Source organism: Leucoraja erinacea, chromosome 1 (genome assembly GCF_028641065.1).
Source record: "Leucoraja erinacea ecotype New England chromosome 1, Leri_hhj_1, whole genome shotgun sequence".
NCBI classification, from domain to species: domain Eukaryota; kingdom Metazoa; phylum Chordata; class Chondrichthyes; order Rajiformes; family Rajidae; genus Leucoraja; species Leucoraja erinaceus.
In genome coordinates, this window is record NC_073377.1 from 74,946,047 (window position 1) to 75,090,225 (window position 144,179).

General features: G+C 42.4%; 1 protein-coding gene across 1 annotated transcript; it reads right to left on the reverse strand.

Moving 5' to 3' along the window:
* Positions 1 to 557: 557 nt before the first annotated feature.
* LOC129698654 (NACHT and WD repeat domain-containing protein 2) lies at positions 558 to 87,222 on the reverse strand. The gene is made up of 7 exons (XM_055637793.1): positions 86,757 to 87,222; positions 48,083 to 48,171; positions 44,388 to 44,504; positions 19,273 to 19,476; positions 14,931 to 15,075; positions 13,275 to 13,864; positions 558 to 8,273 (listed from the first exon to the last, which is right to left on the reverse strand). Exons 1-7 carry the CDS (start codon positions 86,905 to 86,907, stop codon positions 4,335 to 4,337), a joined length of 5,235 nt encoding a protein of 1,744 aa, XP_055493768.1. The 5' UTR covers positions 86,908 to 87,222; the 3' UTR covers positions 558 to 4,334.
* Positions 87,223 to 144,179: the final 56,957 nt, after the last annotated feature.

Genomic DNA, 144,179 nt, shown 5'->3' on the forward strand with positions numbered 1-144,179 from the left:
ACCCAAGGATGGGTGTAGGTTAATATAGGCCTGTGTAAAAATGCCCATAATGTGTACGGAGTGCATGAGAAAGTGGGATGACATAGAACTGGTGTGAACAGGTAATCGATGGTCAGCGTAGACATGGTGGGCTGAAGGGCCTGATTCCCTGCTTGAGGTGTGTCCCACTTGGCAATTTTTTTGACGACTGCCGGCATCATTGAATGACATATCGGGCCACCGAAAAAGTCGCGGCGTGATGTGGCGTGACGACGTATTGACACGCGGCGTTTCCTCAAGTGTCGCAACATTTTTTTTGTCACCACTGAATTTTGAAATGTTCAAAATCTTTTGGCGACCCTGATACGTCAGTCAATGATGCCGGCAGTCGCCAAAAAAAATCGGCAAGTGGGACAGGCCCTTTGGTATCTGTGCTTCCGCAACCCTCTTTGGTAGTAAATTTGAAAGTTTCACTACCCTTTGGGTGAATAAAATCTCTGCCTAAATCTGTTTAAAAAACAAAATTCTCCTTATTTTGAGATGGTGATCTTTGGTTCTCAACAGCTGAGCCAGGGGAAAGGTCAACTCTACGTCTCACCTTGTCAAAGCCTCTTAAAATCTTGTACATTTCAATGAGATTTGCCTCGACTGCTCGACTGCTCGTGCTACATATGCAAATACAGCAGCAGCTGTGCACCGCATTCCAATTTAGAAATTCAGTTCTGTTGAAGACAATAAAATCTTATCTCCAAAGCAGAATGCAACGTAAAACCATTACAATATGTGCAAAATTAAGAGAAGTGACTACCTGCCTTCAAAGCATAATCCAGTAAATTGATTCGGTTTAATGCTAATGGGTGTAAAGGATAATTGATTATGATGACATTCAAAGGCCAAATCTATCCTAATGAATGCAACATAAAAATACCCTGTCTTCATTTAATAAAAAAGTTGTTTCAAACATTTTTCTTCAATAACTGTTTGCATTAGGTTAGCCATCTAAATAGTAGTTTTTAATGCTGCTGTGACATTGTTCTATGGCCCAACTGCATTTTGTTAAAGGAATAGTGGTGGAAGTACTCTCCTTTGTAGAATTTGATGAACATATATCAATATAGTATATCAGGGTGGAGGGTATATGGAACGAGCAGCCGGAGGTCGTAGTTGAGACAGTTAGTATCGCAACATTTAAGAAGCATTTGGACAGGTACATGGATAGGACAGGTTTAGAGGGATGTACCAAATGCAGGTGGGCGGGACTAGTATGATGGGCCAAAGGGCGCTACTTCCACACTATATGACTATGACTCTATCTACGTGTAGAATGAGAAGTTTCCTGAACTTATTTCAATAAAACTTCACCAAAATGTGAATGCCTAATAACCTCCACTAAGAATTAAAAACAACTTCCTCTCTCTTTTGGAACAGTCCTCAATTTTGAATGGTAAGTTGTTTTAACACCTATATTTTCCAAAACATCCTTTGTTATTAAACAATCAAAAACGCTCATTAATTTAATGAAACACAACCCTCCAACAAAGGTTTGAAACCATTTGCAGCTAAGCTGCTGGTGATTTACGGTTCATTTCACCAGGTGCAGTTTACACAATTATCCCGGGTAGAATCACATCGCGTCAGATTTTATACCTGTTCCTCTCTCGGAAATTACGAAATGGGAACACTACTATTTGTTGCTAACCCACACCATGTGTGGAAATACAATAATGTTAGGGTAGGTCCATGTTTCCAAAATAAATAGTTTTATGACTAAGATATCTGCCTATTTGTAGATGCAGTTTTAACTCTTGCTGTTTACTGTTTGGCAGGTGAGCTACTTTCCGAAATTAACACCAACATAATTTGTAGTGTTGATGGAACAATGCAAAGCACAAACTATCCAGAATGCTCCTTACTCCAGAATCCATTTTAGAAACACTCAGTTCTGAGAAAAATACACTGACCTTAAACATTCACCTTTTTTCTCCTCGCACGTGTTGTCTGACTGGATGAATATTTTCAGCATTTTCTGCATTGAAACATGGTGTGATGTTCAGTGGCTGGAGATGTGACAATAACTGAGTTGCAGGGAGAGGTTGGGCAGGCATGGACATTATTCCTTGGAACATGGGAGACTGAGAGGTGATCTTATGGGGCTGTGTAAAATCATAAGGGGGATAGAGGGAACGCACATAGTCTATTTTTTCTAGGATAGGGGATTAAAAAACTAAAAGGCATTTGGTTAAGGTAAGAGAGGAAAAATTTAATAGCAAATTAAAAGACAACTTTTCCACACAAAGGGCAGTATGTATATAGAAAGAGGCAGCAGAAGAAGTGGTTGAGGCAAATATAATAACAGAATTTATGGGACATTTGGGCAGGTACACGGATAGGAAAGGTTTAGTGACTAAACCTTGTATGACTAGTGTAGATAGACGTCTTGGCTGATATGAATAAGTAGGGCCTAAGGGCCTGTTTGTGCTGCATGACTCAATGACTAGCGGGAAGAATTTACATTGCGAGCTGCTTCAGTGTGACTGCATCCAGAAAAATTTGCATTTCAGAATCATGGAACTACGAGAGCACAGAATGAGGCCCTTCAGCTTACTCAGTCCCTGCTGGCTCTTTGAAGAATCCATAAAAGATAGAACATAGAACAGTACATGGCACAGGAACAGGTCACTTAGCCCACAATGTTTGTGCCGAACATGATGTCAAAACCAGCTCTTATCTGCTTGTACATAATCCATATCCCTCTATTCACTGCAGATTCATGGGCCTATCTAAATGTCTCTTAGATGCCACTAACATATTTGCTACTCTATCTATATTTCTCATAATTTTATATACTTCTATCAGGTCTTCCCTCAACCTCCAGCTTTACCGAGAAAACAAACCAAGTCTGTCTAAACTCTCCATGTAGCTATCATACCTAATTCAGGCATCATGCTGGTAAACCTTTCCAAAGCCTCCACACCCCTCCTGTAATGGGGCAACCAGAACTGCACGCAACACTCCAAATGCGGCCTAACTAAAGTCTGATAAGGCTGCAACATGACTTCCTGACTCCCATACTCGATGGCCCGACAATTGAAGGCAAGCATACCGTATGTTTTCTTTACCAATCTATCTACTTGTGCTGCTATTTTCAGGACATTTTCAATGTTATTTAATCGGTCCTCTTAAGTCCGCTCTCCTTTCCTAAAACCCTGTTATTTGGTCTTTTTAGTGCTGCCCCTCATTTCCACCTACAGGCAATTTCTAGATCAAAGGGGTGCTCCTCACCATCATCTGCTCCTTGTCTTTACGTGAACATTTGTTCCCACAATCCTTGAACTATCTGTTTACAGAATTAACATCCCTAACTAAACCTGTCATGACTTTCTACTCCTCTGCCAAATCTCCTCTTAACATCCACACTAACATTCACTATTCTATGTTTAGAAAGTTCAACTTCTTAATGGCCTTGATGCATAATAATGTGCATGATATGAATAACTATTATCAAGTTCATCTTGAGTGTAAAATGGCCAATGTGGACCAAAATGGGAGGGGTCACACTAGACTCCGATCAAACGATTGAAACATTTCCAAATATATATTCCTGGAATGCTTTGTATCACAAATTAATTTTTCTATGCATGAATTAAACACTATGGAATAGTAAGAGCACAAATTGTTCACAATACTACCAATACTACCAGAACGCACATTAAGAATAGGAATAATGGCATTCTGCAGTTGTAAATGTTAACGTTATGAGTGGGATTTATCCAGGGAATGGCCGGGAATTGTTCACCCCACTGTGCTTTTATTTTAAAAGGTGTGACTTCTTTATTAAAAAATGGATGAAACTCAAGAAACAAAGTAATTCATTAAATTACTCGCTGTTCTTTTCTCCTATAATCTTGTCAGATTATCAATTCACTTTCCTATTTATTGTATGGGTTTCTTCTCTGCTAAGAGTGAAAGGTTGACAACAACTATTTGAGCCAGGATTGTACTAGGATATCAGGATGGGGTAGAGTTAACAAAGAAAACATGAGGCTGAGTAAACTATTTACTCTCAATCCCTAAGGGCTAAAACATTACGCTAATTCAGTTGCTGTAAAAAGATGAGCATACTGAGAGTGTCAACCAGAGCAACAAAGTTAGGAAAAGTCATAGCAAACAAATAAGTTTGTTATCAGAAATATTTACTTTAATCCTGAGTTATTAGTCCCCTTGAATTAATGAATAATTCTCCTCTAAAGTAACAAAACCAAAGTATCTTTGAGTGACTTTTAAAATCACACTCAGCATATTAAAATATTTGTTTCTGTATACACTTTTTTTTATGCACACACGAAAAACATGGCTTAGCTTTCGGCTGCAAAGTTCTGACATTTGTAGTCTATTTGTAATGTTGAACCTGCCTTATCGGAACAGTAAGGTTGCTTTTTGGTAGGTGCTGTCTCCTGTGTCTCACTTGAATCGGAGACTGTAATCGGGCTATCCCTGGCAAAAATCTCAGTAGACTCTCTCCATATGCAGTCTGCTGTATATTTGCACATGAAATTTGCATGCTTTGGCCTGATCTGCTGACCTGTGTTACTAAAAATCTGTCGACTGTTGGAAGTAGCTATTTTAATTTTTAAGGCAGCATCCACTCGGTCTACGACGGTGTAGGTTCCAATGCTGCCGTCATCAAAACCTATGATAATGTTCAGATGCCGCTGTGAGAGACTGAGAAAAGCCGGAGTCTTGTAAAGTGAACATGCTCCAATGTTTTTCCCATCGGCCAGCCTGACCACTGTTAAGATGCACATAGCCACATTGTCTTCGTCTTCACTGCAGTTTCTGAAACAAATGTACACCAGGTAACGACCGTCGCGTGAAAGCCTCTGGCGCCAGATGATGCCAGTGGCGGGAACAAGACGCAGCTTTCCATTGTGCAGATCCATGATGTTGATGTTGTCGTCACCCCGCGACAAAATTCCCAGTTTCCCATTGGGAGATATCTGAAAATCCTCCAGGTTCTTGAGGAAATTATTGGGAAGCTGCACACGCCTACACACTGCTTCATCGGTTACACTCCATACAAACAGTGTTTCTGACGATGTAATGAAAACCACACAGTCTGGGGAATCGGGGATCAGCTTGAAATTTACAATGGTGGTACCATCGTCACAGCAGAACTTTTTTGTCACACTTCCAGTCCACAAGCTGACCGCCAGCAACTTGTTTTTTGAAACACCAATTACAAAGGTATTGGGATATGTGATAAAAGCATTCTGCATGGGAACCAGAATATTGCAGACTTTATGGCCAGTGGACAGCCTCCACACCCGAGAGACGCCTTGGTTACAGAGCGAGACTACAAACTGATCATTGTGCGTTATCAGTAGCTGGGATATCCTCTGCCCGTTGATGCGAAAGATATTGTCCCCAGTGATGGTGTGCCAGATATACTGGCTGCCCTTGTCATCTGAAGTAACCATGAGCTCACCTGATGATGTGAGAACACAATTTTCCACAACGCTCTCGTGTTTAAATATAGCCTCAATGTATCCAGTGTTAAAACTCCATTTGTGAACAGATTCGGAGCCATCCAGTGTGTAAATCAGTTCACCTTTGCCCGGCAGGAGAAGGCTTTGAATTGGTTTGCCGGTTTTGTCGATGTTTGAGATCGCCGTTATGATGTCGATATCCCAGACAGAGAGAATACCATTGCTCGTTAAAGACAGCAGCAGATTGTGTTGGTTTGATTTCACCAGTTGTACAATGGCTCCAGAACTTTCCTGCAAACTTGCCATGCACTGTCCGGTATCTCTGCGCCACACTAATATCGACGACATATGCTCCATTGATGCTATAATCGAGTCACCGTTTTTGGAGAGAACCGCTGATGTGAGGCGTTCATTCCGCTTTGCTTTGAACTTCTCAGCCACCTTCCAGATGCTGGTGTCCAATACCTCAATGCTGAAAGTCTTACAGATGAGGATTGCACTTTGGTCTTCCGACAGTTCCAGGCTGACCACTTCGTTGTCTTTCCCTCTGCAGTCAAAGTCCTCGATCAGTTGGGGGTTGGTAATTTCATCTATGTTCCACACAGACAGGCTGCCCTCATTATCGATCATCACCATTTCTTGAACTGCGGCCAGAATGAGAAGGGATTTCACGTAGCCGCCAGAAAATTCTGATGTCACCGTGGAGAGCTTTTCACCGCTCCCCAAGAGGAAAATGGTGGTCGTGTTCAAGTACTGCCCACAGAACGCGTACACTCCATCGGGAGAACATTGCACACAAGTAACTTCATACCAACAATGGAACTGGTATAGTGGCCAGCCGTAAATTAAATCAATCACATGCACGACTTTGCTGCCCTGCAACCATGCAAGAGCATGGTTAATTGATAAAGTGAAGCCATGAATGAAGCAGTTGCCTCCACCCGCAATGCAGTGCTTGGAACCCTTGACCTCCACCTCTGACAACTGGCATGAATTATGATTGTCGTATATCAACAGTGTATTTTTTGTCGTTGACACCACCAGGTACTTCTCATCGTGTGTGAGTTTCATCCCCAACACAGCAGAGTTTGCAGTTGTGATTTGCCGCAGGATCTGATGTGACTCCACGTCCCAGGTAGTAATGGAACCGTTCTCCAACGCGGCGATGACCACAGTGGGGCTTGACGTTGGCAGCACCTCGATCACATGGGCATGGCTGCTGGTCAGTGGGAGCCGTTCGGGGCTGTACATCACGTCCAGGGAGGAATGCAAAGGCACAATCGAGCAGTACTTTGGGCCGTCCTTGTCGCACTCCAGTAAAAGGTGCCTCAGCTTTGGTAAAGAGCTAATGACAGGCAATAGCCTTTGCTGCAGCTCAGCGGACAGCGAGCTCGGGTTCTTTGTAACTTTCAACTTGATGCTTCGCAGCGTCCTTGCTAGAAATTTCAGTTCTTTCTCCTGCGAGTAATTGTAGGCAAGATCGATGTCCGACAGGACTTTGTCAAGGTGGCCAATTTTGATCATGGTGTACAGCCAACTGAAGTTCATGATGACACTGTACATGAGTTCATCTGTCCTCCCACTTCTGGTCAGGTGATGCAGCAGCTCTGTGCTCTTCCTATGATTCACAAAAAAGATATCCGGTTCCAATGGATTGCACTGGAAGACCCACGGCTGTTCAGGGACTTGCCGATCAAAGGTTTTCTCACCAGTCTCATTTTCTTTAATCATGCTTTTGATGTTATTGTCTGGAGGTCGGACCTGACCTTTCTCAAGCTGAAACAACCGAGGTCTCCCACCTGACCATACTCCTAAAAAATAATCTGCCAGAATGCTGTGCATTTCCTGTATGTCTTCCTCGTTCTGCAGGTAGAGTTTCTGAGCGATCAGATGAAGATGGCGATTTGCCCAAACTAGAAGTGTGACGCTCCTCACCTGCCTCTCCACTAAATATCCGCATAGCTCCTCCTTCAACCTTGCGATGAAATGATATGGTATCCGCAGTGGATTCCGAAGCTCAGACTTTGTTGTGATTTCGTTTAGCACATGGTTATCAAGTGAAAGAACATCTTCCAGTTCCATTTCACTCAGTCCAACTTTGGCCATTGTGATAAAACCAAGAGCTCTTGAGGCCAGTCTTGATCCGCACTTATTTTCAAGTGTCCAGAAAAGATGCTCAATGTTATCATGTACCGTCCCACAAAGTGAGGTTTCGTCGACATCCTTGTGTGATCTCCACTGCATGACCTCGTGGTAGATCAGATTAACAAACATGGGCAGAGTACACTTTGACAGGGCTTCATTGACATAGATCTGCTGTCCAGAGGTGACCTTTCTTTTCACTTGCAGAAGCTGACACTTCAACATTTGACTGCAGATCTTCCTGTCACGTTGTGGCAACTCAATGTAATTATCGTCCTCTTGTATCAAGCATCTCAGTTTTTGTAAAATGCCATGTTTGTTGGGCAGCGTTGACAATATTATCCGGACCGAGCGCGGAAGGTGAATGGGAAGCCACCACAATTTGCGAGCTTCCTCACCATCTGACAACTGCTCCACAGCATCAAAAATTAACACCAACGGCCGATGAAATGAAGACTCATTCAGTAGGTTTACGAATAAATCCCTCAGGTCATGTACTCTTTGAGGATAACTGTGTATGAGACATCGGTAGTTAATGGCTAATTGTTCACAGAGACTTTGCAGTAAGGTTTTAAGCTCTGTACTTAATTCAGTTGTTCCCAAGAACCTCACAGTTATAACTGGAACAGAATCGGAGCCCATTTCCTCTTGAAGCCATGAGTAGGCCTGAAATTTAAAACAATGTTATAAGATGGAACTGATAGAGCAGAACACATAACATGATTTAATGTTTATTTTTATTACTTTATATATGTGAATACTTGAAAACACACATGAGATATAATTGATTTGCCGGATGCAGGTAATCAAAGGTGCCTGAAGATTAAAAACCACAATGCAACAATTTATAGTTTATTTTGCAATGATTGCAGAATATAATTTATAGGAAAAATATTGGTGGCTGGAATCTCACTTCACTAGAGCCCAAACAAATTTCCGCCCAGTTAACTTTCACTGAGTTGATTAAAAAACTTGAACATGCTGCATTTTGGGGATCTGATCCTACCAGATGATTTTCCATGAGGGGAAACCCTGAACTAGAAGTTCTGGTATAAAACTTAATTGTGATATTTCAGTTTAGTAAGCAGGAAAACTCAAGAATAGTAAAATTGACAGCAAGAACTGGCCATTTGATGTTTGCATGTGTGCTGTCATGGCTGATCCTGCATTTCAGATCTACTTTCCCATCCTTTTCCCATATAAGAAAAGCAGGTCTCCCTACTGTTCATCTAAGGACCCTCTACAGGGGCACCATCGAGAGTATATTGACCTACGGCATCACTTCCTGGTTTGGGAGCTGCAAGGCTTATGAGCAAAACCAACTTAACAGGATAGTGAAGGCTGCCAGTAGGATCATTGGTGCCCCACTCCCTTTCCTGTTGGAGATCTATCAGAAGCGGAGCAACAGCAGAGCTATCTCCATTATCAAGGAACCCTATCATCCATCACACCACATCTTCTCCATTCTGCCATCTGGGAAGAGGTACAGGAGCATCAGCTGCAAAACCAGCAGGATGCTACACAGCTTCTTTCCACAGGCAATAAGACTAGTTAACGAACTGTGTCCCCTCCCCATATATCATACACCAACACATCTAACCTCGCCCATACTTTGACAGCTCGGCACCTGTCAAAGCAAAGCCACTGTTCGGTCTGAATGCCTGTTTTTATTTCAATTATTAGGACTATTTTAGATATGGTAATTTTAATTTTTAAAGCTCTATGTATTTATTCTGTTTTTATTAACTGCACTGACGGGAACTGATTGAGAAACAATTTTTTCGTTTCATCTGTGTATGTAAGTACTCAGCTAAAATGACATTAAAGTAAATACTGAATATCCCCTGATGAGTCCAGAAATCCACCCATCTCTCTATTAAAAACTGTTACAATCCAGATGTTTCTGCTGTGGTGAATTCCAAAGACTCTTTATCTTTGGAAAATAAAATCTTCAAGTCAGTCCCACGTAGCTGATGACTTATTCTGAATCTGAGCCACGACATTTAGTTTAATAGAGATACAGCGCAGAAACAGGCACTTTGGCCCACTGAGTCCGCACCGACATACTGTAGGTCATAAGGACATAAGAGATCGGAGTAGAGTTAGGCCATTCGACCCATCAAATCTACTCCACCATTCAATTATGGCTGATCTATCTCCAGATGTTCCAGACTCTTCTGTCTGCATTTAACTAGTCACCCTTCAAAAAAAAACTTGGTTCAATTGGATTATGTATCTCTTTTTCTAAACTCCAGGGATTCTCAATGCCTCAGCATTATTCTGTCCAGGATCAGCATTACATACAATACTCTGGATTTCATCTCACCAATGCACTACAAAATCATATGCTGTCTTGCACATACTTTAACCCCTTTGTAATTTACTTTCCTAATTGCATGCAATTTGGTTATTTCAGTAAGACACTCAGATTCCTCTGAATGACATCATTTCCCAACCTTTCTTCTTTTATAAAATATGCCACATTTCTACTTATTCTACAGAAACTGATAAACTTTTGTTTCTCCACCCTATAATCCATTTACCAGGTTCTTGCTTGTTTATTAGCACAGTCATATAGTTTTGCTGCCTTTTTCATCCTCCTCGCGGCTTATTTCCCAAATTAATTCTGTCTGGTCAGCAAAAAGGAGGCCAAGTCAGTTGATGTTTTTAAGGCAGAGATAGATCAATTCTTGATTACAACGGGTGTCAAGGATTATGGGGAGCAGGCAGGAAAATTGGATTAGGTGGCAGAGATGACTTGATGGGCCGAATGGCCCAATTCTCCTCCTATAATATGTGAACTTGAAAATGATGCATTGCTCTGTCCCTCACCAAGCTCATTTAGTTAGTTTGAAAATAGCCGAGACCCAAGCACCAACTTGTGTTACTTCATCAGTTATGGCCTGCGGAGCTGAGAATGATCCATTTCTCCATTTCCCATCTGTTAATAATAATTCTCAATCCACTCTGCTATACCACCTGCAATTCTATATGCCCTTTCCTGTGCCTTTTTATCTAATACTCTTGAAAATCTTTTCAGTATTTCCATGGTTACTCCAATTTACTTTGCTAATTACAACCTCAAAAATGCTAACAGATTAATGCATGACTTCCCTTTCATTGATAAATGTTAAATCTATCGAATCATGTTAAGGCATTCTAAGTGCATTGTAATCATGTTTCTGATAATGGGTTCCAGTATTTTCCAACCACAAATAACAGGCAAATTGGCCCTTATTACTTGTTTATTTGTTTCCTCTTTCAAATCCTTCAACCTTTCTAAACATCTCTGATCATGGAAGATATTTAATAGCGGACAAGGCTTTAGTACAAGCAGTTAAAAATCCAGCAGTGGACATCTTGTGGTGCTTGATGGCTGGGCACTAGTGGCAGGAGACCTGCCTGTGATCACTTGGAACAGCAGATACTCCAGGGCATTACTGGTTGCAAAACGTAAGAGCGAGTGTGACTGGTGACATCCTGCAGGGAGTGAACATGAGGTGTGGGCTGGATTTATCACGATCTGGTGCAATATTATGCAATGTAATACAACTTGTGGTGGGGCGTATATTTTGCCTTATTTAGGGAGATCAGACCTGTGCACAATATTCCCGATGCAGTCTCACCCCAAATAACTGGAGCATGACATTTCTATTTTACTGCTCAAATACTCTTGCAGTGGTCAGCATATCATTTGTCTTCATAATTCCTTGCTATAGCCACATGTTAACTTTCAATGATTTGTTTATAAAAGGACCTGGATTCCTCTGAAAACAAGGACCTTTCTATCTCATTTTTAAAATGATTTTATATTTCAATTTTTTCTACCAAAGTGGGTGACCTCACATTTTCCAGGTTGATGTTCGATTTACCCTGACCTCTCCCATTTGCTTCACATGTTCTATTCCCCTCAGTGTTTAACCTGCTTTGTATTATTGGCAAACTTGGATATATTTCTCTTCATCTTATTCAAATCATAAGAATATAGTGGGAATAGCTCAGGGATCCAGCAGTAATTCTTTTGGCACAGCTTGAGTCACAGCTTCCTAATACATTGTTCCTATTTGTTTCTATTTTTTGTCCTATATTTTATTTTCTATCCATTAACCCAATCTAAACCCACAATCTAACCCAAATATTCTGAGCTCCAATAATTTCATGCAAACTAAATTAAAGGCATTCTGAAGGTGTAAATATATCACATCAACTGTTAAACTTTTCTCTGTACTACTCATTATAACCTCAAAACAACTTTAGAGCTTTGTCAAAAATGATATCACATACATAAATTCATTATTATCTTAGCTTTAGTTTAGTTTAGTTTAGTTTAATAATAATATAGCGCAAAAACAGGCCCTTCGGCTCACCTAGTCCACACCAACCACCAATCCCTGCACACTAACGCTATTCTACACATACTAGACATAATTTACAATTATACCAAGCCAATTAACCTACAAATCTGAAAATGGACACAAAATTCTAAACTCGGACAGACAGCATCTCTGGAGAGAAGGAATGGGTGACATTATGGGTCGAGATCCGTCTTCAGTCTGAAGAAGGGTTTCGACCCAAAATCCTTCTTTCCAGAGATGCTACTTATCCCGCTGAGTTACTCCAGCATTTTGTGTCTATCTTCGGTGTAAACCAGCGTCTTCAGTTCCTTCCTACACGTTTAACCTACAAACCTGTACGTCTTTGGAGTGTGGGGGGAAACCGGTGATTCCGGAGAAAACCCATGCTGGTCACGAAGAGAATGTACAAACTTCATACAAACAGCACCCATAGTCAGGATTGAACACAGTAAAGCAGCAACTCTACTATTGCGCCACCGTGCCGCCTTCAATTTGTCCATTTGAATGACTAATTTCAAAGTACTCTTTCGCTATTTCCTTTACAATAGATGCTGGCATTTCCCTTTCCACTGATGTTCAGCTAACTAGTCTATATTTCCCTGTTTGCTCTCTCCTTCAAACAGTGCATCGACTATCAAAATAGTAACTCCTTCAAACTCTGCATGTTGGTGGTCAGGTCCCCTACTGTTTTAATTTTGGAAAATGAGAAGTCATCTCTCTGAAATGCAGAAAATTCCTAATGAGCTTGAGAGGCTAGATGCAGGAATGATGAATTCCCTGGCTGGAATGTCTAGAATTAGGGGTCTCAGACACCCATTAAGGGCTGGCAATTCAGGAGAGAAATGAAAAAATGTTTCTTCATTCGGATAGTAATGAATCTTTGGAATTCTTAATTTTCATTACTACGGGAATAGAAAGACATTAGTGCAGGAAAGTGGAGCTGAGTTCAGAGTGCAGCCATAATCTTACCGAATCTCAGAGCAGGTGCAAGTATCTGAATGATCTACTCTGCTTATGATCACATATTCTCATGAATATTATGCTTGCTAAGTAAGATTGGATGGTAAGGCACAACCAGGCTGGTTATACCAGGCTGAGGATGAAGAAATCGAATCATACTGGACCCATCTAGTAAACTGATGTTAAAATAACATCTGCTACCTGAAGGTGGGTTATTTTTAATTCCCAATTTACTTAACTGTTTATTTAATATGAGACAACAACAACACAGATTTACAAGGATAATGCAAATAGACTGATGGATCCAATAAAAGCATCAGACATTATACAACAAAATATAGGCTATTATTACCTGTTGTGCCACCTTTGCCAGTAGAAGTGTTTTGCCTGTGCATGGCCCACCATATACCACAAGTGGGTTCACCTGTGCTGATTTGCAAGGCAGTATATACTTCTGGATGAGGTCCAAGGCTTCACATTCATATTGGTAGAAAGAGGCATTCATTTTACAAAGGGACAAGTGCTGCAGAACTTCATCATAAAGTGCATCAGATTCAATGTCAAAGTTCTGTTGAACTATAGATTGAATAATGTCAATCATATCATCATAGAACTGCTTACAAAGGCCTTCAACATAGTGGTTTTCTACATTCTCTGAATATCCAAGCTTCATATCGCAATGGGTAATGGACGTGTATACTCTCAGGTTGGAAGAGGCAACAATCGTAGGAATAAACTCGTCCCTCAGTTTCACAAGCTTTTCAATCGCAATGGGGTCTCGTATAAGTTTTCCATTTACCTCTATGATGTCCATGTACCGGCCCATTTCTGGATTCTTCACGTGACGGTCAATGTTTGCGATTTTCCTGATATAACACACACACTTCTTTAGAAATGCTGGCGTTTGGTTTCCCAGGGCAAACTCAAACTCATCTTCAATTGCTTCATGTAAAGAAACCAACATCTCATTACCTTTTGAGTAAGGGGTCACAGCAAGTCAAGATATTTGTCAAAATGAACTTTAACAACATTTAAAAGACTCTTGCCTAAAGAGATCTTTAGAAGCTCATAGAAAGCCTGACACGGTTGGTTCTGTACTAGACCCTCTATTAAACGGAAAGGACATTATTATCCATTGGACTGTCAGTTCTGATTTAATAACAAAGCAAATCAAAGAAGGAAAATAAGCAGTAATGGTTTTCACTGAGCAGAATTAGTTGGGCATTTCTTTTCCTTGTATAATTGGCATCCACCATCTCAGCGAGCCTAGAAACAAACCTAATGACGCTTCAGTAAATAAAGGGTCAAATGTCAAATGTATGGTGAAATGGCTGAAGAACTTCACTCCGATAAAATCACCAATGTTTTCCTCCCTTCTTCTGTAAACGTTAGTGAATATTTTCTCCAATATTTAGTAAGACACCACATTGGAAATTATTATTAGCAATAGCGACCAAAAATGTTACATGACAGTATCAATGTGCAGGTAAAACAAAGTTACATTTTGCAATGGTCTTGCTGAGTGGAAATTCTTGTAGGGGAATAATTTGCTGATTTATGAGAGGAAAGAGAAATGGGATTAATTAGGCAGTTATTTCAAACTGCTAGCATAGACATGAAAAGTCAAAAGGCCCCCCTTAATCTTAAGATTCTCAGATTCTGTGAGAATGAGAGAAACAGAGGGAAAATATTTTGAACCTTTGCACAACCAAGCTAATTTTACCTCAGTCATGGACCTTCAAACTAATCCTCTAGGAATATTACATAACTGTTTTTTTGGAACTGGATGCCTTCCAAATATTGTTGGTCCTAATAACTTTCCCACTGGTTTTGATATGCGTTTGGCTGAGTGGCAAATCTGTCACTGCACTAATTTATTTGAGTTGCACTGACATTGTCATGATATTTCTCATTACTACTGGTATTCTATAAAATACCATTCTAGCCACAATGGAACTGATTTCATTTTCATTGCTGAACTATGTAGTAAATAAATGCAAGTTCTTACCTGAACAAAGATACTTCTTGGCTTTGGAACTCTCCATAGTTCCTCGCTCTTGCAGTAAGTTTACTGCAGTTTTAAAAACTTTCTTGATGTCCTCTGATATTTCCTTCCATTTCTTGGGGTTGGGGGAATTTATAGTTATATCTGTCTACATAACACAAAGTAAGAGATATCAAATCAATCTCATTCAAAATTGTCACAAATCTCTAAGTCCCTTGGACAACATCGGGTGGAATGTGGGGTGTGGATATATTTATTTAGATTTAAGTTATTAAATTGGACTGTGTAGCAAGTTTTTTTAGGCACTACGCTCTTAAAAATCTATTTTTACCCAGTAGAGATAATTTCCGTGGATCGGGAAATTTGATATAGAGTATTTTGCCTCCCAAAATTGATTTGAGTTTTTTGAAGATGTAATCAAGAAGGTCGATTAGGGCAGGTGGTAAACATAGTCTATATGGACTTTAAGGTTCTGCATGGTAAACTGCTTTGAAAGATGGGATTGCACGGTATCCCGGGAGAGCTAATTGGGCTCATGATAGGAAGTAGAGGGTAATGAAGAAAGTTTTTCTTTCAGAGTGGAGCCTGTGGCTAACAGCTGCCTCGGGGCTCAGCCCATTATTTTTTTTATCACCTTTATCAACAATTTGGATGAGGATGTACAAGGTCTGGTTAGTACTTTTGCAGATGACACTGAAATAAGTGATTTTGTAGACCATGATGATGGTTGTCAGGAGGGGTCTTTATCAAGCTGGCCAAATGTAGTAAATGGAGTTTAAATCAGATAAGTGCAAAGCGTTGAAGCAGGGTAGGAGTTTCAAGGTAAACAATGGGGTTATGAGGTGTGTTTTGAACAGAGGGACCTTGGAAGAACAAGCACCTATTTCCGTGAAAGTGGTGTCACAGGTGGACAGGGTGGCGAAGGAGACTTTTGCAAGCTGGCCTTCATCATTCAGGGCAGGGAAGTTGAGATGTTATGTTGCAGTTGTATAAGACATTGTTTAGGCGGCACTTGGGAGTATTGTGTTCAATTCTGGTCATGCTGATAAAGGAAATATGCTATGAAGGTGGAAAGCATGCAGCAAAGATTTACAATGGTATTGCAAGGACTCAAGGGAGTGAGTAACAGGGTGAGGTTGGGCAGGCTAAAAAGTAATTCCTTGGAGCATAGGAGATTGAGGAGTGATCTTATAGAGGTGTATAAAATGTCTTTGCAGCATCCAGGCTGTTGTGGCCTGTATGAATTTGGTAGGTTTCAACAAGATCTCTCTTTATTTGTCTAAATTCTATAGTATAGAGGTCTATAAACTCCATCTTTCCCCATATGACAAACCTGTAACCAGTTTATTGGTCACTGAACCCCCTCAATACAATACAATACAATACAATTTATTTGTTGTCAATTGAACCTCATTGAACTCAATGGCAAACATATACATTGTTAGATATAGAGACCAACACTGTACACACTAAATACAGTTAGATATCTTTACTCTTGTATTAAAATCCTACCATTTTCCTTTCTTAATGCTTGCTGCACTTGGATGTCGGCTTTGTGACTTATGTACAAGGACATATATGACCTTAAGAACATCAACATTATCCAGGTTTTCAAAATATATCTAAAAATACTCTGTTTTTTAATATTTTGCACCAAAGTCTATACAATCATATGTTTCACAGTATATTGCATGTGCCATGTTCTTGCCCACTCAACTGTTGAAGCCACAACACATTACACTCCTGATTTTGTATCGGTAGCAAACATGGACAAATTATGTTTGTTCCCTTCCGCTAAATAAGATAATTCTCTTATTTAGCGGAAGGGAACTAACGTCATTTGTCCACCTTCCCCCATAGCTTGTAGAGTGGTAGATCACCTACCGCATTCATTGATCAGCAAATTCTGGGCATTTTTAAAGTTTAATATAAGATGAGAGGGGAAAGAATTCAAGGGATCTAAAGGGCAACTTTTTCACATTGTGGAACGAGCTGCCATAGGAAATGGTAGAGGTGGGTACAGGTACAATTTTTAAAAGACATCTGGACAGGTACATGGAAGGGAATGGTTTAGAGAGATATGGGGCAAAGACAGGCAAATGGGACCAGCTCAGGCACTTTGGTTGTTGTGGATGAGTTGGGTCGAAGAAACAGTTTACATATTGATTCAACTTTATGACTGTACCATGTGTTTTTCTAGGTCAATTAAGAGGAAAGTTAAGACTGCAGGAGTCAACGCTGAATTCTCCAACTTCCGCTAGCTTACATTTTCTTTCTATTTATTTCAGAACTAACTTTTGTTTGCCATTCCTCTATTTTTTCTTTCATTTTTATTACCTGTCTTACTGGCCAAGGCCCAGTTTAGTTTAGTTTAGTTTTGTTTAGAACTGCGCGGAAACATGCCCTTCGACTCATCGGGTCTGCACCGACCAGCAATCCCCGCACATTAACACGATCCCGCACCCAAAGGGACAATTTACATTTATACCAAGCCAATTAACATACAAACCTGTACGTCTTTGGTGTGGTAGAAACTGGAAGGTGTCGGAGAAAACCCGCGCAGACGACGGGGAGAATGTACAAACTACGTACAGACAATCACCCGTAGTCAGGATCAAACCCAGGTCTCTGGTGCTGCAAGGCAGCAACTCCACTGCTATACCACCCTCTATTGGCCAGACCGCAAATCACCCAGACTTCACATCAGAAGCACATTAAATGGACAAGGGAGCTCTGCTGCATTTAATAGATAGATCGTTCCATCCTATCTCTGACATTTGCATTGTTCTGCCCATTGTGCTGCTCCACCATCTGTGCTACGGAGACTATCTTATTTTCTCTCCTTCCACAGATGATGCCTGACACGCTGTGTTTTACTCCTGGAACAGGCACTTTGTTCTCATCGCATCAAGAGATTACGATTCAAGGATATTTTCCTAACTTTCATGAAAATTATAATATTTCACCAACTTAGGGAAATGCCTGGCTGATTTCTGTTCACAGAAACACTGAGAATCTAATGTCAATTTACCATGAGTACCCAGACACCTGACATAAATAATGGAAGGAGTGTCCCATCTCGGATGTACCCACCTACCACACTAATCAAGCATCTCCTGCAGGCCTCACATTGACCACCTCAGAACCACAATGGAACCACAATGGAACCAAGCCATCATCTACCCCAAGAGACTGTCTACGAGAGGTGATTACTGGTTTATATTCCAGGTTTATTGAACTGAATATAAAATTGCCAACTGGTTTTGTAGGATTTGAATTCACATCTCCAGCTCAGATTTCTGAGTTACCTGTTCTGTATACAACCATTGTGTTATCGCACACATTTATGTGCCATTATACCTGTAAACCTTTGATCCTTGTCAACCTGGATCATGTTTCTCACCCAATGTTTGGATTTTACGAGGATGTTGCCAGGATTTGAGAGCCTGAGCTATAGGGAGTGGTTGAAGGCTAAGACTTTATTCCTTGAATAAAGGAGACTGATGGGTGATCTTATAGAGGTGTCCAAAATCATGAGGGGAATAGATAAGGTCTTTTACCAAGAGTTGGTGAATCAAGATCCAGAGGACATTGGTTTAAGGTTAGAGGGGAAAGATTTAATAGAAACCTAAGGGGCAGCTTTTTTTTTCATGCAGAGGGTGGTGGGTATATGGCAATAGGTAAGGGCCTGTCCCACTTTGAGAATCCCAAAATCCTGGGGCGCCGCGCGCTACCGCGCATCATTGCCTACGCCACCACATCTCACCACGCACCATACGCCCGTAAATGCACGCCATGCGTGCTTTACGCACACATCGTGCATCATGACGTGTAAATGATGTCGCGTAAATGACGCACAAATAACACTTAAGTGGGACAGACCCTGTAGTTGAGGCAGGTACTATAACAAGATTTAAAAGACATTTGGACAGGTTCATGCACAGGAAAGGTTTAGAGGGATAGGGTCCAAACATGGGCAAATGACCTAGATGGAGGCATCTTGCATCTAGGATATAATGGGCATCTTAGTTGGCATGAGCAAGTCGTGCCAAAGGGCCTGTTTCTGTGCCGCATGACTCTATGACCATATCATGTGCGTAATACCCAAGTCATTATGCCTCGGACCAGGTTAATGTAGAGCTCAGAGAAACTATAACATTGTTATCAGCAGAATATTTTAATTGATACATCCATCGCCACATCTCCTAAACAATAAATGATACGTAAGTCATACATTACAGAAACCTGTGAAGAGCACATGAAGAAGTTTTGAAGATATTCAAAATTATTCACAGCCCAATGAAAAAAGCACAATGAAAGCATTTGGAACGTTTAAGAACTTTACCACATTCTGTGAATTTTTCAGCATTTCAGACTTTGGTTTGAGGTAGTATGTTGGTGGGACGGAGTTTTCATCTCTGCAGTACCACTCCTCCAAGACTTTTGTCTCCAGCTGTGCCTCCACAGCAGCATCCAAAATCATCTCAAATTCAGAAGTCTCAACCTCCCCGGGGATGCGAGCGCTGCCATACTTTTCTCCAAATAGTCCCTGTGAAACCACAAAGAGGACAGCGCATTATTGAAGCTGGAGCTAGACTAGCCCAGCTGAACAATTGCCAAGATCACATCTCACTTCATAGGGGTGGATTCATTATTTCCCACAGTCAGCTCATTACAGCATTCATCGGGCCAGAACGCAGTGGCGTCAGGGGTGAAATACCAATGTCAGTAATTCTAAACGGGCAATTGATCAAGCTTAATGTTGCCCTTTGATGGCAAAGGTTTTCTGGAGGTGAATACAGAATACACCTGGGGGGGGGGGGGGGGGGGGGGGGGTAGCAGGTGTGATAGATGCCACCACTTCCACTTCTGAGGTGCTGTCAAATGTAATGATTCTTTGCAGATCTACAGAAATCGAGTTTTCTTCGTCATTGATTGTGCATGTAATGAACTTTTGGGATAGAATGGTTTTCTGCTGACTTATCTTGAGATCTTCTTTGAGGTCAACCAAAGTCTTACTAACCTGTGTGCACGTCTGCTCAGACTATGCTTTGAATCTACAGCCATTATTGCTAAATCAGTATTATCCAGATAGGAATTTCCAAGCCTGCTCTCCTTATCTGCACTACCAGTAAATTTAGCTGGCATGGCACTGACACAACAAACTTACTTAAGGCATTTACAGTTTACGGGAATGCAATTTAAATGGCAGTGGAAGCTATTTACCCTTGGTTCAGCTGCCTTTTGGTCCTTATTGTCCACTGGGGACAGATATAAGTAAAATTGACACTGATAACACAATGACTGCCAGAAAAAAATCGTTAAGGAAATAAAACCAACTCAGCCCCTGCCCAACCAACAAAAAATATCCTAAAGGTGGAGCAGGAAGTATGGAAAGGGATTCCCAGTACACTATCTACAGAGAGCAATATCCGTCATATACGCCAAGCATGCATCGTAATTCAAAATTTAAGTGGGCGACAATAAATTGATCTATCATGCATCTAGCGTGTAAAGCAGAGGATGAATTTTGACATATGCATTCCTGTTTATATCTATTGTCAGAAAGGGTTCATTCCAACACTGTGGTCCCAAAGCAAAATGCTGGAGTAACTCAGCGGATCAGGCAGCATCTCTCGACCAGCTGAGTTACTCCAGCATTTGTGCTTTGATGTAAACCAGCATCTGCAGTTCCTTCCTACACACTGTGGTCCCGAGCCTTCTCTTGTGGGTTGGGAAGGGAAGTAGGTGATGGGGCTGTGGAGGAGCCATTGTTGGGGCACCACTCTGCCGGCCCTGCCACCAGGTGTCACTGCTGACATTTCCTGGCAGATGGAATGAGTGTGCAGCTTACACAGAAAAGCTGGAGAAACTCAGCGGGTGCAGCAGCATCTATGGAGCGAAGGAAATAGGCAACGTTTCGGGCCGAAACCCTGAGTGTGCAGCTTGTTGGTCAAGTACATTACAGGAAGCTGCAAAAGCAACTTAGTCCTAAACAAATTTCAGATGATTTGAGCCAAAGAAAGCTGTGTGTAGGAAACCCAGGGACGCAGTTGAAATGATGATTGCAAGTGATCAAAGCTTAAAACTTAAAAAAAAAACACTTTGTTTGCCTCTGCTGGTCACACAGCGCTGGTGTAGACAGGCAGTGAAACTAACGTCTTACCACTGTAGAGCACCTGTAACACAGGAAAACAGACCAAAACGTCACCCATCTTTTTTCTCCAGAGATGCTGCCTGACCCGCTGAGTTACTCCAGCACTTTGCGTCTATCTTCGCTGTAAACCAGCATCCTTTCTAAACGCAGGAAAACATCCCAGGGGGCGTTTTGCTCCAAAATGCACCATCAGCAACACAAAATATCTGCTGCACGCAGGCATATTCTAGTCGTGACCCTGAGGCTGGGCCCTGGTCAGTAGCGCTAGTAAGCAGAAACTGTGTGCAATCTGATGAAAAGCCAGAAAACCGTGCTGGCCAGTTGGCCCAATTATTTTCTTGCCCTCAATACCACAATCAATTTAGCTAATAAACAACCTAACTCAACCTGTGACGATTTGAAAGGTAATTTGTCGTTATCTGCCTTTGGATACATTGCAAACTGCTCCAGTATAGTATCCTGTTTTCACATTGAGCAAAGTATTCTGAGCTAATACTCATATAATAAAATGATTCAATAATTCATTCCATGAATAATTTGGGCGGCACGGTGGCCGAGTGGTAGAGTTGCTGCCTTACAGCACCAGAGACCCAGGTTGATCCTAACTACAGGTGCTGTCTGTACGGAGTTTGTACGTTCTTCCTGTGATCACATGGGTTTTCCTGAGTGCTCGGGTTTCCTAAAACATCCCAAGGATGTGCAGGTTTGTAGGTTAATTATAAATTGTCCCTTGTATTGCTCTTTATTCTATGTTCGCTCTTCTGGGGAGATGCTAACTGCATTTTGTTGTCTCTGTACTGTACACTGCACAATGACAATAAAGATTGAATCTGAATCTGGTATGTAGGATAGTACTAGTGTATGGGTGATTGTTACTCAACGTAAACTTGTTGGGCCAAAGGGCTTGTTTCCACGCTGTAGAAATTAAACTAAACTAATATGTTGGATTTGTGGTTTTGCTTTTCTTCTGATAAAAGTGCATGATTCAGGCTAAATAGTTGAAAATGTGTTCCTTCGATATGCAGGAATTTGGAATATGTTGAGGATTTGGTTCTGCAATCTAGAAATGTTTACGCAAAGCCATTTGCAGTGGATGACCTTGCTTCAGATAAATAAAATGTGCAGGAAGGAAATGCAGATGCTGGTTTAAACCAAAGAGAGACACAAAAAGCTGGAGTAACTCAGTGGATCAGGCAGCATCTCTGAAGAGAAGGAATGGGTGACGTTTCGGGTCGAGATCCTTCTTCAGATATAGTGCATTAATAAGTATTCAGACCCCTTCACTTTTTCCACATTTTGTTACGTTTCAGCCTTATTTTAAAATGGATTAAATTCTTTTTTTTTCCATCAATCTACATACAATACCCCAGAATGAAGAAGCAAAAACAGTTGTTTAGAAATTTTTGCAAAGTAATTAAAAAGAAATAACTGAAATATCGCATTTACATAAGTATTCAGACTTTTTGCTATGACACTCAAAATTAAGCTTAGGTGCATCCTGTCAGGGGGTGGAAATCCCAGGGGGGACGGGTCCCCTCCATGTTTTCAGAGGTGGGGGACGATCCACCCCCCCCCCCCATGTTTTGTGAAACATGTATTTTGCAATCAGTTCCCATCTGCGCGCACTGCGGGGTCGTGGCCGCATGCATGGTCAGCTAGCTCATACTCTGAAAAGAATTAGACCACCTTGCTGCCCACTTACATTTGCCTTCCTCACAATCTTTGTAGACTCCACATGCTGAATGGCCTCATTCAGTGTTACAACCATTATATGATTCTACGAGTGTGCATGAAGGAACAGCAGATGCAGGTATATATCAAAGGTAGAGACAAAGTGCTGCAGTAACTCAGATGATCAGGCAGCTTCTCTGGAGTTAAAGGATGGGTGACGTTTCGGGTCAGGACCCTTGTTCGAACAGGAGGAAACCTACATGGTTAGAGGGAGAATGGGCAAACTCCACACAGATGGCACCCGATGTCAGGATTGAACCAGGGTCTTTGGCACAGTGAGGTAGCAGCTCTAGTGGTTGAAGTCTGAAGAAGAGTCCCGACCAGAAACATCACCCGTGACTGGTGGTAAACTAACCTTCCAGAAACTGAATGGTATGCATATAATAATGTAGCAATCCACGCTTTATAAAAGCTGTTCTCGATTGTTAATAATCACATTCAATTTAACAGGTAATTTCTTTCAGCGATCCACAAAACAACACACCTGTTCACAACTAAACCAGAGGACTAACAGGTGATGAGTGCTATTGAAAATTATACCAACAATTATGGTTTCTTCATTGGTTTGTTAGCTTTCTTTTATATACATTAGCATACAAATTAGCCAGAAAAAGCAGCCTGCCAGAGGACTGGGAGAAATTCAGAGTCCAGCAGAAGAGGACAAAGGGCTTAATTACGAAAGGGAAAATAGATTATGAAAGAAAACTGGCAGGGAACATAAAACCTGACTGCAAATGTTTTTATAGATATGTGAAGAGAAAAAGATTAGTTAAAACAAATGTAGGTCCCTTGCAGTCAGAAACAGGTGAATTGATCATGGGAAACAAGGACATGGCAGACCAATTGAATAACTACTTTGGTTCTGTCTTCACTAAGGAAGACATAAATAATCTGCTGGAAATAGCAGGGGACTGGGGGTCAAATGAAATGGTGAAACTGAGTGAAATCCAGGTTAGCCGGGAAATGGTGTTAGGTAAATTGAATGGATTAAAGGCCGATAAATCCCCAGGGCCAGATAGGCTCCATCCCAGAGTACTTAAGGAAGTAGCCCCAGAAATAGTGGATGCATTAGTAATAATTTTTCAAAACTCTTTAGATTCTGGAATAGTTCCTTATAGAATTTTTCGAGGATGTAACTAGTAGAGTGGATAAGGGAGAACCAGTGGATGTGTTATATCTGGACTTTCAGAAGGCTTTCGACAAGGTCCCACATAAGAGATTAGTATACAAACTTATACAAAATGAGATGGAGGAACTGAGTGAAATCCAGGTTAGCTGAGAAGTGGTGTTAAGTAAATTGAATGGATTAAAGACTGATAAATCCCCAGGGCCAGATAGGCTGCTAACTTCTTCATTCTGTCTTCATTCAACCTGACAGAGCTTGAGAGGAGTCAGGGGATATGGGGAGAAGGCAAGAACGGGGTACCGATTGTGGATGATCAGCCATGATCACATTGAATAGTGGTGCTGGCTCAAAGGGCTAAATGGCCTACTCCTGCATCTATTGTCTATATCTACAGAGAAGAATGGGAGAAATGACCCAAATACAGGTGTGCCAAGCTTACCCAAATTACCCGAATACAGGCCATACCCAAGAAGACATGAGGCTGTAATCACTGCCAAAGGTGCCTCAACAAAGTACTGAATAAAAGGTCTGAATACTTATATAAATGTGATATTTCAGTTATTTCTTTTCAATTACTTTGCAAATATTACGAAACACCTGCTTTTGCTTTTTTATTATGGGGTGTTGTGTGCAGAGTGATGATAAAAAAAAAAGAATCTAATCCATTTTAGAATAAGGTTGAAACGTAACAATATGTGGAAAAAGTGAAGGGGTCTGAATACTTTCTGAATGTACTATAAATAAAGACAACCTACAAACAAACCACTAGGTGGGAGTCTAAGCAGACCCTTGCATTGATACACTGAATCCTTTCTAATTAATACCATTCTTCTGTTGGTCCTCAAGATATATAGATTCAATTGCATGGTAATGTGGATAAATGTGGATAAATGTGAGGTTATCCACTTTGGTGGCAAAAACAGGAAAGTAGATTATTATCTGAATGGTGGCCGATTAGGAAAGGGGGAGATGTACCTGGATGTCACGGTACACCAGTCATCAAAAGTAGGCATGCAGGTGCAGCAGGCAGTGAAGAAGGCGAATGGTATGTTAGCATTCATAGCAAAAGGATTTGAGTATAGGAGCAGGGAGGTTCTACTGCAGTTGTACAGGGTCCTGGTGAGACCACACCTGGAGTATTGCGTACAGTTTTGGTCTAATCTGAGGAAAGACATTCTTGCCATAGAGGGAGTACAGAGAAGGTTCACCAGACTGATTCCTGGGATGTCAGGACTTTCATATGAATAAAGACTGGATAGACTTGGTTTGTACTCGCTAGAATTTAGCAGATTGAGGGGGGATCTTATAGAAACTTACAAAATTCTTAAGGGGTTGGACAGGCTAGATGCAGAAAGATTGTTCCCGATGTTGGGGAAGTCCAGAACAAGGGGTCACAGTTTAAGGATAAAGGGGAAATCTTTTAGGACCGAGAAGAGGAAAACTTTTTTCACACGGAGAGTGGTGAATGTCTGGAATTCTCCCCCGCAGAAGGTAATTGAGGCCAGTTCATTGGCTATATTTAAGAGGGAGTTAGATGCGGTCCTTGTGGCTAAAGGGATCAGGGGGTATGGAGAGAAGGCAGGTATGGGATACTGAGTTGGATGATCAGTCATGATCATATTGAATGGCGGTGCAGGCTCGAAGGGCCGAATGGCCTACTCCTGCACCTATTTTCTGTGTTTCTATGTTTCTATGTAAGAGAGCAGTTAAAATGCATGTTTTAATGATTAGCCTAATGAGAGTCTCCAGAAACTGGGGGGAGGGGGTGTTGGGGTGCTATTATCCATCAAACCAGATGCACATAGAAGGGATCAGGAAAGGTTGATTGTTTTGGCAGGTAATACCCAAATGTGATAGAAACATAGAAACATAGAAAATAGGTGCAGGAGGAGGCCATTTGGCCCTTCGAACCAGCACCGCCATTCATTGTGATTATGGCTGATCGTCCCATATCAATTACCCGTGCCTGCCTTCTCCCCATATCCCTTGACTCCACTAGCCCCTAGAGCTCTATCTAACTCTCTCTTAAATCAATCCAGTGATTTGGCCTCCAATGCCCTCTGTGGCAGGGAATTCCATAAATTCCATGGGTGAAAAAGTTTTTTCGCACCTCATTCGTAAATGACCTCCCCTTTATTCTAAGACTGTGGCCCCTGGTTCTGGACTCACCCAACATTATCCATGATCTTCGATAGGACATTCTACTTGTTGAAATTCCAGTAAAGATTGAATCGTTTAATACATAAACCACAAAGTCTGACAAACTAAAGGGGTGCTTGTCCGTGATGTTACTGTGGCTAGGGAGAAATTTAGACTGTGACACCTGACTTCCGTAATCAAGTATTAAATTAAATCTTTATATAAGCTGAAATCTGTAACAATCAAAATCCCAGCACAAAATGCAGGATCAAAAACATGTGACAATTAATAAAATTGCCCACTTGGTTTCAGGACACTTTTTAATCTGCTGTCTGAAATCTTCAGTTGGTGATGAACTTCATGCTCTAGGAGCTGAGGCGAACATTATTCATTATGCGCTAACAAACTAATTCAGCAGATTAACTAACAGGGAGTTGAGTTCACTGATGCAAGGTTTAATTAACGGACAGGAATGCTGCTGGCAAAACTATTTATTTGTCAGGAAAGTGGGGAATACAGGGCGAGGTCAGTTTAAAAGATGTTTGAAGGATGCTTCAATTTACCCTTTCCTAAACAGGCAGAACTTTTGAGCAATGAGACCATAGAGTGGCTATCATTGAGTTATACATTTACCATCTCCCAGTGCAAAATGCTTGCTGTACTGTCATTTGCAGATAGATATCTTAATTTGTTTTGTGCCCCAAGCAGGCATTGAAAACCTTGTGTCTCCATAATGGGACCATGAGGAGGCCAGATGTTAAAAGTGGAAGAATTTCCCAATGTCTCAATTAACAATCTTCCAAGCGTTACATGCCCCACTTGTGGCAAAGTTTATGCCTCCTGTAAAGGAATTTCAGTCACCTGAGGACTCACAAAGCTGTGGAAATAAGTAAACTTGAATCTCAAAGAACTAGGAGGGAGTAGGATCACTTTTTAAGCAAGAGGTGAGCAATGTTAACGATGGAGGTCCTCCAGAAAAATACTGGCATGCAGACATTTCTGAGGTACAATTTTGTTTCAGAGCTGCACAGAATTGATACCATCAATATATTAATTTATCAATTGCAAATTTACCATTTCAAATAATAGTATCCTCACTTGTCAAGTGGGACTTCCAGGTCCCAATGTTAAACTTAGTGAGTGGGCTTTTCTTTGCGATGTGCATCAAGGTTTGGATGACATAGCTACCTGGGTTGGCTACTGCAACCACCGGAGGTGCAACACCTGTTCCTGCACCTCCTCCCTCATTCAAGAACCTAAACAGCCCTGCCAGGAGAGATGGAGGTTTTACATGCATCTCCTTCACCCTCGGTGTTCTTGATGTGGTCTCCTCTGGAGAGCAAGCATACACTAGGTGATCCACTTTGCTGCACAATTGCATTCTGTCCGCAAGGGTCTGCTGGAGCACCTGGTTGTTGGAGACTTCAATTCCCATTCCCACACAGACCTGTCTGTCCTCAGCCTCCTCCATTGCGGCCTCATGGAACCTTGAAGAACAGAACCTCATATTCCGTTTGGGTAATCTACAACCAGATGGCATGTGCATTGCATTCTCCAATTTCAGGTGACCTCACTCCTTCTCTTCCCTTCTCAAGCAGTTCATCTGTTGTAACTTCTCTCTGAATGCAAGGTGGAGCTAAATACTTCATAACTGGAAGCCAAGGAGAAATAATCAATCACACAGCTCATGTCCACAAGTCTAGTGTGCACTGACTTGCTCCCTACTGGTGTGAAGTATTCTATGGTTGATTGAGGTGGTACGGGCTTGGGTCCCTCGGGCTAGTAAATCTGCACCATAGAGACTGCTTGCTTGAGTAGTTAATTGAGCCTTCAATTGATGGCATCCATGTGTTAATGTACAGTTGTGGATCCAGCCTCGGAAATAGGTATGCTTCAAGCTTCAGCCTCTGACCATTCAATACCATGTTCACTCAGCCTGAGCATTGACAAGCAAAGGCAAGATATTCAATGAAGGTATTGATGGTCTTTAAAATGATGAGAGGGATAGACAGAGTTGATGTGGACAAGCTTTTCCCTTTGAGAATAGGGAAGATTCAAACGAGAGGACATGACTTCAGAATTAAGGGACAGAAGTTTAGGGGTTATATGAGGGGGAACTTCTTTACTCAGAGAGTGGTAGTGGTGTGGAATGAGCTTCCAGTGGAAGTGGTGGAGGCAAGTTCATTGGTATCATTTAAAAATAAATTGGATAGGCATATGGATGAGAAGGGAATGGAGGGTTATGGTATGAGTGCAGGCAGGTGGGACTATGGGAAAAAAAGTTGTTCGGCACGGACTTGTAGGGCCGAGATGGCCTGTTTCCGTGCTGTAATTGTTATATGGTTATATGGTTATATGGTGATGGTGGATTGAAGATGGCCCAGTACCTTGGGCACATTTATGAGGTTTTCTGGACTGAGTTGAGAAGAAATGTCTTCACCCAATGGGTAGTGACTTTATAGTCCTCTCCTCTGTAGCTGAGTACTTTCAAGACAAAAATCAATAGAGTTATGACGTTAAAGTGTTTGAAGTTATGGGATTAGTTTTAACTTATATTACATTTAATTTTTTATACATAAAACTGGATTATAATATAGTGACATTTAGCCCAAAACAACATTTCACAGACAAGGACAATGGGGTGTGTATCTTATTACATTGAGAGTGACAATTGCCGCCATCTCACCTTGGTGCCCACACCATTAGGCAAGCTTTCTGCTAAAAGTCTCCAGCAGTGCTGGAGTTGAATGAAAAGACTCAGATCAACGGTGGATGCGATCTCGCTGGCCCTCCATTCCGCTCTGGACCACTTGGGCACCAAAAACTCATATGTCAGGCTGTTATTCATTGATTACAGTTCGGCATTTAATACAATCATCCCCCCAAGCTGGTTACCAAACTCGCAGAACTGGGTCTCTGCGCATCCCTCTGCAATTGGATCCTCGACTTCCTCATTCTCAGACCACAGTCTGTTCCTATTGGTGGAAATGTGTCAGACTCGATAACAATCAGCACGGAAGCACCTCAAGGCTGCATGCTCAGCCCCCTGCTGTACTCACTCTATACTCATGACTGCGAAGCCTCCATGTGCAAACTCCATCATCAATTTCGCTGACGACACCACTGTTGTGGGACGTATCACTGATGGGGATGAGTCAGATTACAGAAGAGAGATCAAGCAACTGTCCATATGGTGCCAACACAATAACCTGGCCCTCAACACCAGCAAAACCAAGGAACTGATTGTGGACTTTGGAAGGAGTAGGATTGGGACCCACAGTCCCGTTTATGGTTGAAAGTGTCAAGAGCTTCAAATTCCTGGGCGTGCACATCTCTGAAGATCTTTTCTGGTCCGAGAACACTAATGCCATTATTAAGAAAGCACATCAGCGCCTCTACTTCCTGAGAAGATTACGGAGAGTCGGTTTGTCAAGGAGGACTCTCTCTAACATCTACAGGTGCACAGTAGAGAACATGCTGACCAATTGCATCATGGCTTGGTTCGGCAACTTGAGCGCCCTGGAGAGGAAAAGACTATAAAAAGTAGTAAACACAGCCCAGTCCATCATTGGCTCTGACCTCCCTTCCATCGAAGGGATCTATCACAGTCGCTGCCTCAAAAAGGCTGGCCGTATCATCAAGGACCCACACCATCACTGTGTGAACTTTTTTCACACAGAGAGTGGTGAATCTCTGGAACTCTCTGCCACAGAGGGTAGTTGAGGCCAGTTCACTGGCTATATTTAAGAGGGAGTTAGATGTGGCCCTTGTGGCTAAGGGGATCAGGGGGTATGGAGAGAAGGCAGGTACGGGATACTGAGTTGGATGATCAGCCATGATCATATTGAATGGCGGTGCAGGCTCGAAGGGCCGAATGGCCTACTCCTGCACCTAATTTCTATGTTTTCTATGTTTTCTATGTTTTCTATGTTCATCCTGGCCCCACACTCATCTCCCTGCTACCTTCAGGTAGAAGGTACAGGAGCCTGAAGACTGCAACGACCAGGTTCAGGAATAGCTACTTCCCCACAGCCATCAGGCTATTAAACTTGGCTCGGACAAAACTCTGAACATTAATAGCCCATTATCTGTTATTTGCACTTCATCAGTTTATTTATTCATGTATGTATATATTTATATAATGGTATATGGACAGACTGATCTGTTTTGTAGTCAATGCCTACTATGTTCTGTTGTGCTGAAGCAAAGCAAGAATTTCATTGTCCTATCAGGGACACATGACAATAAACTCTCTTGAGCTTGGACTTGAAATTGATTTAATATCAAATGCTGTGCAAACATCCACCAGTACAGTCTGTCTACCTTGAAACAGGAAACAATTACTGCACAGTAAGAAGCTGTTTGATGAAATTTATCTCATATAAGCAAATACAGTACCGCGTAGGCTGAATTTAAATTATTCCTAAGCTTGCAAAAGCCGAATCCCTTGCTGAAATGTGCTAGAAACTCAATTGTAATGCAAGACTTAAAAGAGACAAGTCAAGACATTGATTCATGGTTTTTTTTTAAACTTGTCTATAGGTTTGTGAATGTGCGTTGTGGAAAGCCAGTCATTCTGTATGATGTGATTAAGTTCATGAAATTCAATCCAATAGTCCCATGTACGGCACACCATAGTGTGTGGAATAGCACCAATCGTTCATCTGGAGTGTTAGGCACTGAAATTGGGTCATATTTTTCCCTGCACAGCTTTCACTGCAGCTCCACTATTTTAAGTGCTATTCTTCACTTTGTTTGTTTATTCATCAAAGAACACTTTCCAATTATTTATATGCAGTGTTTGAGCGAGGTGTATTGTCATTTATTCAGTTACCACCTTCATAGGTTCTAACAGCTGAATTAGGCCATTCAACCCATCAGGTCTAGTCTGCTATTCAATCATGGCTGATCTATCTTTCCCTCTCAACCCCATTCTCTTCATTTGCCCCATATCCCCTGACACCCATACTAATCAAGAATCTGTCAATCTCCGCCTTAACAATATCCATTATCTAGGTCTCCACAGCCATGTGTGACAATGAATTCTACAGATTCACTACCCTCTGACTAAACGCCCTCTTTGTCATCGGTGCCTTGGTGATGATTCTACTCTTTCTACTGCATGAACTGGAGGTATAGCACAGGTGTTGCAAGCAGGTCAGACAAGCCCAGTTAGCTTAGAGAAAGTGAGCTCACATTCATATCCAGAGAGTAAGGGCTTGCATTCAAATCCAGAGAGTAAATTAGTGGAGACAGAAATTTGACTCTGTGGAGACACAGCTGCACGATGCATCCATCCTTGGAAGGGTCTCCACAAAGTGGTTGGGGTCATTGTTACTCCAAACTTTAGAATCCTTGCATTCCTCCAGATTGCAAATATCTCAGCTTGCTGAGACCACAGCATTATGGAGGCCATTGATTACTCCTGATTAGACAAAAAAGTTCAATGGCCTTTTATCGTCACATCTTCCAATAGACAATAGGTGCAGGGTAGGCCATTCGGGCCTTCGAGCCAGCACGGCCATTCAATGTGATCATGGCTGATCATCTCCAATCAGTACCCCGTTCCTGCCTTCTCCCCATAACCCCTGACTCCGCTATGTTTAAGAGCCCTATCTAGCTCTCTCTTGAAAACATCCAGAGAACCTGCCTCCACCGCCCTCTGAGGCAGAGAATTCCACAGACTCACCACTCTCTGTGAGAAAAAGTGTTTCCTCGTCTCCATTCTAAATGGCTTACTCCTTATTCTTAAACTGTGGCTCCTGGTTCTGGACTCCCCCAACATCAACATGTTTCCTGCCTCTTGCGTGTCCAAACCCTTAACAATCTTATATGTTTCAATGAGATACCCTCTCATCCTTCTAAACTTCAGAATGTACAAACCCAAATGCTACATTCTCTCAGCATATGACAGTCCCGCCATCCCGGGAATTACCTTGTAAACCTACGCTGCACACCCTCAATAGCAAGAATGTACTTTCTCAAATTAGCGGACCAAAACTGCACACAATACTCCAGGTGTGGTCTCACTAGGGCTCTGTACAACTGTAGAAGGACCCTTTTGCTCCTATATTCGACTCCTCTTGTTATAAAGGCCAATATGCCTTTCGTTTTCTTCACTGCCTGCTGTACCTGCATGCTTACTTTCGTAGACTGATGTACAAGGACCCCCAGATCCCGTTGTACTTCCCCTTTTCCCAACTTGACGCCATTTAGATAGTAATCTGCCTTCCTGTTTTTGCTACCAAAGTGGATAACCTCACATTTATCTGCATTAAACTTCATCTGCCATGCATCTGCCCACTCCCCCAACCTGTCCAAGTCAGCCTGCATTCTCATAGCATCCTCCTCACAGTTCACACTGCCACCCAGCTTTGTGTCATCTACAAATTTGCTAATGTTACTTTGACTCCCTTCATCCAAATCATTGATGTACATTGTAAATAGCTGCGGCCCCAGCACCGAGCCTTGCGGTACCCCACTAGTCACTGCCTGCCATTCTGAAAGGGACCCGTTAATCCCTACTCTTTGTTTCCTGTCAGCCAACCACTTCTCTATCCATGTCAGCACTCTACCCCCAATACCATGTGCCCTAATTCTGCCCACTAATCTCCTATGTGGGACCTTATCAAATGCTTTCTGAAAGTCCAGGTGCAGTTTGCTTTCAGTTCAGTAAAATATTACTGTATTAAATATTACTGTAGATTAAGCATGAGGTATATAGAAATAGTCCACTGACACAATATACAAAAGTCGCCAGGTTTTGTCGCCATTTTCAAAGTCCAAATTGCTTTAAGTGCAACTGGCCATAAAGGCCCGATGTCCAGGTGGCGGTGTTGCTGGGTCAGCCTGGCCGAGCAAATCTTTAGGCGTCCTCCATCACTGCTCCAATTTGCTGGATGTTTTCAAGAGAGTTAGATGTAGCTCTTGGGGCTAACGGAATCATGGGATATGGGGAGAAAGCAGGAATGGGGTACTAATTTTGGATGATCAGCCATGATCATATTGAATGCCGGTGTTGGCTCAAAGGGCCGAATTGCCTACTCCTGCATTTATTTTTCTATGTTTCACCACTCTGTCCTACTGCAGACCATGTCTGGTCTGTGCAGTTGGTCTCTTGTGACGGAGCTAAACCCAGTTGAGCCCCAGGCTGCTGCAGGGCCTCCAGTTGTTGCCTCAGTCTGGATCTTCATATCGGTCTGCTCCTTGTGTCACAACCGTTCAGCCTTTGTGCCCAGAGAGGGGAGGCCTCCAGAAGCCGACATTCAGATTCAACGGAAGGTAAGGTACCAAGATAGACACAAAATGAGTAACTCAGCGGGACAGGCAGCATCTGTGGAGAGAAGGAATGGGTGACGTTTCGGATCGAGACCCTTCTTCAGGTCCCACTTCCTCTTACTGACTCCTGTTCTTTGCGCCTGGTGACGTCGCAGCCATCTTGACTCTCTCCACCCTCCTCTCCAGTCCTCCGGTATGAGCAGGGGCCGGGTTTGGTGGCTTCCCTCTCGGGACCGGGCTCCTCACCTCTAGGGTTCTGCTGCTGGCGGCCCCACTGTTAAAGTTAAGTGAACATTCATTTTCAGATCATTAAAGTGCAATGAAGCTAACAATTGGTCGGCGTTTATGCTTGGTGTTCCTTTGCTAGCACCCTCCGTGGTGTTCCTGCTCTGGAGGCAGACGGAACGGTGGAACGTTGTTCCATTTCAGCGGCTTGTTTGTTGATGACGCTGACGGATGCCTACACACTGCTCCAGACCGCAATGGTTGAAGGGCATCAGTATACGTTCAGTGCCGGTGGTACATCTATGAAGGCACAGCAGAGAACCAACAACCACAGCAAACATGCTGGCAATCTGAGAAAGCATTGCACACCTGCATGACTCCTTAGGGATCAGGTATATAAAGGGCACTCTCATGTGGTGTAATAAAGGTCACACCATCGCTACCTCTGCCTTTGGTTCTGTAATACAGAAAAAAGGAACTGCAGATGCTGCTTTTTAAAAAAAGGCACAAATCTATTCAACTATCTCAGGACGCTGAGTTACTCCTTCACTTTGTGTCTTTTTCTGGTTGTGTAATGGCAGCTCTCTGCGCCTCGATGGGAAGAAATGTGCATCAGATTGGTCATTCCCGTGCCTGACAACAGCGGCCTACTTCAGGGTGACCACAAGTGGGTTGCTGATAGGAGAAGATTGAGTGAACTGTGGCTCACACACATTGACCAGTCTCGATCTATGTCTCAGTACGAGCATAAATCTTCTCCTTCAACTGTGGGAGTGCAAATGTCACTGAGGTGTCAACCAGTTCCCAATGTGAATGGATGCGCCTCTGATTCCGTAGAAAGTCCTGCCATAGGTTAGAGATTAATTCCTTAAATATTTCTTGTTCGTCCTTGCAAGCACACAAAATATGTAGGAAGGAACTGCAGATGCAGGTTTATACCAAAGAAGGACACAAAATGCTGGTGTAACTCAGCAGGTCAGGCAGAATCTCTAGAGAAAATGGATGGGTGGAGATAGGTTCCAAAAAAAGTCACTGTACCTCGGAACATGTGATGATAATGTTCCAAACGTTACCCATCCTTTTTCTGCTGCATGACCAGCTGAGTCACTCCAGTGCCTTTGTGTTGATCTTGCAACCTGGACAACATTTCTATGTGCAGTTTTCCAACACATTCTACTAACACGGTCTTCATCTGAACTGTTTGTAGCAAAACTGATGTGCGAATGTGCCTTGCAGAGAGCTGACACATTAGCCTCTCTGGTCCTCTGGCCTTATTACAGCCTATTAGTGCCAGTGTTTTCTCATGTGAAAATGGTGCTTATGGCTAGTCCTTGCAGTGCCAGCATCTGAACTGGTACTTGGAGTTGTCAGGCAATTCCACATAGGCACTACCTCATTACCACACTAATTGACATCAGGGCTGCAGTCTTTAAAGAACACCTGCTCACTAAAGCACCACACTGCAGGTCATGTCCACGGATGCACTATATTCCTTCTCTGCAGATATCTCCTATATGGGGTGAGGGCTGAGGGGGTCATATTAGATGTGACTGCAGTGATAAAGCCTAAAACAGCTTGTGGGGTTTAGTTGGAGGTAGTGCTCAGCACACAAGCAGGCATAGAAAGCTGTGGGTAGCTATGAGTACAGAAAGTATTTATGTGGGCTGCCAAAGAGCTTAAATTCCTCTCCAGCTGAGACATCCTTAGGTGGTAAGCATGTCGAAGGATCCCCCTCCATCTTGGTGGGAGAGCTAACTGTTCTAGACAGCCTGTTAGAGGCATAGAGTCATGCAAGAAAAAATCTGGCCCTTCGGCCCAACTTGTCCATGCCGACCAAGACGCCTCATCACAGTTTGTTCCATTTACCTTCATTTGGCCCATATCCCTCTAAATCCTTTCTATCCATGTAGTTGTCCAAATGTCTTTAAATATGGTTATTGTTCCTGCTTCCTCTGGCAATTCATTCCATATACATCCCACTCTCTTTGCGAAAAAGTTGCTCTGTTATTGTAGGCTCCTATTAAATCTCGCCTCTGTCACCTTAAACTTATGGTAGTTCCCTGTAGTTCTTGATTCCCCTATCTTGGAATACACACCATTTCTTCCATTCATGCTTTTATATATCTCCATAAGATCATACCTCAACTTCATGTGGTCCAAGGAATAAAGTCTTAGCCTGCCCAATGTCTCCTTATAGCTAAGACCCTTGAGTACTGGCACCCATCCCCGTAAATCCTCTTGCACCGTTTCCAGTTTAATGGTATCTTTTTCGTGCAGGGTGACCTAAATTGAACGTAATACTCCAAGTGAAGCCTCACCGACATCTTGTACAACTGTAACAGAACATCCCAACTTCTATACTCAATTCCCGGTCTGATGAAGGCCAATGTGCCAAAAGTCGTCTTTGCCACCCTATCTACCTGCGGCGCTTCTTTCAGGGAACTATATCTCTGCACGCCTAGATCTACCCTGTTCTCTGTGAAGGTCCTGAACTTGTTCGATTTCCAAAAATGCAACATCTGAATGAAACTCCATTAGCCATTCCTTACCCCACTCACACAGCTGATCAAGATCTTGCTTGATAACCATCTTCGCTATCTACAATACCACCTACATTAGTATCATCTGCCAACATACTAATCAAGCCATCTACATCGTCATCCAATTTGCTGACATAAACCACAAACAGCAATGGGCCCAGCACCAATCCCTCAGGCACACATCTTGACACAGCGTCCAATCTGGAAAACAACCTACTACCATCACCGGTACACAAAATTGCTGGAGAAACTCAGCGGGTGCAGCAGCATCTATGGAGCGAAGAAAATAGGCGACGTTTCGGGCCGAAACCATTCTTCAGACTTCTTCTTGAACACTACTACCATCACCCTCTGCTTCTTTCCATGTAGCCAATTCGATGTCCTGTTAGCTAGCTCTTCCTGGATTCCATGCAATCTAACCTTCCAGAGTAGCCTACTATGTGGAACCTTATCAAAGGCATTGCAGGTCCATATAGACTATGTCAAAAGCCATGCCCTCATCAACCTTTTTGGTTACTTCAAAAAACACAATCAAATTCATGAGACACAATCACCAATGTGCAAAACTGTCAAGCAACCACTGTCTTCAAATACATGTAGGTCTTATCTCTCAGAATCCTTTCTAGTAACTTTCCTGCCACAGATGTTAGGCTTAATTGTCTATCGTTCCAAGGTATTTCCATGCAGCCCTTGTCCCTTCAATATAAAGGGGAAATATGTCAGTGTTTGTTAAGATTTCCAGGGTCTGAGTGTGTAATTTGAGCTGTCAGTTATGGGAAATGCTGAGGTTGTGAGCATGAAATGACAGAAAAGAATGTAGCTACTGCGATGGGCTTGCCATTGGTGCACACTGCAAATTACGACCTGTGAGTTGCAGAAGTCTTGCTGCTCAGTGTTTTAGTTTATCAGCTACAGTGATAAAGGTTGGAATACCCACCTCAGCCAAGACAGTGAGATCACAAAGTTACTTCAAATTCTAAAGGCAATCTGGTAAATCTCACAAATGGTTGACCAACTTCCTCTAATTTACATTCTACTTCTTCGCTGAAGATCTCTTGAGCACCTGGTGCACACCATATATCTCCTCTACTTCAGCTATTTCACAAGAATATCAGGGCTATGCCCAAGAAACAACAGGCACAGTATCTTCCGTACCTTGCCTCTTCTTTTACTACCTCATTACATCGTTCCCCAGATGCTTACTGCATTGCAATGGCTTAGTAGGCAGGTGTTCTTTAAGGACTGAAAATCTGATGTCAATTAGTGTGTGAATCAGTTGGCAGCTACTAGGTACTGCAGCACTAATGATAGCGAAATGCACAGTAACAAATGAGCTGAAATATAGCATGCACATACACATCTGAATTAGGGTCACAAATGAATAGTATATCCCAGCTGCACCAATCTAAATTGGTGCAGGTGGACTACACAGTGTGTGTTCAATATTCATTATAGGGCAGCATAGTGGCGTAACCGTAGTGTTGCTGCCTTACAGAGCAAAAGACCCGGGTTCGATCCTAACTACAGGTGCTGTCTGTGCAGAATTTGTACATTCTCCCTGTGACTGCGTGGGTTTTCTCCAGGTGCTCTGGTTTCCTTCCACACTCAAAGACGTGTGGGTTTGTAAGTTAATTGGCTTCGGTAAACTTCTAAATTGGCCCTAAGTGTGTTGGCTTGTGCTAGTGTACACGGTGATCACTGGTTGGCGCTGACTCTGTGGGCCAAAGAGCCTGTTTCCACGCTGTATCTCTAAACTAATGCACTTCTTTAAGTGAGAAAGAACATTTCAACCACTGGGTTTGTTCTGGTAGGCAGATTTACATCAGTGTTTTTCCTTTGATTCTGGAGATCTTAAATTCAAGGGGACAAAGTATGTGAACAGGTGCTCTTTCATATAATGTAAACATGCAGTGCATTGAGAAAGTATTCAGACCCCTTCACATTTTCCACATTTTGTTACATTACATTTCTAAAATGGATTAAATTCATTTTTTTTATCAGCAATCTACACACAGTAGCCCACAATAAAAAAGCGAAAACAGGTGTTTAGAAATTTTTGCAAAATAATTAAAAATAAATAACTGAAATATCACATTTACGTAAGTATTCAGACCCTTTGCTGTGACTCTCAAAATTGAGCTTCGGTGCATCCAGTTTCCATTGATTATCCTTGAGATGTTTCTACAACTTAATAGGAGTCTACAAGTGGTAAATTAAATTGATTGTACATGATTTGGAAAGGCACATACATGTCTATATAAGGTCCCACAGTTGACAGTGCATGTCAGAGCAAAACACAAACCACGAGGACAAAGGAATTGTCTGTAGACCTCCGAGACAGGATTGTGTTGAGACACAGATTTGGGGAAGGGTATAAAACATTTTTTGGAGCATTGCAGATCCCGAAGAGCACAGTGGCCTCCGTCAATCATAAATAAAAATTTGAAACCACCAGGACTCTTCATAGAGCTGGTCGCCTGGCCAAACTGAGCAATCGGGGAAGAAGGGCCTTGGTCAGGGAGGTGACCAAGAACCCGATGGTCACTCTGACAGAGCTCCAGGGTTCCTCTGTGGGGATGGGAGAAACTTCCAGAAGGACAACTATATCTGCAGCACTCCACTAATCAGGCCTTTATTGTAGAGTGGCCAGACAGAAGCCACTCCTCAGTTAAAGGCACATGACAGCCCGCTTGCAGTTTGCCAAAAGGCACCTAAACAAGATTCCCTGGCCATATGAAACCAAGATTGAACTCTTTGGCCTGAATGCCAAGTGTCACGTCTGGAGAAAACCAGGCACCGCTCATCACCTGGCCAATACCATATCTACGGTGAAGCATTGTGGTGGCAGCATCATGCTGTGGGAATGTTTTTCAGCAGCAGGAACTGGGAGACTAGTCAGGATCGAGGGAAAGATGAACTGAGCAAAGTATAGAGAGATCCTTGATGAAAACCTGCTCCAGAGCATTCAGGACCTCGGACTGGGGCAGACGTTTACCTTCCAACAGGACAACGACCTAAAGCTCACGTCCAAGACAACGCAGGAGTGGCTTTGTGACAAGTCTGTGAATGTCCGTAAGGGGCCCAGCCAGAGCCCGGACTTGAACCCGATCGAATATCTCTGGAGGGACCTGAAAATAGCTGTGCATCAACACTCCCCATCCAACCTGACAGAGCTTGAGAGGATCTGCAGAGACGAATGGGAGAAATTACCTAAATACAGGTGTGCCAAGCTTGTAGCGTCATACCCAAGAAGATTTGAGGTTGTAACCACTGGCAAAGGTGCCTCAATAAAGTACTGAGTAAAGGGTCTGAATACTTATGTAAATGTGATATTTCAGTTATTTATTTTTAATTATTTTGTAAAAATTTCTAAACACCTGTTTTCACTTTTTTATTGTGGGCTACTGTGTGTAGATTGCTGATTAAAAAAATGAATTTAATCCATTTTAAAATAAGGCTGTAACGTAACAAAATGTGGAAAGGTGAAGGGGTCTGAATACTTTCTGAATGCACTGTAACCAGACAAATAGATAAGAAATAAAAGCATGCTGGAAATACTCAGCAGGTCAGTCAGTGTAGGGAAGCAGGGGTAGAGTTAATATTTCAGTTTGAAAACACTTCTTTGGAACTGGGACAGAGAAAACAAGTTGGTTTTAAGCTGCAAGAGTCAAGAGTGTTTTATTGTCATATGTCCCAGATAGAAGAATGCAATTCTTACTTGCTGCAGCGCAAAAGAATATGTAAACATTATACATAACGGGAGAGAAAAATAAGTATTTTTGTACATAGGACATAACGGGAGAGAAAAAAAGAGAAGATGGGAGAGGAATGGATAAAACAGAAGTAATATCTGCTATAGGAGATAAGCTGTAAGTGAGGTCTTCTGTTCAATGGGTAAACGATAGCAATTGGCTGGGCACATTGTAGCATGGGATCCAGTCTTCATTTACAATTGCAGATAACTCTCCTACTCTGTATGTATAGGATCTGGCCGATATATCTGTGATATTGTGTCTAATTTACATTGCTTGATCTTCTGGGTATATCCCACAGCTCTGCCTCTTTTCTTGATGTTCTCACTCTCCTGCTCTCATTTCATTGCTTTTATATTTGTTCTGATCCATCCTCACTCTAATTGCCCCCATTAACCCCTTGAATCCATGGCCTCATAGATAACTTATCTGACCTAATTTGTCCTATCAATCCCTCCCTTCCCTTCTCCGCACTATAAACAACCAGTTTTCTCTCTATCCAAGTTCTCACAAAGCATCTTCAGCCTGAAACACTAGCTCTGTTACTCTTTCCATGGATGTTGTCTGGCTTGTTGAGTGTCCCAGCATTAGCAGTTTTGGATTTTCATATCTACATTATGTGCTTGAGTCTGCACTCTAAGTAACTACCAGCATGAATAAAGAGTGCCACATGAAAAGTCTGTCATTAATGCTTGATGGGATGAAGTTTACACATCCTGACTCAGAAGCAGCACCTTGGACTTGGATCAGATTCCCAATGTTCTCAGCTTGTCGGACTTGCTAATCTACTTCAAGAGTTCAAGATCAAGCGTTCAAGAGTGTCCTTGATAGGACAATGAAATTCTTGCTTTGCTTTAGCACACCAGAACATAGTAGGCACGGATACAGAACAGATCAGTGTGTCCATATACCATTGTATAAATATATACACACATGAATAAATAAACTGATAAAATGCAAATAAACAGATTATGGGCTATTAATGTTCAGAGTTTTGTCCGAGCCAAGTTTAATAGCCTGATGGCTGTGGGGAAGTAGCTATTCCTGACCCTGGTCGTTGCAGTCTTCAGGCTCCTGTACCTTCTACCTGAAGGTAGTGGGGAGATGAGTGTATGGCCCAGATTGTGTGGGTCCTTGATGATGCTGCCAGCCTTTTTGAGGTAGCGACTGTGATAGATCCCCTCGATGGATGGGAGGTCAGAGCCGATGATGGACTGGGCAGTGTTTACTACTTTTTGTAGTCTTTTCTGCTCCAGGGCGTTCAAGTTTCCGAACCAAGCCACGATGCAACCGGTCAGCATGCTCTCTACTGTGCACCTGTAGAAGTTAGAGAGTGTCCTCCTTGACAAACCGACTCTCCATAATCTTCTCAGGAAGTAGAGGCGCTGATGTGCTTTCTTTATGATTGCATCAGTGTTCTCGGACCAGGAAAGATCTGCAGAGATATGCACGCCCAGGAATTTGAAGCTCTTGACCCTCTCCACCATCGACCCGTTGATATAAACGGGACTATGGGTCCCCATCCTCCCCCTTCCAAAGTCCACAATCAGTTCCTTGGTTTTGCTGGTGTTGAGGGCCAGGTTATTGTGCTGGCACCATTTGGTCAGTCGGTCGATCTCACTTCTGTAATCTGACTCATCCCCATCAGTGATACGTCCCACAACAGTGGTATCGTCAGCGAACTTTATGATGGAGTTCGCGCTATGACCGGCTACGCAGTCATGAGTATAGAGTGAGTACAGCAGGGGGCTGAGCACGCAGCCTTGAGATGCTCCCGTGCTGATTGTTAACGAGGCTGACACATTTCCACCAATACGAACAGACTGTGGTCTGTGAATGAGAAAGTCGAGGATCCAATTGCAGAGGGATGCGCAGAAACCCAGTTCTGCGAGTTTGGTAACCAGCTTGGTGGGCATGATTGTATTAAATGCCGAGCTTTAATCAATGAATAACAGCCTGACATATGAGTTTTTGTTGTCCAAGTGGTCCAGAGCGGAGTGGAGAGCCAGTGAGATCGCATCCACCGTTGATCTGTTGTGGCGGTAAGCGAACTGCAGTGGGTCCAGGTTTTTGTCGAGGTAGGAGTTGATTTGCCCAAGATCAACCCCTCAAAGCACTTCATCACCGCAGACGTTAGTGCCACTGGTCGATAGTCATTGAGACACGTCACCTTACTCATCTTGGGCACCGGTATAATTGATGCTCTTTTAAAGCAGGTGGGAACCTCAGACCTCAGAAGTGAGGTTGAAAAAGTCCGTAAAAACTCCAGCCAGTTGGTCCGCACAGGTTTTTAGAACACGACCGGGTATACCATCAGGTCCAGGCGCTTTTCGAGTGTTCACTCCTCTGAAGGATTTTCTGACGTCGGAATCTGTGACTGTGACTGAAATACCATCACAGCGAATGGGGGATCGAGAAGGCACATCAGTGTTTTCCCTATCAAAGTGTGCGTAAAACGCATTGAGCTCGTCAGGGAGTGATGTTTCGACAACATTCGAGCTGCCTGCTGATTTCGCCTTGTAGGAGGTGATTGCATTCAAGCCCCGCCACAGCTGCCGAACATCTGTCTCATCCTCCAGTTTGGAGCAGAAGTCCCTTTTGGCCCTTTTGAAGGCCTTACCAAGGTCGTATCTGGACTTCTTGCTGCCTTTGCTACCCATCAGTTAGCGAGGTGTTTTCTGTTCTCTGCCTGAGAAAGTTACAATGGTGGAGAAGAGGTTGTGCTACGTGTGGGCAATTGTGATTTTGTTGAAAGGGAGAGAACTTCAAGAATTGTAAGGACCTGATCCAGATCTGTCTGGAAAATAGAGACGAAACATGCTTGTAGCGTGCCAAGATGATGCATCTGCCAGGACTGCAGCTCTTGCAATTTCATTCTAATTAACGCAATGAGCAAATTAATTTTTGTAAACACTTGTGGAAGGAATTAATGAATATAAAAAGCTGTCGTATTAACTTGTCTTTTTAATAACTTAATATTGTCAAACATCCACAGTTGTCTAGTGTCTCTTGGGATGGCAGACTAATCTCCAAATGAAACTGGAAGATTTGTTTGCATGTCTGTGCCTCTGTATCCCCATGGTCCATATTTTCAATGCCCACTGTGTACCATCCTGTCAACTTCCAGTACTGCCCATCTTCACTTTCGGCTTAGACACAAAATGCTGGAGTAACTCAGCGGGTCAGGCAGCATCTCTGAAGAGAAGGAATGGGTGAAGATTTGGGACAAGATCCTTCTTCGGACTAATGTCGGGGAGGGGGCGGGACAAAGATAGAATGTAGGTGGAGACAGTAAGACGAGTGGGGAAAACTGGGAAGGGGATAGGGTTGGAGAGAGAAAGCAAGGGCTATCTGAGGTTACATTTTTTCACTTTCGGCTTATTGGACTGGCGATTCCATGTGGGATTCTCCCTTGGGAAGAAATTGTGAGTGAAGGCAATCGGCTCAAGGGGTTTCTGGCTAATAAGGTGCGTGCAATAACATTTATTGAATAAAGTGATTTGTATCTCAGCCGCTGGGAGTGACCCGGCAAGCAGGACCAGCTCGCCACCGCAGACCGTCGATGGAGCACATGCCCACCGTGGACTGTCGACCGAGGACATGCCGGTAGGTCCTGCTTGCCCACCACTAGCTAGACCTTGGTCCCGAGCTACTGGTTTCCATGGGACCCGCACCACTGAATGTGAGGAGAGACCCAGGAGCATGATAGTGTCAAGGGTGAGGTGGAGCATTGAGAACAAAGGGGGTACCTGGTGGAGGGCCATCAAGATCAATGGTATACCCGGGGAGTAGAGCAAAGTGGGGGGGGGGGGGGGGGGGGGGGGCTGCCATGTGTGGTGGCAGGCAGAAGAACGGATTGTTCAGTGAACTTTTGTAACTTTATTGGCGCCAGACATGCGGCGACACTTGTGTACTGCCTTGGTGAGGTCTGTTGTATGATTTTACCGGCTTGTATGCAAAACAAAGCATTTCATTGTACCTAGCTAGGTACATGTGACAATAAAGTATCATTGAATCATTGAATGACCTAGACAATATATAAAACCAGAAATAGACCAGACATAAGGCAGCTGGCTGACTAGAAATTCATAGATGTACTGCTAACAATTTTTCATGTGCTGTTAATCCACTTGCAGATTTCCAATTGGCCTTCTGCAGATGTGATCCTGCTGGTACCAAATTTTATGACTTTGGTTTGTGCTTCGGCTGTCAAATTGGAGATTGAAATTTAACTTCAGAAAGGTCAAGTTCAACAGAGGGGAAAAAAGATTGCTAATAATAACATGAGAATCACATCTGAATTTCCCCTTGAGCTTTGGAAACTCACATACATATTCTTCCTTTTCTATTCTTTCCTTCTTTGTTTTAACTACTCTCTCCAGACGGGTCTACCACATGTTTCAAGCTCATAGATGCTGTAAGACAGTCTAGGGAGAGAAGATTAAATGCAATCACTGGAAAACGTTTAATTCATGAAATTTTTGTGTTAAATGCAAATAGTTATATACCCACAACAAAACATGGACCGGCAGATGTTTTCAGGCATTCTTCTAAAAGCCTCATCCGAATTCTATGGATTTCTGGGTTATCCCATTCTTCTGGATCCAGTCCCCAGTAAACGTCTATTACCTGTAATTTTAAAGTATGAATAGTAATCATCCAAGACTTCTGGACTACTTATGTTAAATGTCTGAACAACAGAGAAAACAATTGCAACAAGAAAAGATTAATGGGATATAGACTCTGGTAACTAAAGGCACTGAAGTTGTTATTTCACTAACCTCCTGATTTTTCTAAATACAAACAGGCATAATAACATAGATCCACAGACAGAACCCATTGATGTAATGCATAATCCAAATTGCAACATTATTTGCTTACAAGTATGCAAACAAATGATTCCCTTGGGGCACAGAGAATGCCATGAGGAGAGAGTTGCAGAGACCGAGATAAGAGCAACATGATGAACAGAGAAAACAAATTGTAAGGAATACAATAACTAAACTTTCCTGTGCAGTTATATTCATTCAATAAAATTTCTATTTTCTTCAAATTGCTCTCTGCAATATAAAAACCTCATCTATATTTATAGACAATAGACAATAGGGGCAGATGTAGGCCATTCGGCCCTTTCGAGCCAGCACCGCCATTCACTGTGATCATGGCTGATCATCCACAATCAGTACCTCGTTCCTGCCTTCTCCCCATATACCTTGACTGCGCTATTTTTAAGAGCTCTATCTAACTCTCTCTTGAAAGCATCCAGAGAATTGGCCTCCACTGCCTTCTGAAGCAGATAATTCCAAAGATTCACAATTCTCTGGGTGAAAAAGTTTTTCCTCATCTCTGTTCTAAATGTCTTACCTCTTATTCTTAAACTGTGGCCTCTGGTTCTGGACTCCTCCAATATCAGGAACATGTTTCCTGCCTCTAGCGTGTTCAATCCCTTAATAATCCTATATGTTTCAATAAGATCCCCTCTCATCCTTCTAAATTTCAGTGTACGCAAGCCCAGCTGCTTCCTTCTTTCAACATATGACAGTCCCGCCATCACGGGAATTAACCTCATGAACCTATGCTGCACTGCCTCAATAGCAAGAACGTCTTTCCTCAAATTTGGAGACCAAAACTGCACACAATACCCCAGGTGTGGTCTCACAAGGGCCCTGTACAACTGCAGAAGGACCTCTTTGCTCCTATACTCAACTCCTCTTGTTATGAAGGCCAACATGCCATTAGCTTTCTTCTGCTGTACATGCATGCTTACTTTCAGTAAGTATTTGCACTAGGCTGTTCATTCCAAGTTACAAAACACACCCTTTGAAACATAGAAACATAGAAATCAGGTGCAGGAGTAGGCCATTCGGCCCTTCGAGCCTGCACCGCCATTCAATATGATCATGGCTGATCATCCAACTCAGTATCCCGTACCTGCCTTCTCTTCATACCCTCTGATCCCCTTAGCCGCAAGGGCCACATCTAACTCCCTCTTAAATATAGCCAATGAACTGGCCTCAACTACCCTCTGTGGCAGAGAGTTCCAGAGATTCACCACTCTCTGTGTGAAAAAAGTTCTTGAGTTGTTTAAAGTTACCAATTTTTACAACAACACAACATGCCAGATATCAAGTAGAAAAAATACAATCCTGTGAGCTGATGGACTGGAGCTTAAGTTTCTGGTGTGCGCATCCATTAGTAGAATCTCAATATTGCCGTTCGCTTACTGTGATCATAGTTAAGTGAGGATTACACAGAAGTGTTACAATTGTGCAATAATTGGCCTCCCTGTGCTCAGAAATGCAAGTATATTCTGCACTGAAATTCAGACTCAATGGGATTAATGATGAAGTTGGATGAATTTAGAAGGGACAGCATAGTGGCATAGTGCTGCCTTTTAACGCCATGGAACCCAGGTTCGATCCTGACTACGGGTGCTGTCTGAATGGAGTTTGTAAGTTCTCCCCGTGACCTGCGTGGATTTTCTCCAGGTCACCCCACATTCCAAAGATGTACAGGTCTGAAGGTTCATTGGCTTGGTAACATTGTAAATTATCCCTAGTGAGTGTAGGAAAGTGTTAGTGTGCAGGGATTGCTGGTCGGCGCGGATTTGGTGGGCCGAATAGCCTGTTTCCACCTATATCTCTAAACTAAACTAAAGAAAAGAAATGTTAGTATCTCACTTTCTGGTATTTGGTTTAAATATCTGGTATTGCTGCCAGCTGCCAAGGAGCTAGGAAGCGTTGCGGAAACAGTGAAGATTGAATGAAAAGGATATGGAGCTTCCGATGGCAGTAGGAAATTAAACACTGCAATTCACAGACACCTATTAGTTCTTCCTTCTGCCTTACTAATGCCAGTATTGATCCTTCAAGATGCCACATTAAAGACCATGAAACCAGCTGGAGAAGTGCAAGTCACACTTGGAATCGGCAGTATTAAAAAGCTGTTTTGTGAACGGAATAGCAACACAGTACGTGGTGCTCCAGTTCAATGTGCCCAAGCCACTGTGAAATTTAAACCCTACTTCACATATCATTATAGAAGTGCACATTTAATGACGGTATGAGTTTAATGAGTGAACATACTGCGATGAAAATTGTTTTCCACACTGATGCCCAATTTGCTTTTCCATGCCGATGCACATTAACAGATAAAATGAAAAGAAGCTGTTTCAGGCTCTCTGTATAGGCACCATCTCCAAACTGTCATGAGGGCAAGGGGCTTAAAGTTAAGAGAAACCCAGGAAACAGCTACTTTCATCATGGATTAACCTGTTGCCAGAACAAGTGTTTCAATGCTCTGTGTGGGACAAGACACGTAGTGATCTACAGAAAGGCAGAGCACTGATGTAAAAAGTGATGGAAAGGAAGTGGGAATTGAAGATGTAGATAATGTCTGAAAAAAAGGTCTAGTCTTTGAAAGAAATAACATCCAATCAGATGGGATGGATGGATAATCTGCCGCCTTCCGCCACCCAGCCACTGAAAACAAACACATATCATTCCGAATATTACTGTGGATGCAAAATAATGTACCTAGTCTCATGCATCTCAAAGCAAACATTATTTTATTTGTTGTAACAACTGCCTACTGAAAAATAGTGTTTACTGGTCATCCTGCACAGAAACAAGTTCAGAATGATGAGGTTTGGAAATTTTAAGCCACATTCTTTCTTCCAAATACTTTGTAACTGATGGTTACAGTAGATTGTTATAGAACTAGACTGTGCAAAGGGTTTTTGCTCTCTATGTTAAATATCTCAATATGAATGCAACATATGCATAAGCAGTGAAAGAAGAACCAAACTTTACATGAGGAAACAGTAAGTGTTCTTTCACTCTTTTAGGGAAATATCTGGGCATCACAGCCACTTCCATACATCTGTATGTAGGTAGTGATACATGTAGAATGAACAGCACAATATGGCTTCAATGATCACAGGATGTCCCAAAATACTTCACAACAAATGAAGTATTCCTGCTGTTTTAAGGCAGGGAATTGAACAGGATAGCTATCATCTAAGAATTTGAGTTTAAATTTGGTTTATTGTCACGTGTACTGAGGTACGGTGAAAAGTTTTTGTTGCGAACCAACCAGTCAGTGGAAAGACAATACATGATTACAAGCGAGGTATTTATTTACTCCAACTATTGCTGATCACTTGCTCATCGTGTATCCTGCTCATGTGTGAATATTCTGTCTGTTACCTGGAATTCAAGCCCGTAGTTTTCCCTGCAGAATTCCCGCAGCTTAGGGTACACGTGCTCCTTCAGTGACTTCCGTTCTGCTTCTGTGTCTGTGAGGAAACATGCATTAAAATAATAAAACTATGTGACCAAGACAACATACAGCTTCACATGGAAAACTGGAAGAACCACTTACATTTAACAATCAGTAAAACTAAACTTTAGTTTAAGTGCATGACTTGTATTTATTCAAATATCAAAGTATGAAAAGGCACCTCCGGCAGAAAATTCATAAGGCAATTTTGTTTCCTTATAAAAAGAAAACAAAATAAGTCTGCACAATGGTAGAGTTGCTGCCTTACAGTGTCAGAGGCCCAGGTTCGATCCTGACTACGGGTGCTGTACGTTCTCTCCGTGACCGCAACATTCTCCAGTGTGTAGGATGCGAAACTGAGATAACATGGAACTAGTGAACATTGGTCAGCATGGACTCGGTAGGCTGAAGGGCCTGTTTCCACGCTGTATCTCTAAACCAATCTAAACAAATTGTAGGTAAAACTATAAATTCTGCATGGACTTTGTCAGGTTTGACATTTTCGCATCAACTTTCGCAACAATACAAACATATTTTGAACTCAGAGCAGTCATATATTACAAATGTACTCACTTATACAGGTGCTACACATCAAGGCTGCAATAGTTTATTCATGGAATTTATTTTTCACAGTTTCCAAAGTAAGTTTGTAGTTAACCAGCATAGTATACAACTCCCATGAAGTTTCTATAACCTCTTGTCATTATTAAAAAGTTGTTGCTTGTTTCGATGCGAGAGCATAATCCAACAAATTTCCATAATTTTTGCTTGTACAACAAAACCCACCAATTGTTTTTCAATCTGGATTATAACATTATGTTGCTTTTATCATTCTCTGACTAGAATCTTGTTTCCGTGCAAAAAAAAATCAGGCCATACTTTTATTAGCAATATTAAGATGTATTTTGTTCCAATCAACAGGGAAAGGATTATATTCACCATTTGCCACGAGGCTCAGATGTGCGGCCTTTGATTTTTTCTTGTCTGAATTGATTTGTTCCCACACACCTTCTATTGGGGATCTGAGGCCCCAGCAATAGTGATATCATCAAGTAGGATGTGCAACTAATTAGGTTGAAGATTTCTCACACACAGTTAAGCCTGGAAGTAAAATGATCTGCTTTCTAACTGGTCAGATGTTGGTCCCCATTCACAGCCCCCTGCCCTCACTTTATCTGAAAGTTGAGGTCCAATATGGTTGTCCCACCACACTCGGGTCTCAGCATTGACTTGACTGAGATCTCATCCCTGGATTGCTCCTGGTGGACTTTAACAGGAGGCAAAGACAAGCGTTTGTCAAAGATTTCTGTCAAAGATTTATCTAATATTTAAGTTATTTAAAAACAAATTAAAATATGTATAAATGATTCTAAAAATACTATTTATATTATCCATAGTTTCTTGGTCCACACACTGTGTATTCACTCTGAAATAAATGGTTCACTGACTGCATCAAGTCTGATTGGGTGTACCAGTGGAGATGTGGCTCCCCGGTGCAATCATGTACACCCATGGATGTGCAGCCATGTACAAATCTAATTCTATTTTCAAATTTGCAGAAGACATCACCACTGTGGGCTGGATTTCAAATAATGATGAGACGGAGTACAGGAAGGAGATCAAGAACCTTGTGTCCTGGTGTTGAGATAACAACCTTTCTCTCAATGTTAGCAAGACAAAGGAGATAATGATCAACTTCAGGAAGCGAAGCGAAGCGATACACACATCAACAGCGACAAAGTTAAGATGGTTGAAAACTTCAAATTCCTAGGAGTCAATATCACCAACAACTTCTCCTGGACCACCCATATTCAAGCAATGACCAGGAAAGCACACCAACGCCTCTACTTTTTTAGAAGGCTTAGGAAGTTTGGCATGTCCCCTACAACTCTCACCAACTTTTACAGATGCGCCATAGAAAGCATTTGATCAGGATGTATCACAGCTTGGTTTGGGAACAGCTCCATCTGAGACCGCAAGAAATTGCAACGAATTGTGGACGCAGCCCAGACCATCACACAAACCAACCTCCCTTCCATTGACTCCATTTATACCTCATGCTGCCTCGGCAAGGCCAGCAGCAGAATCAAGGACAAGTCGCACCCTGTCCACTACCTCTTCTCCCCTCTCTCATCAGGCAAAAGTTATAGAAGTGTAAAAACGTGCACCTCCAGATTTAGGGACAGTTTCTTGCTAGCTGTTGTTGGGCAACTGACCCATTCTACCAACAACTAGAGAGCAGTCCTGAAATTTTATCTATCTCATTGGAAACCCTCGGACTATCTTTGATCAGACTTTACTGGCTTTATCTTGCATTAAACGTTATTCACATTACTCCCTCTATCATGTGCACTGTGGATGGCTCGTTTGTAATTAAGCATTGTCTTTCCGCTGACTGGTCAGCGCGCAAAAGAGCTTTTCACTGTACCTCGATACACGTGACAATAAACTAAACTTAACTCACATGTCTGCTTCATTTGTCCCCCTTGCTAGGAGACAAGTGTCAGAATAACTTGGGTAAATAAATTTCAAGACAGTATTTCCCACAGTCACATAAGAAAACAAGAGCAGAATTGGATCACTTAACCCCTCAAGCCTGCTCTGCCATTAACAAAGATCACGAAAGATCTGCTCCAGGCATTAACTCCCCTCCAGTTCCCCAGGCATAGCCCTCAATTCCCTAATCTATCCCCCAAAATATCTCCCTTCTCTTTAAATACTCTCAATAATCTTGCTCCACTTCCCTTTAGGGTAGAGAGCTCCGGAGATTCATCCTTCTCTGTGAGAAGTTCCAATGTGCTTCAGGTTTAAATATTGTTACTCGTTCCCCTCATTTGAGATTCTCTCGTCAGTTGAAAGGTTTTGGCATCCACCCTGCCTTGTCCCCAAATTATTTTATTTGTTTCAAAAAGACAATGGAGCATCAGAGAAAATAATTAACGTGTAGGGTGCTTGAAAAACATTTCTGAAAAGGTAAGTAACTCATCTCAGGATTCCAAGACTCTCACCTGGTTTTGAGCCACGTTTTTATGTGATTGACCATTATTGGGATGTATCACAGCATGCTTTGGGAACAGCTCCATCCAAGACCACGAAAAATTGCAGAGAATTGCAAATGCAGCCCGGACCATCACGCCAACCGACCTCCATTCCATTGTTCATCCGCACTTCACACTGCCTTGGCAAGGCCACCAGCAAAATTAAGGATCTCTCAACCTGGACACTCCCTCTTCTCCTCTCTCCTATCAGGCAAGTGTGAAAACAACTATCTCCAGATTTGGGGCCTATTTCTGCCCACCTCAACAGGCAACTGAAACATTCTGTTACCAACTAGAGAGCAGCCTTTACCTATCATCTACTTCATTGGAGACCCTCAGACTAACTGTAATGGACTTTATCTTGTACTAAACTTCATTCCCTTTATCCTGTATCTGCACACCATGGACAGCTTAAATTTAATAATGTTTAGTCTTTTCACTGACTGGATAGCATGCTAAAAAATATTTTCACTGTACCTTGGTACTCATGACAATAGACTACACTAAACATTAGTGACCCCAGAATTTGAAAGAAGGAAACGGTGATTGAAATGGCATTGCATGCAGGTGATTACATTCATTCTTATTATGGTCATAAGGGATAGTAGAATTAAGCCATTCGGCCCATCAAGTCTACTTCGCCATTCAATCATGGCTATCTATCTCTCCCTCCGAACCCCATTCTCCTGCCTTCTCCCCATAACCTGACACCTGTACTAATCAATAATCTATCTATCTTTGCCTTAAAAATATCCATTGACGGCCTCCACAGCCACCTGTGGCAAATAATTCCACAGATTCACCACCCTCTGACTAACAAAATGTCACCTTATCTCCTTCCTAAAAGAACATCCTTTAATTCTGAGGCTATGAGCTCTAGTCCTAGACTCTACCACTAGTGGAAAAATCCTCTTCACATCCACTCTATCTAAGCCATTCACTATTCTGTGTTTCAATGAGGTCCCCCCTCTTCTAAACTCCAGTGAGTACAGGCCCAGTGCCGACAAATGCTCATCCGAGACTCATGAAACACTCATCTAATAACCACAATTATCTTCCATTATGTTTAAGAAGGAACTGCAGATACTGGAAAATCGAAGGTAGACAAAAATGCTGGAGAAACTCAGCGGGTGCAGCAGCATCTATGGAGCAAAGGAAATAGGCAACGTTTCAGGCCGAAACATCTGAAGAAGGGGTTGTGCATGGATTTCCTTATGTCCATTGACTTAAATTGTATTCAATTTATGTCTGACCCATTCAATCAATCTATACATCAGCCTACTTCTGTATTACATTAGAGCAATGCATAAATATAGAAAAAAATTAGGCAGACAAAAAAAAAATTGTCCATTTCACACACAATTTCAGTAAGTTGAAGGGAGTAATTGGATCTAAAGTCAGAAAATGCTGATAATACTCGAGTGAACTTTACATGTCATTGGTCTTTTATCTGAATTCTGATGCAGGGGCTCTGACCTGAAATGTTAAATTTGTTTCACTCTCTGCAGATGTCATCTGACCCATTGGGTATTTTCAGAATATTCTGTTATATTTCACTTTTCCAGCATTTTCATGTTTTTGCTTTTGGATTGAAGTATTGCAAATATTCATTAACTGATGATAGACACAAAATGGTGGAGTAACTCAGCGGGCCAGGCAGCATCTTTGGAGAGAAGGAATAGGTGACGATTTGGGTCGAGTCCCTTCTTCAGACTGGTGTCAGAGGAGAGGGAGATTCATAGATAAGGAAGTGTAAGGTATGAAAGCAGGACAAAGGTAAAGGAGATCAGGGAAGATGTAGAGTAGATCATTGTTTGCTGGGAGAAGGTGCTGTTATCACAACAATGTTCTTACTGTTAGATCAAATGCAGTCTTTCCTCTCATTGCTAACATGTTGTCATCCAATGTTGATTACAGGACATGCTTTGACCTGGATAAATCTTAGGGCTAATAAAACCAAGGGATATGGGGAGAAAGTAGGAATGGGCTACTGATTTTGGATGATCAGCCATGATCATTTGAATGGTGATACCTGCTCAAAGGGCCGGATGGCTTACTCCTGCACCTATTTTCTATGTTTCTATGACCTGCTCAATGGCATTCCTTCAGTAAATGTGGGTGTGGAACTTAACCATTCTCTCTGTGTATTGGACAGTTTGAAAATTGTGATAAATACACATTGTTACATTTATTCTGTGAACTGCTCACAACATGAGAGGTATCTCAGAATTGTAGGTACAACATACGATTAAGTCCATTCTTCTGCAAACCTACTTCAGGTTGGGAATGGTTGCCTGATTAGAATACTGTGTGCTGCAGATGTCCCATATGATAAGAATGTACAGTGTTGGAATTGTCAGGTGCACCAAGATGCAGTGAGAAATATGTTGTGCTATCCAGTCAAATCATATTATACATGAGTACAATCATGCCTTACGCATGTACAGCTGGTAATGCAAAGAGAAAGACACCAAGGTGCAGAATATGCATAATATTATAACATTACAGCGAGAGCAAAATTGTAGATTTAAAAAAAAGTGTAAAGGCTTCAATGAGTTAGGTTAGGAGAACAAGATTACACTCTTAGTCTATGAGAGGACTGTCAGTAGTCAGATAACAGCTTGGAAGAAGCTGTTCCTGAATTTGATGGTATGTGCTTTCAAGGTTTAGTATCTTCATTCTGTCATGAGAGAAGAGGAAATGACTGTGGTGTAAATTATTATTGATTATGATGGTTGCTTTCCTGAGGTAGTGTGAAGTGTAGATGGAATGGATAGTGGAGAGACTGGTGTGAGCGATGGACTGGGCTTCAGCTATAACTCATCTATAACTCTATGCAATTTCTTGTGGTCTTGGGTAGAGTCCAAGTCAAGTCAAGAGTCAAGAGAGTTTATTGTCATGTGTCCCAGACAGGCCAATGAAACTCTTGCTTGCTGCAGCACAACAGAATATTGTAGGCATAAATACAGATCAGTGTGTCCATATACCATAGAATATATATACACACATATAAATAAACAGATAAAAGTGCAATAGGCTGTTCAGAGATGGTTTGAAGTTGTGTTTAATAGCCTGATGGCTGTGGGGAAGAAGCTGTTCCTGAACCTGGATGTTGCAGATTTCAGGCTCCTGTACCTTCTACGTGATGGCAGCGGAGAGATGAGTGTGTGGCCAGGATGGTGTGGGTCCTAGATGACACTGGCACGTTTTGAGACAGCGACTGTGATAGATCCCCTTGATAGTAGGGAGGTCAGAGCCGATGATGGACTGGGCAGTGTTTACGACTTTTTGTAGTCTTTTCTGCTCCTGGAAGCTCGGGTTGCCTGTACCAAGCCACGATGCAACTGGTCAGCATGCTCTCTACTGTGCACCTGTAGAAGTTCGAGAGAGTCCTCCTTGACATACCGAATCACCGTAATTTTCTCAGGAAGTAGAGGCGTTGATGTTATGATTGCATCAGCGTTCTGGGACCAGGAGAGACTTTCGGGAATATGCACGCCCAGGAATTTGAAGTTCTTGATCCTTTCCACCATCGACCTGTTGATATAAACGGGACTGTGGGTCCCCATCCTACCCCTTCCGAAGTCCACAATCAGTTCCTTGGTTTTGCTGGTGTTGAGAGCCAGGTTATTGTGCTGGCAACATTTGGCCAATTGGTCGATCTCACTTCTATACTCTGACTCGTCCCCATCAGTGATACGTTCCACAACAGTGGTGTCGTCGGTGAACTTGATAATGGAGTTTGCACTATATCCGGCTATGCAGTCATGAGTATAGAGTGAGTACAGCAGGGGGCTGAGCACGCAGCCTTGAGGTGCTCCCGTGCTCATTGTTATCGAGGCTGACACATTTCCACCAATACGGACAGACTGTGGTCTGTGAATGAGGAAGTCGAGGATCCAATTGCAGTTAGATGCGCAGAGACCCTGTTCTGCGAGTTTGGTAACCAGCTTGGTGGGGATGATTGTATTAAATGCCAAGCTGTAATCAATGAATAACAGCCTGACATATGAGATTTTGTTGTCCAAGTGGTCCAGAGCGGAGTGGAGAGCCAGTGAGATCGCTGTTGGCAAACCAAGCTGTAATGCACAAGATGCTTTCTGCGGTACATCTGTAGATGTTCAAGAGTTGTTGGAGATTTGCCAAGCTTCCTCAGTTTTCTATGGAAGTATAGGTGTCAATATGCTTTCTTGGTCATAGCTTCAATATGGATTGGTCTAGAACAAATTATTGGTGATAGGAACTGGAAGCTCTTGATCATCTCCACATAAACAATCAAGACCCTGCTCAGACTATTTTGTTATTCTTGAGAAACAAGAGCTGCAGATGCTGGTTTACAAAAAAAGATGCCAAGTGCTGCAGTAACTCAATAGGTCAGGCAGTATCTCTGCTAATTATGGATGTGATGTTTCGGATCAGGGCTCTTTTACAGGCTCAGTGTCTGAAGAAGGGTCCTGACCATAACATGACCTATCCATGTTTTCCAGAGATGCTGCGTGACCTACTGAGTTACTCCAGCACGTAATGCCTTTTCTTGTTCTTCTACCTTGGGTCAAAGCCAACACACATTTACTCCCCACAGCTTCAAGAAACTGCTCTACTCAGATAAATTCATTTCAGTGCCCACGTATGGTGATCTGTTTCTCTTATAATGCCTCTCATTGCTTTTCTCATTCTTGTTATCTCCGAAATTTACTTCTCAACATTCTATTCTCAAATACTGTTGCATTTCATCCACACTTTTTTCACTCCATCTGTTTATATTGTCTTTCACTTCGATGTGCTTGTGGTCACAGTTCCTCTTGTCATGCTGCTCCTTAACTATCTTTGGAAAACATAATTCCTCTCATTCACTGCTGCTGAACTATTCTTTTGAGCAAGTCTTCCCCTTTAAGAGCTCCTTCTCTTTCTGCCAGAATCATTTGTTTTATAATGTCAGAAGAATATGGGTATTAATGGCAAAAATTAAGCAAATAATTGCACAAGGTATCCACTTGAAGAGTAACACAGATTTTGAATTTGTATTTCTTAAGATATCTGGTTGCTATTCCATTTTCATTACTCTCTGCAAATACAGACTCTTTAACCGAATATTGCTGGCTGAATCTTATCTTATTGAGATTCTTGCACACACAATGTCAAAACTCGGAATTCAGTGTAACATAATTGAGCTGATGGGGTACTATGCCTGAGGGAAGAACTGTAACATAGTATTTTACTTCTATTTTGGACCTGCATTCCTTTAGGAAACCAAAAATTGAAGCTGGGATAGGTCATACTGCACCTTCAGCTTGCTCCTCCATAAATAAGATGATAGTTAATCCTGTCAGCTCATATATATAAACCCCTCAGCTTCATATATATTCAGACTGAGCATCCACAGTCCCCAGGCACAGAAATTTCCCTTCATCTTCATCTGTCTTTTTATATTGGGACTGTGATAATCATTATATCATTATTTTAAATCAAGACCTATCTCCACTCCAGAAGGGAAGTATTTAGAATGATGATCAAAAGGAGCAAGATTGATTGCAATGATTTTGTGGTATTGTAGCCTTTTATCACTCTGATTATAGTAATTGCTGGTCAGACTACCAAGAGGAGAGCAGAGTGTGCACTCACAACAAAATGACCTAATTTCCTTCCATGGGTTGTGGATGGAAAATCAAATAAAGTCCATTTTAGCCAATAAAGGAAAGTCTGATTTAACTTCTTGTTGGAATTTTGGTGATACATTCACCCATCATTTTGAGTTATGTCTTGGACAGAGGATTCTTATTTGATGTTGTTTTAATTTACTTGGAGACACAAGAGACTGCAGATAATGTAATTGTATATATTTAATTTATTTACAGTAAGTAAGTGGATAGGACAACAAACAATCTGCTTGAGGAACTCAGCAGGTCTGGCAGCATCTGTGGGGAAAAGGAGTTCTTAACAAACCCTTCTCCCCTACAGATGTTCTTCGATCTGCCAGCAGATTGTTAGTTATTCTTGGCACAGTGTAAATTAATTACAAATATAAAATTAAATGTATTTATCATACCAGAGTAAAATAAAGAATTGCTAATTCTATTAAAGGGCAAGTGGTTATAGATCTCCGTAGAATCATACAACATGGAAACACGCTCTTTGGCCCTTCTTGCCCATGCAGCAAATGCCCCAATCTGCTCAAGTCCTCCTGCCCACATTTGGCACATATCCCTCAAAACCTTTCCTATCCAAATATTTTTTAAATGTTGTTATAGTACCTGCCTCAACTAGTTCCTCTGGCAGCTTGTTCTCTATACCTATCACCATCTGTGTGAAAAGTTGGTCCTTAGTTTCCTATTAAATCTTTCTCCTCTCTCCTTAAATTTATGACCTTTGGTTGATTTTACTACTCTGAGTAAAAGGTTGTGCATCAACACTATCTATTCCCCTCATGATCTTATACACCTCCATAAGACCACTCCTCAACCCCCTGCACTCCAAGTAATAAAGTTATAGCCTGCCCAATCTCTCCCTATAGCTCAGGCCCTCATGTCCTGGCAACGTCCTTGTAAATTTTCTCTGCACACTTTGATAATTCTTCTCTGCATTCTTTGATTTGCACTGGTTACTAAAGTTAACATTCAACCTAAGTCATGTCTCAAATATTTCCCTTTGAAATAACTTTTTTTAATACATTAATTTTGTATTTTTCCTTTTAAATACTTCATGTTATCCATTGCTGCTTAGTTAAGTCGTTAGCGGTACAGATCTGTGCTCTGCCACTTAGAGATACCACCCAGGCACCATCTCTGGAGAAAGCTCATATATGTTTGTGGTTTGAAAACCCAAAGCAACAGAGATAAATCAGAATGGTATGAGGAATTCTAGGACATTTCCTATATACCAGATTTTAAAATACTATCATATATAGGTCACATCTCTCTCTCCCTCTCTCTCTCTCTCTCTCTCTCTCTCTTGTGCCTGGTTTATTTAGCTAATGTAATAGGTTCTGCTGGCATTCAGCTATTTAAATAGCAATATGTCAATGTATTTTAAAAATGCTAGGTTAAGCAAAGAAGACCTGGACTTAACTGACAATTTTAGAATGCTGAATTCAATGGTACTTTATTGTCACATGTACCTAGGTACAACCCGGTAAAATCATATAGCAATACACACGTGTGTTGCCATGTTTCTAGCGTTTGCAAAGTTACAAAAATTCACCAAACAGTCCTATCCTCTGCCTGTAGCCACATGCCCCCCCCCCCCCCCCCCCCCCCCCCCCCGTTGGGTCTCCAAATCTTGGTCCACGTTGCTCCTGCGTTCCCGGTGTCTCGGGCTGAGTTCAATCTCCACTGGAGGGCTTGCCCCACCTCACTACTTCTCATCATGGTGCCCACCATGTTTAGTTTAGTTTGTTTTCGGGTTGCTCCTGCTATGTTCCGTGAGTGCCGGCGTCCACCCTCAGGGACAATTTGAGCCAATTTCAGATGTGGGTGCAGTGGGGAAACCCGAGTCGGAAGTGCGCTGGAACGGCTGGGCTTGTCCCCCGGCTCACTGAGTTATGTTTTTGTGACGCATGTGGGGAATGGGGGGTGCTGCCACTGGACCATGTTTAGTTTAGTTCAGAGACACAGCCTGAAATAGATCCTTCAGCCTTCTAAGTCCATGGCCTTTCACCCATTCACCCTGGAATGGCACTTATGTGGGCCCAGCCCCCCACTTTCTCATAGCCCAGCCCGAGGGTGGAACCACTCCCGCTGGAGTGGCCCACGCAGTAGAGGGGATCCGGTTACAGGGGCTGGCACGGTGCTCCCTGCGACGAGGGTTTTGGCGGCGGTGTCCAAACCCATTATCGACCACCCCGGGCCGCAGTGTTTCAACTGGCCCGTTCGCGGGGTTCGGTGAGCTGCGGGACTGTTTATACCATCGCCCGGTGGGGAATCGCCTCAGCGCAGAGGGAGAAGAGGGAAGAGACTGCAACCCTAAGATTTTTGCCTCCACCACAGTGAGGAGGTGTTTGGAGGACTCACTGTGGTGGAAGTTAATTTGTGTTTATTGTTGTTATTATTGTATCATTGTATGTATGACTGCAGGCACAAAATTTCGTTCAATACAATAAAGGAAATTCAATTCAACATACTGTTTTTAGAACACACAATATTTCCCATGCCCTTTAAAGTATGTTTATTTAAAGTCATGGTGAACAACAACAAAAACATTTAAATAAAATACCAAGTCTACAGAAAGAAAAAGTGGGTGGGTTTTAACATGGTGTACCATACCCCCCTTCCCTGTGCCCCCTGTTCTCATACTTATTTCTCCCTTCCCCGTCTGCCTACATTCCTACCTCTAGCTTTAGAAAAAACATTTTTTACACAGAGAGTGGTGAATCTCTGGAACTCTCTGCCACAGAAGGTAGTTGAGGCCAGTTCATTGGCTATATTTAAGAGGGAGTTAGATGTGGCCCTTGTGGCTAAAGGGATCAGGGGGTATGGAGAGAAGAAGGCAGGTACAGGATACTGAGTTGGATGATCAGGCATGATCATATTGAATGGCGGTGCAGGCTCGAAGGGCCGAATGGCCTACTCCTGCACCTATTTCTATGTTTCTATGTTTCATAATTCGTTGCTCTTCAATCCTTTTGTTTCAACACTAACTTTTAATCTCTGGCCTTTGTGCACCATTTGCCTATCGACCTCCCCTCCCCCCCCCCCCCCCCCCCCCCCCCCCCCCCCCCCCCCCCCCCCCCCCTCCCCTCCCTGTATCTCACCTATCAACCTATTACCTGCCAGACATTGTGCTACCCCTCATTTCTTCCAACACTTTTAATCGCTACTCTAATCACTCCGACCTGCGCGAGATAACCACTTATGAGGTGTTTGCGCAGTAATCAACCAGAACCACTCCCCCCTCCCCAACTCATTATTAGTCTGAAGGGTCCAGACCCATAACGTCACCTATCCATGCTCTCCAGAGATGCTGCCTAACCTGCTGAGTTACTCCAGCATATTGTGCCTTTTTTTTGTAAACCAGCATCTGCAGTTTGTTATATCTAAAAGCAAAATAGCAATTTTACTACAAAAGTAGCACCAATCTTACTTATTGGTATCTATATCATCTTAATATTCAAAATATTATGCCAGGTGCAACTACAGACAGCAAAATGTCTGAGCTATTACCCAAATGCAATCACAGAACATAAATAGCACATCTCAGGTGCATTATTCCCAGAAATATTATGCACAGTACTACACACATTGTTCACACTTAAATATCTAATTTTATTTATGACTAGGAACAAACTAATAAGTTCCCAGGGTTGATCAGAGTTGAATTTGCTGATCTGAACTCAGGCATTAGTGAATCCATTAAACATTCTCTGCACCTGATCCCTCTCCTGTGAACCGTGCCATGGTGCAGTACAGATATCCGTATTTTATAAATGGTTTCATTACTTATGATGTACAGAAGAAGTGCCTTGGGCATTGAAGGAGCCAAAGGTTGACACTGATCCTTGCAAATTTGAGTGGTTTTACTCTGCCGCTATTCATGAAATAAAATTCCTCATGCACCACCATATTCTCTACAATAGAGTCATAGAGCGTGGAAACAGGCCCTTTGGATCAATTTGCCCACACTGACCAACATGCCTCAGCTACACTAGTCCCACCTGCATCCTATTCACGTACCTGATCAAATGTTTTTTAAAACAGTGTAATAGTATTTGCGCCAACTACCTCCTCCAGCAGTTCGCTCCATACACTCACCACCCTTTTTGTAAAAAGGTTGCCCCTCAGGATCCTAGTAAATCTTTCCCCCCTCACTTAAACCTATGTCCTCTGGTTCTTGATTCCTCTATTCTGGGTAAAAGACTTGGGTAAAAGTAGTTTTACCCTATTTATAATCTTATATATTTCTATAGTATCACCCTCATCCTCCTGTTCTCCAAGGAATAAAGTCCTAGCCTCGCCCTATAGCTCAGGATGAAGGAAGAAAATAATGCGGATGGAAAGAATTCTTTAAAGCAGTAACACATTTTCATGTACATGATGGTGATGGAATTGAAGGATGTGTTGAGAAAATGTAAACTATGTAGGAACTATGCATGGATTGTACGCACCAGTCGGTTTTATTAGTTTGTCTGTGCTATAAACTCTCCATATATTTGGCGAGGGGTTTAAAAGCCAATTATGTGACTGTGTTTCTAGTGAAAAGCAAAGCTCAGGGCAAGCACAATGCAGAAAATTGTGTATTGAGCCTATGATCTCCTATCCATTGAAATTAGGATTGCACAAAGGGCTCCCAGCAGGCACATTTCCCTGCTGGGAAAACAGGATCCAACCATTAGCTCAGCTCCATGGTTCTGTTACTGTACCATGAATGATTAACGATCACCTAGTTACTGTTTTTTTCCCCTTATTTTGCTAGTTTATGCAAGCTCTGTAATGAGAATAAAATTCATTTAGAAGTGATTGGAGGTAAATTACTGATGTGAATGTAAATCTCCACGTGATTTATTACGGACACCAGGACAGCGAAAAATAATATATCAAAGAAAGTGTTCGTAATCAGTTTTCACTATTTCAACAAATGTACTCGTCCATTGAGATCCATGAGGAATTAAGTTAATTTCATCCTGTGTTATGAAGTTGGCCATTCATGATTGTTCCTTCTGTTTTCATGGCCAATAATTAACTTCAGAAAACAACTTCAAGCAACTTTTTAATATTGAGGTAATTCCATACTTCCAGAATGGTAATATAACACTGAGCACTCAGGAGGTACAGTGCGCTCTGCGTAGGATCAATCCACCAGGCTGCAGGCCCGGATGGAGTCCAAGGAAGGGTACTAATGGACTGTGCTGTACAGCTGGCTGAGGTATTCACGAGGATCCTTAACCTGTCTCTATCTCTGGCAATGGTCCCCAAGTGCCTGAAGACAGCTACCATAGTGCTGGTGCCGAAAAAGTCAGGTCACCATCCTGAATGACTACCGCCCGGTTGCCCTAACTCCATTACCAATGAAGTGCTTTGAAAGGCTGGCCTCTCCCACTGTGTACTGAGCCCCATGCTCTACTCCCACTTCACACACGACTGTGTTCCTGCATTCGACACCAACACCATTGTCAAGTTTGCAGACGACAAAACGGTGATCAGGCTGATCACCAATGGTGATGAAACAAACTACAGAGCGGAGGTGCAGAACCTGGCGGACTGGTGCTCAGATAACAACCTGTCCCTAAACACCTCTAAGACCAAGGAGCTGATTATCAACTTCAGGAGGACACATAATGGGGAATACGCCCCAATCTCCATCTAGGGGGACAGTGTGGAGAGGGTGTCCAGCTTTAAGTTTCTGGGCACTCACATCTCAGAGGACCTCACATGGTCCACCAACACCGCTGGTCAAGAAGGCAGAGCAACGACTGCTCTTCCTGAGAACATTGAAAACAAACTGATCTGCCCCAACAGCTGTTGACAACCTTCTACCGCTGCACCACAGAGAACATACTAACGTATGGCATCTCTGTGTGGTATCTCAGCTGAACGGAGGCAGATAGGAGAGCTTTTCAGCGCATCGTCAACAGAGCGCTGAAGATTATTGGGACACCGCTACCAGTCTTGGAGGGCATCTACCACACACGGCAGGGGCGGAAAACCCGGGGGGGCCAAAGGGGACCCTCCATGTTTTGAGAGGTGGGGGACATCCCCCCAAGATTTTGTAATCCGGATTTTAAAACCCGGTGAAATCTCCGCTTTCTGTGAGACAGTGGGGGTGGGACTGATGATCGAGGGCGCCGATTGGATAAGAGAGACGTAGATCAGCAGGCAATGGGGGCTGGACATGATTCAGCACGATGATTGGAGGAGGGAGGAGTGGCACAGACCTGCGCTTCATCCGCAGCCAGGATGATCCCGGCCGGGTCTCCGGCGCTGTCCCGTCCCTTCCCGAGTAAATAAATTGGATAGGTATATGGACGGGAAAGGAATGGAGGGTTATGGTCTGAGTGCAGGTAGATGGGACTAGGTGAGAGTAAGTGTTCGGCACGGACTAGAAGGGCCGAGATGGCCTGTTTCCGTGCTGTAATTGTTATATGTTTATATGGTTAGGTGGGTTTGTGGCTTCTGTGAAGACATGTGTCCTCTGTAAATTGCCCTCAGTATGTAGGGAGTGGATGTGAATGTAGGATAACACAGAACTAGTGTGAACGGGTGATTGATGGTTGGGGTAGTCTCAGTGGGCCCAAGGGCTTATTTCTATATGTATCTTCAATCACAATCCTATCATTTTACTGTTGTATCAACCTTGCAAAATGACATAATATTAATTAATAATATGCTAAATTGTCAAACCTTATTTCCTTAATTCAATTTGATTATAATATATCACAAATTGATTGAAAATCAATTTCTTGGCAACAAAAATCAGCATGGGTTTAGTATACAGTGCCCTCCACAATGTTTGGGACAAAGACTCATCATTTATTTATTTGCCTCTGTACTCCACATCTTGAGATTTGTAATAGAAAAAAAATCACACGTGGTTAAAGTGCACATTGTCAGATTTTATTAAAGGGTATTTTTATACATTTTGGTTTTACCATGTGGAAATTACAACTGTGTTTATACATTGTCCCCCCCCCAACACCCCCCCCCCCCCCCCCCCCCCCCCCCCCCCCCCCCCATTGTTCAGGTGTGTTTCATTGCCTCCTTAATGCAGGTATAAGAGAGCTCTCTGCATCTTTTCTTTCCATCACCTTTGGAAACTTATGTTGCTGTTTATCAACATGAAGAACAAAGTTGTGCCAATGAAAGTCAAAGAAGAGTGAGAAACAAGAATAAAACTAAATCATCAGCCAAACCTTAGGCTTCCCAAAATCAACTGTTTGGAACATCATTGAGAAGAAAGAGAGCACTAGTGCTTACTAATCGCAAAGGGACAGGCAGGCCGAGGAAAACCTCCACAGCTGATGAAAGAAGAATTCTCTCTATAATAAAGAAAATCCTCAATCACCTGTCCGACAGATCAGAAACACTCTTCAGGAGTCCGGTGTGGATTTGTCAATGACCACTGTCCGCAGAAGACTTCATGAACAGAAATACAGAGGCTACACTGCAAGATGGAACCTACTGGTTAGCTGCAAAAATAGGATGTCCAGGTTACAGTTTGTCAAGAAGTACTTAAAAGGGCAACCACAGTTCTGGAAAAAAGATCTTGTGTACAGATGAGACAAAGATTAACTTATATCAGAGTGATGGCAAGAGCAAAGCATGGGGGAGAGAAGGAACTGCCCAAGATCCAAAGCATACCACCTCATCTGTTAAACACGGTGTTGGGGTTGTTATGGCCTGGGCATGTATGGCTGCTGAAGGTCTGGCTCACTTATCTTCATTGATGATACAACTGCTGATGGTAGTAGCATAATGAATTCTGAAGTGTATAGACACATCCTATCTGCTCAAGTTCAAACAAATGCCTCAAACCTCATTGGCCGGCGGTTCATTCGACAGCAAGACAATGATCCCAAACATACTGTTAAAGCAACAAAGGAGTTTTTCAAAGCTAAAAAATGGTCAATTCTTGAGGGGCCAACTCAATCACCCGATCTGAACCAAATTGAGCATGCCTTTTATATGCTGAAGAGAAAACTGAAGGGGACTAGCCCCAAAAACAAGCATAAGATAAAGATGGCTGCAATACAGGCCTGGCAGAGCATCACCAGAGAAGACACCCAGCAACTGGTGATGTCCATGAATCGCAGACTTCAAGCAGTCATTGCATGTAAAGGATATGCAACAAAAATACTAAACATGACTACTTTTAGTTACATGACATCAATGAAGATAAGTGAGCCAGTACCTTCAGCAGCCAAAACATTATGGACTATGTATAAACACTGCTGTAATTTCTACATGGTGAAACCAAAATGTATAAAAATGGCCTTTATTAAAATCTGACAACGTGCACTTTAACCACATGTGATTTTTTTCTATTACAAATGTCAAATTGTGGAGTACAAAGGCATATAAATAAATGATGGGTCTCTGTCCCAAACATTATGGAGGGCACTGTATAACACCTCAGTGAAGGTGATATACCAAACCCACAACTTCCTCCTAACTGGCCCGCTGCTAACATAGTGTTTTTGTTGTGAAAACTCCGGCGCAACATGGTAGAATCCAAAAGAGTCTGGAGACTGTCGGATCATTGGTATGAAAGTGCAGAAACACCACTCATCAGCAAATGGAAACTAGTTACCTGGACCAATCTGCCATAGTGTCAACGCACCAGGGAATACTCCATGCAGTTCATGTGCTCTGCACTGTGATCGCTAACTTCATTGAAATGCAGAGAAGCCATAAACCATCTGCTTTCAATGTAATTCACACAAGCGAGTAGATATTCACAAATTAATTTTACCCTAAGTGGTAAACAGCTGTTTATGCATTATTCAAGGACACCTTAACTTGTTACTGAGATTTGGCTTCAAATTTTGTTTGATAATTCTCCTGTGAAATGCCATGGGGATTTTTTTTTGTGGAATGAAGCTACTAAATTCATTTAAATAACAGATTTTGAGATGTAATCCTTATATAACACATTAGAACAGTTTTACGGGAGCAAAGAGGTGTAAATATCACTTGAATGTAAATAATTAAAAAATATATTATTTCAAATTATATCGTAAATGCCACATTGATAACAAATTTCTTTAAATTGCAAGAACATTAACTACCATGGAATTTTACTGGAATGCTGAAAATGTTGCAACAATTGGAAACTCTGTACTTGGGACTTTCATCAGAATTTTCTACTGTATATGGACAGACTGCATTCAACCCTACTAACAAGCTAGGTAGTCAGGACTTTGATAACTGCTAGGGTGGCCCTTTAGTCAAGATTAAAAGAAAGGAGGTTAAGGAATATTTCACTGGTTTAAAAAAAAAAAGCACAATACAATGTTCCAACAAAAGCAATCTAAATGCATAATATCCATTGATACAAAAACATTCAAAGATCCGCTTGGGAACATGGATATTATCTGACATTGCCCAGACAAAAGTGTTACCAAAGTCTTTATCGCTAATGAAAAATCCACTAAAATTATGTACAAAATGTAGTGCAATTACTCAGCCATGGTAGTCTGACAGCACCTTCTAACAAGGCCAAATGCAGATGGTGCAGTAAACCCCTTTGAGTTGCACAAATCCTGACAGGAAAATATATCACCTGCCCTTTCTCACAGCTCTTCCCTAATTATTGACATTTTCTAAAATAATTTACATTTGACAGTATCATTTAACAGTGTTCCAATTATGAATGCACACTTCACCCTTTCAAATGTTGTGATTTTATATATTTGCAATCCAATCTAATGCCAGTTCTCAAACCAAAATAATTGAAGCTCAGATATTTGAAATAGCCAAATATAAAGTATATGCTGAGTCTATTGCAATTTTGTAATAAGTGGGTTATTGCCACCATTAAAATATTGGGTCAAGGATTACGTTAAGAATTCTTCCACTAACTTTACCTCTCATTAATGTTACCCTTATGACCCCTTTATTTGCACTAAAGATTACACTGCATTAAAAAAAAGAAATGCACAGAAGTAATTTTGCTGAAATATGTACAAAAGCACAATTGATACCTTCATATGGGGATGAAGTTCCATCAGTCTTAACATCACAACTCAAATTTCCTTTTTGATATCCACCTCTACAATGTTGATAGTGCAGTCCAATTACTGCATGTAAATAACAAGCTGCCCTATTTCTACATGAAAATAAGAAGACTACCAACTGCAATTCAGAAGAAATGACATGCAACACCTGAACCAGGACTGTTCAATTGTTACTGTTCAAAATCATTCTGTACGAAAATCACAAATCTGGGAATCTTTCCGTTTAGTTTAGTTTAGTTTAGTTTACTGCCACGTGTACTAAGGCACAATGAAAATATTTTTGTTGCATGGTAACCAGTCAGCAGAAAGACAATAATACATCATTACAATCGATCCATTTATAGTGTATAGATAGATACATGATAATAGAATAACGTTTAGTGCAAGGTAAAACCAGCAAGTCTGATCAAGGATAGTCCGAGAGTCATCAAAGAGGTAGATTGTAGTTCAGCATTGCTCTCTGGTAGTGGCAGGATCTTAGTATAATTGTAATTACAACCTCTGATATTTATCTCAATATGTAACTAAGACTAGTTTTGAAGAAAAACAAATACAGAATACCTGAACATTTCTGAAACAACATCAAAACAGCAACCATGTAAAGTAATCCTACTAAACAGTCACTTGCTCCATAGGCTTTCATACAGCGATGCTTCAAGTTCTCGTCAAGGCAGTTCAGTGCCTGCTTCCGCCACTGATTTAGCACTGTGTGTTCCATACTTCAACCCTGCTTTGCGTTGATCCTCTCTAAACCTCTCTCCTTTTACTCTAAAACAATGCCCTCTAAAGGGCCTGCCTCACTTGACCATTTTTTCGGTGACTGCCGGCATCATTGACTAACGTATCAAGTCACCGAAAAAATTGCGGCGGCGACGACATATGCCGCGCGTTGTTTTTTTTCAAGTGTCACAATATTTTTTTTTGTCGCCGCTGGATTTTGAAATGTTCAAAATCTTTTGGCGACCCTGATATGACGCCGGAAAAAATCGCCAAGTGGGACAGGCCCTTAACTGTGCTCTGGGGTTTCCTACTATTTACATTATCCATGCTCCTTCTAATTGTGTATTCTTTTATCTGATGCCAATCAATCTTCCCAATATACCACAACAATGTTGTAGGGTGGCACGGTACTAGCTCACAGTGCCAGAGACCTGGGTTCGATCCTGACTATGGCGCTGTCTGTATGGAGTTTGTACGTTCTCCCTTTAATTGCATGGGTTTTCGCTGGGTTATTCAGTTTCCTCCCACATTCTCAAGACCCACAGGGTTGTAAGTGAATGGGCTTCTGTAAATTGCCGCTCATGTTTAAGATATGAAATTGGGATAACATGGAATCAATGTACAGTGGATTGTTGGTCAGCGGGGACTTGGCAGGCCGAATGGATGATTTTCTCACTGTATCTTTAAACTAAACGAAACTAAACCTACCTACATTTTAATGAGTGAATCAATATTTAGAAACATTTCCACATGAGTGAAAATAGCTCATTTGAACTGTCCTCTAAGCTTCAGTTAAATCTGAAATGTGGGCATGTGTGCTGAATTTAAACCCCACTTCCAGAGAAAGGTTTACTTTAGTCCCCCTGGACATCAATATATAATTTGGTACCAAATAACTAATTTGAAAGATTTGAAAAAGATGTTCATTCAAACAGACAAATCCACTAGATTCCCACTCCCACGGGATTGTAATTCTGTACATAAGAGTTTGTGCAAATTATGTTAAAACTGAATATTTACCTTGTCACATTAGCTGCAAAATGAACATAAGTATTAAGATGTGTTCAAGAAGGAACTGCAGATGCTGGAAGATCCAAGGTACACAAAATTGCTGGAGAAACTCAGCGGGTGCAGCAGCATCTATGGAGCAAAGGAAATAGGCGACGTTTCGGGCCGAAACCCTTCTTCAGACTGAGGCCGAAACCCTTCTTCAGATAAGTATTAAGATAAAAGTCATGGCAAGAATTCATGGAATCCAAATGAAAAGAAAGAATTACATTACTGGCCCTGCCTCTGACATTTCACCAAGCAGGGACCTGCTTTCTGCATTTTAACACAAAAACATAAATACAGATAAATAACAGTTGCCATATTTATTCTTTATTATTATTTCATTTAAAAAGGAGACATAAGGAACGGCATAGAAACATAGAAAATAGGTGCAGGAGTAGGCCATTCAGCCCTTCGAGCCTGCACCACCATTCAATATGATCATGGCTTACCAAAAAATACAAAGTGCTGATGTTAATCAGCGGGTCTGGCAGCATCTCTGGAGAACAAGATTAGGTGACGTTTCAGAATCTTCAGAAAGGGTGGCACGGTGGCGCCGTGGTAAAGTTGCTGTCTTACAGCACCAGACACCCGGGTTCGATCCTGACTATGGTTGCGGTCTATAAAGAATTTAGTATGTTCTCCTCATGAACTGCAAAGGCTTTCTCCGGGTGCTCTGGTTTCCTCCCACACTCTAAAGACATACAGGTTTGTAGGTAAACTGGCTTTTGTAAAATGGTAAATTGCCTCTAGTGTGCGTAGGATAGTGTATGCATGCAGGGATGGTTGGTTTGTAGGACGAAGCACCTGTTTCCGCACTATGTAACTAAACTAAAGCAATTTAAAATCAATTAGTAATTCTATGTACTTTAATCCAAAAGTTCTTAGCCTTTGCATGGTAGTTGCTATCAGCCAGTAAGGAGATTAATATAGTCAGAATCAATTTGCGAACTTCAACTCAACCTCTAAAGTAAGTCACACCTCTGACAATTATAATCAAAGGTTTTCAAGTCCCACCATCAATACTATTGTTAAATGTCACTTACTTAAAGTCCTCATTAATTTTTTATCTCTACTGCTTCTGAATAAGAGATGAAAACAGCAGGAAATTCAAGTTTCCCACTGTTAGAATTCCCAGGTTTGGTAAATTAATAGGGAACAGAAGGAGGCAGCCATTCAGACCATCATAACTGTGCAGATTTTTTGAAGATGCATTTGCCCCATTCCCTGTCTCCCAACAAACCTGCAGAAATTCTAATTACTTTTTGAAAGCTGTCATTATGTACTGTACAAACTTTCCTCCCCCTCCATCCCCTCTCCTGAACCCTGGGTGTAGTTTGCTCCCCTCCCCTTTCAAATACATTCCTTCCTCCAACTTCACAATTCACAACTTTTCTATCCTCGAGCTTCACAATTCACAATTCTTTGGCCTTTTGGCTCTCACTTGTTTTTTCATTTCTAACTTTTGTCCAACAATTTGCCAATCAAACCACCCCCTTGCCTGTGTTCATCTATTACAGACCATGCTTGTCATGCCCCAACCCCCCCCTCCTGCTTTCTTTCCAGCCCCTCCTGTAATCAGTCTGAAGAAGGATCCCGTCCCAAAATGACACCTATCCATGTTTTCCAGCATCTGCTGTTCCTAGTTATTACATGGTAAGTGACCCTCTTTGTGGCTTTTACCGATTTGAGCAAATTGGAGAGAATTGGAGATTAGTCTTTTCTTAGTCTTTAGGTCTTTTCATTTTCCTCAATTTAGATGGAGTTTGCAATCCTAAAAAATTCTATGTTGAACAAAATTAACCAAAAAGGCTAAGTAAAATGAGTGACAATGTACACATTTCGTACAGACATCATCTGTAGTCAGGATCGAACTGGTGCCTCTGACGCTGTGCCACAGTGCACTTTCAACAAGTGTCGTTGTGAAGAAAGGAATGCTTGGCCGGATTTTGATTCTGTTTGTCCAGTAACCGATTTTAACATCTGTTTTTTTTAATAGCCTTCTCTGTTGTGAGATTCTTTAGTGTAAGTCTGTTATTCACAGTGTTAATTCACACTGTTCCTTCGCCACAATGTTTGCCCAATTCTGTAGATATGATGCTTGTGGTAGAAAAGTGCCTGGAATTCCTTTTAATCCAGGGAAGCTAATGTGCAGACAGTCGCTGGACTAGGTTCACGTACATTGGATCTGGTTGATCGCATGATCCGGAGCCCAGTGACAGAGGACGTCTGGGGCAACTGGGGATGTGAACTTGCTGCAATCTTCATCTACTTCAACAGCATTGACATTCCTGAAATCCTCTATTCCCTGATTACCCTCAGGGCTTTGCCTTCTCCAAAGTCTTCTCTGCCAACTCAATTCAAGACCAGTCATCTTCACAGATCCTGTGTAACAGATGGGGCTGGCGGCTCACAATTTTCACCGTGACAATTAGTCCCCTTTTGGCGTTTGCTTGTCCCCCAAGACAAACACATGGGATTGTTTTTTTAGTGACAGAACTTTAACACCACAATTAGAATTTATAGGTTCAAAGAATCAAGAGTGTATCATTGTCATAGTACCAACAATAGAACAGTGAAATTCTTCCTTGCAACAATTTAATAGGCAATACACAGAGATAGAATTCTTTAAAATTCAATAAAGTAATAACCATATTAGTTGTGCAACCCCCCCCCCCCCCCCCCCATCTTTAGTGCAACCAAAGACAAACAAATATTTACAAAACAACCTTGGAAGTAATACAAGTTGAAGCTTTTGCTGAATGGACAATCATGTTTTCAGAGCTTGCAGCTTTTGAACATAATTTTGAAACCAAACCATGTCTGGCAGCTTATTCGTGTATTGGATCTCATGGGATTGAAAATAAGCAGCAGTTCAGTGTTTTGATGAACATCTTGCCATTCACTAAAGACCACCATGAAACAATTAACTTGTTGTTCTCATCTATTGGCAATTAAACTTTAGAAACATAGAAAATAGGTGCAGGAGGAGGCCATTCAGCCCTTTGAGCCAGCACCATCATTCATTGCGATCATGGCTGATCATCCCCAATCAATAACCCGTGCCTGCCTTCTCCCCATATCCCTTGATTCCACTAGCCCCCAGAGCTCTAGCTAACTCTCTCTTAAATCCATCCAGTGATTTAGCCTTTTTTCTCTCACCTCAGTCTTAAATGGCCTCCCCTGTATTCTAAGACTGTGGCCCCTGGTTCTGGACTCGCCCAACATTGCGAACATTTTTCCTACATCTAGCTTGTCCAGTCCTTTTATAATTGTATATGTTTCTATAAGATCCCCCTCATCCTTCTAAACTCCAGTGAATACAAGCCTAGTCTTTTCAATCTTTGCCTTGCAAAGGTAACCATCTCTACCTGCAGAGCAACAGCATGTTTGCATATTAAATTATTGGCTTTGAAACCCTCTGCAACTCCTGAAGATGTGATAAGCCACAACATAAATTATTTTCTGTATCTTTCAAACACTTTTCTCTCGAGCAATGCACGTGATATCCTTATAAAGATGGGTCTCGACACCAAACATCACCCATTCCTCCTCTCCAGAGATGCTGCCTGTTCTGTTGAGTTACTCCACCTTTTTGTGTCTATCTGAAGATAAATTATGATATGCATCAAATTGCAAACAGTAAATGGTCTCTAAATTTCACAGTATGAGCTCAATGTGAAGCATGTGGGCTTTTTATAACATTGTTCCTGAACCAGATGGATGACAAATAACTTTCTGAATCTAATTCAAAAGTGTTAAGGAAATGGAGATTTATTAACCAATGGGGACTGAAGCCAATTGACACTATTTGATGACTTACCTGGTTAATCATTGGTTCTTCCTTAAAGCTACCTCATCTGGCTACATGGAAGTCAGGAACTAAGGATAATTAACCAACAATTATTACCATAAATAGTTAATCAGAAAATAGTGTGTTTAAGTGTAACAAGATTACACAGGATTTAAAACAAAAATACATGTTATACTATTTCCAAGTGAAGTGCAACAGTTACCACTGCTTTGTTTATCTTTGAAAGATTGTTACTCAAAATAAATAAAATATTGTAGTTTCGAAGTTACATTTGGCATTTCCACCCTGGAATAAACATTCTGACTGTTGACCCTATCTATGCCTCTCTATCTTGTCTATGTTTCAACCACTGATTTTAACACTATGTATGCAGTACCCTTATTAATGCATTTTTACTGTTACTCAACATTAGCTCAAAGTCACAGGACCACCAAATATTAAACTATTGCACTCCTTGAAAATCAAGTTGCAAATCAAAATGACCTCAGAATTGAAATAAGTAGACTAACAAGCTTGGTGACTGATCAAAAGAAGTGTGACCAGTGTCCGAAGCTCATCCCAGGCACTGGGGAGCCCAAAACTCAAATTGACAATGTAACATAATGACGAAATTTGTGCAAATATCCCATATTCATATATGAACAATTAATTATCAAGAACAGATTTAGTTTTATTTTTGTTCCTTACTCATAATGGGGCAGGCACAAAAGAGCATATAGTAACAATCATTTGTTTAGTCTGATGAAGGGTCTCAACCCGAAATGTCACATATTCCTTTTGCCTCAGTCTGATGAAGGCTCTCGACCCAAAATCTACCTTTCCTTTTTTCCAGTCAGTCTTATGAAGGGTCTTGACACAAAATGTCACCTATTCCTTCTCTCCAGAGATGCTGCCTGATCTGCTGAGTTACTCCAGCATTTTGTGTCTATCTAAAGAACAATCATTTGTCAATATTTCACATCTGATACTCTGGTTGTAATATTTTTGAAGGTAATAATATAGGTTCCTGTTACTGCATGCAAATAGCCATTGTAAAAAAATGGATAGTTATGTATGGAAATAGGATCTAATGGGCACTGATGGATTTGTGCATCGAACTTTAAGAAGCCAATAATCTGAAGTATTACTTCAGTTTGAGAATACATCTCTGCTCAGTGTTGCACTTTTTCAATCCTACTGTTAGGAAAATGTTTGCCCATTTAAATAAAACGTTAAATTTTCTCACTAAAGATCTAAAGAACTGACCACAAGTGGCATATTCAGAGGGTTCTGAATCACTGCCAGGCATAGATTTTGTGTAGAAGTGTCCTGTGCCATAAATGCATCGAACAGGTCGTATACCTTACACAATCAATGGGGCAGATGTGGTATATCTAAACTCTGTTAATTAGAAAGCATATCTATTCCTTCAGAAAGGATACATTGATGAGCAATATTTCCTGTGAGATCCTGATCAAAATGTCATGGGGAATTTTGACAGTAGTAGACAGGAAGTTTCAAAGGTTGACCGAGGGTGGCTGTTCACAGGCAAAGGAGTGTCTGGCACATGGGAGGCTTTTAAACTTGTGATAGTGAGATTTCAGGGCCAGCATGTTTCTGAAAGAGTGAGGACAAAGCTGACAGGAGTAAGGATTCCTGGATGATGAGAAATAATGAGGTACTGGTCAAGGAAAATGAGGCATATGTCAATTATAGGCAGGAAGGATAAAGTGAATACCATGAGTAATATAGGAATATACTTAAGGGGAAATTACGACGGCAAAGAGGAGACATGTGATAGCTTTTTTTTTTTTTTTTTTCAAAAAATTTATTCAATTATTAAAAAATAATATTTACACTACAATAAAACAAGCCAGAACCCACCACCATAAATACAATACAAACATATATCCATAATAAACTATTATACAATTATGATACAATCCTTATTGAGGATACATTCAACACCCTGCGGAGCCCAGCGGTCCCGAAACTCCCTCAGGGTTTCTGTTCAGGTGTTTATCCTTTCTAATCCCACCATGGCACGGCAACGGAACCCCGGAAAAGGGGCAGCAGCTTTTTTTGAAAGGGAAGCCCTCCACAATGTAAATGCCGTGACTCGCGGAGGCCAACTTGGCCAGGCCCAGGAGCAACCCAACCAGGGATCTTCAGCCCTACCCTGTCCCCTACGCACAGGGACACCTAGCAAAGATATTTGATAAAGGCATGGGTGAAAAATGCAGCCAGAAGGCAAGGAGCAGCCCCTCCTAGATATTCAGAATTGGTGGCTGCAGCCTCACAGCACTCCATGTACACAATGTACTTTGACTCTAAATGCCCGCAAAAGTGGCAGGCGGCTGGCTAGTCTGTGAAACGGATTGCAAAACAGGTTGCAGGGAACTCCTGTGTGCAATCCCTCCACCCCTAGATCCCCAATGTAGAGGGGGAGAATCTCCTGCGTAGGACCCCCCCCATGGGGGCCCCCTCGCGAGGGTAGAACAGAGACCGCCACTTGGTGTCCGGACGGTGGCACAGGGCGCTAAGTGCAGGGTGTGGAGGAGGAGCCTGTACAGGTTACGCCTCCCTGCGTCTTGAAGGAGACGAAGGGTGTCGAGGAAAGGCGTGTGTGGGACTTCTCCCGGGATGGATTACGGCGCCTGGGTCCGATTAGTACTTCCGGCTGAGCGGGGGCTTGCTCAACCACAAGTACTCCACACGTTCATGTGATAGCTTTGGCAGATAAGGTAAAGGAGAATCCAAAGAGATTGCACAAGTACATTAAGGGGGAAAGAATAACTAACAAAAGAATATGGACCCTTAAAGATCAACTAAGTTGATGTACATGTGTACATCTGTGTACAGCCACGGGATATGGACAAAGTCACAAACTAATATTTCTGTTCTGTGTTTATCGTGGAGAAATGTTCAGAAAGGTACATTGATGAGCAATATTTCATTTAGATCCGAATCAAAATGTCAGGATATACGCATATGTTAGTAGTATCATTTTGTTCCGAATCGCAATTTACCTGGGAGTTGCTGGAGGCTTAAAACCTCTTAAGAATAATTAAATCCCTGGGCAATATTGAAATTATTGTGCAAGGCATGGTATTTATTAATTTAGTGGGATTTTTTCACGGTCTAAACGGCATGGGTGAGGTGCTGGCTGTACTTTTTTTGCCCTTCCTATTTAAGTGATAAATTAACTGCATTCTTGATAAGTGTTTAAAACCCATTATTATAAATGGATAGCAATTTTGTGCTTCAAGCATACTATTGAATATTGCAACCTTGTCAAAAATCGCCAGCTTGTGTGTCTCAGTGTAAAGCTCCCAATGAAAGGATTTGTGCTGCATTTCTCCCAAAGATCAGGTCGAAGGGGTATATATAAAAGACAGGTCACTTCAATTCCATGTGGGAGGTTGAAAAGGGTTAACAACCCTGTCTGAATAATACAAGCATGTTACGGAGAAGGTTTTGAATAATCAACGCTTCTGAGGGACTTAAGGAATACTGACAAATGCTGGGATGAATGTCAATACATTAACAAAAGAGTTTGGGAATCATCCCAATAATAACCCTGAACTGCCGGCATTTTCTGTCAAATGTGCCAGCAAGATCAGTATTTCTGCAAACGCCTGTCTGTACAGGAATGGAAGGCAGCTGTTTGGCAACCATTTCTTGACTGTGTTGAACAGACAGGAGTCATAGAACCTTTATTGCTGTAAACATGCCCTTCAGGCCAATCCCTGTAAAGTAAGAGTAATTGAATATAAACTCAAGGTTTCAAATACCTTATCAATAAGTATTTATCGAAACTACCTACCTGATATCGTCATATGACAAGTATCATGGTGTTCCGTGATTTTGCCGGGAGTTTACAAAGGGGACGGGTTTTAAAACGAATTAATTATTTACTAGGCTATTGGCATCGAAAATCTTCATTCTGATATTTAATCATTTAGAAAATCGCTGAAAGACCCCGTCGCAAAAGGTGGCTATTAGTTTTTATGGCCTTGATATAATAGTGATTCATTAGTTTAAAAATCAGAAGTGTTTAAAACCCATTATTATGAATGGAGCCCCAGGGTTTTGTAAAGCATACTATTGAAATAATATGCTTAAAAATCCTTATTTTTACATTAAAGTGTAAAACTCCAAAGAAGGACTTGTACTGCATTTCTGATAGCGATCAGTTCAGTTATTTGGGTCTCTTTTATTGCGCAGTAAAATTTCTGGGCATTTGAGGGTTCACAAATCTAGCGCAAGCTGAGAACGTTTTAAAAAAACGTTTCGAGGTCACAGGAATACTGAAAAAAAAGGAAACTAAAATACATTTTTAAGGTTTGGGAATCAGAGAATGAACACTAAATTCCTTCCATTTTCTATCAAATGTGCCAGCAAATCAGTATTTGAAAATCCTGTTTGTACAGGAATGGAATTATTTGTGAACCATTTTCTTGACTGTGTTGTGACACCAGAGTCATAGAATCATACAGCATGTAAACAGGCCCTTCAGCCCAATTTGTCCCTGTAAAGTAAGATGCTCCATTGAAGCAAAACTCATTTACACACCTTATCCTTCTAAACTTTTCCTATCCATGTACCTAGCCAAATATATTTTAAATGTAGTCATAGTATCTGCCTTAACTACATCCTCTGGCAGTTCGTTCCATATATCCACCACTCTGTGTGAAAACGAATTGCCCCACAGTTTTCTATTAAAACTTTTGCCATCTCCTTAAACCTTGAATCCCCTACCCTGGGAAAAAGACTGTGCATTCACTCTATTTATTCCCCTCATGATTTTTATTATATACTTCATTTCTCAGTGAGACAAGTTCTCTCCTCAGCCTCCTGCACTTCAAAGAAGAAAGTCCGAGCCTGCCCAATATGTCCCTATCTCAGGCTCTCGAGTCCTGGCAATATCCTCATAGAACTGAATCCAGCAGTTACCAATTATGGCAATTCCCAACAAATCATGTTGGGTAATCCAGTGAAAACCGTGTTGGCTTCGCTCTGTGCTACTTCATAGGTTTCGATGGGAAAAAAATCGTCTCTCAGGATTTAATACACAAAATCAAAACAATAATATTTTTGGAAAATTTTAATCTAGTTAAATGTAGACATACGTTTTCAGATGATTTACTTTATATTACTTGCTAAGTAATCTGCTAAGTAATCTAAGAATCTCTAACATGTTACACAATAGGAGCAGGGAGGTTCTACTGCAGTTGTACAGGGCCTTGGTGAGACCACACCTGAAGTATTGCGTACAGTTTTGGTCTCCTAATCTGAGGAAAGACATTCATGCCATAGAGGGAGTATAGAGAAGGTTCACCAGACTGATTCCTGGGATGTCAGGACTTTCATCTGAAGACTGGATAGACTCGGATTGTACTCGCTAGAATTTAGAAGATTGAGGAGGGATCTTATAGGAACTTACAAAATTCTTAAGGGGTTGGACAGGCTAGATGCAGGAAGATTGTTCCCGACGTTGGGGAAGTCCAAAACTAGGGGTCACAGTTTAAGGATAAGGGGAAAATCCTTTAGGAGCGAGATGAGGAAAACATTTTTCACACACAGAGTGGTGAATCTCTAGAATTCTCTGCCACAGAGGGTAGTTGAGGCCAGTTAATTGGCTATATTTAAGAGGGAGTTAGATGTGGCCCTTGTGGCTAAGGGGATCAGGGGGTATGGAGAGAAAGCAGGTACGGGATACTGAGTTGGATGATCAGCCATGATCATATTGAATGGCGGTGCAGGCTCGAAGGGTCGAATGGCCTACTCCTGCACCTAATTTCTATATTTCTATGTTTGGAATAAGATTGACTGCAAAACCGATTATAAATATATCCCAGTGAATTATAGCTGTTGATTATGCACTTTTAGATTGTACAAATTACCCAAAATTGTGTAAGATTTTTTGATGAATTGTTTGGCCATTTAACATATAAACCACCTATCAGGATTTCTATTGACCTTTTAAAACTTGAGAGAATCCACTTCATCTCAGAAGACTGTAAGGATTTTTTCTTCAAATCCTTTCTGGATAATGCAAGACAGTATCGTGAAACTGGTTTCATATCCATAACATGGGATGTGTTCTTGGAAATCTCAAACAATATAAAATTCATCAAAGGCACGTCTGTCTGGATATTTTTCTTTACCAACAAAATAACTTCATATATTACCAGCACCAAGCTGCATTTACCATTTACCTCCCTCAGCATAAATCTTTAAGCTTTCTTAAACATCATGAAAAAAATTCCCATCGGTAAGCATATCAAATGCTCAAAGGCTCCAAGTAATTCTAAATTCATTTATCAGTACTAAATCTGCATAACACCATGTCATCTTGCAGATGTTATATCTTCAATGAAATTAATGTTCTAAAAATAAATTCAGTCTAAAAAATGTATCAGCATTTGTGCTCGGAATCAGCTAGATTGCACTGTTCCATAAACATTTACGCTGCACAACCTACTTCATTATCACATCATCTGCAGACCACTGTGTGTTTGCAAGCACAAGATGCTCAATGAACCTTTAGACTTTAGGGAAAAAAGATACTTAGCAAAAGAAAAGTACAAACAGATTATGAAATAGAGCATTATTTATAATACCTATGAAACAGACCTATATGTTTTACTCATGACTTTCATTGCTCACAGATTAGAAGACCAATTTCTCTCATCTTCCTTTAATTAGAAGCATCAAGCTGTTCCCATTAACTACCCTTCAATGTGAGGCATCATGAGACACTCTCCTGATATGAATTTCACGTATTAAAATCCAAAAGGCATACAATTACATTCCAATAGACATTAATCATTGAATTCAATTTCAAAGTCCCTCACTGAATAACTGTGGAAGTTGTTACTGCTGGTATTAGTAATACAATAATCTCACAAATATAAATAACACATTGCGGTAAAAAAACATCCCTGGGGGAACCACAACTATGCCGATGAGCAACAGCAGGATAGCACAGCTGGTGTTGCAGACACCCTGAGGTTTGACCCAAAGGACAGGGGCACAAGATGTCATCTTGTGCGTCCATAACATTTACCAGCACCAACTTACCTGCTCACTTTCTCTCAAGTTAAATATACCAGTTGTCAATAACACCCATGAACAATTTCAAACACAGTCAAAACTGTTCTCAATTTTAAGGCCAAATAGGAGCCTGGGAAATAAATATAAATGTGGCATAATGGCAGAAGACAGTGTTCCCCAGGAAGTGTGACTTTAATTTGTCAGGATGGTCTCCTGCCTTATGAGGTGCTACAATGAATAATCTTTCACTCAGCTATCACAATTCCTGCATTTAGAAGTAGAAAAGGTTGCACTCAGAAAATAGTGTCCAAGAAGGAACTGCAGATGCTGGAAGATCGAAGGTACACAAAAATGCTGGAGAAACTCAGCAGGTGCAGCAGCATCTATGGAGCGAAGGAAATAGGCGACGTTTTGGGCCAAAACCCGAAGAAGAAGGGCTTTGGCCTGAAACGTCGTCTATTTCCTTCGCTCCATAGATGCTGCTGCACCCGCTGAGTTTCTCCAGCATTTTTGTGTACCTGCACTCAGAAAATAGTCAAGTTTTGTTGACAGTGGCTGACTGAGGTGGGTCGAATGCAACGGCTGTGCACTTATTTCAGCACAGCGTTTTGGTGACTGAGGGTGTTTGATGTCCAAGACCTCAGATCTGTTACCAAGCTTAATGTATCTGGCAGCAGTGATCCCTGCCCAACCATATGGTTTCAAGACTTAGACTGCCTAGTGTCGACACCACAAGGCAATGTAAAGACCCTACTGACACTCTCTCCACAAAAACCTTGCATTTCGTTGTCTCTGTACTGTACACTGACAATGACAATTAAAATTGAATCTGAAATTGAATCTGAATCTGAATCTGAACCTCTAGGATAACAAGTCAATAACAGTGTCCTCCCCCAAGCTAACATCCCAGCTTTGAGGGAAGTCTCCTCGGGTCCGGTCACGGAATTTGCATGCCTGTCACCACCATCCATAACAGGCACTCTATTCTGTGCTCTGAGGAGGAATAAATTACTTGGTGGACAGGGGAAACAATCAATGGATGTCTTAGAAACATAGAAAATAGGTGCAGGAGGAGGCCATTCGGCCCTTTGAGCCAGCACCGCCATTCATTGTGATCATGGCTGATCGTCCCCTATCAATAACCCGTGCGTGCCTTCTCTCCATATCCCTTGACTCCACTAGTCCCTAGAGCTCTATCTAACTCTCTCTTAAATCCATCCAGTGATTTGGCCTCCACTGCACTCTGTGGCAGGGAATTCCATAAATTCACAACTCTCTGGGAGAAAAAGTTTTTTCTCACCTCAGTCTTAAATGACCCCTTTATTCTAAGAACCTCCCCTTTATTCAAAGCGCTCATCCCATCTTAACTGATTCTGAGGAATTCCTGGCCCAGGAAGACTCAAAGTGGAGAAAGACATGTACTCCAGTACATGTAACAGAAGTGCAATGAAAGGATGAATGGAGTGCACAACCTCACTCAGTACTGACCATAGATAGTGGATACAACTTATGGAATCAGGAAGTGAGTAACTGACTTGTTCTTTTGTTCACTGTATTGTTAAGAGTTGTAGAGAGTTACAGCAGGGTAACGGGCCCTTCAACCCACCAAGTACAGGTCAACCATCAACCACCCATATACATTCATTCCTCAACGACCCCATTTTTAATTTTCCCCCACATTCTCAAGTACTCCCCCAGATTCTACTGCACATCTATACACTAAGGTCAATTTACAATAGTTAATTAATCAATCCGCACATCTTTGGGATGTGGGAGGAAACCATATTAGCCTTTTCTTGAAGTTGTTGGTGTATGTAGGGAGGAACTGTTTCATTGGCTGAGAATTGGGAATAGACCATTACATGCATATTGCATGCTCCATTATAATGGAGGGAAGACCAATGATGAAGTGGCTACATTTACCTAGCCTAAGATTACAGTTCTGAGGAACTCTTGCTGTGATGACCTGAGATTATGGAACACACCATCAAACTTAACCATCTTTTTTAAGATAAACACAATTTGAACATGCAAAATTTCCCCTTGATTTCCACTGAGTCCAATTTCATTAGGCGTTCTCAATGCTTTGCCTGATGTCAAATCACTTTCACTCTAACTCCTGAAGTCAGGTCAGATACATAAATACATAGATACATAGACAATAGGTGCAGGAGTAAGCCATTTGGCCCTTCGAGCCAGCACCGCCATTCAATGTGATCATGGCTGATCGTCCACAATCGGCACCTCATTCCATCCAGTGAATCGGCCTCCACTGCCTTCTGACGCAGAGAATTCCACAAATTCACAACTGTGTGTAAAGGTTTATCCACATCTCAGTTCTAAATGGCCAACCCCTTATTCTTAAACAGTGGCCCCTGGTTCTGGACTCTCCCAACATCGCGAACATGTCTCCTGCATCTAGCGTGTTCAATCCCGTAATAATTTAATATGTTTCTATAAGATCCACTCTCATCCTTCTAAATTCCAGTGAATACAAGCCCAGTCGCTCCATTCTTTCATCATCTGACAGTCCCGCCATCCTGAGAATTAACCTTGTGAACCTACGCTGCAACCCCTCAATAGCAAGAATGTCCTTCCTCAAAATAGGAGACGAAAACTGCACACAATACTCCAGGTGTGGTCTCACTAGGGCCCTGTACAACTGCAGAAGGACCTCTTGGTTCGTATACTCAACTCCTCTCATTATGAAGGCCGACACAGGCAGTGCCTGTTGTACCTGCATGCTTACTTTCAGTGACTGATGTCCAAGGACACCCAGGTCTCGTACTTCCCCTTTTCCTAACCTGACACCATTCAGATAATAATCTGCCTTCCCGTTCTTGCTACCAAAGTGGATTACCTCACATTAATCCACATTATACTGTATCTGCCATGCATCTTCCCACTCACCCAACCTGTTCAAATCATCCTGCATCCTCATAGCATCCTCTTCACAGTTCACACTTCCACCCAGCTTTGCATCATCTGCACATTTGGTAATGTTACTTTTTGTTCCTTCATCTAAATCATTAATGTATATTGTAAATAGCTGCGGTCCCAGCACCGAGACTTGCGGCACCCCACTAGTCACTGCCGATCATTCTGAAAGGACCCGTTATTCCCTACTATTTTTGTTCCTGTCTGCCAACCAATTTTCTATCCATGTCAATACCCTACCCCAAAAACCATGTGCTCTAATTGTGCCCACTAATCTCCTGTGTTGGCCCCTATCAAAGGTTTTCTGAGTCCAGGTACACTTCATCCACTGGCTCTCCCTTGTCCATTTTACTAGTCTTTGCTTGGACCAACGGTGCAATGATTTTATATAGAAAACTTATTTATGTGTGAATGTCCCTTGATGGTACCTTTGATTTCCCCATCATTGGGTTGGTCGATGGTGTGGTAACTGGCCGAATTGAACATATTCTACTTGTTGTGTGCAGGTAACTGTCCACTTTGCTAGTCTTTGTCCACTTTGCTAGGTAGAACACTGGTTTGCAGCTATACCAGAAGAGCTTGGTTGGAGTCTTAGCTAGTTCTGAGGCAAAATACTCACGTACAGTAGCCAGAATGTCATTGCTTTCTTTCATGCAATGTACTCAGCTGTTTTTTGAAAAAAATCAAAAGGAACTGAAAATTGGTTTCTGCGCTGATTAGGTCTTTTCAGGGCAGAAACTTGTAGGTATAGAAAGTTGCAAGCACATCTGCCTTGACTTTTGTGACAATATTCTGGCTCCATTATCACCGAGGACCAGTATTCATGAAACATGTTCCTCTCATTGTTTAATTGCTATACCTACCACAACAAAATGTGGCAGTGTTATACATCTTTGATATCACCTGTTCTTTTATGGTTTTTTTAGCCCTGTCTGGGGCATGCTGCTCACTCTTTAGCATGTTCGTTGTTCAATCTTCGCCAGATGTAATGTCATTTTTAGATGTGCCTGACGCTGCTCACAGTCTGACATACCAGAGTCATACAAGTGTGAAAAAAGGCCCTCAGGCCCAACTTGCTTACATTGACCATAGACAAAAATGCTGAAGAATTTACGGTGGTCCTCACTCTGGCCATGGAGGAGGCCCAGGACAGAAAAGTCAGATTCGGAATGGGAGGGGGAGCCACCGGGAGATCAGGTTGGTGATTGCGAACCGAGCGGAGGTATTCAGCAAAGCGGAGGTCTATGGCGAAGAAACCCACTGACTCCCATGGCTATCTGGACTACACCTCTTCCCACCCTGCTTCCTGTAAGGACTCAATACAATACAATACAATTTATTTGTTGTCATTTGAACCCAGAGGTTCAAACGAAATTTGGTTTCTGCAGTTATACAAACAAGAAGAAGAACCAAGACACAACACAATTTACACAAACATCCATCACAGTGAATCTCCTCCTCGCTGTGATGAAGGCAAAGTCTTATCTCTCCCCTGCACTCCTCATTCTCCTCCCGATGTCAGAGTCAAAGCCCCCGGCAGGCGATGGTAAATAAGTCCCGCGGCCATTAAAGCCGCGCCGGGCGATACAAGGCCCTGCACCAGGTCTTGGTGTTGGAGCCCCCAGCGGGCGCTAACAAGTCCCGCGGCCATTTAAAGCCGCGCCGGGCGATGTAAGGCCCCGCTCCAGGTCATCCTCAACCCCACAACTTGAGGGCGGGGGAAGTCGCCATTGTGGAAGCCCCGAAAAGCGGTCTCCCACCCGGGACCCGTGGGCTCCCGGTGTCACCGTCCACCGGGCCGGCGGGTGGAACCTCCGTATCTCCTGGGTCGGGCCGCAGCTGCGCACCCCCACTGCTCCACCCGCTCCAAACTCGGCCAGCTCCGCGATGGTGAGTAGTCCGCAGCTCTGCGACTGGAGCCCCAGGTCATTCCGGTTGGAGGCCACTCCACGGTGCTAGGCCCCAACGACAATGGAGACCCGACAGGGAAAAGGTCGGGTTCTCCGTGCAGGGGAAATATTTTAAAAGTTTCCCCACCCCCCACCGCCCGCCCCCCACACACATACCTAGTTAAAAAAAAAAAAAAAAACTCCATTCAAACGAGACAAAAAATAAAAAAAGACAGACGGTCTGCAGAGGCCGCTGTGACGTGAGTCGCACCGCCCACCTGGAAATTTTACCGTCTCCAAAATTTCACCGTCTACGCCGCATCTGCACCCAGGATGATGCGTTCCACATCAGGGCATCAGAGATGTCCTCATTCTTCAGGGAACGGGGATTCCCCTCTTCTACTATAGATGAGGCTCTCACCAGGGTCTCTTCTATATCCCATGACTCTGCTCTCACTCTGCATCCCCCCCACAGAGTCCCCCTTGTCCTCACCTTCCAACTTACCAGCCGTCACATACAACAAATAATCCTCTGACATTTTCGCCACCTCTAACATGATCCCACCACTTGCCACATCTTCCCATCTCCTCCCCTATCTGCTTTCCGCAGAGTCCGCTCCCTCCGTAACTCCCTGGTCAATTCGTCCCTTCCCACCCTTCCCACCCCCTCTCCGGGCACCTTCCCTTGCAACCGCAGAAATGCTACGCTTGTCACTTTATCTCCCCCCTGACTCCATTCAAGGACCCATGCAGTCTTTCCAGGTGCGGCAGAGGTTCACCTGCACCTCCTCCAACCTCATCTATTGCATCCGCTGTACTAGGTGTCAGCTGCTCTACATCGGTGAGACCAAGCGTAGGCTTGGCGATCGCTTCACCGAACATCTCCGCTCGGATCGCATTAACCAACCTGATCTCCCCGGTGGCTCAGCACTTCAACTCCCCCTCTCATTCCCAATCCGACCATTCTGTCCTGGGTCTCCTCCATGGCCAGAGTGAGGACCACCGTAAATTGGAGGAGCAGCACCTCATATTTCGCTTGGGCAGTTTGCATCCCAGTGGTATGAACATTGACTTCTCTAATTTCAGGTAGTCCCTTCTTTCTCCTCTCCTTCTCAGCTCTCCCTCAGCCCACTGGCTCCACCTCTTCCTTTCTTCTTCCTGCCCCCCCCCCCAACCCCTACAGCAGTCTGAAGAAGGGTTTCGACCCGAAACGTTGCCCATTTCCTTTGCTCCATAGATGCTGCCTCACCCGCTGAATTTCTCCAACATTTTTGTCTACCTTCGATTTTCCAGCATCTGCAGTTCCTTCTTAAACAACTGTTTACATTGACCAACATTTCCCGTACACACGAGGCTCCCCTGCCTGTATTTGGCCCATATCCCACTAAACCTGTCCTATCCATGTACCTGGCTAAATATTTCTTAAACGTTGCGATAGTACTTGCCTCAACTACGTCCACCAGCAACTCATTCCATACACCCACCACTCTTTGTGTGAAAAAGTTACTCCTCGGGTTCCTATTAAATCTTTTTAAAATCTTTCTACACAACCTTACACAAACGAAGGTTTAAGAAAGAACTGCAGATGCTGGAACAAACTAAGGTTTAGTTAGTTTGACATTTAACTAAGGTTTCTCATTTGACTTGATGGTAATGGTTTAGAAGTTGGAGCTATAGACACCCAGTTTTGAGGTGTTAGATCTATTCTGAATCTATCCCATTTCAGTGCTACACCACACAATGGACAGTATGGTCACTACATGATTCCAAGCACTCCACCAGAGCAGTGTAGTGATCATTCCATTACTTCATTGCCAATACCATCTGCAATGACCAGATTTATTAGGATGAGGTCAAGTATGTTATATCTTCAGCGCAGGCATCACAGATGGGGGACAGTTAGAGAGGAGGTTGTGAAACTGTCTCCGGATAGAATCTTCAGGTTTGTTCTTGTTACATACCACAAACCCAAGCTGCCAAGACAATGGCTATTTCATCCGATTGCTTCATGAGTCTATGGAACATCTCTGCAACTCGAGATTGGTGAAGGGAGTTTGCAGAGTTTAGCTGGGCCTGACCGTGTAATATCTGAAAACATGCGTTGGCTTGTTGGTTTTATACCACAGATAGATTTTCAGAGTAGTTTTAACAACATTAAATGGTCATTTGAAGGTAGGTAAGGGTAAATCACATTGTCCCTGGGATTTCATACTTGGCAGACTGGGTAGAGGCTACACACATATTTCCTTCCCTAAAGATTATCTGTTCATAAGGTGCTTCTTTTTAACAACAATGCTAAATATTGCTATTAACAATAACCCAAGCCTCACTACTCGAAGTAATCACACACCATGATTAAAACTATTGACAGGCAGTTTCCTTAAAAAAAAACTTAAAAGACTGAATACGATGAAAACTTGTAAAAGTGAAGCTAGTTGATGCTGCATGTCTTACCTTCGGGATTGGAGCTGACGAAGACCTTGATGCTCCTGCTGCCCGGGAGGTACTGAGGGAGATCGGCCACAGCTCCAGCCAGAGCCGCCCTGCGGAGCGCCGAGTCTCGGGGCGAAGGGAGCCGGGAGCCTGGCACCGACCACATCAACATGTTGGCAGGAATAGAGAGGGGGGCAAACGCGCCCAATGCTGAGCACTTGATTTGGCCGGGGGTTGGGTTGAGTTGGGGATGAGGGGAATGCGAGATGTGGAAGAGGGAGGCTCGGCGAGAGCGCTGGCAGCAGGCGTTTGAAAGCGGGACTGCGAGCGTCTGAGACAAAACAGGTCTGGCTCGGAGCCTCACATCACCGCCGGCTGCAGTAACACAAACAAATTAACAATAATCATCGGCGGGCGCCCGACTCAGGCAAAGTCTCGGGTTCAAAACATGAAGAGCCGAACCAAGAGGGCGCAAACCACCGTGTAAATAAATATGTTTCCTTTGGAAATAACTTAAGTTTAGTTTTTAAAAGTACTTTTTTGGGGGGGGGGGGGGGGGGGGGGGGGGGTGAATAATGTAAGTGGAAGGCGATAGGGGTGACTTGGGGGTTGGGTCACCTCATGGCTCCAGAGTGCAAGCTGTGGACAAGGGGCGAGCGGGCGGCGCCGGCAACTCGCCTCTAATCGCCTGCGCAAGGTTAGCTCTTCATCTCCGCTTCACGGCGAGGTCCCCCTCGCTTGGACCCGGGATGCAGGGCAGGTGGGTAGGGTTGGGAGGGGGCTGTAAGCTGATCTCTCCTAACTCCCCCCTCCCTTTCCCTCGGCTCAGAATGGACTGAAGACGGGGCTCCACAGCCTGCGATCGATCGCCGGTTCACTCTCGCCCCGTTGCGACCGTCTATTCTTTCCGGGGGATTGAGCACAGAGTGGAGACCAAGGTTGCCTTGGGAGGGAGAGTTCAAGGGCGATATGCGCTGTCCTCCCTCCGTCTAGTTGGTGGAGGGGGAGCTTGTGGTTGCAGTCTCTCTCTCTTCAAACAAAGTGCCCGGAGTTGACAGAGCAGGCGAGGGCTCGGGCGATGTGGCTCTCTCCTGAGATGAGCAATGGATGCTCCGCCAGCCGCTTGACTGGAAGGTCACCTGCACTGCTCGCCGAAGAGCACTTTCATGTCCAGATGGCTGCGAGCGGAGCCGGTCGAACTGTGAAGCTCTGAGAGACAGACAGACAGACTGACTGACTGACTGACTGACTGAGTAAGAGCCGACGCCGCCACTCAGGAGCAGACTGAGGTCTCTGCGAGCGGCAGCGCGATATAAAGGCGATGGGCTTCAGCAAAGACACATGTGGATCCAGCAGGTGAAAAGTCTCGGAGAGCCACATCGATCTTCCCCACCGCTCTGTCACATTCAGGAGTCTTTGAAGTGGCTTCATCGCCGCCTCTCATTCCAGTGGAATTTAATTTTTAATAAATGCGATCAATATGTGAACCGTGGGACACGATTGCAGCTTTGAATTAAATGTCATGAAAAAAAAAAAACGAATAACAGTTCCAACATCTGGCAACGTATTTCTACAAGAACGCATCCATTAAACTGACCAACAGAGGGAAGCAATATTTCACAAGTGCTAAAGAAATTGATAGGATCTAAAATCCAATGGGAGGGTAGTATTTGCTGTGACTATTTAACCAAGGTTTGAATTTTAGCTCTGAGTTTAATATAAAATCCGAGGAAAGGAATTATTTATTGATGTTTGTAATTACAGGAAACTCCTAACAGTAGTGACAGGGGGGGAAACTGTCCCTTGAGACTTGACTGAGCCACAGCTTTGGACATCTTCTGCAATTTACGGAACAATATTCCTCTCTACGGGTCCAACCAGCACCCAACACGACTATTATTTAATTACAATTAAACGAGACAGGACAATTCTGATGATGTGCACATGCTAGTAAGATGTGTACTTTAGAATCCCCTGGTAGACACAAATGCTGGAGAAACTCAGCGGGTGAGGCAGCATCTATGGAGCGAAGGAAATAGGCAACGTTTCGGGCCGAAACCCTTCTTCAGACTTTAGAATCCCCTTTTCCTTTTGGTCGAAATGCTTGTGATTTTGCAAGCAGTATGCACGGGACACGCGAAGGTTGCTGCGGCATATTTGTGGAGCATACCTGCAGTGGTCCGGGACGCATACACCTCAATGTGTGTGACCCATCCTGGCCACAGATCATCCCCCATGCCGTCGAATATTCACTTTTTTCCCCTCTTAACAAATAATTACATATTTATAAATATATCATTAGTAAAATATCGTTCAAGGATTATATTATAGTTTATGTGATTTGGAAGCAATTTTGTTAAAATCAATTTTGTTCCGCATTGACGATGTTTTAGAAGGAGATATGGAGGGAAATAATTGTTATAAATCACAAATTGCTAGAAACGAAACACGTTAGGGAGGTTTAAATGAGAGGTAATAACTGTGTGTATTGAGCAGTTGTACACATTTCTGTATGATCATCATCGTTAGAACATTCCATTCCTATTGGCGTGCACTGGTTTTCCTTGTTTTAATCCATCTCTCTGCCCCAGTGCAGCCAACATCACATCTGTGAAAAGCTGTCGTGTATCACCCTATCCACAACCACATGCTCCCGCGCCTGCTTTCTTTCGCAATTTCTTGTGATACTCCTACTAGATTACCAGCCCCTCCTCCTAATTTTCACCACATTGTCCAAGGCATTGCGAAACTTCAGGTATCCTTTTGAATTGATCGCGCACTATTTACCTGATGTAATCTGATGGTTTGCTTTAGTGGGACTTGCTCATAACTTCACATTGTTAATCCTGATATTGTCTGTTGAGTAAGAACAGTCTGAGAAGGGGCCCGACCTAAAACATAGCCTATGCATATTCTCGTTAGACGTTACTACAGCATGTTGTGTCTCATTTGTAAACCAGCATCTGCATTTGTAATGGAATCCATGCATCTGCAGTGAAATCCCAAATGTTTTCGCAATATGAATCTCGCGAATGCACTGAAAATGCCTGATCCATGTGAATTGTACCAACTGTAGATTTGTCTTACACTGCACATCAAAGATAATGTGGCGAATTGCATATTCTGACTATTAAAATGCCATGATCCATATGGAATTGTAGCACAACTGGCCATCTCGACCATTCTAAGCCGAACACATAACTAGTCCCATAACCTGCGCTCAGACCATAACCCTCCATCCCCTTTCATATAACTATCCAATTTAAAATGTAAAAACGAACCTGCCTCCACCACCTTCACTGGAAGCTCATTCCACACATAACTCTCTGAGTAAAGAAGTTCCCCCTAAACTTCAGTCCCTTAATTCTCATGTCATGTCCCTTGTTTGAATCTTCCCTATTCTCAGTGGGAAAAGCTTTTCCTAGACTAGACTAGACTAATCATCTGTAGCAATTACAATAATCCTTGGTGCTCTCTGTAATCTTAATAGTTGTAATTTGTTTTCAGTAGTTTAGAAAGTATATTTCCCACATCGTGCAACTATGTAAAATTCATTGCCACAGAAGGTTGAGGAGGCCAAGCCAATGGATATTTTAAAGGCAGACATTGACAGGTTAATGATTAATATGGGTGTCGGGGGTTATGGGGAGAAGGCAGGAGAATGGGGTTAGGAGGGAGAGATAGATCAGCCATGATTGAATGGTGGAGTAGACTTGATGGGCTGAATGGCCTAATTCTGCTCCTACAACGAATGATCTTATGAACACGAGTGCTTTTTACATTAAAAACATAAGCCTATCTATGATGGAGCCGCGGTCTCCGGTAAGGAAGCGGCCGTTCCAGGTGGCCCAGCCACTGTGAGGACTCTCCCGACGCCGGGGCAACAGCACCCGGCGAGAACAGCCAGGAACATCGTGCCTCCGTAGAGGCAATAGCGGAGGCCTCAATAGGCCTGATTTTGGGAGAACTGGGGATGGGGACTGGACATTGTGCCTTCCCCCACAGTGGTAACCATTGTGGGGGGATGATTTTTGTGTGTAAGTGATTATTTAAGTTTGTGTCCAAAATGGCTGTCGGAAGGGAGAGTGTACGCTGGTGCGGTTTAGCTGCCGCTGCTCTCTCTTCACATTGTGTTTTTGATTTTTTTGTCTTTGGATCGAATTCTGTCTTTAATTTGTGTATTGGTGATGTCTTTATTATTTATTTTACTCCGATTATATGTTTTTTACTCTTGTTAAATTCTGTAAGGTGTCCTTGAGACTTTTGAAAGGCGCCCACAAATAAAATTTATTATTATTATTATTATCATCCATAGCTCTGCAATTGGTTAAGATTCATAATGGCCATACTCAATCTTATCTTGATTGTTGCACAGTTTGTTTGGCCAATGGGCTTCTAAGTCTATTATATTTCCCTCTGTTTTCAGGTGAAATGCATCACATCTTTCTGATTAAAGCCATCAGACTGAAATATTATCTCTATTTAACTCTCAACAGATGTTACCTGCTTGCTGGATATCTCACGTATTTTCAGTATTATTTCTTTTTTGCAGCATCTATATTTTGTCTGAGATCTTGCTGGGTTTGAGTGCAAGACAAGCCTGGTGATCATTATCCAGAGCTAAATCAATTATCTGTGACGAAATAATATGAGAGATGGTCCTTTTGGGCTGTTATCGATTGCCAACTTGCCACATTTATCATGGATGTGTAAATGGGTAAATAATAATTAATCCTGTCATTGAGTGCCATCATTAACTTGGCTGTGGTGATAACATACATTTTGGCTAGAATGTCAGTGTGCTTGATACTGGTTCAATGTTTTGAAATGTTAAACAATTGGAAACTTGTGAGCCAGATGTTGTAGTAGCTAAAACTGGAGAGTTTTAATACACATAGCTCATAAATTTCAGTTAATTCTTAGCAACAGACATACACACAAATATAATTTGTATATTTGTTCAAGATCACTTGAAGAGATATAACCATGAAAACAAAGTTTATTATCTTCATCATCTACATCCTCCCCCTTGGTCATACACTCCGTCACTTCAAACTGGACTTCCATTGCTATGCTGATGACACCCAGATCTATCTCAGCACCAAGTCCCCCCACCACCCCCCTCTCTCCCATATCAACTCCTGCCTGTCAGCCATCAAATCTTGGATGCAACTCAACAAAACAGAATTTCTCCTCATTGGCTCCGAATCAACACTTACCAAAATTAACAACCCCACTCTCACTATTGACGGCACCACTCTCCCCATCTCCTCAGGCCCGCAACCTTGGCGTGATCTTTGACTCAACCCTCTCCCTTGAGCCTCACATCCGCCATGTTGTCAAAACATCATTTTTTCACCTCTGCAACATTGCCAAAATCAGACCCTCTCTCACACCCCCCGCTGCTGAAAGACTCATCCATGCCTTCATCTCCTCCCGACTGGACTACTGTAACTCTCTTCTCTTTGGCATTAATTCCAGCAACATCAACCGACTCCAACTGGTCCAGAATGTAGCCGCCCGACTCATAGAAACATAGAAACATAGAAATTAGGTGCAGGAGTAGGCCATTCGGCCCTTCGAGCCTGCACCGCCATTTAATATGATCATGGCTGATCATCCAACTCAGTATCCCGTACCTGCCTTTTCTCCATACCCTCTGATCCCCTTGGCCACAAGGGCCACATCTAACTCCCTCTTAAATATAGCCAATGAACTGGCCTCAACTACCCTCTGTGGCAGAGAGTTCCAGAGATTCACCACTCTCTGTGTGAAAAAAGTTCTCCTCATCTCCGTTTTAAAGGATTTCCCCCTTATCCTTAAGCTGTGACCCCTTGTCCTGGACTTCCCCAACATCGGAAACAATCTTCCTGCATCTAGCCTGTCCAACCCCTTAAGAATTTTGTAAGTTTCTATAAGATCCCCTCTCAATCTCCTAAACTCTAGAGAGTGTAAACCAAGTCTATCCAGTCTTTCTTCATAAGACAGTCCTGACATCCCAGGAATCAGTCTGGTGAACCTTCTCTGCACTCCCTCTATGGCAATAATGTCCTTCCTCAGATTTGGAGACCAAAACTGCACGCAATACTCCAGGTGTGGTCTCACCAAGACCCTATACAACTGCAGTAGAACCTCCCTGCTCCTATACTCAAATCCTCTTGCTATGAAAGCCAACATGCCATTCGCTTTCTTTACTGCCTGCTGCACCTGCATGCCTACCTTCAATGACTGGTGTACCATGACACCCAGGTCTCGCTGCATCTCCCCCTTTCCCAATCGGCCACCGTTTAGATAATAATCTGCTTTCCCGTTTTTGCCACCAAAATGGATAACCTCACATTTATCCACATTAAACTGCATCTGCCAAACATTTGCCCACTCACCCAGCCTATCCAAGTCACCTTGCAGTCTCCTAGCATCCTCCTCACAGCTAACACTGCCCCCCCAGCTTAGTGTCATCCGCAAACTTGGAGATATTGCCTTCAATTCCCTCATCCAGATCATTAATATATATTGTAAATAGCTGGGGTCCCAGTACTGAGCCTTGCGGTACCCCACTAGTCACTGCCTGCCATTGTGAAAAGGACCCGTTTACTCCTACTCTTTGCTTCCTGTTTGCCAGCCAGTTCTCTATCCACATCAATACTGAACCCCCAATGCCATGTGCTTTAAGTTTGTATACTAATTTCTTATGTGGGACCTTGTCGAAAGCCTTCTGGAAGTCCAGATACACCACATCCACTGGTTCTCCCCTATCCACGCTACTAGTTACATCCTCGAAAAATTCTATAAGATTCGTCAGACATGATTTACCTTTCGTAAATCCATGCTGACTTTGTCCAATGATTTCACCACTTTCTAAATGTGCTGCTATCCCATCTTTAATAACTGACTCTAGCAGTTTCCCCACTACCGATGTTAGGCTAACTGGTCTGTAATTCCCCGTTTTCTCTCTCCCTCCCTTCTTAAAAAGTGGGGTTACGTTTGCTACCCGCCAATCCTCTGGAACTACTCCAGAATTTAAGGAGTTTTGAAAGATTATTACTAATGCATCCACTATTTCTGGAGCTACTTCCTTAAGTACTCTGGGATGCAGCCTATCTGGCCCTGGGGATTTATCGGCCTTTAATCCATTCAATTTACCCAACACCACTTCCCGACTAACCTGGATTTCACTCAATTCCTCCACCTCCTTTGACCCGCGGGCCCCTGCTATTTCCGGCAGATCATTTATGTCTTCCTTAGTGAAGACGGAACCAAAGTAGTTATTCAATTGGTCCGCCATATCCTGGTTCCCCATGATCAACTCACCTGTTTCCGACTGCAAGAGACCTACATTTGTTTTAACTAATCTCTTTCTTTTCACATATCTATAAAAAACTTTTGCAGTCAGATTTTATGTTCACTGCCAGTTTTCTTTCATAATCCATTTTTCCTTTTCTAATTAAGCCCTTCGTCCTCCTCTGCTGGTCTCTGAATTTCTCCCAGTCCTCCGGTATGCTGCTTTTTCTGGCTAATTTGTACGCATCATCCTTCGCTTTGATACTATCCCTGATTTCCCTTGTTACCCATGGATGCACTACCTTCCCTGATTTATTCTTTTGCCAAACTGGGATGAACAATTTTTGTAGTTCATCCATGCAGTCTTTAAATGCCTTCCATTGCATATCCACCGTCAACCCTTTTAGAATTACTTGCCAGTCAATCTTGGCCAATTCACGTCTCATACCCTCAAAGTTACCTTTCTTTAAGTTCAAAACCATTGTTTCTGAATTAACAATGTCACTCTCCATCCTAATGAAGAACTCAACCATATTATGGTCACTCTTGCCCAAGGGGCCACGCACAACAAGACTACTAACTAACCCTTCCTCATTACTCAATACCCAGTCTAAAATAGCCAGCTCTCTCGTGGGTTCCTCTACATGTTGGTTTAGATAACTATCCCGTATACATTCCAAGAAATCCTCTTCCTCAGCACCCCTGCCAGTTTGATTCACCCAATCTATATGTAGATTGAAGTCACCCATTATAACTGCTTTGCCTTTGTCGCAAGCATTTCTAATTTCCTGTTTGATACCATCTCCAACTTCACTACTACTGTTAGGTGGCCTGTACACAACACCCACCAGCGTTTTCTGCCCCTTATTGTTTCGCAGCTCTACCCATACCGATTCCACATCCTCCAAACTAATGTCCTTCCTTTCCATTGCGTTAATCTCCTCTCTAACCAGCAACACTACCCCACCTCCTTTTCCTTTCTCTCTATCCCTCCTGAATATTGAATATCCCTGGATGTTCAGCTCCCAGCCTTGGTCACCCTGGAGCCATGTCTCCGTGATCCCAACTATATCATAATCATTAATGGCTATCTGCACGTTCAACTCATCCACCTTATTACGAATACTCCTTGCATTGAGACACAAAGCCTTCAGGCTTGTTTTTACAATGCTCTTACCCCTTATACAATTATGTTGAAAAGTGGCCCTTTTTGATTTTTGCCCTGGTTTTGTCTGCCTGCCACTTTTACTTTTCACCTTGCTACCTATTGCTTCTACCTTCATTTTACACCCCCCTGCCCCTCTGCTCTTGTACCCATCCCCCTGCTCATTACCCAAACCAAATCCTGGAACCACATCACCCGAGTCCTCAAAGAACTTCAATGGTTTCCCATTTCCCACCGGATCATCTACAAAATCCTGGTCCTCACCTACAAAGTCCTCAACCACTTGCCCCCCCCCCCCACCACCCCCCTTATCTCACTGACTTCCTCTCCCCCTACCAACCCTCACGGTCCCTCAGATCCATTCCAGCTGGTCTCCTCTCCATTCTGAAATCCAACCTCTGCACTTTTGGAGACAGAGCCTTCTCCAGGGCAGCTCCCAGGCTCTGGAACTCCCTCCCACAATTGATCCGAACTTCTGAGTCCCTCACCATCTTCCAGTCCCGCCTCAAGACCCATCTCTTCACCTCTGCATACCCTTAGTCCCATGTCCCCCTCCCCTTTGCATCTCTGTCTTACTGCTCTATTTTGTTTTGTTCTTGACTCACCATGTAAAGCGACTTTGAGTCCTTGAAAAGTGCTATACAAATAAAATGTATTATTATTATTATTATTATTATTATTATGTTTATTATGTTTACACAACAAATTATTTCTGTCCCACATTATGTGATGGCCTCTTCATGTCCTGCGCATATCCCATTATTGCCTTTTCTGTCTGATCATGACTGAGTGAAGCACTTTGACCCACTGTTTGAACATGGAAGAGTAGAGCACAGGAACAGGCCCATTGACCCACGATGTCTGTGCCGAACATGATGCGAAGACCACCTCTTACCTGCCTGCACATAATCCATATCCCTCCATTACTTGCATATGCATATACCTATTCAAAGGTCTCTGAAACGTCACTATCGCATCAGCCTTAGCCTCCACCTCTGGCATTATATTCCAGACATTCACCACACTCTGTGTAAACAACTTGTCCCACACATCCCCTGTAAACTTTCGCCGCTCTCACTTTAAAGATACACCCTCTATAATTTGATATTTCCAACCTGCGAAAAAGGTTCTAACTGTCTATCCTATCTATGCCTCTCCTAATTTTATGTATGTCAGGTCGCAACCTCTGGCGTTCCAGAGAAAACAATCCGTCTGTCCAACCTCTCCTTGTAGCTAATGCTCTTTAATCCAGGCATCATTATGGTAAACCTCCTCTACGCTCTTTCGAAAGCCTTCACATCCTTCCTGTTTTGGGGGTGACCAGAACTGCACACAATACTCCAAATGTGACCTAACCTAGTCCTATGAAGCTGCACCTGTCAATTCCACAATCTCAACCACCAAGTGCACATGAGACTACCTGCCTGATTTAGAATTGTCTTGCCTTTCCTTCATTTGACCAATCAAATTTCAAATAATAGCCCACCTCCTTACTCTGGTGTGTATCTCTCACATCATCCCACTCACCCTTTGCTATTTTAATGCATATAGAAGCTATGTTGTTTTGTTCAATGATTAGGCAATAACTTCCAACCCCAGCTGCATTAAAACTTTTCCATATCCCTAGTTCCAGAAAACCATTAGTTTGGAGATTGCTGCATACTTGAGCACTTGTTATGAATGCATTAACGACAAGGAATACCTTACATTTTGGGAAGCACAGTTTGCACTAATGGGAATGAATGGATTACTCCCATCCTGCTGTTAATAGCCCAAGCAAAAACATTATATACCTCATTGAACCACAAGCTGTTGGTGACTGCAACAATTTGCATCATTGAAAGCCAGGTACAATTGCCCAAAACTGGTTCTAAGGCATCAAAAACTGAGTAATGGACAATATTTGGGCTGTACAAACTGTGGGAATTGTGGGAAGCTGTTCTTCCTTTTTGTCTTTCAACGTGGGCAGTATTTCATTCTGAGGGAATAAAACGTTACTGGCTAAACATTCCTGGTGCAGGAGGCCCATAGAGTCAAGAAAACAAGTTTGATTAATACAAAGAAGAGCTTATGAACTTAAGGCTATACTGAGACTAATCTTCTTACATAGATAAAGAAGCCTGTTTCTCAGTGGAAAGTTACTGAATGCTGGATTACAATAGTTAACTGTAAACAAGTGTACGTGACTAACCTTGCTATTATGCTATTTATTTATTTATTTATTTATTTATTTATTTATTAGTTATTTATTTCGGACCGAATAAAAGAATTAAAAGCAAATGTGAAACAGCATACAAAAAACAAAACACAAATATTTATAAAGTGTCATAAACAATATCTATAAATAAATGAAATCATATGTGTCCGAAAAGGAGCAGGAAGAAGCCAAAGCTTATTAATTCCCACCCCTTATTCAACTGCTTGTAATTATCTCATACAAATTTAGCAGCTATATGTACACCATATGTACACCACATGTACACCAGCCACTATATGTACACCAAATTATTTACATTTGAACACTAATCAAATATTTACAAAGCCATACAAAAAAGAAAAAAAAAAAAAGAAAAGAAAAAACCCACACTATATAGTATCTTAGTGATATTTACAACCCATCACTATAATCACCCTTCCCAATACAATCAGTATAAAAAATATCACAATCACCTATCCTCATCCCAATATCATTTTAAACAAGTGTTTTTGTACATCTTTTTAAACTGAATTATGCTTGTGTTAAGTTTTATCTCCTGTTCCAGACCATTCCACAAATTCACACCACAGATTGCTATGCACATACTTTTAAGAGTTGTTCTGACATTGAGTTTTTTTAAATTATGTTCCCCTCTCAAATTATACCCACCCTGTCTTTCCATAAACAGTTTTTGTATATTTCTTGGAAGTAAATTATTTCTTGCTTTGTACATGATTTGCGCAGTCTTAAATTTAACCAGATCAGTGAACCTCAGTGTATGTAACTTTAAGAATAATAAATTGGTGTGTTCAAGATATCCAACATTATTGATAATTCTTATTGCTCTTTTTTGTATAGTGCATAATGGCTGTAGGTTGGTTTTGTAGGTGTTACCCCATATCTCCACACAGTAACTCAGATATGGCAATATGAGTGTATTATACAAAGTATGTAATGATTTGTGGTCCAGAATGTGTCTTGATTTTCCCAATATTGCTATAGACTTTGCCAGTTTTGCTTTGACATGGTTTATATGTGGTTTCCAGCAGATTTTGTGGTCTAAGATCACACCAAGAAATTTAATTTCATATACTCTTCCTATACTTATGTTATCTATTTTCAATTGGACTTGAGGGTTTATTTTATGTTTTCCAAATAGCATAATCTTTGTTTTGCTTAAATTTAGAGACAATTTGTTGACATCAAACCACTGTTTTAATTTATTCATTTCTGATGTGATGACTTCCAAAAGCTGCTTCAAATTGTCACCGGAACAAAAAATATTCGTATCATCGGCAAATATAATCAATTTCAGTATATTTGTTACTTTACATATGTCATTAATGTACATTATGAAAAGCTTTGGACCTAACACAGACCCTTGAGGTACTCCACAAGTTATGTTCATGTAAGTTGATTTATGTTCACCTATTTCTACAAATTGTTGCCTGTTTCTTAAATAGCTTCTCACCCAATCCAGTCCAACCCCTCTGATGCCATACTTATCCAGTTTCATGAGTAAAATGTCGTGATTTACGGTATCAAATGCTTTTTTAAAATCTATAAATATTCCCACTGCAAGTTTTTTATTATCTATGCAATTTGTGATTTCCTCAATTAGTTCCATTAGTGCCATAGATGTTGATCTGTCTGTCCGGAATCCATATTGACTGTCGACCAAAAGCTTATGATTTTCAATGAAATTGTCAAGTCTTTCTGTAAAAGGTTTTTCAATGATCTTGAAGAATTGGGAGAGTAAAGAAACAGGCCTGTAATTTGTGAAATGGTGTCTATCCCCAGTTTTATATAATGGTATTACTTCAGCTATTTTCATTTTGTTCGGAAATTTACTGGATTGAAAAGACAAGTTATCAAAAGACGAGCTATCAAAAATGATATAAAAATGATGATATAAAAAGGATGATATTGAAGAATTCATTCATCAATTAGATATATTGGACAATTGTTATAAACCAACTGAAAGTGATGTTGATGTGGCTCTTGATGCGATGCTTGATTCAACTAAATGGAAAACTATTCAAACAAAATTTAATTTGGGAAGATACTGCAGATTTTTTACTCTTTTAATAACTGCGTTACATGAATATTATCCAGTTATAATAGACTGGGGAAAGATTTCTCTCTGGGGAAAGATTCACTCTACACCTCCATCCCCCACCAGGATGGTCTCAAAGCCCTCCGGTTCTTCCTCGACCGGAGAAGCAAACTATACCCGTTCACTGATACTATCCTCCTCCTAGCGGAGTTGGTCCTTACCCTCAATAACTTCTTGTTTGACTCTTCCCATTTCCTCCAAATACAAGGCGTAGCTATGGGCACACGCATGGATCCCAGCTATGCCTGCCTCTTTGTCAGGTATGTCGAACAATCCTTGTTCGAGGCGTACCAGGGCCCCATCCCCGACCTCTACCTCCGCTACATCGACGATTGCTTTGGTGCTATCTCCTGCACCCACATACAACTGACCGACTTCATCCGCTTCACCACTAACTTCCATCCGACCCTCAAATACACCTGGACCATTTCCGACACTTCCCTACCATTTCTTGACCTCACTATCTCCATCGCAGGTGATAGACTTCTGACCAACATCCACAATAAACTCACTGACTCCCTTGGCTATCTAGACTACTCTTCTTCCCACCCTGCTTCCTGTAAGGACTCCATATAAGACACGAGATAATGATCCGTAACTTTTTGAAAGCTATTTAGCTGCCCGCAGCTATTGCAGTAGTGAAATGCTCCGCACACACTATGGATGGCATCTCCTTCAGCAATGCTCGAGCTGATGCAGCACTTCAAGCAGCAGCCACCCCACCCTCAGAATTAAAACAGTAATACCCCCGTGTCTGCAAATTTGTGATTCCTGAGGGTCCTCTATTAATGAAATAATAGAGACACAAGCTGCTGCCGATGTTTCTGAGTGCCAATTGTGGATAGATGCAAAATGTATTCAATTATCTAGTGATCTTTGGGTCTCCTGTGACTGCTGCACAGTTGCCCCTAAACACCTCCTACCCTGGTTGGCACATGTGTGTCATCACTTTACAAGTGCTGCCAAAGGGGGTTTTTTTAGTATTAGTTTTGCTGCTTTTACTGATAGAGTTATTACTAAGTGTATGACATGCCAAAAGTATAACGTGGGAAAAACACCCAATGTTCAGCCTGCTTCGCAACCCCAACCATGGGGACCTTTTGTTGATATGCAAATAGATTTATACAAATGTGTGAATGTATGAGTAAGAAGTATGTGTTGGTAATTGTAGACTTGTTTTCCGGGTCGGTAGAGATCTTTCCCTCTCGCAACAGTTGCTCAGGTGCTACTGAAAGAAGTAGTCGCTAGATTTGGCATTCCAGAGAGTAAATCAAGTGACAATGGACCCCACTTTACTGGTTTATTTGTAAAGGAACTAATGAAGGGACCTCAGTGCAACAACATTTATCCTGCCCATATCACCCACAATCATCAGGGCAGTTGAAAGACAAAATGGATACTTAAGATTTTACTGCGGAGTCACGCGAGTGACTACGTGAAGAAGGGTCGTCCGTCTGCGTGCGCGTCATTACGTCTGAACGCAACGCGCGACGGACTGGCAGAGGCACTTTGTCCTCCCAGGCCGTTAGGATGTGCAGGTAAGGAAAGTTGAATCACTTACCTGCGTTCTTTCGGGCTTGAAACTTTTTGTAGTTTCAGGGCCCAGATGTCAAGGTCACGGTCCGCGGGGAAGTCAGCTGCCGAAGATCGCAGCATTACCCAGTAGCGGGCAATAATGTTTCCCGACATGGTGCCGGCAGCTGAACCGGCAGGAGACTTGTTGCAGGAGGAGAGCTCCGTTGGTGGTCCTGCAGTACGGGAAAATCCACCCGCAAGTCAAACAACCCGTTGACTCAGAAGAGTCCGGGGAGGGAAAGGGATACCCTCCCTAAACGGAGAGCGTCTGAGGACGACTCTCCCACATAGGAGCAACATTTTGGAGAAGTTGCTCCAACAATTACCTGCTCTAAGGAGAGAGCTGTGTCAGCCCGGGGCCTACAGCAGCAGGCAGTACTGGGAGCCTCGCATAATGGGGCAACCCAATGTCTTCCCCATTGGAGGGGGAAGTACATATGGAAGAAACCACTCTGAATCAGAGTACAAAAGCGGGGGGGGGGGGGGGGGGGGGGGGGGGGGGGGGGGGGGGGGGGGGGGGGGGGGGGGGGGGGGGGGGGGGGGGGACGACGACTTCCCAGGGACAAGCAAAGGAAAGAAGGTAAGTAAGTAACTTTTACTTATATAGCACTGTTTAAGTTAACTTGCACCAAAAAGCTTTACATAAAATAAATAATAAGCATAAAAGAAAATAAATACTTCTGCAATCATCCAGGTTCCACTGGGTGCTTCCATGGATAGAGATCTAGAAAATGTCTCCTGCTCTGAGGAGAGGAGCATTCACGGTCAGTTTCAGTCTGACCCAAAGCAAGAATCTCATTTAGGCCCGCTGGAGGGGTCATGTCAGCGCAGGTATCCTCAGGGGCCTGCAGCAGCACCTGTTTTCAGGGCTACCTACAAATGTCACTCTCAATGGAGAGGAGTGTGAGTGATCAGTAGGTAACTGATCTCGAATTACAATACTATACAATACCATTCATTTGTCATTTGAACCTCACATAACATTGAAACAAAATTTGGTTTCTAGATCAGTAGGTAACTGATCTCGAATTAAAGTATGAACATACTGAAGCACATGCATATGGCCTCAAGAGACAGCAGTTGGCAGAATATCCACACAAATGCCGGCAAGGGAACAGCGCTATCAGGGTGACTTTGGAGAAACCAGCCGCCGAATCCTCTCTTCAGGTAAGACCAAAAGAAGGAAGCAAAAACTGTCGGACCAATCAAGGTACCAACGACAAGCAAATTTCATCAGTAGGCGACAACACACCCCACACCTCCATAGGGGGTAAGCAGTTCACTGAAGTCAGTGGTAGCTTGAAAGCTGGGCACGGTAATATGATCAGAGTCGTCTTTCAAGGCAGACTCAGAATTATGGCCAGAATTTTCCGACAAGGCAGGCTCAGTGTGATAAGGTTTTCAGACCAAGGCCCAAGCAGAGGTCAGGAGAAACATGGAATCTACACTCCCTACCAGTCCAACTCCCAATCAAGGAGAGAAAAGGAACCCGCATCAGGGGCCTTTGGGCTTACCACAAGACCACCGGTAGCCATGGAGGTAGGTGGGTCTGGGTTTACTGAAACAAGGGATTGTGGACCAGTTACATGTTGGTAATTCTACTCTTGTGTTTTTGTTCAAAATGACAATAACATGAATTTCAGATCTGGTTTTAAAAAACAGATAACAACATGTGATTATTCTTTACTGCACAGCATTCCAGGACAAGTGACAGATGGAGGATGTCACTTCATCCAGGTTTAATTCATTTGTGCAGTACAGACGTTTAGAAACAGCAAGTTTTGTTATGGTCTAACAACTGTTTTATAGGAGCTTCTTATAAAATGGTCACATGGCATGCATCGACCTCAAAGATGCATACTATTCGGTGTCTATTCATTAAGAACAGGAGATATTTGAAGTTTAACTGGATGGCATGACTCTGCCAAATGGGTTGACATCAGCTCCTAGACTATTGACTAAACTACAGAAACCAATTCTGGGACTACAAAGGTCTCAAAACCACATAGTAATGGCATATTTGGAGGACATTTTCAATTTGGAGTCACCAAGAATTGGCAGAAGCATCAGTCAAGCAAACCAAAACCCTGTTTGAAAGACTTGGTTACCTCACCCATCCAGTTAAATCAAAATTGACACCTACAAGGGTAATTGATTACCTAGAATTTACTATCAAAAACAGTAAATATATTGGTGACTTTGCCTAGGGGCAAACGACAATATTAATTAAGCCTGCAATGACCTGATAGTCAAATTCTAGCCATCTATCAGGAAAACAGCGAGTGTAATTGGCAAATAGTAGCTGCATTCCCAGCAGTACGGGCCTTTGCATTACCAGAACTTACAGCAAGCAAAGGAACAAACACTCAGATTACATGCAGGCCGAATTGGCAAACTATGGATTGCCAGCAGAGGCCATTGTTGAATAACTATGGTGGATAACAAATGGGAGACAGCTCAGGGAAATTTTGCTCGAAAGCCATCGAGGGTTCTTCAGACCTATGCAAGCGGCCAAGGATGGGGAGACACCAACACAGTCTAAAGCTGTGGGGGCAGATGGAATGAGCAGGAGTCTGTAATTCCCCAACACATGGAATCAATTACCCAGAATTGTTGGGGGCACAATATGGACTCAAGGTTCTCTAGCGATATGCAAACGGTGCTTGTTCAAATTCAGATTGATAACACCACTGCGGTGGCATATATCCATTAACAAGGGTGGTGTAAAATCTGTATCTTACGACAGATTGTCGAACCTCATTTAGCACTGGTGTATCAAGAGGAATATTTGGGAAATCTACAAGGTAGATATAACACGGTGACAGATGTTGGATCACGAATATTTAATAACAACACAGAATGGATGTTGAATCAGACAGTATTTAACCAAATAACTACACGATTTGGCATACCAGATGTTGAACCGTTTGCATCTAGACTAACCATTAGTTACCCAGATATGTGTCCTGCGAGCTGGATCCAGGAACAAGGCAGTGGATGCTTTCTCCCTCAATTGGGGAGGAATGTTTATGTATGCTTTCCGCCAATTTGTCTCACAAACCGATGCTTGACAAAAATCAAGCAAGACTAAGCCACAGGCATATTGGTAGTGCCAGATTGGCCTACTCAAGCCTGGTCCCCAAAAATTTTGGGAATTATAGTCCAGCCAGTAATGGCTGTACCCAAGAGCAGGGACCTCCTAGTGAACCCAGTTACAGGGAGCAATCATCCACTACATGAACGTATTAACTTGTTGGTCTGCAGATTCTGAGGAGGCCATTTCAAGGCATAGGACTGTCTGAACAAATACAACACAGTTCGGATAACGGATGTCTTGGAGTTCCTATCAACTGTACTATAACTATAAACTAAGTTATAGTGCATCTATAGTGCCAGAGGCGCACTCTCCTCCACTCTGATGCCGGAAGCAGGGCACAGTTCAATAGGAACGCACCCCTTTAGAACAAAATTCATGAAGGGAATTTACAATTTAAGACCTCCAAGGCCAAGGTACATGGACACATGGGATGTGAGCATGGTACAAACCCTACTTTGACAGTGGGGACCGCCTAAAACTAACCTTGAAGGTGGTATGCTGCCAAAGAGTCCAGACACTGCAAAAGCTACGGTTGGACTACATGACCACCAATATGAACAACATAACATTCCTAATCAGGAACCTGATAAACAAAGAGCAGGCCAGGAATGCCAGGGATGGAGATCCAGTTCTTGGCATATCCAGAGGACCAACGGTTGTGTGGGTGGTAACATACTAACACCACTATCTGAGCGTTATGGAGAACCTCAGAGGCTCAGAACAATCGGTCCTCATCAGCCATAAAAAAAAAAATCACACCAAAAGGTGTCAACTCAAACCATCTCCAGATGGTCAAAAGAGGTAATGACGGTAGCAGGAGTAAACATTTATATGGTTAAATCTCACTCCACCAGGGCTGCATCTACGTCGGGAGCAAGAGCTATGGACATGCCCCTTGACGATATCCTAGTAGCTGCAGGATGGACGAATGAAATAACGGTCCACCGGTTTTATAACAAACCCATAACCGGACTGGGGGTGTTTGCACGTACCATTTTAAGTTCTATCTCTAAGTTTCCCACCCAAGGTTGGGAGGGGTAACTTTTTAAAAAACTTTTCTTTCATTTAAAGCCTCAGTTTCTTTACCTAACTACGTAATGTCTGAATGCTTTAATGATTACACGCATCCATGGTCAATCCATTCAGTGTGTGACGCCTGGATTCGTAACCGGCGTAAAATCACAGAGCTTTGAAATCTTCACGTAGTCACTCACGTGACTCCGAAGTAAAATAGTAAGATTAAACGAGAACTTAACAGTTTGAAGTTTGATCTTGATTTTATGAGTTACGATGAGCGATTACGTGCCCACCGTTCCCACCCTCATACTATCAAGGTCATATGGAAGTTCTAGTTTCTTCACAATCTTACTATTCTCAGGTCTTCTTTTTATCTGTAATTTAACACTGCTGCTTTGAAGATTGACGCGCACGCAGACGGACGGCCCTTCTTCACGTAATCGCTCATCGTAACTCCTCATAAAATCAAGATCAAACTTCAAACTGGTTAGTTCTCATTTAATCTTACTATTAAATTGGCTAAATTATGTAATGAGACACGTTTAAAGTGGTCTGAAGCCTTGCCAATATCCCTAATGATAATGGGATCTAGCCCTAGTGCAGGGTTAACTCCATATGAGATAGTAATGGGGAGGCCAATTAAATGACCTGCAAGTGCTCCACTGCCATCAAAGGCAAGGAACATTCATAGCAGTGATGAGAACATGCTGAATCATTGCATTACACTAACAAAATCTCTCCAAAGTTTCCATTCACAGGTTTCTGTACTGTTCCAGCCATCACTTTGCCTCATTCGAGTTCTCTGCTTATCCTGTCTCAGTGCTGAGCATATCATGCTTCAATATGATGCTGATCACGCTATAATGCAACTCATGAATATCTTCTTGTATGATGCTACTGATAATACTGACTAACATATTATTCTTATTCGGACAAAAGGGGTGATTGTGGGAAGAATTCTTCCAGTTCTTACATTTTGTCTTTCAATGTGGGCAGCACTTCGCTCTGTGAGAATCAAACATTACTCAAGTGAATATACCATTCAGAGCTAGGCTAAACATTCCTGGTGCATATGGCCCATAGAGTCAAGAAAACAAGTTTGTTTAATGCAAAGAAAAGCTGATGAACTCAAGGCTACACCAAGACTCCCTAATATTCCAACATCGATAAAGAAGCCTGTTTCTCAGTGGAAAGTTATTGAATGCTGGATTACTATAGTTAACCCTGTAAACAAGTGTACGTGACTAACCTTGCTATTATGCTATCAAAAATGATATAAAAATGCTGCATGCTTGGAATCATGTGGACAGTCTCTTGCTTGACTGTTTTCCTTGTCAGACACGTTATTGCTAATAAAGTAGCTACAGTTTGATAGTCACTCACGTCTAGTGTAAATTATTCCAACAAAACCGAAGGACTAACATAAATCTACTAAAGTGGTGAAAAGGCATGATACGGGTTTAAATAACACAATTTATCTTGCTGCACCTTTAAGAACAATTTCATAGCTCTCCTGAAAATTAGTTTCTCATAAAAAAAACCTTCCATGTGACAAAACGCAAAAGAATTTTCATCCTCTTTCAAAAGAGAGTCTTTCCAAATCAATCCTAAACATCGCAGTCAACGGGTAGTTTTGAAGTTTAATCGTTGTTGTAATATAAGAAAAGTGGCTGCAAATCTATTGTAACAGGTTTCCTACAAATAGAAATCTGGAAACCATGATGTTGATTGGGAATTTAAACTGATCGTGACATGAAACTAAGCCCACATTCTTCTTCAAACCAGTACCGTAATATCTTTCAGCTGAGAGCAGATGAAGCCTTAGTTTAACACCTTGTTAGATAGGTTCCATTATTGCAGGGGCACAAAGCCCGTGCCAGGCAATGTTTAGTTAAGCTCCTATCTGGTTAAGGCAGACATTTGTGCCATATTGTCTTCCACTCAGAAGGTAAACAAAATGCACGGTCGTAAATTAAGCTTTGTTGTCAATCAGCTGATTGATCACAGAGAGAATTACAGATGACCCTATCACAACTCCCACTCAATGTATTCCTGAATCTCATTTTGAACAGCAGCCACTTGATCCAGTAGGAATCCTGGATGATTTATCCTTACATTTCAAAGTTGTTCATGCATAGAGGTTTACACTGCAGGAGGAAGGATGTTATGATTCCTGGAAATGTTATGTACAGTTTTAGGAAGCATATTTTTTAGGAAGACAGGTATGACAGGAAAGACAGGAAGATGATGTACAGTATAGATTTACTAGAAAGGTTCCAAGGAGAAGGGATTTTAATTACCTGGATGCATTGGTGCTGTTCACTCTATAGTAGAAAAAAGGTGTTTAAAATCACAAAGGATCTGGATGTAGAGGGTGGGAGTGAAACATTTTCTATTGCAGAACCAGAAAACATGAGTGCGGGAAATAGGTGACACAAGGAAAACAATTGTATGCAATGTGTTTAGGAGTTGGAATGGTGGGCAGGATGGGAAATGCAGTAAGTGAGGATATAAATGCACTGTCTTTTGCACAGAGTAGGGGAATCATGAACCAAAGGACATAGGGTCAAGGTGAGGTGGGGGAAAGAACCTGAGGGACAACATGTTGACACAAAGGGTGATGGAATGAGTTGCCAGGGGAAGTATTTGAGGTACTATGGCAACATTTAAGAAATATTTAGATGGATAGGATAGGTTTAGTGGGATATGAGCCAAACGTGGGTAGGTGGGTCCAGTGTAGATGGGGCATGTTGGTCGGTGTGGGCAAGTTGGCTGAAGGCCTGTTTCCACACTGGATGACACCATACGGATAGTTAAGTAGTGGGACAGATTCAATCTTCGTGTAAAAAGAGAACTGGATAAGCTGAAAAAAGAAAACAAATTGCAGGCTCATGGAGAGAGTGGGAAGTAACTGGCTTGCTCTTTCATTGTGTTGGCATGGACTCAAAGGACTAAATGTTATAATGAACCTGCCAGAGATTCTATGCCATATTAATGTTCCTCTCAAATGGCTGATTCAATAATACTTATACAAGTATTTATTTAAATTTATTTCGGGGAAAAATACACACTCATCACTTTGTATTTCCAGGAATAAAGAATCCTTTTCAGTGGAAGTATTTGCATAAGTTCCATGTGATGGAATGCCTGAAAGGTTAAAACTGATGATCACCGATCAACAAATTCTACAAAATTAGTATTTATATCTTATTTTCTATGTCTTAAACCCAGAGTAACCAGTGTATAAATCTGTAAAAGAAATTAGAAACCTCTTGATAGTTAAAGGTAAAATTATTTTTCCTTTCACAAAATTTCATTTGGGCAACACTCACAGTCATGATGCAGAGATATGTATCATTACTAAGATATATTCATAAAATCGTGTGGTACCATTAATGAGTTAAAATAAAGAAACAGAAACAGGTACTAAGAGGGCCAGGTTAGAAATAGGCTCGAGGATGCAATGCCAGATTAAACCACTTTTGTTGCTTCTGATATAAACACAATACTGACTGATGATTTGCAAGATTGCAGCATGCAATCTGCCGAGTGGCTGCATGCCTTAACGAGGAGTCAGTATAGCATACAGCACTCCTTCATGCCAGCCTGAGTGCAGCTCTTAGAGGCAATCTGAATCTCTTAAAGCAATTGGGCACTTTGATAGGTGTTCTAACTTTCTTTCAGACTGAGGAAATATTGCAAAATACCACAAAATGGGAAGAGAATGGGATCCAAGATATTCCAAATGGCGTTGGAATATATTGCAGGGAGAGGTGAGCAGATAAATGCTTTATCCAAAACAGATTAAAAGCTCTATCCTATCTCTGACCAACTTTTTGAAGACATTTGTAGTAGATAGTCATTGTAATCAATGGCAGGAATCCAGCTCCGTGGCATAGAAACAAAGAACTACAGATACAGGTTTATACCAAAGATAGACACAACGTGCTTGATTAACTGAATGGGTGAGGCAGCATCTTTGGTGGAAAATGATCCTTTTTTCTCTAGAGATGCTGCCTGACCCGCTGAGTTACTCTTGCACTTTGTGTACATTCAGCTCCATGGACCTGAATGCACTACAGGTGCACAACCTTTTATCCGAAAGCCTTGGGACCAGACACTTGTCGGATTTCGGACATTTTCGGATTTCCGAATGGAAGATTTTTAGCGTAGATTAGGTAGGTAGCGCGGGCGGTTTGAAAAGTCTGGAGCGGCTGCCTCCTCCCCGGAGACCGGGAGAATCATTGCATAAATGTTAGTCAGTTAGTTTGGAGGGATTTTATGTGGTGGGGTGGGTGGGTGAAGGGGTAAACTTTAATTCTTAGTCCCCTACCTGGTCGGCGACTCCCAACATCGCGGAGTTGGGGGCTCCGTCCGGCCGCGGGCGGCGCCGGTTGTAGCTCCGACCCCGGCAACTCCACCCCTGGCTGCGCGGCGCTCCAAATCCAGCGCCGCCCGCAGCCCCCAGCCCCCAGCTCCGCGAACGTTGGGAGAAGGCGGCCTCAGCACCCTGGAGCTTACCGCACAGCGACCCGGCATTGCCCGCTTCCCGCTGGTATCCCAGCGCTGCGACGCAGCCGACTCCCAACATTTGTGGAGCCTCGCAGCCAGGGGTAGAGTTGCCGGGGTCGGAGCTACAACTGGCGCCGCCCGCAGCCCCAGCTGGGAGTTGGCGGCTACAGCGCTGCGGAGCTTACTGCACGGCGACCCGGTAAGGCATTGACCGCTCCCCGCCTCTCCGACCAGGTAAGGGACTAAGAATTAAAGTTTACCCCTTCAACCCCCCCCCCCCCCTTCACATAAAAGTCCTCCAAACTAACTGACTAACATTTAAGCAATGATTTACAGATGTTTAAGTGTCTCCCCGGTCTCTGGGGAGGAGGCAGCCACTACAGTAGTACAGACCTGGGTTGACCGTGGGTCGTTTCGGGTCAAGTTTGGCGCCAAACGCAGATTTGGTGTGCAGACGACATCCTGGAAAAAATGGCCGGTTTTCGGAGTTTTTCGGTTTCCGGAACACCGGATAAAAGGTTGTGCACCTGTATTGCAAATTTAATGATCTCACACACATTGTCAGAGTCAATGTTCAAAAGCCACTCCCCCATTTACTGCTCAACTTGTCGCTCAAGGTACCTCCATTATTCACCTCTCCACAGTCATTACCATTTAGGTTCTTTCTAACATTAAAGTTAATTTCATACCCTTAAACAAAACAAGTTTGCAAACATCACAACTAATTCCATGGCTTGAATGGACCGTGGCAGGCACATTATTCAAACATTACATAACGTTCACTAACGTTCTTCATTCCTCTTTGCAGAACAGGGTGTTGTATCATCAGATGCCACAGTACAGCAAAAATTCTGGGGAGGAGCGCAAAATCACCATCATATCCTCATGGTGGTTAGTCAGCATTAGAAGCTACAAGGATTCGCTCCGAAGAACAAGTAAGGTGATGCAAAGGCTTTGATGAAGATATACTCACCCGTGAACAAATTGGTCATTCACATGGGCATCAACATGGCAATAAAACTAATACATGTAATTCCTCAGCACGAGTTTGTACATTAGAACATGCATTTCAGATTCGATATGATACCCTGGTTTCAGCTAGTCATTGACCTACTTTGCAGCAAGGCATTTGATAAGGTTCTGCATGGTAGGCTGCTCTGGAAGGTTAGATCACATGGGATCCAGACATAACTCACTGGATAGAGAATTGGCTTATTGGAAGGATGCAGAATGTAATGGTGGAAGGCTTTTTTTTCCAACTGGAGGCTAGGACAACACCAGTAACATAATCAAGAACGGGTCACAGCCTGGCCACCCTCTTCTCCCCTCTCGCATCAGGCAAAAGATACAGAAGTGAAAACACATACCTCCATATTCAAAAACAGTTTCTTCCCAGCTGTTATCAGGCAACTAAATCACCCTACCACAACCAGAGAGCGGTGCTGAACTACTATCTACCTCTATGGTGACCCTCGGACTATCCTTGATCAGACTTTTCTGGCTTTATCTTGCACTAAACGTTATCCCCTTATATATCTATACACTGTTAATGGCTCAATTGAATTAATCTATTGTCTTTCAGCTGACTGGATAGCATGCAACAAAAGCTTTTCACGTGACAATAAACTAAACTGAAATGCAATATTAGCAAGAAATTATAATGAAAAATTATATTTAAGAACATTCTGCTGCATTATAGGATGGGTATTCTGCGTATAGGACAGGTTTGTTGGCCTAACCCTAAATACAAAGACTGTAGGGCTGGTATACTCTGGAATTTAGAATGGGATCTTATTGAAACATAAGATTATTAAGGGTTTAGACACGCTAGAGGCAGGAAACATGTTCCCTATGTTGGGGCAGCCTAGAAGGGGTAAGGCATTTAGAACGGCGATGAGGAAACACTTTTTCACACAGAGAGTTGTGAGTCTGTGGAATTCTCTGCCACAGAGGGCCGTGGATGCTGGTTCTTTGGATACTTTCAAGAGAGCTTGATAGGGGTCTTAAAGTTAGCAGAGTCAGGCAATATGTGGGGAAGGCAGGAACGGGGTACTAATTGTGGATGATCAGCCATGATCACATTGAATGGCAGTGCTGGCTTGAAGGGCCGAATGGCCTACTCCTGCACCTATTGTCTATTAATTACCTTTTTTTACAGATATAATGGAATTGCCTGTTTGGCTAGTCTCTTATCCAGCCTCTAATTTTTGAATGGTGTTGTCCCATTAATATATAGGTCATTGGATCCATGGGGAAGTGATCAATGCAGATATATATATAATGCAATAATGCGAAATACAAACAAATCAATTGAACATGGTGGCTGCTAATCAAATTTGTTCTACCTTAGTAATTGTTTTTTTTCTATTACTAAACAATTTATATTGTTATAATTAACAATTTTATCTTGGTGTTGCATCTGATAGTAGGATTCAGCCACCAGGCAGGGGTAACAATTTAGATGCTTTTCTCCCCTTTATTTAAACATGGCAAGGAAATAAATAATAAACACAAAATGTTGGCGTAACTCAGCGGGACAGGCAGCATCTCTGGAAAGAAGGCATGGGTGACGTTTCGGGCCGAGACCGTTGTTGGCTAATTAATGTATTATTAATATGTTACTTTCAGTAATGAGATCAACGGTAATCTGTTTATTTTGTCACCAGGTAAAACTGCTCTTCCAATTGACAATCATCTACCAGAGTGTTTCTGGGACAGCATCCAAGATGTATTTGATATATTTTCTGCATGGATCACAAGGTCAGTGTGATGTTTGGTACGGATCTGCATGGACCTCAGTGGTTTCAAATTCTGCCATGCAGTTTGCTGCTGCAATCAATGTTATTTGATATTTGGGCAATAAGGCAACTCCAATACTCTTTGAGGAATTCTCTGCCTTAGAAGGCAGTGGAGGCCAATTCTCTGGATGCTTTCAAGAGAGAGTTAGATAGAGCTCTTAAAGATAGCAGAGTCAAGAGATATGGGGAGAAGGCAGGAACGAGGTACTGATTGTGAATGATCAGCCATGATCACATTGAATGACGCTGCTGGCTCGAAGGGCCGAATGGCCTACTCCTGCACATATTGTCTATTGTCTATTGTCTTTGAATACTTGGGGAAACCTGTGAAGGTTGTTGCACTTACTGTTATATATTTCCACTTGTGAGATCACATTTATAATCAAGTTCATAGATAATGTTTTGACAAATTATTGGCCATTTGATGTGTTGGCCCATTAGCCCATCTAATAACTTTTTCAAATACTTTGGGGGAGAGAAAAAATTATAATTAGGATGAAGAATCTGAGATATTTGGTCAGGTCTGTTTCTAGTTTACTGATATGCAATAGAGGTCAGGTTATTTTTATGAAGAGAGTTAGTCATAACATCATACACTGTGGAAACAGGCTCTTTGGCCCAACTTGCCCACACCTCCCAACATGTCCCAACAACACTATTCCCATCTGCCTGCATTTGGCCCATATCTCTCCAAACCTGTCCCATCCATGAACCTGTCTAACTATTTCTTAAACGTTGCAATAGTCTATGCCTTAATTACCTCCTCTGGCAGCTCATTCCATACACCCACCACCCTTTATGTGAAAAAGGTTACTCCTCAGATTCCTATTAAATCTCTTCCCCTTCATCTTAAACCTATGTCCTCTGGTCCTCGATTCCCCTACTCTCGGCAAACGACCACATATCTATCCTCTCATGATTTTATACACCTCTATAAGAGTACCTCTCATTCTCCTGCCTTCCAAGGAAAAGAGTCTCAGCCTACTCAACTTCCCCCTATAGCTCAAACCCTCAAGTCCTGGCAACATCCTCGTAAATTTTCTCTGTACCCTTTCCAGCTTGACAACATCTTTCCTATAACATGGTGCCCAGAACTGAACACAATAACAATAAAATAAAGTTCCCATCATATTTTTCATGAAATCGATCTCATGGATCAGGGGCAGTTCAAATTAATGTAAGTTCCTATCCCAACTTGCATACAATAATTACTTTGGTACTTTCTGGAAGATTTTTTGGAAAATGCTTGGACCCAATGGTCTCATTCAACAATACAGAGAATTGAATAACCACCTAACGACATACATGAAAATAGAAGCAGGACAAGGCAATCTGGCCCTACAAACCCACTCCATATCTCAACTCCTTCTCTGTGCTAGATTCCACATAAACCTCACATTCTGACCTTTCAAAAATGTATTTGCCTCCACTTTAAATATCTTGCCTACACAGCACTCTGCAGTAGAGAATTCAAAACAGTCACTTCTCTCTGAGAATAAAGTTCTACTCACCTGGTATAAATGACCAGCCCCAGTCTATGTAAGGAGTTAATAGGACAAGTTAGCTTGATCAAAGATAAGTTTAAAAGAGTGTTATAACATTGAAAACAGCAGTGAATTGGTGTAGAGGTTTCGGGAGGAAATTGAAGTGTTTAGAGCTGAGGCAATTGAAAGCCCAGACACAAATGTGAGACACAAAAGACCAGAAAACAGAAGATCAGCAAGAATTCAAATCGATCCAGCTTTGCGGGGAGTTACAGAATCAAGGAAAGGTAAGGTCACAAAGGTAATGCAAGGATAGAACTTTAAAGCTTGGTTCAGCATCTTCATACATCAGCAGAGGTCACTGGGATACTGATGTATAGGACAAACGAGGAACCATGTTTTGTAATGCATTCAGGTACATGGAGGACGCAAAGTAAAATGTTCGGTACAAGAGCACTAAAATTATCACAATAAACATAACAAAAAGCATGATTGACAATTGAAATCTCTTTTGATGATGAGATTTTGGGGAAAACCCAGCAGACCTCCTCCTCAGATCTCAGTATCAAATAAATGAGGCATCCGTTTAGTTTCAAACTGATCCATTCTAACTCTTCATGGTCTGGGGAAAACTGCCCACATTAGCAAACACAAAATGTATAAAAACTGTTTTGGTCAAGAAATCGATTGTATCCCTCAAACTGAAATAATATACATTTGATTCATTTTATAATTTTAACATAACTGTTTGTTTATGCAAAGTTTTGTGGATGTGTCCAATTCCTGACCTTGCTATATTTATCAGTAACTTGAATTAATATAACCATTAGGCTATTTGCATCTTTAAATTGTTGTGATTTAAAATAGAAATAATATGTACTCTGAAAACCTTTTGATGCTCTGAAATCTAAGTTAAAATGCATAACACAACCTAATTATTCCTGTGCTCCCAAATGGTGCATGTGCCTGTGCCATAGATGAAGGCTTTTTGAGAAAAAAGAATTGACCCACTTGCAACTGCAATTTAGTCACAATCATCTAAAATAACTCATACCAAGCACAGACATTATGGGACTCAAATAGTCTCTGCGGAGAACCACTGTGTGATTGCAGAAGTCAATTGAACGGTAGTTTTGCGCAAAATTTGATTCGGGCTCAACACGTTCCAAGTTGGAAACCGTGCATTGGATTCTAAAATAAAGTAAGAATGCCTATCCTCTTCCTCTGGTGCTTGATTTCTCTTTCTCTCCAGAAAATTGGACAGCAGGGAACTACTCATCGATGTTGCCCTCCTGGTGTAATTTCAATTGTGCGATTATCTTATAGTCTCAGGATAACACTGCTAGACTTTTACTCTATGACAGGAAGCTGTTACTATTAATGGCCCAATCAGTGAATGTGGATGCTGCTGAGAGGGATTTAGATTAATTTATTTATTCCCACTTGCAATATCAGTTAGAATCAAAGGAGAAAATTAAATGCAAACTATAATCAATATGAAGTCTATCTGATAGATTTTTGTTTTTTGATCATCTCTGTCTGATCCTGTTATGCTGTCATCTTTGGTGACAAAGGGTCTGAGTGGCAGAAAGCAATAGAACAAAATAATCCAAACAAATCTTAATTGAATTGCAGATATTTGTCATTAAAAAAAAAACTTCTGAATGTTAGCTCTTCCAGTTTGTTCTTTCTGTAGAACTGAACTATTTCCCATTTCAATTGGAATTAGCACCCTACCAACAATGTCTGGATGCCTCAGAGCTGCTTGTGCTTCTTCCACTGCCTGCTTTGAGTTCCACTTCCTCCCTCCAGTTACACTTGGCACCAGATTCCATGAAAGAGAGGATAAACATTGCAGAAGCGATGTTATATGATGTAAAGATAGACACAAAAAGCTGGTGTAACTCAGCGAGTCAGGCAGCATATGATGTCAAGTTGGGTAGTGGCAGAGAAGTTAAAATATAAATATCAGAGGTACAGGGGAGCAAAATAACATAGCTTAAAAAACAAATCTAAATTCCTTATCTATGGTGTTTTGTGAACATATTAATATTTAAACTTTGATAAGAGTAGGAAGCTCATCTAAATATTGCATTACAACATTTTGCCTTACATTTTGGTGCTACACCCCTTGTTTTATTGCGAATATCTTAACAAAGCATAAAACGGAAAGGAAAACTGTTAGACTGACAGAAACAGTTTTTTTCAAACTAGGAGAGGTGGAAAGATGGATGTGTTTAATGAAAGTACCCCAGAGATAAATCTGGATTTAAAAAAACAGCCAATTGAATGAGAGCCAGGGCAAAGAACTGCAGCCGACAGTTGCTATACATAGCTGGAGAAGATTTTCCATATAGGATTTGACAAAACCTTAAATGAAATTGAAACTCAAATAAAAAATCTTGAAGGTTCAGTAGGTATTTGGAACCAATCAGGTTAAAATCCGCAAATTTTGACTCCGCAGCACAGATTATTTTGTGTGCTGTGGGTCTTGAAATGGTTCCAAATATTATTGGCATGATTGTTGCTGATTGATTTCTTTTGGCGGCTGCTCCTATTAAATTAGCTAAAATCTCTAGAGAACGATACATCAGTTGTTGAAGGATACTTACCAGGAGGACTCAGTACAACAAATGAAAAGTATAAAGAAGCTTTTCCTCGGGAGTCCGGCAAGACTGAGGGAATGAATGTGCAGTGGGCACAGAGTAAGGCAGCAGCTGGAAGAAGGAGGAGAGAGTGAGAGAAGGGCTCGTCGGCAGTCACGGAACAATCATCCCGTCTGACCCCATTGATAAACTTGGTGGCTTGGCCACCAATTCAGTTTGCACATCCTCACTAAAATACTGCACTTGCTGCAACCACAAGTGTTATTTTAGAAGAGAGCGAGAAACCCATTACCAGTGTCTGTCAAAATCACTGTATTTTTAATTGTTTATGATACCTGGGCATCACATGTAAAATGAACACTTGATGCTTGTGTATAATTCCCATTGACCTATTGGTGGCAATCCACCTTCTCGAGCTGCTGCTGTTCTTGTGAAGGGGCTTCCATAGCGTTGTCAGGTGTGGCCTCAGGAATTTGATGCTGCAATGCAGCAGGAATGGTGATTTATCTCCAAATTAAAGACGATATGTGACTTTGAGGGAATCTCGCAGATTGCAGCAATCTCTTACGTGTGTGGACGTGGTGCCGATGGACAAGAGGCCGAAGCAAAGAAGTCGAAGCCAAAGAACCGAATGGAAACGAGGCCGAAACGCCAATAAACCGAAAGATTACAAAGACGAAACGCCTACTAACCGAAAGGATGGGACGCCTAAATGCAAACTAACCGAAAGGGTGGGACGTCTAAAAGCCAACGAACTGAAAAGCTGCGTAGCCGAAAAGCAAACTTACCAAATGGCTTCTCTGTCGAAACGCCACCTACCCGAAAGGCAGCGTCGCCTACAGATCAAAGGACCGACTGCCGCTCAACAGAAACGTCCAATAACGGACATGACGTTGCCGGGGGCGGGACATGTCAGTGATTGGTCCAGACCCCGCGTCCATCACATCACTGTGAAGTCATGAACATTGTCCCAAACCTCCGCTCCACCTGACCCGCAGCCCGCGGAGAGTGGCCGTGGGAGAGCGGCGGCTGTCCCGAGCGATGTGCACCTTCGGCCGCTTTCAACTTGGTGCTTGGGTTCAGATTGCCCAGTCACCTATGGCTTGTGTGGGAACGCTGCCGTCGCCCCCTTCTTCTCTCTCTCCGCTCTCTCTCCTCTCTTTCGTCTCTCTCTCCCCCCTCTCCCTCCCTCCTCTGTCTCCACCCACGGGGAGCGTCCCTCAGTCACTGACCGCGATGCACTGCCATCAGACCCCCAACCTCCACACCAGGGTGATTCCCCCCCCCCCCCCCCTCCGATCGCTGGACCCAGACACCCACACCGGGTCATTCACTCCAGCCGCGGAGACAGAAGTTTTATTTATTACTGTCTCAGTGTTTGCGGAACACACCCAAGCTCCCCCGCACAAAACAGGCAGCATCTCTGGAGAGAAGGAATGAGTGACGTTTCGTGCCGAGACCATTCTTCAGAGTGCGTCTGAAAGGTCTCGACCCGAAATGCCACCCATTACTTCTCTCCAGAGATGCTGCCCGGTGAGGTTGCTGTCACACAGTGACCCAGCTGGTGAGACTGCTGTCACACAGTGACCCAGCTGGTGAGACTGCTGTCACACAGTGACCCAGCTGGTGAGGCTGCTGTCACACAGTGACCCAGCTGGTGAGACTGCTGTCACATAGTGACCCAGCTGGTGAGACTGCTGTCACACAGTGACCCAGCTGGTGAGGCTGCTTTCACACAGAGACCCAGCCGGTTCATGCCTTCACAGTGATGTGATGGACGCGGGGGTCTGGACCAATCGCTAACAAGTCCCGCCCCCCAGCAACATCATGTCCATTATTGGACTTTTCTGTTGAGCGGCAGTCGGTCCTTTGACCTGTAGGCGACGCCGCCTTTCGGGTAGGTGGCGTTTCGACAGAGCAGCTATTCGGTAAGTTTGCTTTTAGGCGACGTAGCTTTTCAGTTTGTTGGCTTTTAGGCGTTCCGCCCTTTCGGTTAGTTTGCATTTAGGCGCCCATCCTTTCGGTTAGTAGGCGTTTCGGACACTTTTGGTTTATTGGCTTTTCGGCCTCGTTTTCATTCGGTTGTTTGGCTTGGACTTCTTTGCTTCGGCTTCTTGTCTGTCGGCACCACGTCCGGGTACCATCTCTTACCCCTCCTGTCCTTGCCCCCCCAGGTGACAGAGGCATACAGAGGGATGGTGTAGGACAAGTCTCAGACATTGCTTGAAATATGTTATTCTGTGAGTACTTAAGTATTTACTGGTTTGTGGGACAGCTCTCAAATTTCAGCAATGTTTCCGATATGATGGACTTTAATTTGTCAACTGAAATGATTGTGCCTTTGGCCGGTGTCTAAATCAATTAGCTTTCATCTTACTGTGTTTTGTCCTGTGGTTTGGTTCAAATTAACTGACTTACTCAACCGTTTCAGAAAGCAGTTAATTGCCAGCTACATTGTTCAGCCCAGAGCAACAGAGAGGCCAGACCTGCTAGGACAGCATATTTATTTTCCAAAAATATGTTGGAGAATCAAATGGAGTATTGGAATCTGAATTCATTCTCACATGTAACGTTACTAGTATTTTGATTTCAATTTACTGAGTGCAGTAAAGTTTAATGCAGAGCTGCCCTGGTTAGTTTTGATCACGGGTATCTGGATATTATTCCAGTCCTCTGGATGGTGAAGATTGCTGAATTTTAAAGGAGTAAAGCTGACTTGAACAGTCTGGTGTCGCCATGGCACGAATACAGTGGCAGTAGCAAAATCATCAGAATTGTTATTCTGCGAGAAGATATTAGGTTCATACTCCTTGGAGGCACTGCCATTCCCTCTACAATAGTGCTTGTGCATTGCTAATAATCGAATGGAGCTCAGATTACTGGAATGCTTTTATACCTTATCAATAACAAAGATGGTGGCAGTTGTGAATTTTCACTGAAGCACTCATATGCAGGCTACTATTCTTACTGTATGGAAGTTGAGGCATTAGCCACTGCTCCCAGTTGGGTCCATAAAATGTGAATAGATTTTGTTTCCAACTCTGTGCAGGTTTTCAGTTGGTTTCTGAAAACTTCTGAAAACTGATATTTGGAAGGCAAAACAAAGCAGCAAATGTTTCATTCTACACGCCTGTCATCCGTCGTGGCTAAGCTGAATCTTTTGTACTCAAACCTGCATGTTACCTTTCCCTCTAAGGTGCTAGCACCCACACTGCCTTAAACCTCTGTCCTGGTACGAACCTAATGTCTCACCATGTGCAGATCTTGCCTCATAAACAACTCTAAATGACATTTAGGAAGGAACTGCAGATGCTGGTTGAAACCAAAGATGGACACAAAATTCCGGAGTAACTCAACGGGCAGGCAGCATATCTGGAGAGAAGTCTGAGGAAGGATCTCGACCCAAAACATCACCCATTCCTTCTTTCCAGAGATTCTGCCTGTCCTGCTGAGTTACTCCAGCATAACTCTAAATTATGTAAAGTTTGAGTTTATGAGACAACGACTCAGTGGAGAGACTCTATGTCTTCCTCTTCCCATTCCTCACTCTTCTATCACCACCTGGCTATCCTGGATTACTTGCAAATGAATGGCCATCACAATGTTAATCTGCTGCCTGGGTCAGGTAGAGGTGTTGTGGGTGATTCATGAATCACCATTAGTACGGTTAGATCTCTGGAATGCTGAAATCTGACCCGAGATCTTGTGAAAAATATTAATGAAATTAAACAAGTAATTACAGTGAAAAGCTTGGACTTTGCAGATAATACTAGTCCATGATTTTTCACCGCTATTTGTCCATGACTGTGTAGTCAGACACAGCTCCAACACCATCTTTAAATTTGTTGATGATACCACCATTGTCAGAGGAATAATGGGTAATAATGAGTCGGAGTTCAGGAAGGAGATGGATAATCTGTGTGAATTGTGCCAGAGCAACATTCTTGCTCACAACTTTAGCAAAACCAAGGGGATGATTGTTTACTTCAGGAAGGGAAAGTTGAGGGTCCATGAACATGTCTTCATCGGCGGGACAGTGGTGGAGAGAGTCAACGGTTTCAAATTCATCTCTCATCAGCTCTCCTAGGCCCAGCATATTAATACAATCACAAAGAAAGTTCATCAATGTCTCAACTTCGTCAACACCTAATCCTTCTCTCCAGAGATGCTGCCCTATATGCTTCCTCATCCAAGTCACACCAGCTTCTCATTTTCACCCAACAAACAGCTAACAATGGCCTGTCTCATCGTTACTTTTTTGCATATCTTTCATTCGTTGTTCTTTATCTCTCTATATCATCTTCTATATCTCTCTTTTCCCTTTCCCATAACTTTCAACCTGAAGAAGGGTCTCATAGAAACATAGAAATTAGGTGCAGGAGTAGGCCATTCGGCCCTTCGGGCCTGCACCGCCATTCATATGATCATGGCTGATTATCCAACTCAGTATCCCGTACCTGCCTTCTCTCCATACCCTCTGATCCCCTTAGCCACAAGGGCCACATCTAACTCCCTCTTAAATATAGCCAATGAATTGGCCTCGACTACCCTCTGCGGCAGAGAGTTCCAGAGATTCACCACTCTCTGTGTGAAAAAAGTTCTTCTCATCTCGGTTTTAAAGGATTTCCCCCTTATCCTTAAGCTGTGACCCCTTGTCCTGGACTTCCCCAACATCGGGAGCAATCTTCCTGCATCTAGCCTGTCCAACCCCTTAAGAATTTTGTAAGTTTCTATAAGATCCCCTCTCAATCTCCTAAATTCTAGAGAGTATAAACCAAGTCTATCCAGTCTTTCTTCATAAGACAGTCCTGACATCCCAGGAATCAGTCTGGTGAACCTTCTCTGCACACCCTCTATGGCAATAATGTCCTTCCTCAGATTTGGAGACCAAACTGTACGCAATACTCCAGGTGTGGTCTCACCAAGACCCTGTACAACTGCAGTAGAACCTCCCTGCTCCTATACTCAAATCCTTTTGCTATGAAAGCTAACATACCATTCGCTTTCTTCACTGCCTGCTGCACCTGCATGCCTACCTTCAATGACTGGTGTACCATGACACCCAGGTCTCGCTGCATCTCCCCTTTTCCTAGTCGACTTGAAATGTCACCCGTTCCTTCTCTCTAGAGATGCTGCCCCTCTCTGTGTTACTCCAGCTTTTTGTGTCTATCTCTCTACTTCTTTAGATGTTTTGTGGAGATTTGGCTTGTTGCTGAATGCTCTATTGAACGTGTCCAGGTGTGCAGTAGAGAATATACTAACTGGTTTGGTAACTTGAATGCCCAGAAACAAGAGGTTAGAGAAAGTGGTGGAAATAAATTACCCAGCCAGTCACAGGTATTGACTTCTCTTCCCTTCCCCCTTTGAAGTGATCTACTGTACAAGAAGTACTGCCACAAGAAGGGAGCTAATATCATCAACGGTCCATCCCATCCTGGCCACACACTCATCTTGCTGCTACTATAGGGGAGAAAGTTCAAGAGAATAAAAACCTTTTCTTCAGTTTCAAGAACAGCTTTTTGCCATCAACTATAATGCATCTTGAATCATAATGAATCTCACTGCACAACTTTAATCAAGACCCTTCCTGATTACTGAATTAATGTGGATTTTGTATAGGTAGTATTACGTACTATGATGGTCTGGTTATCTGGTATAACTGATAACATTGTTTATTCTATATTTATTTGTTGTGTTGTGTAAATGTACCTGTAAAGTTGTGGCAAGTATAATTTCAATGTTCCATCCCCAGTGCATATGGCAATTAAATACACATGATTCTTGATTCTCTCAACAGATGTATTTCCATTTAAAGTAAACAGATGGTGACTCTAATTTCCTTCTCTTCTGAAACAGTGAGGAGAAATTTGATATAATTGTATTAATTTGTCATTTGATGATTTCCAGGCTTTATTTATTGAATTGTCAGAGATTATGACTTAAGCTGGGTACATGAGTTTAATATATAATTTTTGTATATGCTGTTTCTAAATGAATTAACTGTGTGTGGACTATCAATGCTTAAAATATAGTAAAACCGCTTCCTGAAGTTGGACTCCTTAGGTGCCATGGTGGTGCATCAGTAGAGTTGCTGCCTTACAGCGCCAGAGACCTGGTTTCGATCCTGACTACGGGTGCTATCTGTACGGAGTTTGTACTTTCTGCCAGTAACCGCATTGGTTTTTCCTGGGTGCTCTGGTTTCCTCTCACACTCCAAAGACGTTCAGGTTTGTAGTTTAACTGGCTTCAGTAAATATTGTAAGTTCGTATTTAGAGTATTGTGTTCTGTTCTGGGCACCATGTGATAGGAAAGATATTATCAAGCTGGAAAGGGTACAAAGAGGATTTACGAGGATGTTGCCAGGACTCGAGGGTCAGAGCCAAAGGGAGACATTGAGTAGGCTGGGTCTCTATTCCTTGGAGTGCAGGATGAACAGGAGTGATCTTATAGATCATGAGAGGAATATATCAGGTAGACGCACAGAGCCTCTTGCCCAGAATAGGGAAATCAAGGACCAGGAGGCAAGGTGAAGGGAAAAAGATTTAATAGGAATCTGAGGAGTAACTTTTTTTTCGCACAAAGGGTAGTGGGCGTATGGAGTGAGCTTCCTGAGGAGGCAGATGAGGCAGGGACTATCGTAATGTTTAAGAAACAGTTAGACAGGTACATGGATAGGACAAGTTTGGAGGGATATGGGCTAAATGCAGGCAGGTGGGACTAGTGTAGCTAGGACATGTTGTGTGGGCAAGTTATGCTGAAGGGCCTATTTCCACACTGTATCACTCTATGACTCTAATTAGAAGACAAATAAATATTTTGGTGGGGAATATTTTTCAGGCATTTGAAATTCACAGTTTTCTCTTTTACAGTTGTCCATATACTATAGTAGAAGGAACCATGTATTGAGCAAAAAATAGAATGAGAGAAGATGAGAGTAATATATCCCAGGGATGCAATGATAAGCACTGCAGAGCTTTGATGCAGGTGGCGTTAGAATGGTCTGGTTATCATCATTCACCATTCCTTAGATGCTGGGCTTACTCCTGCGGGCTGGAGAAGAGAAAATCTGATCTGACTATTTAGGATGTGGGGTGGGGAGGGTGGGCGGGGATGGAAGGGGGGGGGGGGGGGGCTGGAGAGAAAACAGGTAATGACCAGCATGTTAGCCGAACATCAGAGGTCTAGGAAATGTTGGAGTCTATGGCGAAAGATATGATAACAGACCACATTGAAAATAATAATAGGATTGGGCAGAGCCAGCATGAATTTATGGAAGGAAGAAAAAATGTGGACTAATCTGCTGATGAATCCTTTGAGGATGTGACTAATAGAATAGATAATGAGAAATCGGTGGATATGCTTCACTTGCAAAAGGTATTCGCTAAGGTCGTGTGTGGGAGGTTATTGGTGGAATTGAAGCTAATATACTGCCGTACACTGAAAAGCATGATTGTCGGAGAGAAAGGAAAGACTTTGAATAAACAAATCATTCACTGGTAGGCAGGCTAAATAATTGATGATCGCATAGCAGATGGGACAGAATATAGAAAAATGTGAGATTCCCAATTTTGCTGTGGCATTATAGTAGAAAAACAATGTTTATTTTCAGTTTAGTTAAGTTTAGTTTACATAAACAGCCCCTTTGGCCCACCGAGTCCGCACCATTCACACTACCCTACACACGCTAGGGATAATTTTACATTTCCACCGAGCCAATTAACCGATAAACCTGTACATCTTTGGAATGTGGGATGTAACTGAAGATTTCGTAAGAGACCCACGCAGGTCAAGGGGAGAATGTGCAAACTCCGTACAGACAAGCACCCGCAGTCAGCGTCGAACCCGGGTCTCTGGCGCTGTCAAGCAGTAGCGCTACTGCTACGCCAACGTGACATCCTATACATTTATTATATAGTAGGAGATTAGGTAGCGTTAATGTTCAAAGGGATTAGAATGTGCTTGGTGCTTGTAAACAAGTCACCAAAGGCCAATATGCAGATAACAAAAACAATTCACAAGGGCAAATTATATATTGGCCTTTAACATGAGAAGATTTGAAAATGTCGAATTGCACTTGTATAAGGCTGGGTGAAACTTGATCTGTAGCAATGTGAATGGTTTTAGTATCTTTATCTAAAAAAGGATATACTTGTCACAGAGGGAGTGCAACAATGATTCATTGAACTGGTTCTAGGGATGGCGGGTTTGCAGTAGGAAGAGAGGTGTGGTGGACTGGAAACTTCTATTGAATTTAGAAGATCGATTGGAGATCTTATTGATACATGCAGTTCTCACACAGGCTAGATGCAGGGAGGATGTTTATCCTGGCAGAGAAGTCTATGACTGGGGGGTCTGTGACTGGGGATAATGAGGGAATGGTGTTAAGGAAGAGACAATGAAAGAATTCTTCAATCACCTTTGTAATTCTCCATGCAGAGTTCTTTGGTTCCGTGGTTCATTCTAAAGGCAGATCACTGGATTCCTGGAATCAATAGTGCAAGGACAGTCTAGGAAAATGTATCTGAGGGGGAAGATTTCAATGAATAGCAGGGTAGGCTGGAATAACTAAGGCCTACTCCGGCTCATATTTCTATGTCTTCATGGATACACATTTAGAAATGGTGATAGACACAAAATGCTGGAGTAACTCAGCAGGACAGACAGCGTCTCTGGAGAGAAGGAATGGGTGACGTTTCGGTTCAGATTTTCCTTCCTACACATTTGATTGACCATACCAGTATAAATGTGAGGTTATCCATTTTGGTGGCAAAAACGGGAAAGCAGACTATTATCTAAATGGTGGCCGATTGGGAAAGGGGGAGATGCAGTGAGACCTGGGTGTCATGGTACACCAGTCATTGAAGGTAGGCATGCAGGTGCAGCAGGCAGTAAAGAAAGTGAATGGTATGCTAGCTTTCATTGCAAAAGGATTTGAGTATAGGAGCAGGGAGGTTCTACTGCAGTTGTACAGGGTCTTGGTGAGACCACACCTGGAGTATTGCGTACAGTTTTGGTCTCCAAATCTGAGGAAGGACATTATTGCCATAGAGGGAGTGCAGAGAAGGTTCACCAGACTGATTCCTGGGATGTCAGGACTGTCTTATGAAGAAAGACTGGATAGACTTGGTTTATACTCTCTAGAATTTAGGAGATTGAGAGGGGATCTTATAGAAACTTTCAAAATTCTTAAGGGGTTGGACAGGCTAGATGCAGGAAGATTGTTCCCGATGTTGGGGAAGTCCAGGACAAGGGGTCACAGTTTAAGGATAAGGGGGAAATCCTTTAAAACCGAGATGAGGAGAACTTTTTTCACACAGAGAGTGGTGAATCTCTGGAACTCTCTGCCACACAGGGTAGTTGAGGCCAGTTCATTGGCTATATTTAAGAGGGAGTTAGATGTGGCCTTTGTGGCTAAGGGGATCAGGGGGTATGGAGAGAAGGCAGGTACGGGATACTGAGTTGGATGATCAGCCATGATCATATTGAATGGCGGTGCAGGCTCGAAGGGCCAAATGGCCTACTCCTGCACCTAATTTCTATGTTTCTATGTTTCTATTTTATGTCTGGTTTAAACTAGCATCTGTAGTTCATTCATACACATTTAAAGATGGTGAATTCAGATGCCTATAAGCCAAATTGATGCAATAAATCAGTAATTTGTTGGCTGATGCCAGATAACATGACCGCACAATTCCAGATTGTTTAAAAATCCAACTAAATCACCAAAGGAAGGGTAATTGCCATCCTAAGGTCTGACCAATAGCAAGGCAACATTCAATTGACATTAAATAAACATACAGTAAAATGCTGGAGTAACTCAACCGGTCAGGCAGCATCTCTAGAGACAAGGAATAGGTGACGTTTTGAGTTGAGGCCCTTCTTCAGACTTTTCTTCCTACACATTCAATTGACCTTAATTGTAAATTAACAATCATGGATGTTTATGAGTGAAACCTTCAGTGGCTGATCCCATAACTGGTGCAAAGCAAATGACTTGTGAGCGTGTGATACCAGTTATCACAATCTCAAGACGTGGCAGATGCAATTGTTCCTCATCTTTCTGTAAAGTAGCACCAAGTATCTATCTATGACAAAAGTTTACGATATTTAATATATGGGTGAATCAGGGGGTACAACAAAGCATATGAGTGTTGCAGGAAGACAATGGCTGCAAGGTAATCTCAGATACTTCTGTAGATGGCGAGGCCAAAGAGCCAAATTTGCAGAGGCCAGCTTGCATTTTCAAGATTTTAATGCAAGGCATCAAAAATAAATGGCACAGAAAAGGCATGGGCAATGGAAAATCGTAAACACATTTCAGCTCTACTTTGTGCATATCTATTTTTTCATATTAATTTCCGCATATTAATTGTACATATAAATAGAAGGCTATAGGTTAAAGACTGTTCACAATCCTGCAGTACTGCAATGGATTGTGGATTGTTTAAGAGTTGCTGATTAAATTATGTGTTGCTGGATTAGTTAACCATTTTACAACTGTAACCCAGGGTAAGGAATATTCCTCTATGCAAAAATACCTGATTTCTAAGTCTTCAGATAATTGCTAGTATTGTAGAGCAATAAGAAGCTGTACAAGTAATTTGAATGCCTAATTACTGCAAGAATGATTAATTATTTAATGCAATTTTACAGCACGGATGAAAGTAGAGAAATTGATAATCTGATTATACTCACAAAGTATGATTCAGAATTACACCATAGCCTTAATTTTACACCAGCCAGAATTTTGGTTGAGAGATTAAATACTGTGTGAGTTTATTATATACTATAAATTCAATCCAGAGTAAATTTTAATAATCTTTTTCACAAACAAATGAATGCAAGAAACCATTAACTGGACTATCACAATTCCAGCATTAATAACTGGAACAATCTGTAACTGATGGAAATAACTAATCACCTCTTACTTAAACAGTTATTAGTGTCTGCCGGAACATAGTTAAAAACAATGAATCATCTCAGTAAAAGAGAGAAGAACTATAAAAGAGGGAAGGGAGTACTGGGGGATGAGGGAGAATGGAGGAAGATAGGGGTAGGAAGAGGGATAGTGAGGTAACGGAGAATGGGAGGGGGCAGAGAGAGGAGGGGAAGGAGGGGGTGAGCGGAGGAAGCAGAGGAGAATGGGGAGAAGGAGGATAATGGAGGACTGAAGAGGGAGAGTGAGATGCATTCACATTGATCTTATATTTTACAAATTATTGCCATTTTAAACTAAAAACGTTGCTGTTGCGCTCCCACTTGCCGCCCACACCTGCGCAGTTGGGGGAAGGTCGCCATGACTCGCGTCACAACGGTGACCTCTGGCATCACTATGGCAAACCGTCAGCTGCGCCTGCGCAGTAGGGGCTATGGGTGAGTGGTGGAATATTGTGTTGGGGGACCTGGCCCAACGGGTCCGCACTTGGTCTTGTATATATATATATATATATAAAAGCATGAATGCTACAATTGTGCAGGAGACCAGTCAGGATCGGCAAGTAAAATAAAGATTTAAACATCAGATGTGATGGTCAGGTCATTTAGCTGTGACCATATCTGTTCAGCCTCCAACCTACAAACCAAATCCAAACCCATTTTACATTTTCAGATTTCATTGAATTGCTACATGTTTCAAAGCCATTTGTTTTTTTTCATATCACATTTTTTATGTAATGGTAGATCAGGGACTGTTTAAACTAGTTGCTGATACAATAAAAAATGCTGCAGGTTTGGCCATTCAACAGTCCTTGAATGTGGATTCCACAGTGAATCAGGAAGAAGCGCACTGATCATCCCACCCTTCTCCCCTCCCCACTAATGCTAAACCCTGCACCAAACCAGAACATTTTACTTGTTGCACTCAGTAATGCATGTCAAATGTAGTTCTTTGGCGCTGGTTGGAAAATTGAGAAGATAAAAATCTAAACAATATACATTGACTATCACTTGGATGCTTTATATTCTGAATGGTGGTGGGTGTTTCTTCAGCAGAGATACAAATACAAAGTATGTTTATCCATTCGCTGTAGCTATATATAATTTATCTTCCATTAAATTTAGTGCAGGGGACAGAAACAGTATTGAGGTTGTTATACTGTATTTACGACTAATTAACAATCTCTGCAGAAGAATCTGCTCAATTAAGACTTAGATTGAATTTTAGATGTTACTAGACCAAGTGCAGACCCGTTGGGTCTGCTCCCCCAATGGTGTGATCCCCCAACCCAATGTTCCACCATGCACCCGTTTGAACGTTCTCAAAAGTAAGATTCCAACAATCTCTTTGCAAAAAAATGCCTGCTGCAGCATTAAAACTTAGTCTTGCAAATTGTTTCGAAGTGTGTTGGAATACGATACGATATGAATCAAAACGAATATCCGTATGCAGAAGTTTTATATATATTATCCCAGGAGGACCCGTTGGGTCTGCTCCCCCAATGGTGTGATCCCCCATAAATTCCACCAACAAGTCTCCTCCATGGAACTGAGCCCGTTCCCAAATGTAAGATGCAACAGCAGTAGAAAGTACAGGATGCAACTTTGTTTCGGTGTGTGTGCAAAGATGGAGCTTGTTTATTTTTGAAATACGGGGGGGTGGGTGGGGGGGGGGGGAGAAGGATTTGATTAAAAACATCTACTTCAACCCGAAATGAAACAGAGCGGGGAGAAAAAGAAATTCTACCGAAATGGAACATCTCGGAGATTGAGCGTTGGATTGGGCGTGGCAATGAACAAAGGGAAAAGCCGGACGGAGGCGGACGGCTTGTGGCGTTCTGATTTGCTGCATCTTTGTGGATACCAGTAGAACAATATTTATTGAAGGTACAGTCCTCAGATGTTGAAACATAACAAGTAGAAATAGGGGATGTGCATTTGAGGGGGGGTGATCTGTCTACCCCATGTCCAAGGGGGAGGAGTTGTACAGTTTGATAGTCACAGGGAAAAGGATCCCTTGTGGCGTTCCATGCTGCATCTTTGTGGAACCAGTCTGTTGTTGAAGGTACTCCTCAGATTGACCAATGTGTCATTGAGGGGGTGATCTGTGCTGTCCAAGATGTTCCGCAGTTTGAGGAGCATCCTCCCCTCCAAGACCACCTCCAATGAATCCAACTCCACTCCCAGGATGGTGCCAGGCTTCCTGATGGGAATCAAGGGACATGCAGCTAGCACAAAAGTGACATGGGGGTAAGGGAAGACAAGGCGGAGTACATGAAAGAGATAGAGAGTTTGATAACATGATGTTGAAATAAAAACCTCTCCCCCAATGTCAGCAAAATGAAGGAGCTAGTTACGGACATAGGTGGAGTACATGCCCTGGTCTGCAGCAATGGTACTGAAGTATTGACGGTTGAGACCTTAAAGTTCTTGTGGAAAATTCAACAACAAATTGTCCTGGTGAAGATAACACATTAGGTCTCTACTTCCTCAGAATACTGATGAAATTTGAGATCACCAATGACTCTCATCAATTTCTATACATTCATCCTATTTAGATGCCTCAAAACTTGGGTTGGCAACTACTCTGCCCAACACCATAAGGAATTGCAGAGAGTTGTGGATGCAGCACAATCCATCATGCCAACTAACCTTGTCCCCGTCCACTCCAAGTGCAGTTCACGCTGCCAACATGTTCAAGGACCATTTAGACTTTGGTCAATCCTTTCTTCCCTCTTCTCTTGAGCACTGAAGCTTGAAAGTACATGCCATCAGATTCAAAACAGCTTTTTCCCTGCTGTTATCAGACAATTGAACATACCTCTCAAAAGCCAAGGATGTAGATCTGATCGGTTTTTACCTGTACTTTTTCTAAAGCTGTCGTGCTATATTCTGCACTCTGTTTCAATGTTTCTTCTTGAACTACCTGTTGTATTCATGCATGGTTTGGTTCCACCCTTGTAAGGTATGATCTACCTGGACAGCATTTTCTCTGCATCTCAGTCCATGCAAAAATAATAAACCAATACCAATAACAATTCCTATACCAATACCAAAGATCAAACACAAACTTACTAGCCAATTCCTCCTTCCAATTCTCAATTTCTTTTTCAACATGTAGAAGTAGAGAAGGAGGCCACAGTCCTACTTCCTTTCATGCTGCATGATTGGTTATCAGTTAAACCCCCCTCACCTGTGTCCACCTGTTACCTGCCAGTCTTTGTCCTGCCCCTCCTCTCTTCCAGCTTTCTTCCCCCCCTCCCCCACAACAAACAATTATTCTGAAGAAGTGTCTCGACCTGAAACATCACCTTTCCATGTTCTCCAGAGATGCTGTCTGCCCTGCTGAGTTACTCCAGAACTTTGTAGGATTTTTTTGTAAACCAGCATCTGCAGTTCCTTATGTCTAATGATGTTTACTACTCTTCAAAAGCATATTCAACCAGGTAAGTTTCTACTGTGCTTGTGCTGCAGAGAAACTTCATTAGTTATTGCCTGTCCACAACATTAGCTTATACAGATTGGTGCCAGAAATTTCTTTGACATATGTAAGTTGTCATTTTGTTGGATTTCCTGCAGGCAGTTCCAGTAAAGGTCCAGACCTCAGGACTCGTTGTTCACCCTGTGCTCTTTGTATGCAGCTAGTGGAATGGACATTTCCTGTCTCAATAGTTTAGTTTAGTTTAGAGAAATAGAGCAGAAACAGGCCCTTCAGCCCACGGAGTCCGCGCCGACCAGCAATCCCTACAAATTAACACTATTCTACATATACTAGGGACAATTTACACATTCACCAAGCCGATTAAATTACATACCTGTACGTCTTTGTAGTGTGGGAGGAAACCGAAGATCTTGGAGAAAACCTACGCGGCCAAGGGGAGAACATATAAACTCCATACAGACAGCACCCATAGTTGTGATCGAACCCGGGTCAGTGCTGTAAGGCAGCAACTCTACTGCAGCGCCATGATGCCCCCCCTAAAATTTTATTTTTTATTTTTAGTATTAGAGATACAGAGCAGAAAGAGGCCCTTCGGCCCACCGAGTCCATACCGACCAGCAATCCCTGCACATTAACACTATCTTACCTACACATACTAGGAACAATTTGCAATGACACCAAGCCAATTAACCTACAATCCTGTACGTCTTTGGTGTGTGGGAGGAAACCGAAGATCTTGGAGAAAACCCACGTGGTCACAGGGAGAACGTACAGCAAGGCATGCCATCAACTAAATCAATGTAATCTGGTCAATAGAAGAGAATAGCTACAGCACATTTCCGTCAAGAGAAAGTTAAAGATTAATTTGAAATACACCAACTCAATTGACTCATTTTCACACAGAACAAGGTCAGAAATACGACAGTTGCAACAGTTAATTTTTTGGGGAATTCTGAACGATAGAAAAACACTTGTCCAGATCATAGATTAGTTGTCCATTATTAAAGGAGCAAGTGTACACAACAAAGTTAAGCACAATGACAATTTATTATAGCAGTTTTCTAATACTTAGTTTATATGCCTCAGGCACACTGTTGTTCGGTTGATAATCGAGTTGTCAGAAGGCATTTAATAATAGATCCTGTAACAAATGTTCGTTCTTCTAGTGTGCAGTACATAAATATTTCTCAAAGCCAACTTGTTCTTCAATTGAACAATTTCTCTTTTAGCTCCAGTCTTTACCTCCAAATCAAAAGTGTAGCTAGGGGAACTGGCATGGATCCAAGCCATGTCTGTCTGTATCTGGAACAACCATTGATTTTTGTACCACTCAGGACTCTTCCCTCACCTCTTATTTTGATATATTGATGATTGTGTTGGTGTTGCTTCTGTGATGATATTGAATGTATCCCTTTGAGAGTCATAACCTTAAGTTCAAGACCTTACATCCCATCTTTTATAGTTATTTACTGTACCCTCACTTTAGGGAGATTATACTGCATCGACCTATATTTCAAAGGCCAATTCGCTTCACTACCTGAGTCTCTTGTCTGAATGGGTTTAGCTGTCAACAATTACAACTTTGAGCGGTAGTATCCCCTACACCCCTACCTCCTGAAACTAGGGGGGAATACTTCCAGCTAATAAAGCAGTACAAACGCAGTGTTCTAATGAAGCACATTTAAGTCTGAGAACTAGCCTGAGAGGTTATAATTTACAAAAGACTTCTAACACACACGTACATGGATAATACAAGTTTGGAGGGGTATGGACCAAGTGCAGGCAGGTGGGACTAGTGTAGCTGGGACATGTTGGCCGATGTGGGCAAGTTGGGCTGAAGGACCTGTTTCCACACTGTATCACTCTGACTATGACATATAATCCAGGTAAAACATCCAAATGAGTTGCAGACAGACAAGGTGTCAGTCGAGGGCCCGGCTGAGGAATGGATGTATCCTAATATTTATATTGCTCTTCTCTTGTTGACATTATCTGTATGTGATGATTAAATTGACCAGATTACATAGATTTAGTAGATGGCATGACTTAAGTCTCGTCAAAGTGGGCCTTATGTTTCTTTTACTAATATCAGATCTTGTTACTGTGCAATCAATGCTTTTTTTAAATCAGTTTTTGGGTCAAGAGGATTATAAAGTTAAAGTCATCAATATTTATCATGATAATATCAAGATGATGGGCTAAGTGTACTGGTTAGGAACTTACCTTAATCCACAATTTTGAATCACCGTTATCTTCTCCTGCTGTGCTAGAAAATTGAGGTCAACGTGTCATTTGGGCTTGGATAGTGAATATCACCCTTTCTGTCTTTAGTTTAGTTTAGATTTACAGTGTTGAATCTCCAGCCCTCCAGCCCACCAAGTCCTTCACCTGTTCACATTAGTTTAATGTTATTCCACTTTCTCATCCACTCCCCACACACTAGGGCAGGGGGTCGACAACATACGGCCCACGGGCTGGATCCGGCCCGTAACCCAAAATCATCCAGCTCACATGCGTATTTTTTTTACGGCATCTAGACTTCTTTAGACTGTTTAATACTGTTGGCCAGCGACATAAAGACTTGCTTTAATGCTCCTTGCAATCCTGTTTGCTGATACAAAAAATTGGAACTGATAAAATCCCACGAACTGGGCAAAACGTTGGTTGGATTGGTGGGCGCGGTTCCACTGATGTAAAAGTGCAGTTGCAGCGGCTGCGGTGCCTGGTGCTCAGCACGTCCTGGAACCATCTGGCCCGCAATTCACCTGGGGGAGGGCCAGGGTCAGGGTCAGGGTCAGGGTCAGGATCAGGGTCAGGGCCAGGATCAGGGTCAGGGTCAGGGTCAGGGCCAGGGTCAGGGTCAGGGTCAGGGTCAGGGTCAGGGTCAGGATCAGGGTCAGGGCCAGGGTCAGGATCACGGTCAGGGTCAGGGCCAGGGTCAGGGCCAGGGCCAGGGCCGCCCTCCTCAAAGATGGCGGCGCTGCTGGCAGTTGGTTCGTGTGGATGCAGCAGACAGGAATCCAGCGGTAAATGGACAGGACTGGACCTTGGAGAGGAGGGAGAGGATTGGGGAAGGGTAGAGAAGGAGAGGGAGAGGTGGAGAGCAAATTGGGGGAAAGGGAAGGAGCGAGTAGGGGGGGAAGGCGAGAGGAGGGGGGAAGGGGGGGGGGAGATGTGGGGGAGAGAGGGGAGGAGATAGGATAGGGGAGGTCGAGGTCGAGGGGGAGGAGAGGGGAGAAGAGAGGGGAGAGAGGGGGGGGGGGAGGGGGGGGGGGGGAAACGGGGAGAGACGGGGGGGGGAGAGAGAGGGGGGGAGAGAGAAGAGTGAATGGGTGAGGCAGAAGAGAGGGTAACAAGGGGTCTGCATGAAGTATAGGACTGAGAGGGGTGAGGGTAGTTTCAATACCAGTGTCTGAAACTAACTGCTATGTCCAATAGACATAATATTGCTTAAATATATAAATATGTCAAAGTTTAGTTAGTATGTATTATTACATCCATTTATTAACTATGGCGATAGATGTGGCCCGCCATCCGCTCACAGCCATGGGTCCTGACCCCTATGCAGAACAAGGTTGCCGACCCTGCACTATTGGCAGTTTACATAGGCTAATTAACCTAAAAACCTGCGCATCGGATGTGGCGGGAAACCACACTTGGAGGAAACACTTGGGGGAAACCCAGTCTCAGGAAGAACGTGTAAACTCCATGGAGAGCATCCCAGGTCAGGATTGAACCTGGGCTTCTGGCGCTGTGAGGTAACAGCTCAGCCAACTGTGCAACCGTGCCATTCAACTACGCTACTGTGCCAGCAAGGCTGTGCCACTGTGCTGCCTGGTATAGAATAGAAAAGTCTTGTGCCGTACTTAAAAGTTTCTACACCTTTGCAGCCCATTTCCACTTGAAGTTGGTGAAGTCACAATGCATTTCCTGCCCTAGTTTATCGTGGTGGCAGAAATCATGGATTGGGGAAGCTTTGAGGATTGCAAAAGCTCTTTGTAGATGGTAGACACTGCATCCATTGTGGAGGTGGAACAGAATATTGAAATCTGCTCGTGAATGACAATCAAGATGCTGCTTTGTCTGGGGAGCCAAGATTCCGGGACATTGCTGGAACTGTGCTCATCTAGGTAAGTGGCGCTTCTTGTAGGAGGCGTAAGATTGTTTCCTCAAGGGCAGGTAATAGACAATAGACAATAGGTGCAGGAGTAGGCCATTCGGCCCTTCGAGCCTGCACCGCCATTCAATGTGATCATGGCTGATCGTCCCCAATCAGTACCCCATTCCTGCCTTCTCCCCATATCCCCTGACACTGCTATCTTTAAGAGCCCTATCAAGCTCTCTCTTAAAATCTCTTTACAGATTGATTCTCATTATCCCTGCACTCTGATTTCCACCACACACCTTCCTATCTCCCCTTTCCTTCAAACGTTTCTCCCCCAACTATTCCATAACTTCTCCGATATTTATCTGAACATCCCACCCTTGCACTGCTGATTTGCTGATCATTCCCATTTTCTCACTTTCTCTTTACTCAGAGTGTTATGCATTAATATTTATTGTAATCAGAAGAGAGAACTGATGAATGCATCACGGGTGGGGGAGGGGGGATAGTGCTGGGGAAGGGCTTTAAACTTTTTGGGTCTTAAATTCCCTGGGAGATGCCACCAGTAACAGCCAGACAGGTTGGACCTCACAGAGCTGGGACAAGTGTCACTGCAGATGTGGTTTTTGTTGGTAATCCAGTGGGGGGGTTAACTCAAATTGGCCATGGGGATACAGCAATTAAGAAGAGAAAATGATGTACTACGGACTTGGAGGAAAATATAAAAATAGAGCAAAAAAAAAAAATTTTTAGACAGCATCTGATTGAAAGAGGTTACAAAACTCCTTGGTATATATTTTACAGTGCATGAATATGATGTACAAATGTAAAAAAAACAAGACTTGGGAGCTCTAGGTGTAATTAGCCAAGTAGGATTATGATGTTGAGTCAATAATAGAGATGGAAAAATAGTAGGACTAAAAGAAAGTGGATTAAGCTGTTTGAAAAGTGATTTCCAGGGGCATTAGGCGTAGATTCAATTTCTTAAGGCTCTGAAGTTACTCCATTTGGAAAAACAAGGGAAATAAAGATATCTTAGGGAAATTGATCTGCTTTTCAGAATACCATTATTAAAGTATTAAAGTATACAATAAATCACAATTTAGGTAGATCGATGATATTCAGTTAAATAATTAAAGAGTTACAAATTGTTTTACTGTTTATTATTTTAAACAGCCATATTTTTTTTTATCTTGGTGAGATTGTCCACCCCAAATTAACATTGCTGCAATTTAACCCATGGCAAGCCCTTCCTGGATCTGACTGTCATATTAATAGGTGAGCAGATTTATCCACTAGATTGTGTGACTGGGAAATTATTATTATCTAATAGGATATTGGTAGACTGCAATTTTATGAAATGTCATGTCAATCTCTCGGTAAAGCTACTTGACATGATTGGGTGAATCTCATGGAAATCCATCAGTTTATGTTTAAAAACTGCAGTTTAAACTGCATCTAAAACTGCTAATCTGAAATGCATTTTTGGATGCAGTTTAAAGTGTCAAAATGGATGACAGTACTAAGAAAGCATCGAAAACATCACAAAATGTGCCCTTGGTCACATAGTAATGACTGAACAAAAGACACATTTTAAAGTCAAGCAGCAATTATACTCTGTACTTTATAAGATCAGTTCTGTTAATGGCAGAGAAACTGATTTCAGAAAAAGAATACAAAGTAATTTTTATCCTGCATACTGAATCGCACCTACGCTCAAATCCAGCCCAAGCAGAAGGAGAGAATATTTGTGCCTGTTAATACAGCCCATGAAAAATGAATTTAGTAATGGCCGTGTTCCATTTGCTTCTAGGCATTCTGGTTCAAAATCTGCCGACTTTGTAAAACGATGGAAGTAAATAGTAAGATTAAACGAGAACTTACCAGTTCGAAGTTTGATCATTATTTTATGAGGAGTATGTTGAGGGAATACGTGAAGAACCCCGCCAGGACGCATGTGTGCCATTCTTCAAAGCAGCGGTGTGAAATCACAGATAACTGTAATGACTGAACATAGTAAGATTAGAGAAGAAATACCAGTTGAGTATATGATCATGGGTGGGAGCGGAGGGCACGTATTCCCTCAACGTACTCCTCATAAAATAATGATCAAACTTCGAACTGGTAAGTTCTTGTTTAATCTTCCTATTTTACTTCGGAGTCACGTGAGTGACTACGTGAAGATTTCAAAGCTCTGTGATTTCATGCCGTGGAAACGAGTCCATGCATCACATCTGCCTTAATGACTGTGGGAGGAATTGTGCCAACATAATTTAGACATGAATCCGACATTGAAATCCATGAAAATGTATTAACACAAAATTATAGCCCCTATTTATGGGGTAAATTAAATTACAGAACTTAAAATTGTTTCTGCAAACGTTTCAGGTTTAATGACTGATTTATGATAAAATAGTTGGAATGTTTTTTTCCCCTGACCATCCTGCTGTCTTGAGGATTTGGTCCATTGGTCCATTCAACTGCATAGCTGCCGATGTAGCGGCAGCCCTGGTGGAATAAGATTTAAAAATATTATTGTCCACCCCAGCCTGTATTAGACCTGTTTCAGCCATCTTGAGATGGTCTGGACTGTCACTTTTTTGTGTGGTTGCTTGTGGCTGACTAAAAATGCCTTCTCATTGCCCCTGATGATTTTCGTGTTCTCCATGTATAACAACAAATGTCTTACTATACAGAGACGATCATCTGTTGGGTAAGACCTAAATTCTATATTGAGGCCTGCTGACCCCTGTCTGTTCTGCTTAACTAATTCATAAATATGAAACGTAATATTTCCAAATGAAGAAGTCATGTTGTCCAGTCTTGATTTATGTAACGACTGTACCCTTTGTGCCGTGACCAAAGCCATTAGCATGACTGTTTTTAATGTCAGTCTATGTAGGGACAGAGCTGTTGCTGGAGACCAATTCCTGAACATCGTTAGGACAATACTCACATCCCATATTTGAGAGTACCTGGTTTTTGGGGGATTGGTATTAAAAATTCCCCTCATAAATTTTGTTACCAGTGGGTGAGTCCCAACAGATTGACGCTCTGTTCCTTGCCATAGATAAGTCGATAAGGCACTTCTGGCGCAGTTGATGACACTATAACTGAGCCCCTCATCATAATGGAGGCCTGCCAGGAATTCTAGAACAGACAGGATGTTCATTTCTCTGTAGGTGATGCTGTTTCTGTGACAATACATCTCCCATTTCCTGATATAGACCAGATACTGTTTTTTGGTGGACTGTCTGTGGGCCGCCGAAATCATGTTCACTGTTCGGTCCGTCAGTCCCAGCTGTAGTAGAGGTATTTTTAGACTAGAAATTAATAAATTCATATAGTTATGGCATGGGTGGCTATCCCCTGTTACGGGATGAACCAATAAATCTGGTCTATTCGGGATGGTGATACATGGTTCTAATACCATGTTGAGTATCATAGGGAACCATGGTTGAGTAGGCCAATCGGGTACTACCAAAATACCAGACGCAGAGCCTTGCTGTATTTTCCTTAATACCCGACTGATGAGGCAGAAAGGAGGGAATGCATAAATGAACAATTTCCCCCAATGCAGTGAAAATGCACCTGTCGCCGCTGCCCCAGGGTCTGGTTCCCACAAAACATAGTTTGATAACTGGTGATTAAGCCTGGATGCGAATAGATCGATATCTGGTATTCCATATCGTGCTGTAATATCAGCAAATACTTTTTTATTCAACATCCATTCGGTGTTTTCATTAATTTTGCGTGACCTGGTGTCTGCCACTAAATTTAGTTTACCTGGTAGGTAAGTAGCTGATATCCAAATATGTCTCTGGATACACTATTGCCAAATTGTATTAGCCAGATTGTCACATGATGTCGATTTGTTTCCACCCATATGGTTGATAAATGCTACCACGGTGGTATTGTCAATCTGTAGTCTAACATGCTGGTGATATGACCCAGTACAATATGACTTTAGGCCATAGAATGCACCCAACATTTCCAGGTAGTTTATGCCCAGTGTTAGTAATAATGATGCCTCCTGTGCAGTCCATCTACCTCCACAGCTGGAGGTGGAATTGGTGGCACCCCAACCGAGTGCACTGGCATCAGTTTGTAGCACCATAGAAGGTGATTGGATTGAAACAAAGCCAAATGTGATATATCCACCATTTTAGTTCCATTATAGCTTTGATTGGTAGCTTCATTGGTCTGTCAAAATGACCAGCATTAATTTTGAGTGCTCGTATTTTTGCTCTCTGTAAATTTTGGTAATGTAAAGGTCCGAATTGTGTGGCTGGAAAAGCAGCCACCATTTTGCCAATTACTTTTGCTACCAATCTGATGGACGGTGCTACCAATCTGATGTCAATGAGGTTATTGCAAGCCTCTATTAAGTCTATAGCCTTTCCCTTTGGCAAAGTCACCGACATGTGAACTGAGTCAATGGTGAACCCCAAATAGTCCACAGTAGTGGAAGGCGTTAATTTAGATTTAACTGGATGGATAATAAACCCCAGTTTTTCAAATAACTGTTTTGTGGCTGTTACAGTTTGTTTGGACAATTCCAAAGTTTTGCCCACAATAAGTATGTCATCTAGATATGCCATGACCATGTGTTTTAGTTTCCGTAGAAACGCTAGGGCTGGTTTCAAAATTTTTGTGAACAGCCTGGGAGCTGATGTTAATCCATTTGGCAGCGCTCTATACTGCAAGCGCTGTCCCATCCAGTTGAATTTTAAGTAACATCTGTGGTCACCTCGTATAGGCACTGAATAGTAAGCATCTTTTAAATTGATGCTAGCCATGAAGTAACCTTTGGATATCAATTGTTTTGCAGTAACAAAGGTTTCCTTTTTTAATGAATATATTGTACAAATGTATTCAATTTGGTCAGATCTATGATGATGCGATAACCACCATCTTTTTTGTTTTTGGTAAGATATTGGACACGAATTCTAGCGGTTCGTGTTGGGATTTTTCAATTACCCCTTTTGCGTAAAGCCGCTCTAGTTCAGCATGCGCTTTTGATTTTTCTTTACCGGAAAGTACGAACATTCGGTTCGGTACATGCTGAACTGGAGGGCTGTATTTGTGTATAAATTCTATGGTATATCCCTGGATACTGCTTAAAATATAAGTGTCGGTAGTTAACATACTCCATGCATCCAGAAAGGAGTGTAATCTCCCCCCAACCTCCATGCTCCCTGCAATTTGTAGACCCACCTACCTCCATAGTTACCAGTGGCAGGTTTACTTCTTTTTATAAATCCTTCGTTGATGTTGAGGCATCGGTGTCTGGGTTTGTGGTTTGGTTGATGTTGGAGGTTTGCGTATCTTCCAAGAAGGCCGGCCTGGGCCATGGCCTAAAAAAGACTCATGTTCGGTGTACCGGACCTTCGAGCTTTCACCAGTTAGTCTTGTTCTACTGGTGGGTGCGTAAGGGTGCTGTCTATGGCCGTAGTGGGTTTTTGATGAAGTCCCTTTTATGAGCCCCAGGATTTTTGCCTCCTCATTGAGCTCCTTGACTTGCTTCGATAGGTTACCTCCAAATAGTAGAATTGGTGGTTTTACGTTTCCAGGTTTGCACAGACCCGCGAATTTCGGGTTTAAAGTAGGTCGGATGGCACTCTTCCTGATGCTGTTTATTTCATATTGTGTGTTGCAAAGCAGTGCCAGTGCATCCTGTTGGTCCTGCGACATGTCCTTCTCATCTACTGTGCGGGTGAAAGCTGTTATTCCTGCTGTTAGGAGCTTTAATACCTTTTGGAGTTTGACATCCATGCCTCTAACTCCTACTCTGATATGTTTCCATATGCAATTATTTACAACAGGAACATTCAGGGATATAGTTACCCGGTGCCAAGTGACTTGCCGTGGTGTACAATACAGCCTGTTCCTGTAGCTGGTTAAAGGACATATAATCTATACTGGCAGCTAGTTTTTGTTCCAGGGTTTGGCCAGTCTGGTCTGGCTGTATGAAGTTGGACACCATGTCCAGTAGATTTACACGTTCCTGCACCCCGTGCTCACTTGATTTCTCTTCTGCGAACCCCTCTTCAGGATCAGCCCAGAACTGACACCCAGTGCTCCCCTCTGACGAGGGAGATGCACTGTGCAGCCCTACAAGAGGTGCTGCTGTGGGTTTTACATAGTGCCCACAGTGACTAGACTCCATCTCCCGGAGCCTGTCACGTTGGAGCAAGTGCTTCACACACCGCTCCATCCGGCTCCAGCGCTCACGGTTGCTGGCCGCTCGCGGCTGCTCAAAGTCGGACTCATCTGAGTCCACGACTTTGTTGGTTTTTTGTTTTGCCTTACCGCCCGGCCGCGGAGTGGATCTGGCCGGTGCGGAGGCGACATCGGGCACAGCTGATTCCATTATCGGTGATTCACGTGCCGCTGGCCGCTGCTGGCTGCCTGCTACTCCACGGTCCTCCCCCACCAGCTTTGTCACAACCCTCGTTGTTTTCTTCGACTTGTCCATGTTCCCCACCTGTAAATTGGTATGGGAAACACAAAAATACCGCAGAATAACTCTTACCTGCAGGTTCCGGCTTTTAAACTGCCGCTGCGGGGGAACATTGTTCCACCCCGCCTGACTGTTTCGCAATGCGTGTAGCGATATGACACGCATGCGTCCTGGCGGGGTTCTTCACGTAGTCACTCACGCGACTCCAAAATAAAATTACATTTCAATAACAGCTTCTGCAAAGACCATTTAACATTTTGTATCAAAATTTCTTGCAGATTTTAAAAATGTGTCTTTTGTTCAGAATTAATTGGTACTGACATTGTATTGTAGTACAGAAATGCTGGAGATGTGATGGAGGTTGATGTGAGCAAAGTTTCACTGTTGCCAAGGGGGATTAATTCTTTCAGATCAAGTTGAATGTAAGATATATATAGGATAAAGTCTTGCTTCAATCTTGTATAATTCAGATTTCCGCTTTCTTTCTAATTAATATGTATCAGAATATAATATTCAGCTGACTACTCTAACTCCTACTGAAAGTGCAGGATGTCTGAATGATGCCCGAATTTTATTTCCAAATAATTAATTCAGATTCCCCAAATAATCTTGAAATAGAACATGTTAAAATACATTTTAACATGAACATCCACCACAGTGACTCCCCCACATTCTTCACTGTGATGGAAGGCGAAATAAAGTTCAATCTCTTCCCTTCTTTGTCCTTCAGCGATCCGGGGCCGCTAACCTTCCGTTGGCGGGACGATCTTACTTCCGTAACCGGTGGCGGGCCTCTTCGTCAGGGCGATCAGGCTCCTGCATCGGGGGGTATCTCAACTTCCCCGCACTGGGCGATCTACCTCGGGTCGAGGCTCGTCGAACGTTGGGCAGTTTTGGAGCTTCCTGACTTGGTCTCTCCCGAGACTGCAAGCCCTTGATGTTAAAGATCGCAAGGCGCGGTTGGAGTGTCGATCCCAGGCAAGGAATCGGCTCTGATGGTAAGTCCACGCCCCGCAGTGGGATTCAAAGCCAATCCGGAGCAAGGCCTCCAGCTCCACGATATTAGGCCGCAGAGCGACCGGAGATACGACCTGGAAAACAATCGCATCTCCGGCAAGGTAAGAGATTGAAAAAAAGTTTCCCCCGACCGTTTCCCCAAACGCCCCACATAAAACATACCGGAGAACAATGTGGCAAGAGTCTAAAAATCCCTGAGTTACCTTTTGCAATTTGAAAGGATCAACAAAGCCTCTGACTCTAACCAGGGGCAAAGGGTTTTATCTATGTAATGACTTGGCCAAACACAAAGGTTAATGATACAATCTCAAGAATGATCCCAATCTGAAACATCACTTGTACTCTCCCTCCACAGATGGTGCCTGACCCGCTGAATTATTCCTACATTTTGTTTTGTACTCAAGATTCCAGTATCTGCAGTTCCTTGTGACTGTTTTATTCTGTGTTGGATTGAAATATTCTGATATTAAACATATCATTGAGTTGAGAGATTGTGAATGAATCCTATTGTACAGCACTTCCCAAAATGTTTTCAATGTTTACTTTAGGGGGCTGGTGGTTCAGGTTATTTTTATTTTTTAACTCCTTATCAGAAAATATTATATGGGCCCAAGGCCGTGAGGATAATTAGGAGGAAAGAACCTAAGCCTGTTGTTTATATGGAAAAAAATAATGCGCTTTGTTGTAATCATGTAATTTACTGCAAAATAATGAGACTGTGGATAACATTATTTCTCTGGGAAACCATGTAACTATTTTAAGACCAAAAACTGCTGATATTATATGTCACATGGAATCATTCTGTGCTGATCAATTAATTTAAGTAATTCAAGATTGAGGGAGAATTTCTGCAAACTTTTACTACAAATTCTTCCACCTTTGAAGTTTATATGGAAAAAATATTTTCATGGTGCTCATGAAAGAAAGAAATATGGGAAAGGAAATAAAAATTTAACATTCTGAAATCGGTGGCAAAATTGCAAACATCCAATTCCTATTTGATTAAATCTACAATGAAACAACAAAATAATTGCATTACATAAATGTTAGAGAGAAAGTATTAATTGTGTGCAATATTAATTATATCGTATAAATAACTATTTTTATTGTTCTAAGAGGCTAACCAGAGAGTGTCATGAGAGGAATAGATCGGGTAGACACATGGAGTCTCTTGCCCAAAGTAGGGGAATCAAGAACCCGAGGATATAGGTTTAAGATGAGGGGTAAAGGTTTGATAGGAACCTGAGAGGTAACTTCTTCACATGGTGGATGAATGGAACGAGCTGCAAGAGGAGGTAGTTGAGGCAGATACTATTGTAAGAAACATTTGGACAGCTACATGGATAGGACAGGTTTAGAGGGATTTGGGGCCAATGCAGGCCTGTTGGCCATGCACATGTTGGCCAGTGTGGGCAGGTTGGACTGTACGGTTTGTTGCCATGTTTTAAGGCTCTGTGACTCCATGACTCTAAGAAGAGGTCAACTCCCACCTGGCACAAAGAGCTGATCTGATCCTGTGATCCGTATAATAAAGTCAGCAAATGTGACTTTCCCTAACAAAACAGATTGAAGAACCATTCATGAGTACCACAACCATAATCCTCATTGGTTGGTATTTTGAATTCAGCATAAC

What these genes read in the sequence shown, in the direction of transcription:
- LOC129698654 (XM_055637793.1), bottom strand. Translation starts at nt 86,907, where the DNA reads ATGTTGATGTGGTCGGTGCCAGGCTCCCGGCTCCCTTCGCCCCGAGAC. An exon ending in ACTACGGGCTTGAATTCCAG is followed by an intron (nt 44,505 to 48,082) that starts GTAACAGACAGA and finishes TTAAAATTACAG; the next exon opens with GTAATAGACGTTTACTGGGG. An exon ending in CTGCCGGTCCATGTTTTGTT is followed by an intron (nt 19,477 to 44,387) that starts GTGGGTATATAA and finishes GTGGTTTCACAG; the next exon opens with GGACTATTTGGAGAAAAGTA.